The sequence below is a fragment of the Gadus macrocephalus genome, chromosome 6 (genome assembly GCF_031168955.1).
Source record: "Gadus macrocephalus chromosome 6, ASM3116895v1".
In the NCBI taxonomy this organism is placed as follows: Eukaryota; Metazoa; Chordata; class Actinopteri; order Gadiformes; family Gadidae; genus Gadus; species Gadus macrocephalus.
The window spans coordinates 22108087-22220914 of NC_082387.1; the positions used below are offsets into that span (position 1 = coordinate 22108087).

Here is a 112828-nt window from a genome sequence, read left to right on the forward strand (position 1 = left end):
CAATACGACCAACTGCTCAAAGGCAAGAAGTAACTTTTTAATGGGTGAATATTCACCCAGTAGCCTAGGCTATGGAAGCTTGAGAATAAAACACTGTTTTTGATAGAAAGAAGGACTTTTAGTGGTCCAGTCTGGGTATTTGAACAGAGGAGCTCATTCAATGATAAGGTTATCTGACTGCTGTCAAAACCCAATGTTACATTACCTTCCCTTCTGATCCGGAAAACCCTCCTTCAACATTACTTATACAGACCAGACACCCTGCAATCTAAAGACCAGTAGGCTACATCAACATGATGGCATTTCCATCCAACAATCAGTCGAATCCTTCCCTTGAGGACTAGCTTCACAGCCACACATTTGTAAAAATAAGCAGTTCTCTGTTTTGAAAATTTCATTTACAGCATTTATTTTCACCCAAATTAGACCAAACGGTTGACATGATGAATAGGAACATTGGTTGTTCGAAATTATATGTGAGCTTAATGCTGCCATCTATCGGCAACTTTGCACAATTACCTAGAAAAGCAAAAGAAGTAGAAAATAACAAAACATTTATTCAGGCTTATTTAGTATTCCGTTGTGTGCGTGTGTTAGTGTGTGTGTGTGTATGTGTGTGTGTGTGTGGGGGGGGGGGGGGGGGGGGGGGGGGGGGGGGGGGGGGGGGTTGTGGGTGCGTGTGTGTGTGTTAGTCGGTGCATACAATAGACATCTATTCGTCTATATTTATAAAAATATTTGCTAGGTTGACATATAAATGACAAAAATAAGTATTGTAATGATTGAAATAACAGTTTTCTTAACAAGAGATATCAACAATAGAGCAACAATAATAATATTTATATAGATGTGTATATGTATCTGTATAACGTCAAATTACATCATATGACATATATATATACATATATATATATATACAGTATATATATATATATGACATTTATGTTGCAACTGACAGTGAAACAAGCCACAACATGTGTTTGAACAACAACAGAATTTAAATATATTTGACCATATCAAGATTCCCTTTTCCCAACATCATCACCATCTTCCATCCAGTCGAGTCTCAGCTACCGGTCTGAGCCATGGTCCAGACAGGCTTCTGCCGAGGGGGCCCGGGCTGGTGCACGGGCTGGATCACGGGGGGCAGAGCCCTCCTGCCCTGCGGCGGCCTGCTGCCCCGGCCCTGAGGTTGGAAGAACCTGAGGTCTGGCTCCCTCATCTGCAGGGCGCCGCTGTCCCTGCAGCCGCACAACGTCTCCGACTTGGCCCGGGGCCCGACGATGACGGGAGCGCAGGTCTTGGTGACGATGGTGGTCATGGTGCGGGTCAGCACGCGGGACCTCCTGCCGGTCAGCGCGGGCGCGACAGCGGCGGCGGTGCCCAGAGGCTTCTGCTTCTTGTCTGCTGTTTTGCCGTCCGTCTGTTCCCGGCTCCTCCCTTTAGCCGCAGCGTGCAGGGGGTGGGGGGCGTTTCTCATCTTGCCTTCCACGTCGCTCACGGCCCGGTCGGCGTACGCCTGCATCTCGACGCGAAGCCGGGAGATCTGCTCTTCAAACTCCCCCCTCAGTGTGATCCTGGTGGCCTCCAGCTCTTCTTCAAAGCTTGAGGGCGACGGAGGCGCCGTAGCTTCTGGCTCCGTCTCACCTTGCTCCCCGTTGGTCAGGGTTCCTCCCTCGCCACCGGCCTCCGAGACGCCAGCGCCGCCTCCACCAGCCCCTCCTGACAGGCCGCTGAGCAAGGAGGCCGTCCCCACCTCTCTCTCCTTGATCTGCTGCATCAGGTCCAGCAGGCCGGTCTTGGCGTGGCTCAGCCCTGACTTGGCCCTGATCTGGCTGCGGACCTGCTTCAAGAGGCTCTGCATCCTCAGAGGAGGTCCGGTGTTGGACTCTGAAGGAGCGCCGCCCGTCCCGGCGCCTTCCTCGTCGAAGGGACTCCCACAGGTCAGGCGCTCCTCCCCCGTGCGCTGTGATGAATCAGCGTCTGTGAGGGCTCCGCGGGGGGCCTCCGAGTCCGTCTGAGGCGGATCTCCCTGTTGGCCGGGTCTCTCCTGGTCGTCTGTCTGCATCTCGGTGGATGAGTCGGGTCGGCCTCACCTCCACACACCACGTCTGGCTCTCTGGCTCTCTGCTCCTCAACTGTGTGCTGTGTGCGCTGGCGGGGGAGGTGGCACAGCAAGGGGCTAAGGTGCCTTCTCCCCTCCCCACCCCCCTCGACCCCATGGAGTTCACCCCAGGGGAGTGTTGTGATGTGTGTCTGTGTTTTGTGTCTGGTTTCAGCTCCTCTGAAAAGTATGTGAGGTGCTTGCTTTGTAGTTCCATAAAAACGGTGTGATCTATAACACAACACTTTTCCTTTATGTTAAAGAAGTTGAGGTTTGGAAATTGATGAGATGCATCACATTTTTAACAAATCCAAGTTGTCGGTTGTGCGACAAATCATTTTGTTGTTTCTCATTTTTCCAGTAATGCAAACAAAGCGTACCACCATTATCAGAGGTCGGCTTAGGTCAGGAGGTAGAGCAGTTGTTCAATCCCCAGCTCCTCCTAGCTGAGTGTTGATGTGTCCCTGAACAAGACACTTAACCCTAACTGCTCCTGACGAGCTGGCTGTCGCCATGCATGGTTGACTCTGCCGTCGGCGTGTCAATGTGTGTATTAACCGACGTAAGTCGCTTTGGATAAAAGCGTCTGCCAAATGCCCTAATTGTAATTATTAACAGTAATAATTCCAAAATAAAAACAATAAGAGATCATGTGTCTCTATTCTGCACCATGAATCGGGTGCTAGGTGGCTATCTGAAAACATGTGTGGCTGCATGTCCTGACAACAGGCAGCCCTCGAGGGAACAGCGTGAAAAACAAGGACCTTAAGGGAAGGTGAAGTAACAGGTTTGAGCTCAGCTCATTAGAGTCGTATAGCCCGCCGTAGGCTGAGGACGGGATGACCACCTCCACGCGGCACCTTAATAGTGTCCCATCATTTAATCCCCCTTGTTGTTCTCTCGCTACCGGCGGTGTCATCACCCCCTAGCAACCAAACAGAGCACCCTAGCGATTAACTCGTCAATCAATTAATCAGTTTATCAAGTGTTGAATACTTTTTTTTCCGACTTAAACTGCTTCATACTACTAGCTTATATTAACTTATATTAGGAGACTATACTACTACCCTATCTTTACATATGTTAGGAGTCTGCTAATGCTAACCTATATTAAGATATAGGAAGCTATACTGCTATCCTACATGAACATATATTAGGAGGCTATACTGCTACCCGATATTAAGAACATTTAGGACACTATAATGCTACCCTATATTAAGATATAGGAAGCTATACTACTACCCTATATTAAGAACATTTAGGATACTACTATCCTATATTAAGAATATTAAAGGTCCCATGGCATGCTACTTTATGGATGCTTTAATATAGATATTAGTGGGCCCCTAACACAGTATTTGAAGATGTTCCCGAATTCAGCCGTGGTGCAGAATTACAGCCACTATGAGCCAGTCGCACATTGAGCTTTCCCCAAACACACCGTTTCGGTGTCTGTAGCTTTAATGCAAATGAGGAGGAGAGAGGCGGGTCAAGGAGGAGGCTGGGGGTGTGGCCCTGAGCAACTTGCAGCCACGGTACCATGCACTCTGTTTACAGTGTATGTATCGCAATGGCGAGGCGCAAACACAGCCTTTTGCCGTGTTCTGAAAATATTCTACAACAATCCGGGTGCTCTGGCGGGAGTCCTGGAGCTCTATATCTAAATAATATCATATTATACATAGATAACTATATCCTATAATATATATTATCACGGCCAAAAGCTGTTTGCGCCTCCAGTCGATATTATGATTCTCAAACGACTGCGTGAGGTTCTCCGACGTCTCTGGTTCTTCCACTTCCACATCAGTCTGAAGTAGACTGAACCGCGACATGGAGGAGAAAGGGATTGTTGCCCGCGATTGTCTCTCGCCAGAGCCCCCGCTGCCCGCTTCCAAGGCAACACCGCCTCGGCACTGCCCGCTTCCCGCTGCCGAGGCAACGGGCAGCGGGCAGCGCCGAGGCGCCACAGCCCCGGTTCAGCGGGCAGCGGGCATAAAGTGAAATTTTCATGCCATGGGACCTTTGAAGAATCAATGCACCTAACGTCCCAAGAGGATTTCGCCAGCCAGAGAGACAGTATATAGCTCATTTCCTGAGGGAATGTAGACACTTTCAATGGCTTACCAGCTCTGTTGCTTACTGTTGCTTTTAGAAGATATTCCATCCTAAAATGCATGCACAATTTCAACTGAATGGATCAGAGCTGACTCAGAATGTATTCACACTGCTGTCAGTCATAGTGTCATCTCACAGGCTGGTCCACAGCGTGCTATAGATGTGGTACACACTCACAACAGAGGGCTTTGAGAGGAACCACCACGCCATGCAGGGCCCATGGATCATGGACGCAGTATCACTCTGTGGACGAAGGGGAGAGGCCTGAGCAGGAGCCATGTATCGCTAACCCGCTGGATCACGGCGAGTACCATTCCCTGGCACACCTCTATTCCCGCTGGCTGCTGGCCTCAGAGGTAAACAGAGGTAAGGCTCACCGTGGGGAACAGCCGCCGGTAGACCAGGCAGTAAACCCCCAGGGGAACTGCCCAGGCAACCGTTACCGGCTGTTGAACTGACACAGAGAGAGCAGGGGGGAAGCTGCGTGGATACCCCACATAGCTCTGGTGTCCAGCTCTCACCGCGAGAGGAGCTGCCCATCACCCTCAGACAATCGTTTACTTTACTTACTACATTGTAGCAAGCTTTCATCCAGGCCAGATTTACATACAGATGATGAAGGAGCAGGTATAAAGGGATTTGGCATTGGCATTTTACCATAAACACACACCCACAAACAAACACACACACACACGCACACATGCACGCACGCACATACACACGAGCACACGCACACACACACACACACACACACATACACACGCACACACACACACACATATATAAATGACTTATATATATGCTGCTTATGGGTCGACTGCAGTGTCAGGCTGCCTATAAACTTTGTTTGGTCGTGTAACCTGGACCAATGGAACATTCGATCAACTGAATTTTGCATTTTCAACAACATCTGTTATATGATCTGCAGTCCTATTCCAGTAACAGTGAAGAGAACTGATGTCTGTACGACCGCCGCAACAAAGAGATCAGCCAATCAGAGGCTTGCATAGGAGAGCCTCCTCTTGAAACTAACCATGAACATATGGTGTTATTTTGTTAAACTAAAGGGGGTGGTGCTGAAATCCAATTCCACACTAAACTTGCTGAGATGATGTTCCACTTTGATTTCTAATAAAATATATACATATACCAACTGTATGCATACACATTTATACATATATTCTCTTGGTCTCTCGAAGAGGCCTGTATTTGACATCAGTCCCTAAAGAGGTTAGTTTAGTGTCTCAGTCGAGGTATGCCACATCCTCGGTCCCTCGCCCTCCCAGCGTACGGCCCTACCCCCTCTCACCTCCCCTCCAGTCTCCGTGGTGGGCTGGACATTTAAACTCTCCTATTCTAAACCCTGGACCTTGTATCTTCTTAAGCAAACGGCTGTTGTTCAAGCAGGAACACAAGATGGTGAGTCAAACACTAATTTAGTATGAGTCCTGGTGATAATTGGTTCTGGTGATTGCATGAAGTAGTTCTATGTCTTACTTTTTGCTACTATTACTTAATTACTTAATCATGTGCACAACAATATATCAGATTAATATAGGGCTGCATATTTTGTATACAAAAAAACGATTCACTATTATAGCTTATTATAGGGCTGCTTTGTAATATTGTTGTCATTTTTTTTCAGACAACATACACTGACAAAGGCGAAAAGGTTTGTGCTGACATTTGTGTATTTGTCAAACTCTTTCTCAACAATTGTATCTTTACATTGTTTGATTATAGTAGAATAAATAAACTGTGTGTGTGTGTGTGTGTGTGTGTGTGTGTGTGTGTGTGTGTGTGTGTGTGTGTGTGTGTGTGTGTGTGTGTGTGTGTGTGTGTGTGTGTGTGTGTGTCTTTGTCTGCGTCTGTGTGTTTAGCACGAAAAAGGCAAGTTCCTGTGCTTCGATCACCTGACATTCTGGGTTGGAAATGCTAAACAGGTATGTTACCGCAGAAAGAGACACCTTTCCCAACCAGAGGATTTCCTGAGAGGTACAAGATAAACAGGAGGTTGGTGTTCTGCTCCTGGTAGGCTGCGTCGTTCTACTGTAACAAGCTGGGCTTTGAGCCCGTGGCGTACCAGGGCCTCGAGACGGGCAGGAGAGATGTGGTTTCCCATGTGGTCAAACAGGGCAAGGTAAGGACCAGACGCACTCAGCGGGGTGTCGTGTGTACGACAGCTGGACACGAAAGAAGAAACAACTTGTTCATCAATAGTTTGAAAAGAAAGAAATATAAAGCTATACATCAATGATAATTATGTTGATATGTTGCATTATTGCAGCTGCCATTTCTCCCTCGGAAAAGAAATGTTGTTGCCTCAATAGACCTTGCCTGGTAAAATAAGGGTTTAATAAAAACATGAATAAACAATGAATTCCATGAAAAGCATGGAATAGATGACCTCCTATGGTATTTGGAGTGGACTAGTAATGTTAATCTTTGGCTTCCCTCCTTTACAGATATTGTATGTTTTCTCCTCTGCTCTCAATCCTGGAAACAAAGGTAATGATGCAAATGACGTTGGTCTCATTCCCTGGGATTGAAGGATAAAATTCAATGTAGCAATAGAAAAGCATTTATTTTGACTCATGCTGTCTTTTCTCAGAGATGGGCGAGCATCTCATCAAACATGGAGATGGGGTGAAGGATGTGGCGTTCACAGTGGAGGACTGTGACTACCTTGTGCAGGTAATAAAGCTCAAGAACTTAAACCCAAGAGTTTGAAGAGAAGACGTTCAAGCAAATTCTGCTTTACTGAGCTAAACATATATAAACACATCATAATATAATATATAACGATATTTTACATAACACACACACACACACACACACACACACACACACACACACACACACACACACACACACACACACACACACACACACACACACACAAAATAGACATTTCCACAGCCAGATTGAAGTAATGACTATATTGGGCTGCTGCGCAAACATAGAGTGTCAAGTCTGTATTGATTGATAATTATTATAATCTTTACGCTCCTTTTAACCTGGCCCTCTATTTAAAAAAATTGGCCGCCATACAGTCTATCAAAAACTGGTTCAGTAGGGGTTTAATTTTAATGAGTTGACCTGACTGCATGGAGTTGTTTTGACCTGACTGGCAGAAAGCCCGGGAGCGGGGAGCCCTGGTTGTGAGGGAACCGTACACCATGGAAGACACTCATGGCCAGGTGAAGCTGGCTGTGCTCCAAACGGTAAGGGCCACCATGGAGGACATATTATCACATGTTTAGAGAGGCTCTCTCCAACGCTGTTCTGCTTAATGAGCTTACTCAGTTCATAGCAATAGCTAAAGCTATACAAACGTTGTTTGTCCGTTGGTTTTGATCAAGTACGGGGACACCACACACACGCTGGTGGAGCGTACGGCATACAACGGCCTGTTCCTGCCTGGTTTCAAACCGCCGCTGCACAAAGACCCCCTCCTGGCCACGCTGTGAGTAACAAACAACAGTCCTGCTGATATGAGAAGATGTACCATGGCTGTTTTCTTTGAGGAGGTCATTTTGCTTGGTATTTCTGTGCAGGCCGAGCGGGAAGCTGGATTTCATCGATCACGTTGTGGGGAACCAGGGAGACGACGAGATGGTGCCAGTGGTTGAATGGTAACATGCTGCTCTTTGCGTATGACGCCAGAGCATTCTGTTTTGAAACGCTTGTTGAGGAAAGACCTGTTTTAAAGAGTTTCAAGTAAACTGGTGTTCATCCATGAAAAGTGTTCCGGTCGCTGCATTTAAACGGGACTTGGAGGAGGAGAGGGGTGGGCTGGTAAGAACTTAACCCTGCCCATTCTGAGTGCTGACTGCTCCACCATGACTCAGCGCTATTTCTCTCAGTCTCCTGGAATTTCTCCACATCTGGGTCTGATTTGGACCTTGTTACAGGGATTGGGCTGCTCCTCCTCATTGGATGAGCCCCCTCATTGGATGAGGAGAAGAGTCACATGACCCAAGCCCAGATGGAGCTGCGAATTAGAAAGCTCTTTATCAAATAATGCGTGGCCAATCACGTCTCAGTTCCAGGGTCGGTGAAGTGTTCAGAGTGCCACTGCAGAAGGTGTTCCTCTCAGCATGAAAGAAGCGATCCCCTAAAGCAGGACCACCTCTTCCTCCCGTGACCTCCCCCCATTTGAACCCCAGTCGTTGTTTCTTCACGTTCTGGAGTGACCTTTGACCTCTGGTTGACGGTATTCTCAGGTACCAGAGGAACCTTCTCTTCCACCGCTTCTGGTCCGTGGACGACAAGCAGCTGCAGACTGAGTTCAGCGCCCTGCGCTCCATCGTCGTGGCCAACTATGAGGAGACTGTGAAGATGCCAATCAACGAACCTGCCACTGGGAAACGCAAGTCTCAGATCCAGGCAAGGGCTCCCCTCTCATTGGCCTCATGCAGGGACATACAACCCTCCAACAAAACAACTAGGATGGTTTTATACTAAATTATAGATTATTATTCATTCAGATTATACATTTGGTCATACAAGGTTCCTATCATGACCAAAGTTTTATCCTTAAAGGAAATATAAAAACAGCTTTTCTAGTTTTTACATGTGAAATATGTTGAATATGTAGATTAAAGAAGGGTTGACTGCCTCTGGAATACATGCACTTGTATTAATGGAGACTCTGGCCCCTCACTTCCTGTGACCACCAGGAGTATGTGGAGTACTACGGCGGTGCAGGAGTCCAGCATATCGCCATGAATACGTCAGATATAATCACCGCAGTAAGTACCAGAAAAACCACCTGCAGATGAACTGACAGCAACCCTGGTCCTGCTCGTACGGAGAGCCGCAGACCGAAATACAGCTGTTCATGAAACGTATCGTCCAGCACTTTTTCTTTTCATGTTGTTTGCAGATTGTTAACCTGAAGCAGCGCGGGATGGAGTTCATGTGTGTACCGGACACTTACTACGAACAGCTGAGAGAGAACCTCAAACACTCCAAGGTCAAGATCACAGAGGACCTGGATGTCCTTCAGGTCAGAACGCCGTGCCTTTCCCTGTGGGGGGACGGGGAAGCTGTGTTGGCACCTTGAGGAGAACAGAGGAGAAACAGAAAGAAAGAATGCTCTGCATGAAGATAATAGGAATTCAGTTGAGGCCATAATTAATGTTTTGCCGTTATTAATTTTCAGAACTTGAAAATCCTGGTGGATTTCGACGACAACGGATATCTGCTGCAGATCTTCACCAAGCCGGTCCAGGATCGTCCTACAGTGTTCCTGGAGGTGATCCAGAGACACAACCACCAGGTGAGGACTCTCAGGCCTCCAGTGCACGTCAACTTAAAGGCGCACGTCAGGCCCTTGTGGTGGACGCAAGGAGGGTCCGCAAGGACGTAAAGGGTCAATCACCCCCTTGCGTTGCTTGAACGAGGGTTCATAATCAGCCCTTAAATGGGAGCAAACACTTTACCCACAAAGGGATAAGCGGCCGGGGAGGGAGGGAGGGAGGGTATTGAGTCTCACCAGTTGTGTTCCTGTCTCTCTCCAGGGCTTCGGCGCAGGAAACTTCAAGTCTCTATTTGAAGCCATTGAGGCCGACCAGAATGCCAGAGGAAACCTGACGATCCTCACACCCAATGGCGTCTCAAAGATCGCTTGAAGCTTGAGTGAACTATCCCACGTGATTGTGATTGATGCCGAGAGTCTGAGCATCACCACTGTGAGCCTGATAGCCGTTTGTCAAATGAAGGATATTAATGCACAAGACAAGAGTTTAATAATGCCAAAGCAGGAAGGACATTGTGTTCACCATATTATTCAACGTTACTTGATGGTAATTCTCTTTTTTTTAAAGGACATGTAAAACTGTTTGCATTGTAATGTTTACTGTCCTTCGTTGCAATATCCCATAATTCCTTTATATAATCAACCAAAGTTCTGGAGCAGTATGGGTGGCGGCTGACGTCTCGGAGGGGAGTTTGACACAAGCCGCCATTCGCTCTCTCAAATGAAAGCATAATGAGGTTAATTTGGATGCTCCACAAGGGTAGCTAGTGAATTTAAACATGACTTTACCCTGTACTGTACTTGCACATCATTCAAAAAACACTTCAAGAGGGCGTGTCCACCTAGATTTATGCTGAATAGATCAGTCGACCAGCCTACCAAGTGGACTGTAGCAAATGTTGCTTATCTATCCATCATACATCTAGCCGTCGGCCCCCAGAGGCAGGGGATCTTCTCGTCTTCGTTGGGGAACTTGTAGTCGTAGGTGATCTCCTCGCTTACGCCGATGGTCTGCCTGGAGTAGATGACGATGTTCTTCTGGGACTCGACCGTGATTATCTTAGCGTAGCAGTTGGGCTGAGGGTCAGAAGGAGAGTTTGGTGTATCGTACAATGACCGTTTTGTGTAACTCTTTAAATAGACCATTGTTGTCATGACTATAACGAATTGCATTATATAGCATCGCTTTCTATACCATGTTATAAATAAAAAATACTTGATGCAGACCGTTGTTATGAGTTCCTTCTGTGACTACCCCAGTCGGATATCTTCAGAGCGGCTAGACGTCAAAAGACTCTTGAAGTGTTATATTGTATTTATTTAATCTTGGTTGGGTTTCATCAAATACATTTTAGTTGCATCATGTATTTATAAAGGGGAGTGATGCCTGGTTAAGGTATCTCAACAAACCTTGCCTCTGGGTTAGAGGACATAGAGAGCACCTTACTCCGGTTCCTGTACCCGTTATATCCCCCTCTTCTCCCTACCTCCTCCCACCATCCTGCCCCCTCCCTTCTACCAACCCTCCCCAGCCCCCCCCCACTCCTTCACCCCCCCCCCCCCCCCCCCCCGCCAACCACCTTTGGCCCACTACCATCAACAGACACCAGCCCCACCTCTTCCTCATCCTCCTCCTCCTCCTCCTCCTCAAACCAGCTCGCATCCCTTCCCCCCCCCATCGCCCTAGTCTCCCCCTCATTGGAATCCATTGACACACACATCAGTCAGGTACAGGTAGGGCGGAGACCCAAGCAGATGGCTAAAGTGATGATGGGTCAAAGCAAAGGCAAATGTCCTACACAGCAATCCCAATCTGAAGCCACCTCCTCAAACAAACAGAACAGGTTTTATCTGCACTCCAGCCAGTCCTCCATCCCACCACCACCACAACGCACCCTACAGCTTAGACTTCACCACATCCTTAATTCGGCTTTGTTAGGTACCCGCACCCTCACTCCCGAGCGCAGACGGACGAGTGTAACCACCGACCCGAAGCCTTGACCGATCAAGACGACATTTACAATCCACAGACACGATCCAACAGAGTTTAAAGTCAGGGATTGGACCATTCGCAAAATCAAACCGGTAGTGATCGGTTACTCCAACCTGAGTCCGATCCCTCCCCACACACACAGATAAGTTGCTTTCAGACATACGTGCAATTCCTGATATTCTCCAGCTATTCTCCTGATGGGCTGTATGTGTGAAAAACATTTCCTGACATTTGTACCCTAAAATTCTCCTGAAAAAAAAACTACCCTTGAGGTAGTATTTTCTCCGGAGGAAAAGATTATGTGGTGAATTTCTCAGTTAGTGGGTGTGTTGATGATGCTTCTTTCATGCGTCCCTGTGGAGGGAACACAGTGGCAGGCAGCATTTGAATGTCAATTCAAGAAGACATATGACTTACTACGAGAATGGCCTGGAAAGAGGCACAGGGAAGGGCATATTTTCAAACGGCTTCTAATGGCTAATTATACTCACACCTGGTGGCATAATATCAACCCTTTAAATATGCCGTAGGTTGAGTGAATGTTGATTCCATCTGCTACGAGAGAGTGAAATGCTCTGTGAGAAACTGTTCTGGTTAACTGCTCCTCTGGGAGGGACACAAGTTTACGCTGCTCACGGCCCAGCTGTTCTGATTGGTTGTGGAGGCCACCATACATGTCAATCACAGGCTTGCAGACGGCGAGATCATAGCGCCGCCACAGGGGACTGAAAGCACCATGAATATTGCTCTCCTCAGCTCTTTATCTTTACAACTCTTGAATCTTACCTACAGCCCCCTTAACTCCGAAACTTTAAATTCTTTAATTCTAAATCATTTAATTCTGGAGCATAACCTCCTTTTCATAATAATTAAATTAACTTCCAGAAGGATTTAAGGTTATACTCCTGTCAGGAGGGAAAATGATCAGTATAAAGTTGTAAGTTCTCCCTGAATTGTATTAGAATTGTCCTCTGTCAAGCCAACACCGGATTTACCCAGGACCCTGTATTGACCGCAGCCGGCCCCCTGGATGGCCCCCCAGGACAGGCTAGTTCAGGGTCCCAGGACAGGCTAGTTCAGGGTCCCAGGACCGGCTAGTTCAAGGTCCCAGGAAAGGCTAGTTCAGGGTCCCAGGACAGGCTAGTTCAGGGTCCCAGGAAAGGCTAGTTCAGGGTCCCAGGACAGGCTAGTTCAAGGTCCCAGGAAAGGCTAGTTCAGGATCCCAGGACATGCTAGCTCAGGGTGCAGGACAGGCTAGATCAGGGTGCAGGACAGGCTAGTTCAGGGTCCCAGGACAGGCTAGTTCAGGGTGCAGAACAGGCTATTTCAGGGTCCCAGGGCAAGCTAGTTCAGGGTCCCAGGACAGGCTAGTTCAGGGTCCCAGGACCGGCTAGTTCAAGGTCCCAGGAAAGGCTAGTTCAGGGTCCCAGCACAGGCTAGTTCAGGGTCCCAGGACAGGCTAGTTCAGGATCCCAGGACATGCTAGCTCAGGGTGCAGGACAGGCTAGTTCAGGGTGCAGGACAGGCTAGTTCAGGGTGCAGGACAGGCTAGTTCAGGGTCCCAGGAAAGGCTAGTTCAGGGTCCCAGGACAGGCTAGTTCAGGATCCCAGGACATGCTAGCTCAGGGTGCAGGACAGGCTAGATCAGGGTGCAGGACAGGCTAGTTCAGGGTCCCAGGACAGGCTAGTTCAGGATCCCAGGACATGCTAGCTCAGGGTGCAGGACAGGCTAGATCAGGGTGCAGGACAGGCTAGTTCAGGGTCCCAGGACAGGCTAGTTCAGGGTGCAGAACGGGCTATTTCAGGGTCCCAGGGCAAGCTAGTTCAGGGTCCCAGGACAGGCTAGTTCAGGGTGCAGGACAGGCTAGTTCAGGGTGCAGGACAGGCTAGTTCAGGGTCCCAGGACAGGCTAGTTCAGGGTGCCAGGACAGGCTAGTTCAGGGTCCCAGGACATGCTAGCTCAGGGTGCAGGACAGGCTAGATCAGGGTGCAGGACAGGCTAGTTCAGGGTGCAGAACAGGCTAGTTCAGGGTGCCATGGCAGCCGTCAGCCCCACACAGGCAGGGGATCTTCTCGTCTTCGATGGGGAATTTGTAGTCATAGGTGATCTCCTCGCTGACGGCGATGGGCTGCCTGGAGTAGATGACGATCTTCTTCTGGGACTCCACCGTGATGATCTTGGCGTAGCAGTTGGGCTGAGGGGCAGAAGGACAGTTTGGTGTATCGTACAATGACCATTCCGTGTAACTCTTTATATAGACCATTGTTGTCATGAATATAACGTATTGCATTATAGAGCATCGTCTTTTATACCATGCTATAAATGAAAATACTTGATGCAGACCGTTGTTAGGAGTTCTTTCTACTGAGTGACTGCTCCAGTAGGATATCTTCAGAAGTATTATATTGTATTCAAGGGCGTAGGTTTGGTCTGAGCTTTGTTGGGGACACTACCAAGAACCCCCGCCCCCCCCCACACACACACACACACTAAATGAAATAACGTAGAACGCATGCCTGACTTTAACTTTGTTTGATGCATTTTCTGTTGATGCATATGCAGTAAAACATTTAGTAAAGCACCATTCCAATTGTACACATATGCTTGGTAAGCAAAGACAAAGATTCCGTCCACCTATTAAATTATAAAAACAGATCTGTCTCAAAAGACGTTTTTACACTGCCAAATATGCCCGTCTTATGTGCGCCTTTTTCCCCGGCATGGTCCGCGCGTTTACACTGCCTGAGGTAAATTGCCGGCTTGAGCTAGCACCCCATTTCACCCTCCCGGACCCTACACACATGGGGGGGGGGGGGGGGGGGAAGGGGGTTGTTGCTGCGTTGTCTAGACAGAGGCAACGCAGTGATATCAACGTGGGTAGTTCTAGCTGGAGAAGGGCACGTGTTCATTCTATTGTAGTCTACGTAATGCTATTGTATAGTCTGCTATTGTTGTTTTTTATAATAGCCATTTCCCTATTTTCCTCAAATTCATGCGCTGAATAGTGACCTGGTTGTGAGTGTGTGCGTGTGTTTGTCTATTGGGTCATCTGGATTATATAGGATGTAGCAAGCAAGTGATAACCAGTGATAACCAGATAAGACTGGGAGAGATGGTGCGATATACGAGAAAGACGCAGAGGAACCTTCCTCGCGAGACGCCGAACGAGTGACCGAACCGGCTGGCAGTGTGTAAAAAGGAAGACGTATGCTGGGAGGCGGTACTGAAGTGGGAATGGAACCTTTTCTCCCGCATGAGGCACTTTTTTTTCGTTTCAACCTGAATATTGGTGGGGACATTTAAGTCGTCATTTGACATTGGTGGGGACACGTCCTTAGGTCCCAATGCAAATCTACGTCCTTGATTGTATTTATTAAATCTTGGTTATTATCACTTTTTTGTTTTATTCTGTTTTATTAGGTATCGCGATATACTGTAGGTGAGTGATGCCTGGTTAAAGTATTCTCTCACCCAAATCTGCATATTGTTGTAACTTTACCCGAAACGCCCTTTATAAGCGGAGGAAAAAGACATCCGTGTCCCCCATCCAAACCCGCCATTGCAAAATGTGTATATAAATGTGTACAAATGTGTGGTGTCAATGGTAACTACAACCCGTTGTTTAATCGGAGAATCTGCCAGCTTGTTGCCAGCCTTTTCACCTCACACTGCAGTGCAGCCTATCAACGCTCATGAATAAACCAACAGCAATATGTGTAATAAATGTTTGAATTTATAGCATGAAAGGCTTTCTTTTTTTAAGCAAACCGTAATGGAATTGAAAACACAGCCCAGCTGAAATACTACCATGGCAAATGATAGAGGCATGTGAACATAAATAACAAATACAATAGGTGTAGATATAGGGTATAATAACACATGTATTCTATTCTTAAAAATATGAGAATACATATGTAATTTAAATAGAATAATCAAACAAATAACAAGAGGATTTGGCAGGCATGCTTAAAGGTAAGTATACGTGTATACGTGTATGTGACTAATAAATACAAACATCCATAAATACGGCCCACTCACGTTGCAGCTGTGGTTGATGAAGCGGGCCAGGTTCCCACACTTGGTGGCGTCTATGATGGTGTCCTGGTCCACCCTGAAGAGGTAGCTGCTCCCGATGCCCTGCTCCTCGTACTGCTTCTCCCGCATGTCCGCGATCACCTGCGGCTCGTCAAACACAGGGTGAGGTTCAGGGTTGGTGACCCACCGGAACTAGCCTGAGGCCCTGTCTGTATAATGGAGGAGAGGTGGGGGACTAAGATAAGGTTAAGGGGGGGGGTTCCTCTGAAACAACCCTTTCTGTTATATCGAGAGGCGGGGAATAACGGGGTCTATGGATGGGTTATAGTTAAGGGTAACTACGGTTATGAATGGTTGTATTTGGCTGTTTCATGTCATAGTTTGTGTTGGCGAGCATGTTGATTATGTGTTGGACAACTTGGGCTAATGACCGATGGCTTTAGATGGCAGTTTTAAGTATTAGGTTGGATATGCTTATGTATTGGTGTTATGTGTGGTTATAAGTTCAACATTAACTTTGTATATCTAGATAGAAGTAATATATTGTTGTATCAATCGTTTTACCTTAAATGATGATTAAGGAAGTTTAGGTGTTGTCTACAATCTAGTCTACATAAGATTAGACTAGTGGTTGAAGCGAGGGACAGGTGTCTCTCACCTGTCTGATGGTCTGGCCCACATACTCAATGACCAGCTCGTCTGCTGCTATGGGTTCCAAGGCAAAGAGGCCCCAGTCGTGGATGTGGCTCCTGGCAAAACGGATCCTCTTCTTGCGGAACTGAGGTTCGAAAAGAGAGAAACATGGAGAGAGAAAGAGAGAGAGAAAGATTGTTGAATCTTAACCTATTATGTGTCACGTTTTCACTGCAGTTATAAATGCAAATAATCAGTGGAGAAAATAGCGAAAGATTTGCAATTTCTAACACTTTAGTGACACTTCAGTTAACTATATGCAAATGAACGTGTAGTGCAGAGGGCAACGCTGCCATCAGAATTTGGATTATTCTGCTGCTGCCTGATCCGTGAGTTGACCTTCAGCTGGTTGAACTTGACCAGGTCGCTGTCACAGCTGAAGGAGGACAGCAGGCGGCGCTGTTCCGACCTGAAGTCGGAGCCGGCCCTTAGCGAGCTCTGAGGGTGGGCTGACGTGGAGAAGCCCTGTGGGGTGAAAACAAAACACGCAGCCTTTACCCAACCGACCCCCCAGGGAGCCCAGGATGTACCAGCGCCCCGTGTGAATGTGTGGATAATATGCGGCTCAGCTACCAGTGCGCTGGTGGCCGGCGGCTCTGGGGCCAGTCGTGCGTCGTTCAGATTCTTGAGTTTCTCTGTCCGGCTGATGGTGTAGAAGCCCTCGCTGCGGGCGCAGCCGCTGCCGCGCTCGGCGCCACGGTCCTCACCGCTCCCCGGGGTGCTGCTGGTCAGTGGTGAGGAGTCAAGGATGTCAACTAGTAACGTCACTGGGGTGGGCGGGTGGATGCAGTATGACCTAAAATAACCCAAGTTCATATTGTTGTCGAGTTCTTGCAACCAGGGATGACATTTAATATCTAAGAGCTCTAAGCTATGCATTGCATCAACCACGCTGTGAAATGACATCTTTAAAGGATATGGGGGTGAGGCACCCACAGGGTGTCACTGAGCCAGCCCAGCCCGTTGTCCCGGCGCAGCAGCCTCTGGTGGGAGAGCAGCAGGTGCCGAGCGTCCTCCTCATCCAGGCCCTCCCTCCACACGTCGTGGAGGACCTCCGTCTCCTCGCACTGGGACCGGGACCAGGGGGGCGACCGGCAGGGAGGGGGTTTAGACCACCTCCGTCGTCTCCGCTGGTGCGCCCACCGTCTCCTCCTCTTCCTCCTCGCCCTCCTCTCCCTCTGCCACCTCCACTGCTCCCCTCTCTCCCGGCAGGCCCCCCTCTGGCCGTCACTGTGCAGGAGCCCAGGCATGTTCTCCAGCCCTTGGAGAGGCCTGGAGACGGTTGCCAAGGTGACCCACGGGCCCTTAGAGGCCTGGGGCTCTGCTGAGGAGTCTGGGAGAAAGCGGTGGGGAAGAGGAGACCCTTCAGAGGGCGGACCACCCCTTCCTCCCATCGCCCCACTCCTCCTCCTCCTCCTGCGGGCGGGAGGTCCGTGGCGGAGGACAATGTCCCGGCCAGGGGTCCTGGGAGTTCTGACGTAGGGGTGGCTGCACAAGGACAGCGGGGGGGTAAACATCGCGGCGGTGGCCTCCTTCAAGGGACTCGCCGCTCCCCCTGGTGTGGCCGGCACCCTTGCGGAGGCATGCGGGAGACCCCATCCTCTCCCCTCCTCCCTCCCCGGGGTCTTGGGCCGGTCCTGGTCGGTGGGGTACGAAGCGTGGAGCTCCGGGGAGGGGGAGAGCAGGGGGTTGGCCACCAGGCGTCCCGTCAGAGGCAGGGAGAGGAACTCGTCTGCGGAGTCCTCCCCGGCGATGCCGCGGCCGGGGGTGCGTGGCCGCTCGGCCGCCTCCGCTGCAGGGGGCGTCGGCTTGCCCCCCACCAGAAGGTCCGGGTCGCCGTACCCCAGGGAGCCGGTCGGGGTCGGCGGCCGCAGGGTCTCCAGGGTCGCCGGTGAGTCCGGTCTCCACTCGGGGCTGTCCATCGGCAGGTCGAAGGTGGCCTCCATCCCTGCAGAGATTAAAAACAAAGAAATACATTTACAAAAGATTGTCCTTTAGTTCTTGAAAGGTTACGTGTTTGAACATCTCTGATGGTCTCCTTCTTTGCCTTGCATGAAGGGAGACTGGAGAGGACCCGGGTGCAAGCCTGCTGGGTAGTTCTCCAGCAACGGGTCCAGCAGGTCCGTGTATTGGTCTTTCCCAGGACTCTCTCCTTCCAGACCGTCGTACCAGTCCTGCAGTCCGGTCAGCTCCAGCCTGGCCCCCGGGGTGAGCGGGGTCTGCGGGGTCTGCGGGGTCTGCGGGGTCTGCGGGGTCTGGGGTGTCTGGGGAGCCCGGGGGCTGGCAGGGGACTCCAGGTCTATCCGCTCCTCGTCCGATGATATAACAATGTAGCCTTCATCGCTGTCCGGCTCTTTGCAGCTATAGTCTTCCTCCTCAGAGCTGAGGTCACAGTCGGAGGAGGCCTCGATGCTCTCAGAGCCTGAGACCGAGGCGCTGGAGACCGATGAGCCCTCCATGCTCTCAGAGCCGGAGACCGAGGGGGCCTTGTTGCTCTCGGTGCCTGAGACTGAGGAGCCGGAGACCGAGGAGCCATCGCTGTCCTCCCAGAAGCTGCTGCACACCTCTGAAAGAGACTCTGGAAGAGAAGAGAGATTAACCACTGCAGAGCCAAGTGTGTATTTACCTAAAACAGTGTTTCCCCCAGAAAATGTCTTAATCAAGGTGGTCAAGGAGTGGGGGGGGGGGGGGGTGGGGTGGGGGGGGGGGGGGGGGTTGAGTTTGCACGACTATTGTTTTGCACAGTATCATCAATACATTATTTACCTTTATTTTTTGTACCTGATGGAAGTATATTTTCTTTCCCTACGAGAGTTGTGCACTTTGTTAATGCATAATAATTGCAATATATTACAAATATATATATATTAGAGCTGTCAGTTAAACGCGTTATTAACGGCGTTAACGCAAACCAATTTTAACGGCGTTAAAAAAATTATCGCGCGATTAACGCAAATATTTTATTTACAAAAAAAAAAAAAAAAAAAAATAAAAAATTGGCTCAAAACAAAGAAGCAGTAGCCTGACTGCTATGTTCAAATGACATTTGTTCAAAGCAGTCGTTTAATTGCACTATAGGCTATTTTTTTGTATCGTCCTGTTTTGATCAGTATATGCCAATGTTGTTATCAATAAAAAATCATTTGCACAAGGCAAGCCGATGCACTTCACCATGTTGATAAGAGAATTAAAATGAGAAGAATTATGGGACAAAAGAATCAAGGGATATTTAGCATAGAAAAATAATTTGCGATTAATCGTGAGTTAACTATGACATTAATGCGATTAATCACGATTAAATATTTTAATCGCTTGACAGCTCTAATATATATTATTTTTTTTATACATTGGTAGACAAGGCGGGGCCCTATTTTTGTTAAGGCAGCCACCTTAACCATACAGTACTGGGGGAAAGTATGTTTTTGGTTGATCAGCAAGACCACTGTTCTATATCTGAAGCATGACCTGTCTGTATAAGAACTGAGGTGGGCTGATAATATGGCATACGAGTCACGACAGAGGCTTGGTAAGCTGCATTTTCACGATTCATGTCAACATTTTGATAAAGGATTTGCTTGGTTTTTCTAAGACCATTAATTGTTGACATCGTCTATGTTGCAATGTAAATCAGAAAGCCATTGACATCCATTATATTCCAGATGTGTTTAGCAGCTCACTGTATCTAAGTTCTTTCCATTCACAGGGAAGTGAGTAAGAAATACCCTGGCTTGGTAGTTATCTCCAGTAGTGCACAAAAACAAACAAATCCAGAAGTTTTGAGTCTTTGTTTACAAGACTTTGAGACGAAGAAGTGCAGTTCAAGTCACAGCTATGGGAGATGCTGCATGCGAGTTTGGAATAGAATGGATGCCAATTAGTGTTGTAATAATATCAGGATTATGACTTAGATACGATACCTGCGTGAATATTGAAATACCAATACTGATACTATACCAAGGCAAACACCTCAAGCATCCGGAGAGGATTGGTATTGAGTGGTTGGTTTTCAGTCTACTTCAGTGCACTAATGTAATGTGAAGGCTGATAATCCTGGGATTGAGCTTCATCACCATGAAGTGGAAGATTTAGAGTTCATGTAATTTATATTCGTTATTTTCATGCTCTATAACAATTTTTTTTTACATAGTTAATTTTATAACGTTATTAATTTTATGATTGTTAATAATTAGATCATGGTCATAGTGTCCATAACGCTTTTTGATGCAGTAATCTGAAGTGTCCTATACTGTACTTGTTTTTGTTGTATTTATAGTTATCTTTATATATTTTCAACCAGCATAATTTTCCCTTTGTGGCCTTGCACTCTTTATATATAAAAAAAATTGGTTCTTCGTAATCAAAGATAATATATTTAGGAGACAGGTCATTTGACCCCACGGTGAAGTTCTGTACGGCCGGCACGTGGCAGTGGAGTACCTTTAGAGATGGTAATGACAACCCCAGTCTGAAATCTTTCGTACCCCCGTCCCTCCTGTTTTGATGGAGAGAACCTCTCTCGTTGCATCAGGATTCCACAAGCGTTTTTTAATTTTCGATACTCGTTTGAAGAGATTAAAAAGGCTAGCGCAAACAGGGCCATTTGATCATACCAGTATATATACAATGTTAGTATCATACCGCTGTCTGAGAAACACTCAGCACTGGAGATGATGACCTCTTCATGCTCCGTCTGACTTTGTACATTCTGGTTCTCCATCTCATCATGGTCCTCTGTGTTACACTGACACGGATAAAACATACACACGCATTTTTTACTTTTAAACAGTTTATACATTCACAATGACATTAGGGGTTGATTTGTGAATCGTATGAGATCTATTCTCCATATTTACCCTTACTTTTACCTGATTAGTCATTTGAATTATTTTGTTTAGTTATTAAGTTTAGTTAAAGTGGAAATGCGTTACATTTTGATCAACACAGATCATTGTCCCATTTGGCCACCTATAGTATAGGGCCTGTACATCAGAATGCATCGTGGGATTTTTATTGGAAATACCCATGTAGAGTAAGAGAGAGAGAGTTGTAGTTACTTAGGCCAAAACAATCTTTGCTTGACTCGCATGAGAGTCAAACAAAGGCAGTTTCCCTTTCAAACATAACAATGACACCCCCAAATGACAAACGATTTCACAATTACTTTTGAAACAATGGTCAAAACATCAATACTATCATAAACATTCCTAATGCTCCTATGCTTCCAAAACAGAGGCGGTCCTTGCGATGTGACGTCACGATGCACACACCCTTTACGATTGGTTGTACGATGGCCCTTTCTAACCTGGGTGAGAGGAGCTGCCCTGACCGCTCCGGAACGCTCTTCTTCCTCCTGGTGGTGAATCTCATTCTCCTTCGTCTTCGCAGCGCCACCTTCCTCCGCCTCGTCGTCGGAGTCGTCCAGCAGCAACGGCCGGGCGTGCCTCCGTCTGAGCGCTGCACCGCCGCCGCTCCACGCGTCAGCCGTCTCCGACCTGAGCTCGTCGCCATCGCGTACCTTCTCTGGTTCTAATACGTGTGTGATATAGAGGCAGAGGGTTTAACGTTCAGTCATTCAACATTCACTCATTCAACATTCACTCATTCAAAATTCTGTCATTCAACATTCATTCAATCAACATTCAGTCAATCAACATTCAGTCATTCAACATTGAATCATTCAACATTCACTCATTAAACATTCACTCATTCAGCATTCACTCATTCAACATTCACTCATTCAACATTCACTTATTCAACATTCACTTATTCAACATTCACTTGTTCAACATTCACTCATTCAACAATCACTCATTCAACAATCACTCATGCAACATTCATGTTGAAGTCTGCAGTACTTCCAACGACTTACCTGTGTTTTCAGGTGGAACGTTGTGCTGATGTGGAGGTGACGTGTGACGTGTGTTTTGTGAGGCCTCTGAGGTGCCGGGGTCAAGTGATTCTTTCCTTTTCACCTGCGTCAAGCAAGAGAGAGAGAGAGAAGGTATGACGTTGTGACAGCTTCCGTGCCACTCTGAGTGGTTTTGGATAACAATAGTAATAATAAATTTTAATTAAAGGCACCCAAGGGCGCCTTACAATTCATAAAACTATCTAGAGTTAAAAACAGCAAGAGCTAGCACAGCCAACAGCATGATCAAAACAAGACATAAGGTGGGGAGACACAGGTAGGAGGGGGGGATGAGAAGAGGAGCACCATGGGGAAACAAGGGGAAACACACGGTAGGGTGGACATTACAGTCTGCATTACAGCCTCATGGATGCTACCTTGAAGGAGGGCAGTTGAACTGGTTTATGCTGGCCGATGATCGGGCATAGTGGCTTCTTTGGTTTAGCCCTCTGTTCAGGTCTTCCTGAGCCTGTCTGTAAAGGGACCTCGAACATCTTGGAGAAAAACAAAATCAAACCATAGCATTACCACTTTCTTTCATATTACTCAGCATGGCTGTTTAATAGATTCGTAAGGAACGTGCAACATCTGCCTTTTAAAATCCCATGCAGACACAACCTACTTTAGACTTCTGCTCCTGGTCGTCCCACCATTTGTCAAAGGCCTTGAAGGCCACCACTTCCACCATTCTGCGTGTGATGTCCTTCTTAATGATGGACGACAGCTCTTCCATGAACACCTGTATAACCTTCTCCACGGTCCCTCTGTGAGGGTCCTCCCTTCGGGGCTCATACCCTGGCGGAGGCATGAAGGGGTTGAAGCGGGGCAGGGGCAGACCGGCCCAGGGGGCGCTGGCCTGCCCTGGCAGGCTGGGCATGCCCAGGTGCTGGGGGGGTTGCACGTGTAAAGGGTAGGAGTGCCCAGGATGCACAGCAGCAGCGGGCGGTGCCATAAGTGTTGGACGCGGCCCGAGCAAAGTGGGTGGTGGTGGAGGTGGAGGGATGGACGGAGGGGGTCTGGCGATGCCACAGCCCGGGCCCAGAGAGGGAGGCGGGGGCCAGCAGGGCGGAGGAAAGGGGATGGTGCCGTTGGGCAGGCGCAGAGGGAACAGGGGAACAGAGGGGGGGATGGAGGGAAGGGGGAACCTGAAGTGGGGGGTCCGTATCCGGGCGGGGCCAGGGAAGGAGGGGGGAGGAGACTGGAAGGTTCCTTTGGATGTGAACACTGCAGACCTTCTGCTCGCAGGGCTCCTCTTGTCCTGCTTGACATAGCGATCCTGTGAGTGGGAAGAGGAAGAACAGAACAAACCGGTGGCAGTTTTAGACCTCAAGACGTCCACCAACATTAGATGCTGTAATCACTACTATAACACAAATACTGCTGTTTCAGCACAACATCCTCTACAGAGACTCTTACCTCTGATCTGAGTCTTTTTGAGTATTGAGGATTCACCCTCCTCCCTGTATTTCTGAGAGGGGACAGCAGGGGAGACGGAGTGACTCTCAGGAGAGAGGCCACTGCCTGGACCGTCTCGTCCTCCTCGTCGTCCTCAGGGACAGGAGATGGGCTCACGGCCCCGGAACGGCGGCTTGGCGTCAGGGAGCCAGTGCCGGTCCGCGCCGAGTCCACCGACACCGGGTCTGAGGCCGGGCGGTACTGAGAAGAGCGGTGTGCAAAAAAGGCTGTCGGCGGTTCCCCCACGCCCTCTGTACCGTCTCCAGCGGGTAACGCGGAGGAGGGGAAGGAGGCGTCGGCGGCGCCACGGCTCTTGTTCAGCAGCATCTCGATGCGGGAGTCCAGGCTCTCCGACTCATCGCGGAGGCCCCCCGGAGAGGCGGCGACCGGAGAGGGCGGTAGCTCCGTGACGCCCGGACGGAACGCCGGGGGGGAGAGCGCTCCGTCGTCCCGGTCGGAGAAGCCGTTTGTGCCGAGGGGTTGGGAGGGCGAGCCGTGGCCGAGACTGAGGGCGGCGGTGACGACCCCTTGGGATCTGGAGGGGAAGAAGCCGGAGGAGGGATCTGTGGGCCCTCCACCGGAGGGCGGCGAGTTCTCGACACACAAAGCCGCTTGCGAACCGCTGTCTGCCCCCAGTGTCTGGCCGAAGAGCGGCAGCGGCGGCTGCGGGCGGACGTGCTTGAAGAGGCAGCTGAGGTACGAGGCTTTGCGGTGTCTTCCGTTGTGCCTCCCTGGTTTGCGATAGACGTCCCGTCGGGACACGGTATGGATGGTGTGCGCGGGGGGTTCCCCCTGCTGGACGGGGGTGGCCTGCAGGCTGGAGTAGCAGGAGTCCTGTGAGAGGGGTGTCCCGGAGAGGTAAGGGGTGCAAGGGGTTCCCTGAGAACGAGGGGTCAGGCCGAAGCTTTGAGGCGTGTCTTGGCAGATGCTGGAGTAGGCTGTGTCCAGAGACAGAGGGGTACTGATGCTGGTGGGACTGCAGATGAAACTCTCTCTTCCTGGAGGTTTACAGCCCTGTTGAGACTAAGTGTGTTAGATAACGTAAGACGATCAATAGATTCATTTATGTTGAATTTGGCAATGACTTTAGCAACCATAGCATAAAAACATACTAATACATTGTAATAGAAATATGTATTTATTCAGGGGATGGTTGATTGTTTAAATACACAGTATTGTTGTTTTTCATGTACAATTTTAAGAAAACAGCAAATTACCGGTAAAGTGTCAATAAGACTTTGAAGGCTTTGCTCATTGCTTCCCACTGGTAATGTCCAAGGGGTATAAATTCCATCTACTAGAAGTTTGAAGTAACGCTTCCGGTTTTCACCTGCGGGAGGTATGGAGGATTAACTGGTTAAAATTAACTCATGGTATTTTGGTCAGCAACAAGAAGATATAATGTCGAACATCACAATAAATCAACTTAAGAAAAGTAGGCCTATCAGGTTTATTGATGTGTGAGACCTACCTTTTGGATCGACCTCTACGTGGATGATGTTCCCCATCACAGACGTGTCATGGAGGTGTCGCACAGTGTCTCTCGCAGCCTTGACAGTGTCAAAAATCACTTTTCCGATTCCTAAATGCTTTATGGTCTTAGGGTTGTAGAATATTTCCACTTCGTCCACTTCACCATACTTTTTGCACATTTCGGTCAAGAACGCTTCCTTCACGTTGTCATTTAACCGGGCAAACGTCACTTCTTTAAGAGGAACTGGACCCACATAGTACTCGTCGATCTAAGCAAAAATGAGAAACACAAACAAATGTGTTTCTCATGTATAACAATCTTAAACTTGTTCTTAATCGTGCATTAATGAATATAATTACTTTACTACCTTATAGTTAGGAATCGCTAACTCAGCGCTTGTGCACTTGCTCCACAGGCGACAGATGCGAGGATCACGAACAGTTTCCACGGGGAACACTCCTAGGTCGTCCACCTGCAGAGGGAAACCAGTCAACCAGCCTGCTTATTCCGAGGGAAACCAGCCTGCTTATGCAGAGGGAAACCAGCCTGCTTATTATTGCGTTGAAACGGCGCCTGCCTGTGGGAATAGCGCGCTACGTAGGCTACAATGTTTATTTTAATTTGTTATTTCATTTAAATACGGATTGAAGATAAATTAAACTCTTACGGGGATGTTGAAAGAGTGTCCATCGTAGCGATATACTTTATACAATCCATTCGTCAACAAAGGGTCTATAATGAGCTTGCAACTTTTCCACTGCTGAGGCGCTCTCTTTCTGTCAATGCTGTGTTGTTCGCTTTCCATTGAATTCGTCAAACCTGAAAATATAACCAGACACACACATGGTATTAACAACAACAATGCACAACAAGTCCATCCGTTAGAGCTGGCGGTGCTGAGTAAAAGACGTCCTCCATTATAACACACCCCAACAGGTGATGGAGAGCATCACCTGTATCCTCCATACTAAAAATAGATTTGATGTTGGTTATTTCGACGAAGTTACACAAATAATACCACCCATAACTTGAATCAAAACAAAGAAAGTAAGGTTAAAAGATTCTTACCTCGACTAAGGTTTCATCCTTGGAGGGACCTGCATGTTCCTCGGTCGTGATTCGCGATGTTAGGGACGTGCTACGGTGGTTCAGGTGCGCGCATTGATCTTTCCGCGAGTGACGCGTGAACTTGTACATGGAGACACAACAAGGGACATATAGATCATATGATGTTGCCATAAACAACAAACAATAATAAAGAGTCATTTCGTGGCACATCTGTTTGTGGTGGACCATGTAGAAAGCTTTTCGAGGATTTTTGAAGTAGCCTATCTTAAAATAAGCACAGACGAAATAGAACAAAAGCTTTAAAATACTAAAATAAACCTAAAATAAAATATGAGAATATATTACGTATACAAAAGCACTCAAATTAATTGAATAAAGAGCACAAACGAATGGTAAAATTCAGCTTACGGGCAATAAGTCCAGAACATTTCTCTTTCTATAATAGTATAATCGTTGATTATATTAAATAAATACCTTTAGCAATGCAGTATTCTTTTCCTACAAAGAACGTGTTTCTACAAAATCCTCTAGACGTCGCACTTTTTCTATAGTTTTTTTATATATTTTCTTCAGCAATAACATTCTCAGAGGAATGAAACAGACTTATGTCAAAGCTCAGCATAACTCCCTGATAAAGCTGTAAGCAATTGGTTTCAGAGAGGCTTCCTATGGGTAAATGAGAGTGAAATTAATCATTTAACAGGGGACATGGAATTATAACTGGGGTCATTTTCTTGCACCATATCGCTATAGAAATAAATATGAATTTAAATAGATCCATAAAAATCTAATAAAAAGGTTTCACATTCTGTATTTTTCCACCTTTCTATGTTGTTTATACCGTCGCTAGGTGTTGACATCTGTGTTGACCAACAGTCAGCAAAAGCATCTTCTGCACTTCTGTCACTGCACAAATCCTATCCATGGTTAGGGGAAGTAGACAGCGTTTACCACCCCCTGAAATTAGGCTCTGCTTTTCTAGACATCAAACAAGAAACATTGATTTATTATATGACTGCACATGCCAATATATGATGTGCGGGGGTATAGGCACGGGCAACTTTACAACCTTGTTTGAACTAGAAACTGAACTTGAACATCGGTATCACACCATACTGTTTGAAAATAAAGGTGATGACCCATTTACGAGGTTCTTTACCACAAATGTACTTTTTGACGAAGCTATGGCAAAGCTTGCAGCATAAAACATTTCAAATAACATATAAGGAAACTTTTACAAACGAACAAAGTCATTGACTTAAAAAGACAGACAGGAGGAAACAGATCTAAATAAGGAAGCAGTTACAAGTTCCTGTCTTCAAACCTTTGTCTACATTTTTAAAAGCCCTACATTGAGTTAGATCATCTTACTGGAAATAACAGTATCATCATACAAATGAAACTGCATCAGAAACCTTTTTACATAGGTTGCAAACATAGTGGAGCCAAAACCGAGCCTTGTGGGACCCCTGGGTCATATACTTGACGAAGCTCCGTCAAATTGAACAGTGGCCTTTTAAAGAGGTTATTATAAAACCAGCCAACAGCCGCGAAGGCATTTAAAAGGTTGATGTAAAGACTGTCACAGACATTTTGGGATCTTCTTGCTGTGATGGTACTGTGGTATTTCCTAAAGCCAAACTGGTACATGAAAGGATATTAGCACTCAGGAACTCCTTTCGTTTGTAATTTATCATTCCTTCAAGGACCTTTGATAAGACGGTCAAGTTGGAAATAGGACTGTAATTAAATTAATTAAATCTGTCTTCATAGGAAGAGCAGAGTTCCCATGTCACCAACATGTTCAGGTTCGAATTCTATTGATAGAGCCTAGCCTAATAGAAACATACACAAAGTCGTACATAATGTGATCTCCAACCTAAAACAAAGAATAGGTTGTTTACCAGGTTTTCTATCCCACAATAAAGTGTTCTTGACCTCTAGGTCACCTACTAATTACATCATTTGTAGGGCTAGATTTATAGTATATTATCTGATATTTTAGTAAACCTTAATGCCCTGATTCTTATTAGAGAGACCAGATGTCTCTGTCTCCCCCAAAAGTCATGCTGTGCCCCAATGTTTGCGTCAATTATTGAATGTCCTAGACCCCCATATTGATATTTTTTGTAAGTTTTTTAGAATGCTTTTCTTCTGCCTTTAACTTTATTGATCGTATTCATGCTTGAAAGACCATTAACGGAGTATTGTGTCATGATTATCTTGAGGAGTTTTTGTATGGATTTCTTTCAAGGGAAACAAAGTGGCCATTTGGCGGAAATAAAATGCACATTTATCGCTCTGAGTTATTCCCACTGAGGATATAACAAATGTCATCTATTTTTGACGTTTGGTCATGTGAGACAATTTCCTGTTGTAACATATCATTTTGTGCCTTCAAACTTCCTGGAAGCATTTATTTGTGGTCGATCCTTGATAGCAAAGAAAGCAATGACAGACAATGCCAAAGTCATGAGATCAACATTGTATTCATAAATACTATTAAGTTTTGTTTGAAAGTCAAAACTCATCCGTTTTATTTTATTTCATCAACCAATCTGACAAAAGTTCCTCTTAGTTCAAGTTTTTAATTATGGGGTTTGAAAAAACAGCTTTATGTATTAATAGCTGTCCAAGAGGCAGTATGTCAAGTTTGAGAAACGTAAAACAATAAACTGTAGTCCATGAATTTTAGTTTTCCACATGACATTCCAAATGAAATTATAGAATCTATTTAATCACAATTGTCTCATTTGCAAAATAAAGATCATACTCCATATATGGACCATAGAAGTAATTCGATTTACTATAAAATATTCACCATATCACACCATGCATTTAAAATAAGCCTACATATAGCGAATATTTTCAAATACTTGAAAGGTGTATCGCCTAATAAAATAAGTTTTCACTAAAACCAATAAATAACACAGTAAGGCAGTAGGAAAAAAAACTTGTCTTTTAGGATGTTTCAGATAATACAAATATAACTGCAGAGACCAAAACTTAAAAAATTATTTAATATTTTCTTTATAAGCAATCAATGATGTTTTGTACTATCCTTACAGTATTAAATTGTTCTTTGGCATTTGTCTTAATCAATTTAAATGTCAGCAGCCCTAAAAAACAAGTTATTTTGTAAACACTTGTTTATTATGATCAATGACACAAATATAATAAAATAAGTGCCTTCTGCTTAAGAGTATAAAAATATATACTTTCTTTGCCGAGGTGTATTTTCACTGATTTCACTGAAAGTTTTCAGTGTAGAAAGTGGATCAAGTTCAGCTAGATGGATGTATTACACTTGGATGGAGATATTCTGATTTACATCCAACAGGGTAAACCACACACACACACACACACACACACACACACACACACACACACACACACACACACACACACACACACACACACACACACACACACACACACACACACACACACACACACACACACACACACACACACAGAACAGGGCTGCAACGATTAGGCAATTAATCGATTAGTCGATCGACTGAAGATAAATCGAATGTAATTAACTTCAAATATCAAATCCGTTCTGCTTAATGCTACAGAAAATTTAATATTTGGTTCAATTTAAAATGAACACTTCCGTTTTTCTAGTATGAGGGCAAATTTACACTCCGGTAACTTGTGGTGGGCTTCGGCTATCATTCATCACATTTTATATGTGCCTAGATTAATAAATGTAATAATAAATTATCTTTGTAACTAATCGACTATGAAAACAATTATTCATTGCAGCCCTTAATAAGCAGTAATTCCACATTAATTTCACTTCTAGCTGCCTACTAGTAACACATCACGGTTACTGTGATGTTGCATTGCAGCGTGATAACAAAACACTAAAATATAAACAAGCTGCCGTTGTTTGCAACATCAAGGGACATTTACAGTAACAAATGTTCCTATACAGTACAGCATGACTGGAAGGCCAATGAGCTTAGGATATCCATATCCCTTGGGCAGCCCTGTGTTGTTGAAGAACAACATATTGACCTAATTATAAGTACTGGACTTGAATAAAAGGAACATGGCAATTTGTAGTTAAGATCTCTTTGGCAAAATGGGAGAATCCCGGCCTTTAAAGGATATAATATCTCCACCAATAAAGGATAAATACTGGGTCCCTACCCCTGAGGCTAAATTCACATGCGCCCCTCACTTCAACTGCAATATCCATGCAGTTTCCATGCGAGTAGGGAGAAGAAATAACCCAAAGTACATGTTATGTAACAGATACAGTACCACAACGCATTCTGTGATTACAGTAGTCTAACTGTGGCAACAATGCACAACGCCAAACAGCATGCATGAACAAAAGCATCACCCAATCAAAAGTATCCCTGGGCTTTCTGCCAGTGCCGGAAGAGCAGTTACCCTAACCCTGACCCTGCACACTAACTTGACCTCTTCTATGAATTAAGCCTTGATGGCATTTCCAAAACATAAAACAACAATCACACGGCAGTCCTTTAACAGTTCCCAGATAAGCCTTATGGCAGACGACTATGAGTCCAGCGACAATAACCTTGACAACAGAGATCCGATGAGATATAAAGTGGAGAGCAATGAACATGCAAGGTGGACTGAGCTAAAATTCTAAACCAGTGAAACTAAAAACACCACCACTCATCCCCCATTTAGTAGGGAATAAAACGTTTCTTATCGTTATGACTACATCCCAAAGTCATGGGCGGGTCCCCCCTCTAGACCATGGGGAAGTGGACCGACCCCTGGAGGTCATCGGCCGCCTCGCCCCCGTGGTCCAGCTGGTTCTGGAGCTGGATCACGCGCTCCAGCTCCTTGATCTGCCGGTCCGTCTTGTGGCTGACCAGCGTGCGGTAGAAGTGAATAGCGAACATGATGAACACCACGCCGAAGGGCACCATGATGCACGTGGAGGCTATGGCGGCCGCCTCGCCGGGGCTGATCTGCCCGTTGTCCTTGTCCTCGGGGCGCCGCAGCGGCAGGAACTTAACCCAGCACAGGAGCACCACCTCCGTCAGGAACAGCAGCGTGCCGATGACGGTGGAGAAGGCCCAGGCCAGCTCAATGTGCCGGTGCATGCGCTCGTGCGGGGATTCGTTGACCGAGTTCAGGTTGTGCACGTTGCTGACGGCCTCGAGGTTGGGCAGGATGCAGGTGCTGATCATGAGTGCGAAGAGGTGCACCGCCACCAGGATGGTGGTGCAGGCGCTGAAGGCGATGAGGAGCCCAGGGGGGTACTCGTGGTTGGGGTCCAGCTGGACCTCCACCATGGCAACCTGGTAGGTACGAAAAACAGTTATAACAGTAGTGTTACGTAGTCTAACGACAGTGATCTCTGATACTTTACTAACTCAAGAATCTACAAAAATTCCATCGACTCCCACGTGCCAATGCTTGGCTGGTTACGCTGGCCTAAATGACTAAAGCTTTACTCAAATCATTATTTAACAACACAAGAAATGTGTTATATTGTACTTGCCAGTACATTCTTAATTTGTTTTGATTGTTAAACACTAGTTTTGAGAATATTTGGCCATTCCTCTAAATCCTATCACAATAATATTATCAAAAAGCATGTTGAGTTTGAATATCACATCCTATGGATCCTCATGTTGTCACTTGTGGTCTATCACTGCAGGACGTGGTGGGTACAACCATGCTGGCCACCAAGGGCGTCACAAGTCGATGTAGCTGTTCATTGAATGCATTAAACAAGACATAAATATCACACTGACCTTTTAACGCACGACGTTAAAAGGGCCGTGTATAGTATAGGATACTTACCATGGCGAAACCTGACAAAAGAGCAGAGGTACGACTCGTAGCTTTCAGCTTTGCTCTACTCAAATAAAGTTTTCTCCATGACAGCGCCTGCAAGGAGTGCTCGTTCAAACTCATTCCGTCAGATGCTTATGGCTTTACTTATAGTTTGAAATACAGTCCCCTGTGAATGTCAGATGCCCTCGTTGGATACGTTGCATGTAATAATGGGTATTCTTGAAAAGTTCTTTTTTTATTAAAGATGGGTCAAAAGTTTCCTGCAACAGCTGACTGACAAAACATATTCAGGAAGTAGAAGTTACCCACAATTCACTTTGTTTACCGTAGCGCACTCAGTACCGTGCTCCTAGGAGCACTCTGCCCCCTTGTGGTGAAGCGAAGCATAACCTCTGTATGGAGAATAACTTTGTAAAAATGTATATACCTGTAACCCACTTCGAGGCGTGTACCCTATATGAAATGTTCACATGTGGATGGCACTGGCGTTTCTGTGGGGGCACGTGCCCCATTGAAAAAAGCTTGGCCCCTGTTTTTTTTAGAAAGTAAAGATAAGAATTGAAAGGTTCTTTGCTTAAGCAGTAAATTACTCTTCATTCTAACCTTTAAAAACATAGGGACAAACATTGCCACATGAATGACAAAAATTTACAATGTTCGGAAAAGCGCAGGCCAAAGAACCACTGGGGTTGAATGGTTCTCAACATGCTTCTAAATACCCACTGAGGTTGAATGGTTCTCAATATGCTTCTAAAGAACCACCGAGTTTGAATGGTTCTTAACATGGTTCTAAAGAACAACTTAGGTTGAATGGTTCTCAACATGGTCTTCCCTCTAGAACTGTCTCAGTCTGACCCTCCAGATGAAACAGTCTCAAATAGCCCCTGTGATGGGATGAGATCATGGCAGGCTACACAAACTTTAGTATTTGAAATACAATTCATGGAGACAATACCGTTCAAACAACAATTTATAAAGAAATATTTTGGTTTCAATGGCACCAGCATTGCACATAAAGATAGAGAAGCCCAACTCATCCTGTCCTTCATGTTAACATTAGGTGCTCGCGAGCATGGGACTACAGGGTTAGTGTTTTACTAACCCTGTACCGTGGAAGATAATGTGTTTAAGATAGGGGATTGTTTCAGTGTGAAACAATCCCCTGGAGAGTGTGGTGATATCTCCACCTAGTCCCGAGGCCTCATCCTCGCTTGACGTGCCTGGAATACCTCCCTATCCCTAGGGGTGCGACCAGGGGGCATCCTTGCCTGATGCCCAAACCACCTCAACTGAACCTACTAATGTAATATGTTATATATATATTATTTATATATATTAGGGCTTTCAAGTGATTCAAATATTTTATTGCAATTAGTCACATATTTACCATAGTTAATCGTGATTAATCGCAAATTACTACTTTTTTATCTGTTCAAAATGCACCATAAAGGGCATAATTCCAGGCAGGTGGGTCAGGTCGTCCGCGTCACCGGTGCCCCGTCTCCTCCCCACGGCCCCGGCGAGGCGTACCGTATCCCGGTGAGGATACAGCGGGGTACGCACCAGGCGCTGTTGGACCATGATCCACCAGCGTCTGGTGCGCTGGCATTGGTGGAGGTGTCAGATTCAGACTTTATTGTCAATGTGCAAACTTGTACAACGAAATTGGGGTGGTGCTCACTACAAACAGTGCAAAAAGCAAAAAGCAAAATACAAACACAAACAACAGTGTGGGGGGGGGGACGTGCGACGGCTGGCCTGCAGGGGGAGGTAGGGGATGGTTGGGAACACACCGGAACGGCTGGGGGGGGGGGTTGGACCTGGTTGCGAGCAGGTGCCCGCGATCAGGTGCCCGCGATCAGGTCCAATCAGGGAATGTGTATTTATGTGCCTGCTTTGCGTTGCAGTAGGGGAGAGACGTTACCTGAGAGAGACGTTACCTGAGAGAGACGTTACCTGAGAGAGACGTTACCTGAGAGAGACGTTACCTGAGAGAGACGTTACCTGAGAGAGACGTTACCTGAGAGAGACGTTACCTGAGTGAGAGAGATCCAGAGACTGTGCTCAACCGCGACAGAACCAGGAAGCGCATGGATCTCAACCGTTATGATATAGTTTTGGAGCCTGTCTTAAGTTTGCTTTATTAAATAAAAGAGCTCCCAACAAAGAGACAAAGGAAACTGGTCTCCCCGCTCTCATTATCCTGCTACAGTGGAGCCCAAGGTGGGGCGAGCGCATAGAAAATGGACCAGTCCCAGATTGGGAAACGTGCTCGGGCACCTGGCCCAGATGGCGGAGCGACAAAGCCAGTTACACCACGCGCAGAGTGAGGTGCTTACGGAACTGGCCCAATCCTTGGCCACCGATCGAGCCATGCTCCGGGAGCTCCTCACCTCCAGCGGACGCGGCGAGGGACCCCGGGGGGCTACTCCCAACATTCACATCCAGAAAATTAGGGAAACGGACGACGCAGAGGCCTTTCTGGGGACCCTCCAGGTTGTGGCCGAGGTCTCGGGGTGGCCTCGTCGCCAGGAGTGGGCGCACCGTCTCCTACCGCTCCCGACGGGCGAGGCGCAGCTAGCCGCCCACAGTCTGCCGGTCGGGGCTCAGCGGGACTACGACGCCATCACCCTTAGCCATCCGAGATCGTCTGTGCCTGTAGCCGGAGGAACATCGGCGGCGGTTTCGGGCGCTGGCCTTCGGCGAGGGGGACCGGCCCTTCGCCAGCTAAGGGACCAGGCCCGGAGGTGGCTGGTTCCGGACCGGAATACAGCGGAGGAGGTGGTGGAGCAGGTGGCCATGGAGAGATTTGTGGAGGGGCTGCCGGCCAGGACATCCGCCTGGGTCCGATATCACCGGCCCGAGAGTCTCTCCGCTGCGGTCGTCCTAGCAGAGAGCCACCTGCCGCCACCAACGGCGAGCCAGCGACCGCCGGTAGACAGACCAACACCGGCACCAAGGGCGAGAGGGGGAGGGCCCGGTCCAGAGCGGGCACATGAGTTGCTTCCCCCCCCCCACTCCACAGACGGGCGCTCAGACGGCAGGGGAGGGGTGCTGGCGGTGCGGGCGGCCTGGCCACTTCCGGCGGGAGTGCCCTATGATGGAGGTGGGTCAGGTCGTCCGCGTCATCGGTGCCCCGTCTCCTCCCCACGGTCCCGGTGAGGCGTACCGTATCCCGGTGAGGATACAGCGGGGTACGCACCAGGCGCTGTTGGACTCAGGCTGCATGCAGACCATGATCCACCAGCGTCTGGTGCGCTGGCATTGGTGGAGGTGTCAAGCGTTGTGGTGAGGTGTATACACGGGGATGTGCACGAGTATCTTTTGGTCCCTATCGAAATTCGTTGTGGGGGGAAAAAGCATAGTGTTAAGGCGGCGGTTAGTTCGAGCCTCACGCATCCCCTGATTCTTGGGTTGGATTGGGCTGGGTTTCCACAGGCTGTTAGGGGGACTATGAGGGTGCGGGCACGACCGGTAGGGACATGTAAGTCGTGTGCTATGTTCTGCGCCGAGGCGGGGGCGGGCGACGCTGCTCAGGGATCGGGGGAAGCGGGGGATCCTCAACCCGAGGTCCCAGCGCCGAGGTTCCCACCGGTGGAGGATTTCCCCCTCGAGCAGTCTCGTGACGCAACACTGAGCTCAGCCTACGACCAGGTGATAGTTATTGATGGGAGTAAGGTCCGGCCAGACGCAGCGCTGACTTACCCGTACTTTATAGTGGTTAGGGATAGGCTTTATCGGGTGAGTCGTGACACCCAGAGGGAGGAGGTTGTCACCCAGTTGCTGGTACCCAGGAGCCGCCGGGAAATGGTTTTCCAGTCGGCGCATTATAACCCAATGGCGGGCCATTTAGGGTACGACAAAATACTTAACCGGATAATGGCCCGGTTCTATTGGCCGGGGATTCGGACAGAGGTGTCGAAGGTGGTGCGCATCCTGCCCCGAGTGTCAATTGGTGAATCCCCCGTCCGTCCCCAGGGCTCCCTTGCGGCCCCTTCCCCTGGTGGAAGCCCCTTTCGATCGCATCGGCATGGACATTATCGGGCCATTAGAACGTTCCGCACACGGGTATCGATTTGTGTTGGTCCTGATCGACTGCGCAACCCGGTACCCGGAAGCAATTCCATTGCGCAACATATCCGCGAAGAGTGTTGCGCAGGCGTCGTTTCATGTCCTATCGCGGGTGGGAATCCCGAAGGAGATTCTCACTGACCAGGGCACCAATTTCATGTCACGCACGATTAGGGAACTTTACGGGTTATTGAAGGTCAAGGCCATTCGCACAAGCGTCTATCATCCAGCCACGGACGGCTTGTGTGAGAGGTTTAACCGGACGTTAAAGTCAATGATCCGTAAATCTGTGCACGAGGATGCTCGGAATTGGCATCAATGGCTAGAACCTCTGTTGTTTGCAGTGCGGGAAGTGCCCCAGGCTTGCACGGGGTTTTCCCCATTTGAGTTGCTTTATGGGCGCAAGCCCAGGGGCGTCCTGGACCTCATTAAAGAAAACTGGGAGGAGGGGTCCAGTGACGGCAAGAAAGAAATCCAGTACGTCATGGAATGCGTGCAAAGCTTCACTCACTAGGGGTATTGTCACGTGAGCACTTGCACCGAGCCCAGGAGAGTCAGAGACACACAGCTTTTGGCCGTGATATTATATATTAAATTATATTATATAGATACCTATATATTATATTATTTAGATATAGAGCTCCGGGAGTCCGCAAACAGCAGCAATCACTTCTCCTCTATGCTACTATTCACGCTGGACTGCAGGGAGTGAACGCTGATTGGTACGCTGAGGTTGAAGCACAAATTATAGCCCCCTGTGGTCAAAGTGGTAGCAAACTTTTTGGAGAACAGTTGGGTATACTACAAAGAGTGCTGAACATACCCAGGTTTTCTTTGGAAAACCTGGATCGACAAATACAAAACTTGCAGAGTTAAATGGTACCACAAAGCTCACTTACGACTGAATTGGTCAAGCCAGGTTTTCCGCTTTAGTGGGCGTTTAAAAGGGCGTTTATCGCGTCATTTTACTCACCTTTACGAAATGGATAGATCAAGAGGAGTATATTTTACTCAAGAGGAACAGATAGTCATAATGAACTCCTATGAGGAGTTCAAGAATCAGATAAGACCTAGGGGCAACACAGTTGCACATAATAAGGGAGGCATGCTGGCAAAACACAGCCAATAGTGTAAATTTGTAAGTGAAAAGATTCTGCATGTTCTGCATACTGTCGAAAAAAGAACTATGCCAAATGCAGAATTGTTTGGCATTAATCCCAATAGAGTGATAATGATTTCAAAATGCAAAAGCAACGTCGCACCTGCTTTATTCTATAATTTCGATTAGCCTACTATGAGACCTGAACGCCAGCTACCGGGGTTCAAATCTTGCCTGTCCGTCATCATGCCTTTTACCTCCAGATAGATTTGGGTCCAGCACGGCCTTGAGAACATGGGTTCATGTTCGAAAAAAGCACAAAAATATAATTCTATAACCTTTAGTGAATAAGTATTCCATATGACATAACAATTTTAAGCTACACATGAATGCCCATCACTTGGGAGACTAACCCTGAACGTAGAAATTCCAGACTGACGTGCTACCTCCACTTTACCACTCTCTCACAGAGGCGAAGGTTTTCTTTTCATAAATGTGTATAAAATCCTTCCTTGAGGGGTCCACGGGAACACCACAAATGGTGAGGCCATTGTCCAAGGAGGGGCTAGGAAGCTGCGCTTAGCTTTAAGCAGCCGATCTAACCCGAAAGTCTTAGCTGATAACCTCCCCCGACCAGGTTTGGTCGGCAGCATAAGTCACCATGGTGATACAGCAACGCTAAAAGAGAGCGACTTTCGTGTCACATTTAACCCAGGCGTTGAGCGCAACATACCTCGCTAACCCACTAATCGAGGTTCGTAGTATACCCCACTGCTTACCTCCGTTTCCATGTGTGCTAATTTTGACAATGGCCAGATGTTGATGTTTAAGTTGTTGTTTTTTGTGGCCTTCGCCCTGTGCACTTCCCATTATTAAATAATTAAATATAAAAGTAATTAATAATATTTAAAAGTAAACAATATTTACACTGTCAAGTAAACACAGCCCTGTTCGAGATTATTAAACTTCTTAGATGTCGGAAAAACGATTATTTATACCCATTTATATCATGTATTTATAAAATAAACCATTTGGAAGGATTTTTGGTGGAAAAAAGGCAAATCTTAAACTCAGGATCTAGTTTCCTGCTCTTCACTACAGGGAAATGGGGTTTCGTCAAGCTTATATTGTATATTGTATACCTACACTAGTGTTGTATTGTGTCCATCCAGTGTGATTACTGAATGATTCAGTAATCACACTTCAGCCCCGAGCTAGAATGATAACAGCAAACAAGTGTCCTATTCTAAATTGCTCCATCATCATGGCCATATCATGTCTTATATCGAAGGTAAACAATCCAGCCTACATAAAGTTGATCAATGTGTCAATATGATGCTTTATTTTTTAATGAATAAGGTAACCATCCAAATATTTAAGCTACAACAGAAACAACTGCGACAAACTCCGTATAAGAGTGTGTATTGCTCATATACATGCCTTTGTGACCGACGACCGGCGACCACATGGACCTATTAAAGGCGAACTATGGCTGCGTCTCAATTCAGGGGATCCATCCCTCGAAGGCCGACTGCGTCACTGCGACGCGTCAAGGCTGTCACATTTCGAAGGCTCCTTCAAATGCGGCCGACAAATGCAGCCTTCTTTCGCCGGATTTGAAGGATCCACCAAGTAGGTCTATCTGCAGCAGGAGCCATATGCCAAACACGCCCATTGCTCGTGTCAAATACGCCCACCGGTTCTACGGTGGCCATCATGGGGGAAAACAATAAACAGCCCACAGCATTCACTTTGCACAGCGCTCCATTCACTTTGTATAGAATGCAAACAAACTTAATAAAAACGTAATAAAACATGCCTTTCACAAATACACGTTACTGTGTCTAAAGCCACGACTCTTGTCTGTCTAAACGAGCTGTTTGCGTTAAAAAATAATCCACCCGTTGACATCTTAAATGTACGCTTTCTGCCTCAGTGATGGATTAAAGGCCCACTATGCAGGATCGGCCATTTCTTCGCTGTTTTCTTGGTTTGCGCACGCACTTTTCTCTACACAGCGCCCCCTACAGCTTCGGAGGAGATATTTTACAACACTGTCGTAAAAACTCGTTGATGACCCTTCCCCATCCACTTCTACTCTAGCCATGTGCATTTGTTTTCAAAGAAGCCGGCGAATGCCTGGAGCGATGCCTGAGGTAGATGTTCATAAAGAGTAGACAAGGTTATACACTTTGAAAGGGTGATACAATTAACCCATCCTTTTTTATAGTTGACGGGGAGATGTTATATCCTAGATTAGAATTGTTTTATCTTTGGTTGTTGAACAGAACGGTCAGTGTAAGAGTGTTGGCCAACATTTATGTATCTGCTCAAGTACGACACTAATGTACGGCATTAGAGGGAAATGGATTCAGAGATCCAGACGGTATGCTGTCGCTAGTCGCCGCAGGAGTTGTCAGATGCAGATGCTGTGTCTGGAAGATGAGGGACACATTTATGTTTATGTGTAAATGCTTGCAAATAAACATTGTAAATAAATATTGTATCTATATGGTTTATTTATTTATGCGTATTCATATGTTTTTAAAATCTTTCCATTTTTTTTTTAATAACCGATGTTTTCACCACCTTTGTTTAATTTCTTCAATAATACACACTTTTTACATACTATTTATTTTGGATATTGAAAGAAATGCAAGTGTCAGTTCTTCATGGTTTGTTTTTTGCCTTACGGCTATTGTGTAACATCTTGAGGGTTCTCTGGATTTCCTTGTGACACTTGTACCCGCAAAAGTTCGGACGTGGGTGGCGGCTGTACCGGGGCAGGCAGTCTGAGCCGTCTTGGGGCATCAAGCCTCATAATAACAATGCTGTTTGCCAACGCTTGTAACTAAGAAAAAACTACAAAGCAATCTTTTTACAAACATGTTTACAAGCGGGGAACTACTCAAAGGTATAACATGGCTCAAGCTATAATGGAGGTTTACGTATCGTAACAGTTCTTACCGACGAACATGTGCTAACTAGCAGCTCTCGTGCAGGGTACTGCATTATATGGCCAGCCGGACATATCACATGATATAGGCTATACATTCTTAGAAAAATCGGAGGCATCCGAATAGCGGTCTAGCGATCTAAATAAACAATAACCTGGAATCCTGGAATGTCGGTCAGTCTCCCTTTTCTCTCTCCGACATTGGGTTTCTCTGTCTCTTTTTAGTCGGCTGATCCATGATGAATGTAACAATCCCTTCGCTACTTGTGTTTATATCGAGCCGGTTCTGTGTCTGTAGTGCCGTAAAGCAATTCGGTGCTTCGCGAGACCCAAGACTCCTGCGAGAGTGGGCGGCGGGTCGCCGACAGAAACTTCCATGTTCCCTTTTTCCGCCAAAATGCGCTAGAGGGAGTCGAAACAACGACCAATCGACCCATAAAGTGTTATACAACCATCACAATGACTCTTAACCTGTTATGTTAATGTAAATTAAGCCAAAAAAGTTGCACAGTTCCCCTTTAAAGAAGCGACCAATACCAAACGGAGCCGATCTTCATCGAGAAGAGAGCAATCAATCCCAGAGCACTAAAACTCTGCGAGCAGCGGGGCGCTCTGCTATCAGACAGAAACACGCTAACATTAAAGCACGTGCAATGCATTTAGCTCCTTTATTTCCTCATAAACACTGAGAAAGCCCTGTGCAGATAGCATCCGTCGGTAACACCGACTTGTCCCGACCCCTCTTTCTTTAACCTTGCTGATAGCCGTACATGAGGCCACCTCCGGTCTGACATGTCGGCATCCATTGTGCGCCACCCTACCACCGAACGCCATCTGCCCCGCCGTCGGCTCGGCCAATCCCGTCTCCCCTGAACTTCTCTGAGCATATTAATGAGGCTTTACCATCGGGCTTTTACTGCTTTGTATTGCGTGTTGCTCTGCAGCTGCTGGTTCCTGTGTGCATAGTTGCCAGATTGGGCCGAATTTTCCGCCCAATCTGGCAACACTGGCCCCCGCTCGCTGTAGCTAGTGTTGCCAGATTGGGCCAGATTTCCCTCCCAATCTGGCAACACTGACTGTGAGCGCTGAGGAGGGAGGGCGAGAGATAGCGAGAGGGACGGCGCGTCGGCGGAGAGAGAGAGATTGCAGAGCAGCAGAGCTTCGGAGGCTTCAGCCATGTTAGTTTTGTGTTGTGCGGGCCAGCGATGAGAAGGAGCCACCATGGCCTTTTCACTAAGCGGAGACGAGGAGGATTATGAGTCAGATGCTGAACAGGTCAGTACTCATGGATTATTTGTTGATCATGCCTGCTGCTGCTGCAGTATTGTCAATTTGTGTGTGTGTGTGTGTGTGTGTGTGTGTGTGTGTGTGTGTGTGTGTGTGTGTGTGTGTGTGTGTGTGTGTGTGTGTGTGTGTGTGTGTGTGTGTGTGTGTGTGTGTGAATAGCGATACCTTTTTTGTAAATGATACACATTCTCTTCATTCGAATAAGCGCATCTTTAATTATTTAGAGCAATTAAGATGCATTTGAATACCCGTTTCACAAGACTCATGTTTGAGGATAAAAGCTTAATATCCGAATTATGTTTACATTGGTACACACCTGGAGATCACTAGATAATTTTCCTTCAGCCTTTGGTCGTAGCACGCAGTGACCCGTCTTAATATAGTCGTCTATGACGCGGCCTGACTGATGGCGACGTTATCGTTATGCACACGGATGCCATGACTTGACTCTATATGAACCCCTTCGGCTTTTAGGAAAACATTCTCCTTCAGCCCGGGCCATAGCATCGATTTGAATGTTTACGTTGAAGCGCAGTAGTTGGGCCTGGGGAGCCTTGTTGTGTTGTCTGCTTTCCCCCCCATACCAAGTCCCCCCTGCGCCTTTAAGAGAGCTGCAGGCTTCAGTGTTGTGAAGCAGGAACTGAAGGGGGATGGGGAGCAGGAACAATGAGGTGGCTCTTACAGCACTTTGGCTGTTAGGTCAACAAAAAGCCCATAATGATCATCAGACCCGTGTTATCTTTTGAGGAAATGCATAATTTGTTTTCGCATTTAATAGATGGCATTCCAATGCAATGCAGTACCACTCCCCTGTTGTAACAAATCAACAGTGTGGAGGTACCGGTTTGTTAAACTTATGTAATATTTTCTGTTGTGTGTGTGTGTGTGTGTGTGTGTGTGTGTGTGTGTGTCAGTCAGTCAAACAGGGAGCTATGACTTTCCAGTGAAATCCAGACGGATGCTAACACGCATAACATAAGTAATGGACCGTGCTGTTGTATTAATAAGCGCTAGGCAAATAAATCTCCAAATTCCTCAAGTATTACTCACTCAAGTTACTATAACTATAGGTCAGCTGATCTCTTGCCTCCGAGCAATATCTGTAATAATAGCCACTGACTGTTCTACTGTTCTGGTTTTAAGTTGTGATGTTGATTTTTTGTGATTTAAGACACAAAGGTTTAAGGAAATAATCTACAACTTGTGTCTAAAATGAAAATGCCGGAGTGGATAGAGAAACCAAAGAGGCCTTTCACTGATATTGCTTAGCAGTTGTTTCCAAATAGACCTAATCTAAAAAGCCCCCTGGGCACAGATGTTTGACGAGGGGTGCAAGATGTTGACACAGTCCAACTGGAAGGATGATGATGATGAATGTTATGAACACTTGTTATGTATTATACAAGGGGGGGCAGGTGTAGCTGTTCACCCTCATAATGTCTTCTCCTGATGTCTCCAAACCTTCGGCACAGTAAGAAAAATGTTAAATGGAAACTGCCCTCATGGTTCAGAATTCGAAAACATCTGCTGCTTCCTGCTCATTCGTATACTAGTACCCTCTGTCTTAGTTATTTATTTCAAAATATAGTTCATAAAAATAGGAACATGACCGCATGACTCAACTTCTTGTATGTTTCAGATTTGAGTTTTTGTGGAATAGGGCACTCTGAGCAAGACATCTCTCGACTGGAGTGGTGCTCCACCTTGACTCATTATGTTTGGTCACCTACAGCTCCTTGCTGTGCTGTTGTTTTGAACAAGCGTCTAATGGGAAATAAGTAGCCACTACCAGTGTAAACAAACATGCTTCTATGTTTTTCCTGGTCATCCTACAGGAGTTTCCATCTCGTCTATTTATCAAGATATGTCATCACACTTGTTTCTATAGTCTTGTCAACAAAGCTGCCGGGCTTGGACAATGTGATTCATCACGTTGATTTTGTGTACTAAAGTCAATCTGAGCAAAAGTGCAGGAAACAGAAATGAAGTAAGAAAAAGCATAATAAAATGTCAACACCCAAATGAGAGGCTCCTTTGTGAGTGGCCCTGATTTCAGGACTGGATGTTCCCTCTCTTTTGGTACTTTGATGTAAACAAATCGGCCTGGATTTGAATTTAGCCTGGAATGTTCTCATGCTAAGGTCGTATTAATTATTTACTTTATTTTTTTCTAAATACACTGCGTGTCAAATAAGGATTTTCATAGTGGACAACGGGCACGACGTGTTTGTAAATGTGTTTTTAACCACAATGTGGGTGATTTATCATTATGAACGATGGGGAAGACTGGGTTGTTTCATTATCTTAAAATAACTAACTGCATTCATCTTTGCCATGGCAACAAATGCCCCTGCTTTGCATTCCCTGCCAGAGACCAGCAGCAACTAAAATGATCCCAGTCCAACATAAGGCCTGGTGAGACCGAGACAGCCTGGTATATTTTTCTTTTTGGTTAATATGGCCCATATCGGCTGCGTCGCACCTCTGGATTACCACTAGTGAGGCAATGTGTTGCCAGGGAAAAGATTCTTCCTGCAGCGGGAATCCCAGAACCGATGGGGCGTGCCTAGTCCTGTCTCCCTGTTCTTCCATGGGAAATGGGAAGTTGGAGAATGTGTCATGTAGGGAGTGTTTAGATCCTCGCCTGGGGGGGGGTAAAGGACGATCAGGTTGTGGTCGGGGTCATTTGAGGGGAACGTTGCCTGGTTTGGGGGTCTGATTAGGAAAGAAACTGAGAAATAGACCTTGTGTCTTACTACATTTTTCCCTTGTGCTCGGAGCCATACTGAAACATCCCTCTCTCTGTCTCTGCTTCTCTTGTCTTGTGTGCGTAGCAACGGGCGGCCAATCGCCCGAAGCCCAAGGTGGGAACGTCGGCGGCCATCAAGCTGCCGTCCAACCGCAACTCTTCGGGAGCGCGGCGCCGGCGGACGCGATGCAGGAAGTGCGAGGCGTGCCTGCGCACAGAGTGTGGCGAGTGCCACTTCTGCAAGGACATGAAGAAGTTCGGGGGGCCGGGGCGCATGAAGCAGTCGTGCATAATGCGTCAGTGCATCGCGGTGAGTCCCGGGTCAAAGACGAGCACTTAACAGAGATGGGGACAATGCCCGCTCTACGAGAGCACTTCATTGATTATTGAAGTAGGTTATGTGGAGTTATACTTTGTTTGTCTTCTAGGGGGGGAGGTGGGCTGGACACCCGTGGTTCATTGAGACCGCTCATCATTCACACGTCAAGGATTCAATAAACAACGTGTGTGTGTGTGTGTGTATGTGTGTGCATGTGTCCCATCAGCCGGTGCTGCCCCACACGGCGGTGTGTGTGGTGTGCAAAGAGGCGGGGAAGGAGGACACACTGGAGGAAGAGGAGGACAAGTTCAACTTCATGCTAATGGAGTGCTCCATCTGCAACGAGATCGTCCACCCCAACTGTCTCAAGGTGAGGACGGGAGGGGCGTGTCTGGGAGTGAAGTCTGTCTTTGACTCTCACCCAGAAAACCGATGAGTCACAGCACGGGCATTCCACACTCTCTCCTGGCACACATGTTTGTGTGTGTATGTGTTACAGTAACACAAAAGGCATCCCGGAAGTTGAACCCTATGCTTTGTTCAGGCTGACTCACGGGACTGACTCAGAGGCCTTAGACCACGTAGTCATAATGAACACAGCAGTTACTCACTATACTTACTATACATTATTTTGAGTGACTGTTTTATCCCCCATAGGCATCCATTGCGAGGATATGTGTCATCTTTTGACACGTGTCTTGTGTCAAATCACAGGAATTATTTTAGATCAGGCCAGGCTTAAAGGTCCCATGGCATGCTACTTTATCGATGCTTTAATATAGATATTAGTGGGCTCCTAACACAGTATTTGAAGACGTTCCCCAAATTCAGCCGTGGTGCAGAGTAAGCGCGACTACAAGCAAGTCGCATAGTGACGATTCCCCAAACACACTGTTTCGGTGTCTGTAGCTTTAATGCAAATGAGGAGGAGAGAGGCGGGTCAAGGAGGAGGGTGGGGGTGTGGCCCTGAGCAGCTTGCGGCCACGGTACCATGCGCTCGGTTTACAGTGGATGTATCGCAATGGCGAAATACCATACCTCGTTGTGGAAATACCAGAGACGTCAAAGAACCGACGTGTTATGCGCCATAACACCAACAGCAGAACGGTTATCCAAATAACAAAGAAGTGTACAACACTTGCGTTACAGTGTGTGTAATCACACACACACACACACACATGTGGCGCTCGCACGGTCGTGTCTCATTGGCGGGCCAAATTCACTGGGCTGGCAATGCAGAGAAGGGGGAGGATGCATCTCCCCTTATGACGACATACAGGGAAAACTCCAAAACGGCGCGTCTGAACTTCATTTTTTCAATGGTGGAGCAAAATGCCTAGTGCTCGTTTTACACCCAACAACATTTCTAGCTACTGGGGGAGGCTAGGGGAACTCATATTAATGTTAGAAAACCTCAGGAAGTGAAATTTTGATGCCACGGGATCTTTAACCAGTTTGATTTGAACAAAGAGCAGTAGAGCACGGCAGTACCCAACACATTTGTTCATCTTAATTCTTCTTAATAACGCTCTCTGCTACCTTCCTCCCTAAGTTTACCTACACTGAGAAGGGATGCATTTCTCCCTCCCGGGATTGACGGGCAAAATAGATTCCTCAGACCAATTAGGCCCTCATTGGTCAGAACTCATCCGGGAACGATGGAAACGGGCTCATCCAGAGCAGGCGCAGTGTAGTTGATGATCTTTTCCTGCTGTTTATTCCCCCAGGTGAGCGACGCTACGGGTGTGGTGAATGATGAACTGCCCAACTGTTGGGAATGCCCCAAGTGCAACCATGCAGGGAAAACAGGAAAAGTAAGTACCAACATAAAGGTGTTTTGGTCAGGGTTCTGTTTTCACTCTTTAGCCTTTCAGTCGGATCAGGAAAGAGTCCACTCCGCTTCTGGCAGTATGATATTACCGATGCAAAGGTGGAGGACTCCAGGCTACGTGTTTTGAATGAACTATTAGTCAAAATCAAACATCCAGGACAGCATCCTCTCCAGTTACTAAGATCCGGCCTACTGCATGCGCTTCTGATTGGCCGGTGATGTGAGTGACCCTTGCTGTAAACTGAGGTGCTTATCAATACTTTCTGCTCTAGCAGCAACTCTGTGTTGGTGTGGCCTCGAAGGAGTGTTAGTTTAGCGTTCGGTTAGGCCTAAGCATCTGTTAAATGCTGGTTTTACTTATCCACCACTGAGGTGGTCGCGTCTCGACTGGTGAGGCATGGGGTTATCCCTGCCAGGGGTCTGCAGGTTTGATTCCCACTGGGCCCACTCTCTGCCAAGATGTGTATGCCCTCATGGTGTTGTGTGACGCTTTTGACAGAATCCAGCAGATTGCTTGTTTGTTGATGTATTTATTCACGTAGGTTCCACTCCCCCGCGTAGCCCGTCAGCGCCGGTGGCTCTGCCGGTTCGCGATAGGCTGAAGGTATAAAGTTGTCTCTCTCCGTTTCCCCCCCTCTGGTATGTAAGCAAAAAAGAGGCCCAGGATTCAAGTATGCCTCCAACCTCCCGGGCTCTCTGCTGCGGGAACAGAGGCCCCAGAAGGAGGAGGGGGGCGAGGTCCTGGTGGCCCAGGCCCCCAAGAAGCGCCCCGACCGGGAGGAGACGCCCAGGTACCGGCCGGAGGAGGTCCTGCACCACCGGCAGCCCCCCATGCTGTCCCCCAGCGGCCTGAGCCGACCCCGCTTCGAGGAGAAGCTGAGGAAGAAGAGGAAGCTCTTTGACGAGGACGAGTACGAGGACCTGGGCGTCAATAAGAAGGTAGGTCTGGTGTTTCCACGTCAAAAAGCCGGTGACTTTAAGAGGCTTCCGGAGGTTGTTGCGTTGGTAACGTTGTCCCTTTGTTTCTCCTCCCCACAGGAGAGGTCGGACGAGCCCTTCTTCCCCAAACTCCTGCATCAGATCAAAAGGGAAGAGGAGGACCAGGAGGAGGAGGAGGAAGACTACGACGAAGAAGACAAGGAGCCCCACTACCGCTCGGCGGTGGCGGAGAGACGCGGGCGCCCCGGGGACGAGGCGGACGACAAGGAGCACAAGGCGGACCCGCTGCCCCCGCCCGTCAAGACGCCGGTGCCCGACAGCGACCAGTCGCTCTGCAGCTCCCCGCAGGCGGGCCCCAGCAGCGAGGGGGGCAGCGAGACGCCTGAGAAGGGCCCGCGGCCCAAAGTGCGGCGCAAGCGGCGGCTGCCCAACAGGGAGCTGAGCCGGGAGCTGAGCAAGGCCCTGAACCAGGAGATCCAGAAGAAGGAGGACTGCCTGGCCAACGAGAACCGCCAGCCCTTCAAGACGGAGCCCGAGAGCGAGAACGAGGAGCCCAAGAAGCCCTTCCGCCACCACGGCGGCGACCTGGGGGACCAGCGGGCCCACCTCCGCGCCAAGGAGATGAACGGCGGCACGCCCTGGGAGCTGCGCCACTTCTACCCCAGCCCCATCACGCCGCTGGGCTTCAACCGCAGCACGCCCACCACCCGCCCGCTGCCGCCACACTCGCCGCCCAAGTGCGTCCAGATGGAGCGCCACGTGATCCGGCCGCCCCCCATCAGCCCCCCGCCGGACCGGCTGCCCACCAGGGAGGGCCGGACCCACGTGCTGCAGCGGGAGCTGTGGATGAGGGCGTTTGGTTTCCTCTCGCACAAGGAGCTGTGCGCCTGCATGCGGGTCTGCAAGACGTGGAACAGATGGTGAGCAGCACGCCGCGGCGCTCGACTCTTGTGGGGATGGTTTGTCAGTGGGGGGGGGGGGGGGGGGGGGGGGATCTCCTGTGCGGACCCTTTGGAATTACGTTTGGTAGAGTCTTGTGTTGCGCTGGCGCCCCTTTGTTGTTGTTGTTGTTGTTGTTGTTGTTGTTGTTGTTGTTGTTGTTGTTGTTGTTGTTGTTGTTGTTGTTGTTGTTGTTGTAACGGTTGTTGTAACGGTTGTTGTAACGGTTGTTATAATGGGTGATGTTGTGCCACCGGGCCCGAGTGTGATCAGCCATTACAAACTGTTGGAAAGTCTGCCTTTTGCTGTGTTGTAGTGACATCACAAGTGGGAGTGACCCCCTAGATGTGTGCTGGATAGACCAGTCCACCAGCATACCCAGTGGACTGTATGTCGCTGATATTGTGATTGTCTATGTGGACGCTCCCACTTGTAATATCAGTAAAACACAGGAAGTGGCAGATTTCCAAACGGCTTGTAACAGATTTCCAAACTTGTAATAGCTAATCACGCTCACACCTGATGCCATGATCTTTTTTTATTACGCCTTTCAGGGTCGGTCGTGACTTGCAGCTGACGCAACAGTGGTGAATTGATTCCTTGCGTTACACAGAAACCAGGAGAAGAATGTGATATAAATAGTAAATGAGGTGTGGATGTCAAGTGGTTGGACCTGTTGTGTAGCAGAAGTAGTAAACCTTTAGAGGTCTTCTTAATGACAAATGGGCAAAAAGTATTTGTGTTCATAAAACATTCAATACCCTAATACAACCTGGTGTGTTGACCTCGTATGGCTGAACCTCTCGAGTGGCATACCGTGAGGTGCCCGCCCGTCAGTTGTCCCATTATGGGGTCTGACCTGTCTGTCCGTCCGTCCGTCAGGTGCTGCGACAAGCGGCTGTGGACCACCATGGACCTGAACCGCTGCACGTCCATCACCCCACTGATGCTGAGCGGGGTGATCCGCCGGCAGCCCGCCTCGCTCGACCTCAGCTGGACCAACATCTCCAAGAAGCAGCTCAGCTGGCTCATCAACCGGCTGCCAGGTGTGTGTGTGTGTGTGTGTGTGTGTGTGTGTGTGTGTGTGTGTGTGTGTGTGTGTGTGTGTGTGTGTGTGTGTGTGTGTGTGTGTGTGTGTGTGTGTGTGTGTGTGTGTGTGTGTGTGTGTGTGTGTGTGTGTGTGAGAGACTAGGCAACATGTATGTTATCAGGTAGATCCTGGTGGATTTCTTAACATTAATGGTTACCATTATTATGGTTTATTTAATACGTGACATGACTTCTTTATTAGGATTATTATAACTAGTACTATTGTTGTTATTATAACAAACGCGCCCTCCTGTGCCTTGAATACTAGTCATAACCTAAGCTAACACAATCCATTCACAAGACAAGATGACGTTTCCTGTGCAAAAGGACCTGTTTGGACTCCTGTGTGCGTGTGTGTGGGGGGGGTTCAGGCCTGCGCGTGCTGAAGCTCTGTGGGTGCTCCTGGGTGGCGGTGTCTGCCCTCTGCACCTCCAACTGCCCGCTGCTCCGCATGCTTGACGTCCAATGGGTGGAGGGCCTGAAGGACGCCCAGATGAGGGACCTGCTGTCCCCCCCCACGGACAACCGACCAGGTAGCCCATCACTGTGTGTGTGTGTGTGTGTGTGTGTGTGTGTGTGTGTGTGTGTGTGTGTGTGTGTGTGTGTGTGTGTGTGTGTGTGTGTGTGTGTGTGTGTGTGTGTGTGTGTGTGTGTGTGTGTGTGTGTGTGTGTGTGTGATGGGGAAACAACTGTTCAGTATGTGTGTTGACCAGTCCATGTTGGAAGAGGTTCCTGCTGGAACTCACTCAAGCTAAGCTGCTTCTGGACCCACTAATCTCTGGATGGCCTCCAAACGCAGGTTGCATTGGACACAGAGGCATTCAGCGCAGAGGTTCTCAGTTTAGAACTACAGAGAAGCCTTTCGGCTTGGAGGAGGGAGCCCTCACTGAGACCTACTCACACTCTCCCCCATCCTGCCCCTCCGTCCCGTCAGGCCAGCTGGACAACCGCTGCAAGCTGCGCAACGTGGTGGAGCTGCGGCTGGCGGGCCTGGACATCACAGACAGCTCGCTGCGCCTCATCAGCCGCCAGATGCCCCAGCTGGCGCGCCTGGACCTTAGCTACTGCAACCACGTCAACGACCAGTCGGTCAACCTGCTGACCGCCGCTGGCACCACCACCCGGGACTCGCTCACCGAGATCAACCTGTCAGGTGAGCCAGGCCGAATGAGGGGGACGGGGGGATCTATGGGAGGATGGGGTACCTGTTCACCCGGAAGAGGCTATACACTGTCGAATGACCCATCCTCTGATTTCCCTGTCTCATGTCCTTCTGACCTTGATGACCTTTTGGCCCTCGAACCCCGCGCAGCCATTTGTGTATTTGCAAATTAAGTTTGAGCACTTAACGAGACGGTGTCTTTGGTTACAGTATGTAAATGTCAGGAAAATAGCTTCTCCAATTTAGGTGCTGGTGTTACGTGATATAATAGGGCAGAATAAAACCACAATTGCACTTTGATTTATGGTTGAAACGTTTTGCCTCATCCTAACCCGATCTGTGCTCCCCAGTGTGTAACCGGGTGACGGACCACTCGCTCACCTTCTTCAAGCGCTGCGGCAGCATCTGCCAGATCGACCTGCGCTACTGCAAGCAGGTGAGCAGCATGGCCTGCGAGCGCTTCATCGCAGAGATGTCTGTGAGCGTGCCCTTCGGTCTGAAGGAGGAGAGACTGCTGCAGAAGATCAGCTAGTTCTCCCCGGATGGCCAACGTGGACACAGACACTGTATTTGCACTACGTGGAAGAAAATGAGTTTGGGATTACTCACCATCATATCCGGTTTTGCTGAGATGTGACGCCGATTGAACTCCTCAAGCGTGTTCAGTTCTGGGGGCTGCAATCTGTGACGGACTCCTTTTGCGCTGGACAGACACAGGTTGGGGTATGAGGGTTGGAAGATGCATGTTTTTGTGTTTTTAGGGGGTACCCCGTTCTTTTTTATTTGCTTGTAATTGAGAGTCTGGCGGCATTTGTTTTTGTTTCTTTACAATTTGGAAATTATTTTTATACAAGTTGTCTTATGAGTTTAGCCTGTCTTTCTGAAACTTTTTCCTCTCCCGAATATATTATAAAGCATGTATTTGAGCTAAATATTGTCCCTTTATTTTTCACTTAGCCTTGAAAACAACTATGTCTCTTATGTGCAATTGTGTTTCTGAAATTGTGTTTCAGAAATTATGATTATTGTCAGGACAGGCAAAACACATGTACAGTAATGGATATCTGAATAATTTATCACAAATACTTATTGAATATCCAGAATGTATTTCCATAAATATACTTAAAGAAAAACTAGAATATATGTCCATTACTGAGAGGAATTGTCTTCTCTAATGACTGTGTTGGGGGGTCAGATCTGCCTGTATCTTCAACTTTAACTTATTGATTTGTATTCTGTATTTATTGTTTTGTTCAGTGTGTCATATTCGATACATGTTTCACACAGAATTGGCTAACATATCTGCAAATACTTGTATTCTAGTTTGAGCCTATATTTAGATACCAGATGTGGGGTGTCTAATATAAAGGAAAGTACTGTTGAAAGTACGCTCTGCGCCCTTTATAAGACAGTTAGGCCTTGATTGACTACACTCCTGTTGGCCAGGGTCACTTTTTTCAGTGAAACCACATCCATGTGATGCTTCCATACAGATAAAACAAAAAAAAAACACGTCAAAAGCACTTCAAGTGCAACAGGTTTTCATCGGTTTGCTTTTTTTTTATAAATTTTGTACTAGTTTTTATATTTTGGCCTTTTGTGGGGATTTGTATTGTGCTCAAATAACTCCAGTTACCCCACGTGAATGTGCTTACCTTGTTTATATTTGTAAATCCAAAACATCCCTGTTCTGATATTTCATTAAAATATGTCACTTGTACCAGTGTTGAATACTTAATTCAGATACGATCAGTAATGTATTGTGCATTCCCACTGCCCTTTCCCTTAAAAAAATGCAATGCAATAATGTTTATTAAAATCTTTAATTACTAAAATAAAAAGTTGTAACATTCCCAAATACAAATACCGGCTGTTGTACAGTCTGAAGGAAAGGGCGACATGCTCAGCCACTGTCACCGACCACATGACACGCCTTCAGACAGCACCATGGATTAGACTGAAGACTGCAGAGCATTTAACAGGGAGGGGAGAAAACACGCCCATATTGGTTCACCTGGGGAGGTAGGTGTGTGTGCTAAATATTTTTAATCCTTTTCCCCACGTGGCAAACCCAACAGTGCCAAGTCTTGCTGGTTTTTCCAGGCGTAGGGAACATTTAGAGCGAGACTCTCAAACAAAGTTAATCTGATATTACACATTTGAAATCAAATAGAAAAAATATATCTGTACATCTCAGTGATATGGTTTTGTATAACTGTACCGCAAGTCACTTTTTTCATGTATAGTTAGTACCACAGCTGCCAGTAAACTCAAAGCTATATATATATTTATGTGTATATTTTATACTTTTTACAATGTGTAATAAATGGACAGAAAAACAACAATGTTACCAATTCCCTTCACGGTGCATAAGACAAAACAAATGGAAGACTACTGAGAAAAATCACATTGACCGTCGTTTTAGAACAGTAAAAGAAAGTGAATTAGCACTACGGTTGTATTGTATGGTTGGGGGATCAATGAGGGGCTGAAAGGGTGGCCATAGGGCGACAGCATATTGCTCCAGATGTGCTCCATGTGATGTGTCTTCTGAGGGCAGTGACCTGGAGACAGGGCCGACGAGTGTGGCACACCATCACTCAAAAGACCTTTAGGCTTTCACTGTTATGCAGGGATCACCAAAAATGAAACCAAGCACATACATAATGCATCCCTTTACCATTCCCTTATCAGAATATATCCCATATTGAACAAAAAGAAAATTTACTTAAAATTTTTTATTTAAAATGTTTTGCATTCTAGGTATTGATACACTAGGTATCGATATTTTAATTATTTGCACTACCAATGTATTGGTAATGTAGATAATTAGCTTTTCTGCAAACCCTGAAGGCTGGGACGACTGCCATTGGTGCATCAAACTCTTAAGCATTGATGCCCCGGCTAAGGTCATTGGGTCGTGGGTTGCGCTGGAATGATGGCATTGGTGAAACGAGCACAGAATGAGTACAAATCGGAAGGTGCTTTCCAGCATACCACTACCAACCAACCGTGGCCTGGACTGTCGGGACAAAAAGGGGTGATATTATGACACCAGGTGTGAGTGTGATTAGCCATGACAAGCCGTTTAAAATTATGCCCTTTTCTTTGTTTTAGTGACATCACAAGTGGGAGAGTCCACCTAGATGTATGCTGGGTAGATAAGCACCATCTGCTTAAGTCCACTGGGTAGGCTGGTAGACCGATCTATCCAGCATACATCTAGGTGGACACCACTTGAGATATAACTAAAATCACAGTAAAATACTGATTTTCAAACGGCTTGTATGGGCTCATCCCACACCTGGTGGCATAACATAACCCCTTTCGGTATTTTTGGCACCTGGTTTAATTGCCCCTTCCAGGTCCTTTGTATTGTTAGAAGCCTGCAGTGCAGGTCAGCAGGGTTTCAGCTGTGATTCACATTAAGGTGTGCAGTGCTCCGGTTGCAGCAGGAAGTAGAGGACTGATCCGGTGGCTGTGGCTCAGTGGCATAGTGGAGAGCGTCATTCAAACAGACTGAGCTGGGCTGAGAACCACACATTCTTCATTCAAGTGGTTGTTATTCGTAGGATTATGATTTTAAACTAAATAACACATTCAGGAGCAAGCACATTTTCAATAGCAAGTTATCAATAGGGTTAGTTGACTCATTAAGGAGCAGACTCTACATTACTTCTCTTTGTGGATTCCTTCAATCAAAGTCCTAATTCTGAAACCAACATCGACATTACATCAGCTAAATCAATTCCATTTCCACCAACAATTTTCCATTATATTGATTATTATAAAAGTTATTATATATATATATATTCTCAAATACAGACAGATCTTCATCTTCGTCTCTCGACAGGGACGCTCAGTGGACACACTCACACGCAGGAAACCAAACGTAAACCCGGCGGTTCAATCAGGGGCCGGGATGCTCTTCCCAGGAGGCCCTGCGGCGATGGCCGTGCCTCCGAGGTGAGGGGAGGAAGGGCCCCGCTGCGAGGTGGAAGCTCAGGACTTGAAGACGTGCACGGCCCTGACCACGTACTGCCTGCAGATGGGACACTCGCTCATCCTCTTGCCGCACTTGGTGCACGTGACCATGTGACCGCACTCCAGCAACACGCAGTCGATCACGGCATCCATGCAGATACGGCACAGGTGGTCGTCTTGGCTGGACAGCCTGGCCTTGTCGACATCTGCAGGGGGGGGGGAGAGAGAACAAACAACAGATGGGAGTTGGTTGGACGATATAGAAAAGCCTGATGAAGAGCAAGGTGAGGGAGGGTGTCATGAGGATGCTTTCATGGGGTGGCATGCCATCGCCATAGAGAGATAGAGCGAGCGGAGTTGTAGTTGGTATTTTCTCCGTGAAGCTTGTTTGCTCAGATGTGGATAGGTCAGCCTAACCAAAAGCCCCACTGCAGCAGAAAAAGGAATAGCATTTTCTTTGATTTCCATTACAACCACTTATTGTTCTTTGACTGATCTGTAATGAGTGAAGTGAAGAAGCTTCATTGTTAGGATCTGCATGGTATTGTGATTCTAAAGGTCTTCTATCTTATCAATGACTACATGAACTTTGTTGTGAGCAGGGGGAGATATCATTCAGGGACTTCTCAACTTCTGATGCAAAAGGAAAGTCAAAATGCAGACAGCTTGACGAAACAAATGTATTATTACCATCCCGTCTTTCTCTGATCCCTATTAGCACTGTGATCAGCATCACTTGTTGATGTTGTTGTTGTTGTTGTTGTTGTTGTTTAGCACTTCCTCCAATATTGATTTAATGTTTAGCTTGTTCTCAGTTTGACCTCGGTCACTCGATAACAGCAGCTGCTAAACAACCAACAAGAGGTCAATGGCAAAAAGCGCCAACAACCATGGAAGGACTTGACAGAGGAACAAAAGCTTCTGCTGGGACAGTGAATGAATGAAGGCCCTGTTCAGTGAGCGTGACGGCCAGGAGCGGTGGTGGTCAGTGGAGGACGATGGGAGGGGGCCAATCACAGAGATGGACACACATGAAGACCAGCACGCAGTGAGCCTTTTGAGCCCGAGTGCCTTACCTCCGAGGACGCCATTGCAGATAGGAGGAGGGGGAGGCAACGCCACCACTAGTGGGTGGGACAGGTAAAGCAAGAGTCCAGGTTAGGTGGCGCTTTGGGATCAAGTGATCAACCAGTGTATAAAAGCGGTAGCATGTCTGTCATCCCTTCACTGGTGTAGTCAGTATCAGCCATCCCTACACTGGTGTACAATGAGTATCAGTCATCCCATCACTGGTGTACAGTTAAGGTCAGGGAAGGGTTAAGAGATCAAGCATAGTCTCTAGTGTTTAGGCTTTTTGACCCCCGCTGAGATTCTGGGATGGAACGAGAATCCTGGACAGCCATTTTTACATGTGATCTTTCTTTTATTCTTAATTTCATTTGATTTAGCTTTTAATGCTCACTACTTTGCTGCACTTCCCCGTTTTGGATTAATAAAGTGCAATCTTACAATGCATCTTATATTGATGACAGCAGGAATTTAATATAGCTTTAATATAAAGAGGCCATCATTATTGCAAAGGTTAAAATATATGGTTCTATTTGAATAGAAAAAGGAAATGAAGTTTCCAAAGGAAATTAGAATAATATTTATATATAATTATAGGATTTACAGTGCATGCTCATTAGGATCTACCGAACACACACCAAATATGTAGAACACAAGCTGCTTCTTACCTGCAGTCACAGCAGCACTCAGGTTGTCCACTGAAGAAATAGAAGATGGCTGTTAGCATTGTTCAAAAGTGTAACACCAATGGGATATTATTAAGATATTAATAAATATGACATAAATAAGATATTAATAAAAATTCCATAATCTTGGAATTTATATATGTGTAATTGCGTCTTTACTAACTATGCTAATTCAATAATTACTGTTATCCAGGTAAGTATTGGGGTGCATATGATCAGTACAAAGCATGACATTTAAAAAAGGTACAATATGTAACAATTGTATTGTCCAAGATCCTAAAAGGGCCATGTTATGTCATCAAATATTGAGGAAACAAGCTTTGTCTAAATATCGGCTTCTCTGACCACAATAGAACAGCCAGTAAGTTCTCGTCTGAAATGTCACTTCCCTGTTGGGCCGTTGGTTTTGGTTTGCCACATGGTTTGCAAACAAATACATCAGCTGATCAACTTACAGTGTAGGACTGGCTGTCGCTCGTCATTGTCCAAATACAATAACTGCGCTCTTCTCAAAATATAATGTTGCACTCGGCTCACCTTCAGACTTTATTCGTACAGAGTCTCAACCTGGCAACCCAAGTGAGACCACTCTTTCCAGTATTGAGATTTGTGAATTTAGAGAGCCGTTCCCATTTGAAATGCTCTGGGTCAATATTACAGGTTGTACCTTTGAAAAAATTGTATTTAAGAAAATATATTTTTTCACGGTCTCTTAAGTCAACAAAAAAACAAAACACTCACACAACCAGGGCCGAACGATATAGGTAAAAAATCGTATTGCGATATTGTCTTCTGCGATACGTATTGCGATATGACAAAAAAGTAAAATAATAAATAACAAAAATTCTTATATTTTTCCTTCATGGTAAAATGATTGGGGTGATATTGTAGTGTTTTACAGTCGTTATACAGAGCGTTATGTTGCCGAATTAAGTGGGGATGTTTTTTGTCGTGTTGCCTTTTGTTGTGGCAACAATTACAATGCGCTCTTGACAAAGTACCGTTTTTTGGTCAACGTCGTCTTTTCTGTAACCAAAATGGTTCATACAACTGACGTTTTTCTATTTGGAAATAATTATTTTTGCTTGCTCATTTTGAAGCTTTCTTCCATGACTAGCGGGGGGGCTGTCTAAGACGTCTTTGGCTGTCAGATCGTAAATGATCAACATGATCGGTGGTTCGCTGTGCATCCAGAGCCTGCATGTTACTCCCTAGCAACGAACTGTATGCAAGAACCTTTACATCCGATTAAAAGCCTTATATCAGACTGACAGAGTTTGATGCGAAAACTTTATATATCGTGCAGCCCCACACATAACAATGCGATCCAAAACATGGTAGCACAGCACTGAGCCACAGGATGGGAGGACGGCAGCACCCACTTGATCTCCGGTTCTCCTCCGTCTCCCGGTACAGACGGCACACCCGCTCCACCAGCTCCCACTTCTCACAGCACCCAGAGTAGTTGACAAAGTTCCTGGCCAGGATCTCTTTCAGCTGCCGGACCGACAGGCTCTCGATGTCCCGTGCCCCCGAGAGGTCAGACAGCGAGGCCCGGGCCCGCCTCCGCGCCTGGGGGGTCACCTGGGAGGGGGAGGGGCCCACACACCAACGCGTGAGTCCTATGGAAGGACTCTGCAGAGGCGCTCGCCACCTTCCGCAAAAGACTCAGGACTCACTTATATAGAGTTCACCTAGACTCTGCATAGCCTCCCCCTTACCCCCTCCAACCCCTTATGCACTTATTGTATGTTGCACGCCCTGGTACTTAGCGCTCTTCTTGATTTACACTTCCTCAAGAAGGATCGTAAAAGTAGACTGATAAAATCAATGAATCACCTCATGAGTGGGGACACTTGGGGTAGGGTCCAAGTTGAGGAGGGAGACAGACGTGGCATCGCCGTTGTCCTGCACATACAACGTACAAAAACAAACGCACCTTAAGATGAGTGTGCTGTATGCAATGCTGCACCACAATCCGAAACAAATGCACCAAAACGCTAATGGGTAGTATGTAAGGCTGCACAATAATCCGAAACAAACGCACCAAAGCGCTAGTGGGATGTATGTTTTGCTGCACCAAAATCCGAAACAAACACACTTAAACTCAAGTGAGAAGTATATAATTCTGCACAATAATCAGAAACAAACGCATCCCCCTGCACTTTTAAGAACGGTAAAAATACGGTATTTAAAAAGCTCCTCCCACTATCTAATGTTTCCTGCCTGCGACGAGGCAATGCTCCATAGTAGGGCTGCTCACCTGGCTGCTCACCTGGCTGCTGTCGGAGCCGTCCCCCCTGCCGAGCGGCCCCTCCCCGGGGGGGGCGGGGAGGGCCGCCGGCTCCGACACCGACGGGGCGACCGAGGCCGGCGGCGCAGGGGGCGAGCGAGGGCGGAGGCCGGCGGTGTGGGGGCGGTCCTCGTGGGGGGGCTCGGCGCGGTCCGCCTCGTGCTGGCGGACGTCCTCCCCCTCGGAGCGGCGATGGCAGAGCACCAGGTCCACCAGGTCCTCCTTCTCGCGGCAGGTGTCCGTGGGGATGTCGCGCAGCAACAGGTACTGCCGCAGGTCCTTCACGCGCAGCCGCATGAGCCGCGGCCGCCGGAAGGCAGTGGCCCTCAGCAGGCTGCAGGTGGCGCACGCGCGCAGGCCCTCCTGGAGCAGCGAGCACAGCGAGCAGAAGCACTTCTTGCAGTCGCGGCAGACGTGCTGGTGTGCGTGATGATGGGGGAGACACAGTGAAGCATGAACTGATTGAGGTAGACGGTTCAGAAGGTGCACGACCGATGCAGATCATGCATCGAACTTAACAGTGGTCATGGAGCTAAAAACATGGCCATAGTCAATATATGAGGCTTCCCCAAAAGTATTTGGTGAAGCACTTCTTGCAGTCGCACTCGCAACAGACCTGCTGGTGTGCATGATGATGACGATATGAGGGGGGGGAGGAGAGAGAGAGAGAGAGAGAGAGAGAGAGAGAGAGAGAGAGAGAGAGAGAGAGAGAGAGAGAGAGAGAGAGAGAGAGAGAGAGAGAGAGAGAGAGAGAGAGAGAGAGAGAGAGAGAGAGAGAGAGAGAGAGAGAGAGAGAGAGAGAGAGAGAGAGAGAGAGAGAGAGAGAGAGAGGTAAAGATAGTGTGCGGATTAAGTGCCGGTTTAGAAGTTACATGACTGATGCGTTTCATCTATGAACTTAACCGTTGTCACATAGCTAAAAACATGGCCATAGTCCATTTTTGAGGACGAAACACGAGTATTTGGGGAAGCACTTCAGTGTCATCACAGTTAGCCTTTTTTCAATCCTCCACATCTGCTCTTTCCTCCAAAGAGGTGGAGTCAGAGAGACAGACGTCTTCTAAGTGACAAACCGCAAAGGAACCTGCTCATGCTCTCTGAAATGAACAGACAAACATGCTCCCATAGCATGCAAGCTATATCATATGCATGCATGCAGGCATGCATGCCATGGGAGCAGGATTGAGGTCCAGAGCTTGGAGTTGACACCTTGTAAGCTTCAGGCTTCAAGAAGAGCAGTTTCACTCCACCGACACTCACTATGACCAGAGTGGGGTGTTTCTGCGTCAACTTATATTGGCCGGCCAGCATCACAAACAAGTATTCCATTTTATTTGAGGCTTCAAGTTGTCCTCGCCAGTACGGGACTGATGATGTAATAGTGCTTGTTACGAAAGCATCAGAGACCCCATAGGATAACATCAGTAACAGGAAAAGCCAAATAATGCCACTGTCATTTCCAATAACATCATGTTCAAGAGAACTATGCTAATACTTTGAAACATGGGCTGCATCTTTACACATGCATAACATTCATTAGATCTATGGCTGGCTGGGTTAAGTGGAGGATTCTATATTTAAACTCTGAATGTGTCCTCATTAAGGTATTTTGACCAGAATTCTAGTGTACAACAAATGAAGTAAATGCTTTAACAATTAATATGATACAAGTCCAACAGCCTTCAATGGTGTCCAGCCACCTTACCTTGCGTCTGAAGACAGAAAAGGTCTGGCCACAGGCTTTGCACACAAGACTTTGGGTCCCCGAGGCGGTCGGCGGATACGTAGAGTATCCCGCACTGGGTGCGAAGCGAAAGGGTCCAGCACCAGCTCCAAAGCCTGGCTGCTGGCCTCTCACTGCCCCCGTGCCCATGACCTCATTCAGCAGACCACAGCATGAAGCCCACATGGACGAGGCCCCAGCCTGACGAACACAAAACAAAAACCGTCATGTGTTTGGTGGGTCTTGTGTGTTCGAGTTCTTTCGTGCTCCACTCAAAGGCAGATTCTTGCGATCCAAAAACAGCAGCACTATCTGAAATATTAATAGGCCGATCTGTGGTGTCTTGAATGTAACAGGCAAACGACTATACGAAAATTGAATATTTATTGAAAAAGGGTTGACATTTTCCCAGTGCAGAAGTAAAATACATGCAAAAAATATGTAATATATAATGTAATATGTAATGTAAATTGAACAGCCCCTAGACACATCAAGGCCAATATAGTTTAAACAAATGCCTGTACGACGCACAGTCTGTCCAGCTCATGTGTATTATGTATGCGTTCACTAGCAATCATGCAGTAAAAAAAAACTATTAACAAGATTATCTCTGGTAAATGCAATGCAAACATCCTCCATGATATCTGCATGTAGCTATGAAGAGTCTTGGCCAAACCACCAATAATAAATTAATGTATTTACATGATCACATACAACCATTTATGCGGTGTTTAACTACCTGTGTGTATCTAGTTATTGGGTATTCAAGAGTCAGTAATCCCACCGTCAGCTTAACCTGCCGACCTAACAACATTAGAGGAGCTGCGGGAGCTGACGGCTGCTAGCTAACAGGACAACAACACGTATCGGACTAGCGGGGGTTGAGCTCACACAGACGGAACATAATAATAAATACAGAAGCGGACCTTCATCGCAGCTCCAGTGTGTGGCCTGAGGGAGGGCAGACGGACGGTCCGGTCATTGCGACAAGTTGCACTTTCGAGCTAGCCAAAGCCTTCTCCTTCTTCTCGGTCCACGGACCCATCGGGACGCGCAGGTCCACACTATGCTGGTGCGCAGTGTTGCCAGATTGGTCCAGATATCCCGCCCAGTCTGGCAACACTGGCTGCAGTGGGCTGCAACCACTGTGTCCAGTGTTGCCAGAAGGGAAATCTGGCCCAATCTGGCAACACTGCCTTTGGTGCGGCTGACGATGACGTAGTGTTGTGAATCCACCAACGGCAACGCATTGCGGAAGAGATGCGCAGAGGAGGCCAGAGCAGAGCTGCGTTTTTCACGCGCAACTTTCATTTACCCACAACTATTACTTTTTACATGTTGCCGAATCAATGAAAATTCGTATCGTAAGAAGCTAAACAGTGTCAGCCTACAGCTGACACTGCGTTAACTTAGGCCGGCTAACACGGCATACGGAAGTCTCAAAATGTATTTTAATTGGAGATAGAGTTGTTTTAACACCACCTCTCGGGTGCTCTCAGATGTAGATTAGATCATATATTTATGAGTCAAATATGCTCAGCTCATCAAGTGTTTTCCATTATAATCACATTCATTATAATAACATATTTAAGGACAATTACTGAATATATTAATGGAGAGGGGAAGGGAACAAGATGGATCATCAAATATACAATATATGTTCACATCAAACATATGTAGATTTATAAAAATATAGATATAAAATATAGATATACATACAGATATATTTATATATTAGCTTATCAAAGATTTTGATTGTATATTTATTGCGTGTTTTTTATTATGTTATTATTTGAGTTTTGATATCTACATACTAAACAATACTTTTTTACTGTATTGTATGTTATGTTTGTGACTGTTGGCCGTGCACCTAAAAATACAATTAAATAAATCTAAAATCAATCAATCAAATGTACATTTATATTAAATGTAATTGAACGTTCATATCATGCATGACATCTTATATGTATGTTTGAATTGGTAGATGGCATATCGAGTGTTCTGCGCTCGATTGGTCGGGCTTCCGGAATGTGTGACGTATTTCAAAATGGACCGGAGGTTTTTTTTATCACATGAAATACAATGACACGAGCAAAGTAGTTGGCCTCGTATGCAGATGTATGTATGTACTTGTATGTAGATGTATTATTACATATTTTTATCCAGGTCCTTTCAATGCAAGTGGTTAAGCTTGCTGGAGCTGGTTGATGGCCAACTAGTATCTCAAGGCTGCAAACCAGATTATCTGTCATCAGATATTCGCACATCAATATTTCGTTTTATGCCAAAGAACGAGTCACTTTTAAACAATGGCAAGCGTACACGAGAGTTTATATTTCAACCCCATGATGACAAATGGTGTAGTTCACGCCAATGTGTTCGGTATTAAAGACTGGGTGACGCCGTACAAAATCTCCGTCCTTTCCTTGCTGTACGAGATGACTACTTCCAAGATCGCTCTGCAAGAAAAAAGACGGCTCAACAAACTGATTTTGCCCTTACAACAGGTACACTGCACACAGTAGGTGATATGCAAGTATTCAAAAATACTACAATGGTTCTCGTTACCCGAGTCTTTGTTTTTTTCGTTTTGGGATCATCATTAGGGTCCAGACCTGCAACTTGGACAGTTCCTTAAAACTGTAGAGGATTGTTGCCCTCAAACTGCATTCGCTGTAAAAATCAGGTAACGTTAATGTTCTCATGTAGGTGTCTCAGCTTTAGTCTTCCATCTGCTGTTTGCAGTGTGACATATGTTTTTACATTTCATCAAAGGTTGAATGAGATGGCTGATGGAGAACTTAAAGACATGGAGTTCTTCTTCACAACCCTACCTAATCCGACATTTGACTCTGAGGCATATAAAACAAGTGTTGTCGGTGAGTTTAGCATGCATCCTTATTTGAAATGCCTCTTTAGACTCGTCTTTGTCTTTATTCCTAAAACGACCAAGTCTTCCTCTTTCCTAGGTCTGTTTATTAGACACATGCTCCTAGCCTACAACAAGCTATCCTTTAGCCAGGTGTACAAACTATACAAGTCCCTGCAGCACTACTATCACGTTTACGACGCCAAGCCAGTCGATGGGCAGATGGGGGTTCCGACGTTTGTCGCCGATGACTCGGATATGGACCTCACCAGTACTGAAGTAACCATTGGGGACAAGATGGAGAGGGAGTTGGACTCCCCTCTGCTTATATCAGAGCTTCGGTTAGTGATGCTTTTCATTATCAAGTTTAACATTGGCGTGACTTGATGTGACCTAAGTTATGCAAGTGTGGAGCTGAACCAAAGCTAGGAGAGTCTAAGCAGAGGTACTGTTAAATTATGGTTTAAGTGTACATGTTGGTTGTTTGGTTAACAAGGACTTTTTGCGTTAGAAATGAAGATCCAGTCAGCAGAGGTCCCCTCTCACAGAAACAAGCGGAATACTTTCTTGCCAAACAGGTGAGTAAGATCATGGAGGGATACAACTTTGGTTTTAACGGTGGGCTTATAAATGAGAGGGGGTGGAGGACGGACCTTCAGTTTGGGCGGGACAACCTTATGTCAGGGGTGGATTGGGCAGATCGGTTTTGACACAAAAAAAATAAACTTGAGATGGGCGTCTTGAGGGACCAATGGCTGGCTGCAAACAGAAGTAAGGGATCTAACCTGGTAAAAGCAACGTGTTGGGTCAGACTAGAGGAAGCCTATGTCAGGGGTAAATAGTAAACTGCAGTTTATGAAAAACCTTCCTCCTCCAAGGCATACCTCCTGAAGAACGATGACAACAAAGCCCTGAGGCCTGCCAAGCTCCAGGAGGAGCTCAACAACATGCTAAAGTTCAACCCCGACTTCGCTGAGGCGGTGAGACTCTGTTCCGATCCACTGACCCACCCACCTCAGTTTAACACGCGTCGTTCAGGAGTTGCTGTTCTAGGTTTCTTTCGTCACATTTTATTATGAATGGACAGACTACTGTGCTGCATTACTTGGCGGCATTATCTTTTTGTTTTCTTTGTAGCATTAACTGGATTTTGAGACTGTTAACATATACATTCTTGAATGAAGATTGTATAAGTAGTAATATTTTAAAAAATAAAGTATTAATAAAGGCATACCCTCTGTAACTGCACAGAGACTCAGCACATGATACGGTGATAAATCTTTCACTATGTCTTTAGTTCATCCTCCATTTCTTCCTCATCTTATGGCCCCCCCAGCACTACCTGAACTACCTGAACAGCATGCGGGTCCAGGACATTTACATCTCCACCCACAGCCTGCTGCACTACTTCGACCGCCTCATCCTGTCCGGCAGCGAGGGCAAGAGCAACGGGGACGAGGGCTACGGGCGCAGTCTTCGCTACGCCGCGCTCAATCTGGCCAGCCTCCACTGCCGCTTCGGCCACTAGTGAGTACAAAGGGGTTTGACTCTTTGACGCGGGTTCAATCCCCAATGTCCACAGCCTACCCTTAAACGATCCTTCAGCAAGAGTTCTAATCCCTACTTGCTTTTGAATGACAGGATTCTTAATTCACTTTGGATGAACGTTTCTGCTTAAGGACTAAATGGTCATGTTTAGTCACTGTGTAGTTTAAAGTGGGTCTCTTATTCACCCTCGACCCCTCTTTTATGGGCATTTAGTCAACTGGCTGACCTCGCTCTGCAAGAGGCTATCCGCATCGCTCAGGAGTCCAACGACCACGTGTGTCTTCAGCATTGCCTGGTAAAAAAACAACAACAATATCCGTTATTATCAGTTATAAAATCTCAGTCAGGTTTTCCGGTTCTGTGGTGGTTCTTCTTCACACGTCTTTGTGTTTCGCTCCATTCTTCAGAGCTGGCTCTACACGCTGGAGCAGATGAAGGGGTCCGACAGCTCGGTGCTGACAGAGGACTCGGTGAAGATGGCCGCCCACTTCTGCCTGCCGGTAGGAAGTGAGGGTCCTGACGGGAGGGAGTTAGTGGATCTGTAGCTCAACAGATGCTGTCCTGCTGTGTGTACACCTTTCTTAAAGCAGTGTGCCGTTTTGAAAATGGAGGTGGGAGGGAATGTCTGAATGGTCGATGACTTAAAGGTCCTTGCCGTTGTTTTAATGCTTTCTTATTTAAACTGAAATACTTTCAAAAGCATCTCCATTAGCATCACGGCACAATGCAAACCCTCTAGATTTAATAACTATATACATTTTCTGAAAGTATTAGGCGGGCAAAATGAAACGGTGGGTGGTCATGGACATTTTCAGTGTTGCAGACTGAATAATAATCCCTACTCATGTCTGGATTGCAACGAAGAAGAGAACAAACATCCCATGTTGTTGTGCAAATGCTGTATGTAGTTAATTAAGGTAGAGTGAAGACATTAAACAATCGCTAGCTGCTATGCTAACTAAAGATATGATAATGAATATTTCGCCTAATTCGCTTATTATTCGCTTCATATTTTTCTCTTAATGAGGTTTTCCAACATTATTATGAGTTCCCCTAGCCTGCCTATGGTACCCCAGTAGCTAGAAATGGCGTTAAGTGTAAAACTAGCACTAGGTATCCTGCTCCACCTTTGAAAAATGAAAGCTCAGATGCTCTGATTTCGAATTTGACCCCATATGTCGTCTTAAGGGGCCAAGTTACCTCCCATTTCTCTGCCTTGCCCGCCCAGAGATTTTGGCCCGCCAATTAGACAATGCGCTACGAAAGTGTGTGTGTGTGTGCGTGCGTGCGTGCGTGCTTGTGTGTGTGTGTGAGAATACACACACTATAACACGTGTTATACAGTACACTTCTTTGTTATTTGGATAACCGTTCTGCTGTTGGTGTTATGCCGCATAACCAGTCGGGTTCTCTGACGTCTCTGGTATTTCCACAATGAGACTCGTAGCAGGGGGGGTTATCTCAGCCATGGTTGGGAATGAATTTGGAGAAAGGAACTTTGGCTTTGACTCCCTGGAGTACATGAACCGCGACATGGAGGAGAAGGGGATTGTAGCCTGCGATTGTCTCCCGCCGGAGCCCCGATGCCCGGTGCCTCAGCAGCAGGCAGTGAGGCTACAATCCTTTCTCCTCCATGTCGCGGTTCAGTCTACTTCAGATTCATGTGGAAGTGGAAGAACCAGAGACATCGGAGAACCCGACGCAGTCGTTTGAGATTCATAATATCGTCTGGAGGCGCACACAGCTTTTGGCCGTGATAATATACATCATATGATATAGATATCTATGCATGATATATTATTTAGATATAGAGCTCCAGGACTGCCGCCGGATCACCGCGAGTGTTCTAGAATATTTTACGGAACACTGCCAAAAGCTGTGTGCGCCTCGACATTGCAATACATCCACTGTAAACACGAGCACATGGTACCGTGGCCACAAGCTGCTCAGGGCCACACCACCACCCTCCACCTTGACTTGCCTCTAAAAAACGTGGAAAGCTCATTGTGGGACTGGCTCGTAGTGGCTGTAATTCGGCACCAAGGCTGCATTTCTTGACCGTCTTCAAGTACTTATTAGGGGCCCACTAACAGCTATATAAAAGCATTCATAAAGTAGCATGACATGGGACCTTTTATTTATTTCTCAATCTGGCCACGTTTCACTGCCAAATGTTTGGGGTTTGTTTTGGTTTATTACCTTTTTAGCAGCGTCCACCACAAATCATATTAGTTAGAATGGACATGTGGATTCTGGTGGCAGGGACCTTGAACATCATTTGGCTGAGCGGTCAGAGTGTTCATCATACAAACCCGAGGTTGTCTGCTTGGCAAGAAGAGGTCATTCATCCATGTCTTGCTGTAGTTTTACAAAAACCTGTTGTGGAGGTGGGGCGGCGTCTGGCCTGCAGGGGGAGCATGGAGCACCGGGTCCGCTGGGGTGATAGAGAGAGCGTCTTCCTTCTCTCTCTCTCAACCCCTGACTGAAAGACAAGCAGGCACATAAATACACACTTCCTGATTGGGTCAGATTGCAGACACCTGTCCGCAAGGCCAGACGCTGCCCCACCTCCACACCTGTGTTTTACTTTCTCGGTTCAATAGAAAAGCACAATGACCACTAGCCACAATGGGGGATTCCTTATGAGTATTAACACCTTGTTACCCTTAAACGGTAGGCTCATAGCCCCATATTGCAATTAATCCACAGTTTGAAGTTGTATTTGGCACGGCTTTCTCAGCATCCCTGCACAGTGAGATATATACTAAAATATGTTGCATGAAGCGCTACAATGAAATATGAATGCACCCATTTCAAATTGTTAAAAGATTGTCAATGTATTGGTCCCACTATCAATCATGGAATCCAACGTTCTCGCTCTCCCTCTCTCCAACACACTGACAACAGACCATCTGTGCATATCCCCTCCTCTCCGTGCTCATTCTGAACCACAACATGGCCATGCGTGGGAGGAAGGATTGATGTAAGCTTTTCTCTGCAGAGAAGACGGCTGGCCAAATTCATTAATATAATCAATCCTGAGTTTCCAACATCCATATAACGGATGTTTGAAATTCCACAAATTTCTATCAAGTATGTGGTCTGAATCTCAATTCAATTCAATTCAATTTTATTTGTATAGCCCTTAATCACCATTACAGTCTCAAAGGGCTTAACAGGCCAAATATTTGCTATCGTGCTATCCCTCCCCCCCATGCTGTCCCTCCGATGCCCTCAATGAGTTCTTCTTGAGAGCACATTTTAAACTAAAAAGTATAGCATATTGTACCTTTCAATCCACATACACACACTTCCTTTACTACCAATGTGAATACACAGTGTCAGTTCACATGAAACAAAGAATTGCACAGTTAGTATGTGCTCATCAGTCCACCCCGCTCATTAACTGCTCTCTCTTCTCCAGTACTTGGCCTCTCTGGGCATCCAGTCGCTGGTCCAGCAGGGGGCGGTCCAGGGCAAGTCAGCCCACGAGCTGATGGACGCGCTGAAGGACACGGACATCCTGCACTGGAAGCACAGTCTTTCGGAGCTCATCGAGATCAGCCTGGCGCAGACCATCTCCATATGGAGGATGTACGGCAAGAGGTCGGTACTACCCCGCCCTCCTTCCCAAGCCCCGCCTCTCCTTCCCAAGCCCCGCCCTCCTTCCCAAGCCCCGCCTCTCCCCGTACTATCTCTCCCTCCCGTGCTATCCCTCCCCCCCCATGCTGTCCCTCCGATGCCTTCAATTGGTTGAGCCCACGACTCGCATCTCAAAGCTGTTTAACAAGCCTCTCTTTGGATGTGGAAACGTTACTACTGCAATTACTCAGATACTACTTCTACGACCGCCTCTCATTGTATTCATGAACATGGTTACATAGTCGTGTGCAAGCGTGCCTAGTGTCCAAGCCCCAATTCAGATGTCGTTTCTAATGCAACATTATGATAAGTTACTTCTACTTTAGTTAGTTTTATGCTTATATGTCGGTGGTGATTTCTCTAAGACTGCAAGGGAAGCTCAGCTTCCCCTAAAATTAAAAAAAATTGAATGGTCAAATAACAACTGTTGTGTTAACATTTCATTGCGTTAGAACACGTAACATCTTGAAGACGAGTTCGTTCAGGAACAGCTGCTTATCGCAGGTTGACTGTACCTGCTTATTCTCCTACATTCCCGTAGCGTCACAGTGCAGTCGCCTGTTGAAGCTCAGCGTTCATCCACTTCAATGGGCCCGCAACACCTTTTTTGAAGGATAAAACGTCGCCGGAGCTCTCTAGTCCACAGCTCAGTCCCATCGCAGATTTTGTTAGTCAAAGGCAAACTGAAACCTATTTCTTTATATTTGCTTGGCGAAACTGCTAGACAATTTTCATCATACATTTCATACACTTATACACAGAATTACTTGTTTCAGTTTAACAGAATTCCCAAATTTCCTTGTTTGAGTTTAATATCCTTTCGGTAGTTGGCCATCACTTTGATTCAGGCCGCCTGAGGTATGAACTTCGAGTCCGGTATCAGATCAGGACTTGCAGGGTGAGTGCTCTGTGGTTTCTTGGTGTTTCTTAAAAACACAGTTGGACAGTGCAATGCCTCAGCTTTACAAACTGATATCATAAGTGGCAACAATTGGAGCTACATCTGCAGGGGTAGAAAGGAGCTTCTCCGGTTTAAAGCGGCTCAAGTCCTACACCCACAATGGGCCAATGCCGTTTAAGAATGCTGGCCAATGAGAGGCGATTGGTCAAGTCAAGACAGCTAGTTTGTATGACAGTCACAGAGCATTTCCTTGAAAGGAACGGGGAGCAGAATTTACCTATAAATAAATTGACAATTTATAGGATGTGCGCCGAAAATGAGCTTCCCCTCTTTGACAGACCAGCAGCCGCCATTGTTATATGTATATAATATAATATGTTTGATAGCAGACAAATGATGAACCTCCCTGTCTAAATGCACGTGCATGGAGGAGCCACCAGAGTGTGCCACGTGTTGGTACGGGGTGTCCATGGGGTACTGATCTCAGCTCTGCTGTTTTCCTCTGCAGCACCATGGCCCAGCAGCAGGCCCAGCTGCTTCTCAACATGAGCAGTCTGGAGCCCGTCAACTTCGGCGTCACGCAGAACAACACGGAGGCCTTCGCCGTGGCTCTCTGCCACCTGGCTGAGCTGCACGCTGAGCAGGTAGAGCTCTCTCTCTCTCTTTCTTTCTTTCTTTCTTTCTTTCTTTCTTTCTTTCTTTCTTTCTTTCTTTCTTTCTTTCTTTCTTTCTTTCTTTCTTTCTTCCCCCCCCCCCCCCCATTAGTGCAGCTATAAAGGTAATGGAAATAAATGAATCAGGCTCTCTCATGTATGGGCTTGTTGAGGGAGTGGGTGGAATCTCATAGCTTATCAATGTTTTTGTGGTTGTATTGTTTCTGTTGCAGGGCCTCTATGGGGGCACCACAGAGATCTTCAAGCACCTCAAGGAGCAGTTTCCTCCACACACGCAACACGCCAAAGTAAGTGGAGCAACACAGACGAACCAAACAGGATCACAGTTGGGCTGAGCCAGCTGAATACAGGCTCAACGGGGGGTTGGATTTTGCCAAGCGAAACGGCCCACCTTTTAGTTCAGACTAGGGATGGGCGGGAGGAATGGATTATTCGAGTACTCCTCGTTACAAATGAACTCGGTTTTGCATATACACACACAAACAAAGTTTTCTAAAGCAAATGTATAAATTTTCTGTGCGGCGCTGTCACGTTAAAATTGTACCGGGGGCGAAAATTGTACCGGCCTACGTCATCAGTTGTTGACAACTTGACAACTGATTTGATTGGGTTGTCCGTTGCCGGGCAGGTTTCAAAAAACATTCGGCTCATGTTTCCAAAGACGAAATAACATAATACAGATAACGGATCGCTAGATAACACTTGTTTTTACTTTATATTTGTATTTTATTGAATTGTTTAATTGAATTTAGCTAGTAAACTGAGTGTTTAAAGCAGGTTTCAAAAACCATTCGCGCTCATGTTACCGAACACCAAATAACATAATAGGCCTACAGATAATAACGGATCGCTAGATAACACTTGTTTTTACTTTATATTTGTATTGTATTGAATTGTTTAATCAAATTTAGCAAGTAAACTGAGTGTTTAAAGCAGGTTTCAAAAACCTGTCTTGTCACGCTCAATGAAGGAGTGCAATGAACGAGCATGAAAGTTTGCAAATGTTCAAGAACCTTCCCACGTCATTCGACGCGCGAATGTTCAAGAACCAACAGACGACGATCGCGTCGTCTGTTGCCAGGCAGGTTTGGAATTTGTCAACAACTGATGACGTAGGCCGGTACAATTTTCGCCCCCGGTACAATTTTAACGTGATAGCGCCACTAACGCATGCCATGGGCACAAAGAAAATGAAATGTATCAAATTTCTGTGTGGCGCGTGCCGTGCCGTGTGCAGGCACGACAGAATTCAAAAAGTTAAGAGATGGCGGTTAAAGCAAATGAAGAATTGAAATTCTTTAAAGAAATAGGCCGTGTAGAGAAGATCACAACGCTGAGTATTTCCATGGTCCATTTGCTGCCGTTTATTTGCAGCTTTAAATTATTTGCAATTGTTAGGCTACTTGTTTCGTTTTTGTTTTTTTAAACCGTTACAGGCCTTGGTTCGACGTGATTTAAATTGTGAGACGCCTATTAATTTTTGTAAGGAAAATGTGTTTTGAACGTGTGCAAAAATAAATAATGAATACTCTGATAACTCTGACTGTTTTGATGGAGAATAAGCATTACATGTTTGGTTGGTAATATTGCCGATCATCATCAGGCCTATTCCTGCTGCAGATGCGTTGCATTCTAAAAATAGATTCGATTAAACGAGTACTCGATTGATCCTCGAGGAATTCCTTCGATCACTCGAGTTTGAAATGTACTACTCGTGCCCGTCCCTAGTTCAGACTAAAAACTGGATCCCTTTAGTAAAATCCACCTTTGTTCTGTGGTTGCTCCTTTGTGTTCTCCTCTCAGCTCTGGATGCTGTGTGACCTGAAGATCCAGTTTGAGAAGCACATGAACGACGGGAAGTACCACCTGGCCCAGCCTCTGGTCCCCGCCATCAGGGCCCAGAACAAGACAGAGGGTCTCTACAGGTACCCCCCCCCCCCCCCCCCCCACACACACACACACCTGTCTGGCGTGGCTGTTCCTCCATCTGTTCACAGTGTGCAGCCAACCACCAACCACCCCACCCCACAGGAAGGCCCAGGTGTTGAAGTCGCTCAGCCGCACCACGGAGGCGTACCGCATCCTGCAGAAGCTCCAGGTGCACTGTGAGAAGACCAGGTGCACCGAGACCATCATCAGGTAGGACGCAGAGGGCCGCGGGGTCTGGGGCGATATGCAGCGGGAAGTCCTCATGTTCTTTTAGGTGTGTGTGTGTGTGTGGGGGTGTGTGTGTGTGTGACTAGGCAACATGTATTTTATCAGGTAGATCCTGGTGGATTTCGTTACATTATTTGTTACCATTAATATGGTTTATTTAATATGTGACATCTTTATTAGGATGCGTGTGTGCGTATTAGTATGTTTGTGTGTGTGTGTGTGTGTGTGTGTATATTGGTATGGTTGTGTGTGTGTATATGGGTGTGGGTGTGTGTAGTAACATCTTGGGTTGGCTGGGACCCGTGTCTCCTCCAGGGTCCTGCTCTCCACGGCGGAGCTCCACTGGGAGTCCTCAGACTTCTCCACAGGGCTTCCCCTGCTGCTGCAGGCCCTGACCCTGTCCCGCAAGCACCACCTCCAGGCCTTGGCTTCCAGGACCCTCCTCCACCTGGCCTTCACCCAGGTCTGCACCCCCACAGCAACCAACACAATAACATCCACAGTGTTATCGGTGCAAGTGGTTCAGATATAAATGTATACAATGCAAACAATCACTTTTCATGGATGCAAAGATGAAAGAGCAGAAGGTGGAATGTGAATCTCTCTCCCCCCCCCTAATGTGCTGTTCCTGCATCTGTCCGGTCTCCCCTCCCCAGCTGATGTTGGGGGTCCCTGAGCAGGCGCTCAGCGTCCTCCACGAGGCCTTGGAGCCCATCCTGGCCCACGGCGGCATCATGGACAAAGGGCGCGCGCTGATGCTGGCAGCCCGCTGTCAGATGGCCCTGGTCGCCACGCGGCCCAACGGACGAGAGCAAGCAGGTGAGGACCGCCCCCTCCCCCTGCACCCCCCCCAGCATCCGCTCTTGTTTCACAACAGTTTTATTGAAGGGTCCAATGTGTAGGATCCGGTAGCAGCTAGCGGAATGGGCTTATGGCAACCAACTGAGAAACTCTCAGAACTCGCGTTCCAACGGCCACGGTAGCCTGGGCTGGCCTGTATTGTGGCAGGCACTGGTAGGAATTTCCATTTTGCAAAATAAACATTTTATTTGAATCGCACCAAGGGGGATTTTCTAGCTTGCGAATAGATCAGTTTAATCAATCACAATCAGGTATCTTTTGCATAGTCACCAGTGATATTGTACATGTTGTAGGACATAGCGGAGGTGGCAGCCTGTTCACGTTTTTCGACACGAAGACCTGACTGCATCCATTGTGGTAAACTACATTCAGAGACCTGTCGGATCAGATCGCTATTGTTCATTCATCCTGATTGCAATCGGCGTAAGTGTTGACTTTCATGGCGGTAGTCGAATAGAGGTTGATGAAAGGAAGGTGTCATCAACAGTGTTGGGCAAATTACTTAAAAAAAGTAATTAGTTACAGTAACTAGTTGCTTCTCCAAAAAAGTAACTCAATTAGTTACTCCTACAAATTATAAAAGTAACTTGTTACTGTGTAAAGTAACTATTGCATTACTTTCAAGTACATTTTTAAATGATCAAATGTGTCAAATAACTACCTCTGATTGGCTTACCTTGACAAGTTAATCTACCCAATCGTTATCATTAATGCGATTGTCTCGTGCCCACTAACCAAGGAAGAACAGTAAAGAGAGAGAGAGAGATCTAGTGGGTCTGGGGAAAAAACTGCTTAAATTATAGTATACTCATATATATATATACAGGTCCTTCTCAAAAAATTAGCATATTGTGATAAAGTTCATTCTTTTCCATAATGTAATGATAAAAATTCAACTTTCAGATATTTTAGATTCATTGCACACCAACTGAAATATTTCAGGTCTTTTATTGTTTTAATACTGATGATTTTGGCATACATCTCATGAAAACCCAAAATTCCTATCTCAAAAAATTAGCATATCATGAAAAGGTTCTCTAAACGAGCTATTAACCTAATCATCTGAATCAACGAATTAACTCTAAACACCTGCAAAAGATTCCTGAGGCTTTTAAAAACTCCCAGCCTGGTTCATTACTCGAAACCGCAATCATGGGTAAGACTGCCGACCTGACTGCTGTCCAGAAGGCCATCATTGACACCCTCAAGCAAGAGGGTAAGACACAGAAAGAAATTTCTGAACGAATAGGCTGTTCCCAGAGTGCCGTATCAAGGCACCTCAGTGGGAAGTCTGTGGGAAGGAAAAAGTGTGGCAGAAAACGCTGCACGACGAGAAGAGGTGACCGGACCCTGAGGAAGATTGTGGAGAAGGGCCGATTCCAGACCTTGGGGGACCTGCGGAAGCAGTGGACTGAGTCTGGAGTAGAAACATCCAGAGCCACCGTGCACAGGCGTGTGCAGGAAATGGGCTACAGGTGCCGCATTCCCCAGGTCAAGCCACTTTTGAACCAGAAACAGCGGCAGAAGCGCCTGACCTGGGCTACAGAGAAGCAGCACTGGACTGTTGCTCAGTGGTCCAAAGTACTTTTTTCGGATGAAAGCAAATTTTGCATGTCATTCGGAAATCAAGGTGCCAGAGTCTGGAGGAAGACTGGGGAGAAAGAAATGCCAAAATGCCTGAAGTCCAGTGTCAAGTACCCACAGTCAGTGATGGTCTGCGGTGCCATGTCAGCTGCTGGTGTTGGTCCACTGTGTTTTATCAAGGGCAGGGTCAATGCAGCTAGCTACCAGGAGATTTTGGAGCACTTCATGCTTCCATCTGCTGAAAAGCTTTATGGAGATGAAGATTTCCTTTTTCAGCACGACCTGGCACCTGCTCACAGTGCCAAAACCACTGGTAAATGGTTTACTGACCATGGTATTACTGTGCTCAATTGGCCTGCCAACTCTCCTGACCTGAACCCCATAGAGAATCTGTGGGATATTGTGAAGAGAAAGTTGAGAGACGCAAGACCCAACACTCTGGATGAGCTTAAGGCCGCTATCGAAGCATCCTGGGCCTCCATAAGACCTCAGCAGTGCCACAGGCTGATTGCCTCCATGCCACGCCGCATTGAAGCAGTCATTTCTGCAAAAGGATTCCCGACCAAGTATTGAGTGCATAACTGAACATAATTATTTGAAGGTTGACTTTTTTTGTATTAAAAACACTTTTCTTTTATTGGTCGGATGAAATATGCCAATTTTTTGAGATAGGAATTTTGGGTTTTCATGAGCTGTATGCCAAAATCATCAGTATTAAAACAATAAAAGACCTGAAATATTTCAGTTGGTGTGCAATGAATCTAAAATATATGAAAGTTTAATTTTTATCATTACATTATGGAAAATAATGAACTTTATCACAATATGCTAATTTTTTGAGAAGGACCTGTATATATATATATATATTTCATAATACTATTTACGTTAAATGATTCTGTAAAATTTTCAAAAACTAGACTGGTGTGGGGAACCCCTCGCGGTTTGCATGGTCTAATGATCATATCTGATTATGATAAAAAACAAAATGGAAAATCACAATGATTATGATGAAAAAAAGGGTAATGACGAAAAACCAAAACCTCACACTCATCGTCATCATAATGATTATGACAATTTGTTACCCATGTTGAACCCTGTTTTCTGTAATGGTTGTCTCATTGATAAAACTTGGTCAAGTCTGATAAGAGTCTGTCGCGCTTTTACTGCGAACCTTGCAGGTCTCCTCGCGAGTGCGTTTCCTCAACGCGTGGGTAGACGCAGCCTAAGCCGGATGTTTCTAGTATGTAAAACTGGTTCCTCCTGATTTCTCACACTCTGATGGCACTCTTCCTCTTCCTCCTGTCAAAAACCAGCCGTGGCCATCCACACGCTGGACGAGGCCGCCTCCTACTTCTCCACCCTCAACTGTAAGGAGCGTCTGCGGGATGTCCGCTACCTGCAGGCGCGTCTCCACAGCTCGCTGGGGCAGACCGCCCAGCGCAACCGCTGCGCCATGCTCTTCCACCTCCTGGACCGCGAGCTGCAGACCCCCCGGGCGCCCACCGACATGAGGCTCTGACCCCCGGCTGCGAAGACCGCACCCTTTGCATCCGTGGACTAAAAGATAGAATGTATCTGCCGAGCCCGTGGATCGTTTGTTTGCGAGGGTTGAATGTTTTTTTTGTGACTAAAACGTATACATCGATTCAATACACGGCTTATGAATTTATGCATTGTTTCATCTCCATTTGTGTTACACTAGTACACTACCTTAAGTGCTTCAGTCTATTTCCAACCCGGTATTTGTGTATAGGACCACTAGATGGAGATCTTGTCCTATCTTCCTCAGCTCCGTGTTTTCTTAAGGTACGGCCACAACAACCACGTTACTCGCGTAAGACGCGTATAAAATCGGCAATTTTTCCATAGGGAACCATTGGTTTACGCGCGTATGAGCTGCGTAGATGCGTTACATGCGCTAAAGCAACATTTTAACCGCGTATGAGCGCACCTAACGCACCTACGCGCCTACGCCCGGAGTTCAAAAAATTGAACTTTCAACGCTCCAACGCGTGATGCTTAGCCGCGATAGCCAATCAGCGTGGAGCTTGACCCGACGTCACTGGCAGAGAGTAGTGACGCTTGCACAGAAGCATACGGCCGACATCTTTCTTTATTCTGGGTGGAAATAGTAACATAGTTACGCCATTAAATGCGTTTATGTAAACATTTTTAGCGAGAAATGTGCATTTTACTTTCATAATGTTCGCTCGGTGAATGTGAAGGATGTTTGGTTTGATAGTTATGAGAAGAGGGAACGCTCCATTCACTTGCATGGACAGCGTCTCTGGTTGCTATGCAACCTCAATGTCTTGGCGGACTATATCTCTGCTGATCAACACTACGAATGCTGGAAACACACCAGACACACCATGTGAAGTTATTTAACCCGATTATTGTTATTTATATCTGAGATTATTTAATCTAACCCGATCCAAGCTCTATCATGCACCCAAACACGGCGGCGTTTGGGTTTCCTTCCTCGGACTCCTAAATCCAGCGCAGCCACAGGCGCGTAGCTGCGTAGGACCATTTTTGACACAAAATGGTCAAGCAACATTTTAGCTGCGTTACGTGCGTAAATCTTACGCGCGGACATTGGCCGATTGCACGCACGCATGGCCGGTATAATAAAATGTAAACTGCCCACATATCCGAGAAAAAAAGAAAGAAGTTCGCATTTATGTATGAATTAATCAGTAGCATATGAAAACGTGTAGCGGTTCCTGGCAGAGCTCACCAGGGAGGCAAACACGAACGTGCATTCATGAACGTGCGCAGTGCACCCGCACATGCATACGCATGTCACTCAGTGGCCACGCTATTGAACGCTGATTGGCTGTCATCACGCGAAATTCGCGTCAAAGTTTAAATATTTAAACTCGAGCGAATTTGCCGCGGCACAAATCCTCGTGAACGCGCTCGCCTGTGCACCGCGAAAGTGTGGCGCGACGAATCAAAACTTATCGGCGGTTTTCTCTCGCGAAAAATTCAGCCAGTACAATCCCCGTGTCCAGTGTTCCTGCGGAACGAGGCTTTTCTCTCCAAAACAGGATTAAAACATCTATCAGAAACCGCCTAGCTAAGGAAAAGGTGACGAGGCTGATGCGCATATCGAGCCTTGGGCCGGGGTTGAAAGACTTCAACTTTTCGCAAGCAGCGGAGCACTTCCATGCCATGAAGTTGCGCCGAAAGTAGCCTGCAAGTATTGCAATTATCGAATTTATTATTTTTTACCCGTTTACCATTTTTGCCGAGAATGGCTTTTATGTTTTTTTGCTTAGGCTAATTTAATAAATGGCATTTATTGAAGCAACTTAGTTTGCGTCGTTTGTCGTTTAAATGTGGACTTTGTGATTATTTAATTATTAGTGAATAACGTCCAGAAGATATCCCAAATGTCCGTTATTCTGGAATAGTGTCGGACATTTGTCCGCCCAAGAAAAAGTCTAGCGTGAACCCTCTTAGTACCACCCCAGCTGACCCTCTGGACCCACAGTCAGTATCCTCCCCTCCCAGCCCGTAATCCAAGTCAAAAAACAAATCAGAATAATCCCTTCATCTCAAACTGACTCACTCCCGACCGGTTCAGAGCGGGATTGTGATTACAAACCCGTATCGTTCGTGTTGAACACGCCCGGGCCTGTCCAACACGAGGGGAACACAGCCGGCATGCTGCCTTATCAGGCCGCGTCAGTGGGCCGGCGCTGGGTGATGAATGAGGGTGATATCTCTGATCGCAACAAGATGGATATGTTCTGGAGTGCTGGATGATTCCTGTGACCCTCGCTGAATACTGATGAAGACTGGTTCTGTTTTTGCAGAGCAGGACAACGTCCTCTCTTCACGGTCACATTATAATCTGATCGTCTGGAGGTAACGAGACATGATGGTATTTCATCTGTAGTGTGAAACAAATTCATTCTGAACCAAATATCTTTTAGGAAATATATTATAATGGAAACTAGAAAATGCATTTCCTGAAGAAAATGCAGTGAGTGCTGTAGTACAAAGTGAGGTTAATTTTTATTTTTTTTAAAGCCATAGATTAACACAAAGAAACGTTAAATGGCTTAAATCAAATTTAAGAATTTGAACAAAAGTTCAAAAGTCTAAATGGAGTAAACAATGGCTGTGTCCCAATTCATAGGACGCATCCTTCATAGACCGCGAAGGACACCCCGAAGGCCGAAGAAATGGGACGGTCTAGCCAGAGCCCGTCTACGAAGAGCCTGGGCACTCCCTGTACGCCCCATTGTACCGATTTTTGGTTGTAGTTCCATGAGACATCCACTGGGGGTGATCGCGGGCGAGTCCAGATTGAATGGGAGTCTATGGGGCTAAACGGCTAATTATGCCTCTTTCACCTGCTTGTCGTTGAAATATCGCAAATTTTATTGTAGATTCCGCAAGTTCAATATAGATTATGGTTCAAATGAGTGAGTACTTATGTCCTTTCGATTTCTTACAGTTAGGGCCGTTGTTGGCCATACACGCTAGCATTCTGCTAATGAATGCTGATTGGTCAGGGACGGACTTGTGACTGATTACGACCAGAGACCCCTCTTGACGGCATCTGAAGCTGAAGAGCAATCAAACGTGTTAACTCAATTTTTGCGTACTGTATTTATATTTTCCTGCATGCCCTTTTATTTTTTAGATAGTATGTATGGTGAAAGTACATGGGCATAAATGGAATTTCTTCCATTTCTTGTGTTCAATGTTCAATGTGTTATATACATGGTAGGTACGGTATGACCACCTTAAATAATAGTCAATATCCCGCTCAATATCATTTAATCTATCATTGTCTATTTTTTGAAAATAAAGATAGTTTAAAAAAGAAATGCCTCGTAAATGTGCAATGATAAACTGCACTTACAGTGGAAACGGATTGTCCGTCTTTTCGTTTCCCAAGGACAGAAAAAGGTAACGTTCTTGCTTGCTCCTGTATGAATGGTCCTAGGCTACCTGAGGTTTCACCTGGTAAGGAAAGTTGCGCTGGAGCCCGGGTAATATCGCACATGGCTTATTCAAGTTGCGCGCTAGACATTCTCTAAAGTGTCGAGACTCAAGCACTTAACTCACCTGAACCGATTGTTCCATACAAATGGTTAGTTAACGATTTAACAACTTCAACATCTGCTATTACAGTCGTTATTTTTTTGTAGGACTTGGGCTAATGACCTTGCACAGAGGGAAAACCATCTACACCACTTGTCATTGATTTCTATGCATTCACTGATCTTTATAGATGGGTTTGTTTTAAGCCATTGAATATAATTGCTCTGCCATACAACACATTATAAGCTACACATGTTTGTTAAATGAGAAATATGGTCTGGGTCACATTGAAACAGTAACAGTTGTATAACAGTAATTATACAAACATTATACCAACATTGCAACAGGCAAGTTTATTCAAACATCACAGTAACAAGAACACAATAAGAACCGTAACTAATAAAAAAAAGAGAAATGATTTAACAACACTGAACATACTGAACAGAGGGGAAAGGACAGAGGAAGAAGTCCGTTGTCACAGCATCAAGGTCCGACTGTAGAGATCAAGAAAGGAAGAGGCATGAGGAGAACAACAGAACACTGCTCTCAAGCAGATTGTTTACCGATGTAAACTAAATTGATGCAGTCTTAAAATTATGATTCTAATCCAGGTTTCTATTTTAGGAGAAAGAAATGGCTCATAATCGTTACTAAAAAAAAAAGCTTTATCATCGGCACTAGTGAGGATTAGAAAAAACACTCTCTGTAAGTAACATACGTAAAACATTCGCGCATTTCTTTTTTTTACATTAGCTCACTAAAACTCTAACTAGGGTATTAAGCAAAAAAAAGCCTTACCTCCAACAGCTGGTGTTATCGTTGCGGGAAAAGGGAAGTGCTTTAGAAACTGCCGTAAAGCAGTACCTCTGACAGTATTACAGTGTGTGACGTCATCGCATGTTTTTAACGCCTTTTTAGAACAGATACGTGACCTTAAAAAATGCAATATTCAGCTGAGTTTATTATCTTAGCCCCACCCTTTGATAGCAACTTTCAAATTACTTGACAAAAAATTACATCGTGAGAAAAGTGGATTCTGAGGATAAAACCCCGTTGGCTCCCATTCATTCTGGACTCGCCTACGAGCGCCCCGCGTGGTCAAAGATTATTACTGCAACCAGTCCAGAAAACCGGAACTAACCCGCGAGTGCCAGTTCTCCTCATATTAGACACTGATGCAGCCTTCGAATGATGCGTCCTAGGAATTGGGACACAGCCATGTTTCTGCCGGCGACCCGCCGCCCACTCTCGCGGGAGTCTCGGGTCTCGCGAAGTAACGAATTGCTTTACGGCACAGACCCCCAAACACGGAACAGGTGTTGCGTCGAGATCGGTTTCCCCGTCGAGATGTGTTTCCCCTAGTCCCCGCCCCCGTCCGAAATTACCCGAAGAGCGAAGGAAGCGCGCGTACACAAAAAGCTCGCCCACGAGCTGCTGTGCTCGTACCACAGAGGCACTTTGGAGAGAGCTAAGGTTCAAAACTGACTTTCTTTAGCGAGTTTTATCTGAAGATGTTGTATTGTAGATTTCTATCAATAAAAAATATTTTTGTGAGAGACTTTTCATTTTGAATGTTATGGACTTTTGGAAGGAAGTGTGCTCATTCATAATACTGTCAGATACTGTTCCCCCTCTGTTCCATAGGAAAGGAGGCTCACACATCTTTGAAATTCATACTGCTGACTTATTTCCCCACAACAGATAAGTGCTGTGATTTTCAGGCTGATATCACTAAATTTGACCATTTAGAACAGGGGGAACGCATCCTGACAGCTTGGAATATTACTGTCAGATACCGTTCCCCCTCTGTTCCATAGGAAAGGATGTTCCATAGGAAAGGAGGCTCAGACAAGTAATAAAGACTTTAATAACTAACTTTTTAGAACAAACTTATTATTCAAATCCAATCAACACAAAATTAAATGGCAACATTTGCAATATTTAACACATCAACAAAAACATCAAAATAATTAAAAAAATGAAAAATAAACTGTCAATAGAAAATGTCTTATTTTATATATATCCATGAACTTCCTTTCCTTTCCTTTAGCATGCTGCACATAAAAATGTGTCCTCTGTCTTTGGCCTTCCAACGCATGCATGGTGAAACCACCGTCCGCAGGCATCACAGGATATCTGTAGTGCAAAAACATTTTAACACTGCATGAAATATTTAAAGAAAACTGCCAAAGACAAATTAATGTTGGCAAAATGTGCAAAATAAAAAAAAAATGTTTGCTGCCCATGATGGAATGTTTTTGGAAATATCTTCTTAATGGCAGGTGAAATACTGGCACTTGCATGAGTAAATGAGTAAAATAGATGCAAACACAGGACCACATTCTATGCATAAAATACCCATGTCAGCTCTGCCTCTCCACTGTCATCTGCTTTTTCCTCTCCACAGTTGAAGCAGAGGTTTGTCAGATCATCTGTCACAAAAAAAGATAAAGTATTTGAAAGAGGGCAACATTTGTGAGGACAAGATGATTTCTTTTGAGTCCCCGGCAATTGTATTTTTTGTAATTTTCAGAGATAATAACCTGAGTAGTCAAAGATGTTTTCATTTACAACTTGTTGGGGATGGGGTTTAATATATAACTTACCAGATTCCCGAAGAAGAGTTGTGGCAATCTGCCGACGCAACTCTGCCACATCTTTTTGGCCAACAGGGAATTGTAGCTCTTCACCGTTCAAGATTTTCTCCATGAACTGATATTAAAAAACAAGTTATCATTTACCTACACATACAAATCTAAATATATAGTTTATCTGAGAAGCACCACTTTATATCTGCACATCATGGAGTAGAAAGGGCAATTTTTTTTCATACCTTGATGGCAAAAACCCCACAAGAGGTGCTGTCTGGTTGGTGTGGATGAGGCACTGTGTCGCATTTCCATCTGGACACATTTATCCCTTTCTTCCTCATGAATGCTCTAAAAACCAAAAATATGTTTGAATATAGTAACTTGATTTATTGACTTAAACTTCATTCAAGCATCACATTATATTTGCTATAAGATGTCAAGTGCTAGAGGAGCACAAGAAAATAATATTACCAATTCCTCAGTCATCAAAATAGAAGAAATAGAAGAATGTTGTTCCAGGTAAAAACAACTATTGTCCTTCCCCAACAACCAGATTTTTCAAAGAAAAGAATTACACTAATCTTGTGTAATATTCATCTATAATGTTGCAAGCGAGGACAACTTGGCATTGTACATGTTTGACATACATCTGCATTTAGTCCTTTAGTCGTATCATGTCTGCAATTGCTCTCCTGCCCACCCACCAGCAGTACTATGCTATTCTTCTGGCTGATATTCACGAGATACTTCACATACATGCTACATCTATAGTAATATGTGACAAGTGGGTCATGTTAAATCTGAAGCCATAATTAAAGTGTACCTTGTTACATCCTGGCCCTTTTTCAGCTTGGCAGCAGTTTCTCCAAGTGAATCCAACAGGAGTGTCTTTTTTTCAGATGGATATATTACCTGTATGCAACATAAAGACCTAAGATTATTGTACATACGATACGTTTGTCCACTATATTGACATTTAAAAAAACGCTGCTGGGCATGGTCTTCAAAAATACAAAAGAGCTCTACTGTATGTGGTATTAAACAAGAACTACTTTGGTATCAAGGTGCAAGATGAAGAGTTTACAGAGCTGAACATAAGTCTAAAAGAATACATCACATGATCTGTTACTGTATGTTATACTGTATGTAACGTGTCAATATGTGCTCAATAGCTGAAAAGTCTAAACGTACAACCAGGAACCAGTGATGGGGTTCATGCACAGCACCAAACAGCACTTCATAATGTGCGGGATTCCACTGAAAAAGTTACAATACAAAAGCTTTGACTTGCAAGACATCAACATCAAATTACTGTTACCAGAATATGTGACAAGGCAGTCCGCAACTAACCCTGAATCGTGGAATATTTCCGTTCCATAATGAGGTAATTCCAAATGTATCAATATGAAGCGCCTTCCCCTTTATTGTGGCATTGTGTCGACGCGCCAGCATGGCCAAGTAAGCATTTATGACCTAGTAAAATTGATTTGCAATTGTTAACATTGCTTAAAATTAACAGTTAAAATTATTTTAGTCAGACATAATCCACATATTAATTAACAGTAATAGGAATTACTTTTCAAATGTATTTTGGTAATTATATTTCCCAAAAAATATATTTTACCTCACTTTCAAGCTCCAATCCAGGTGCTGTTCGGCCAATGTCCCAGTAAAACACCTTGTACAAGGGGAAACCGATCTCGACACAACACCAGCTCGATATAAACACAAGTAGGCTACCTAGTGCCGCTTTTCCACCGCACATGTAGCTCGACTCGACACGGTAGCAGCACGGTAGCAGCACGGGTCCTTTTCCACCGCAAATAGTACCTCCTGGACGTGGGCGGGGTCGGCTGCGCGAAAGGGCCGTGACGTATTTTTGTACGCGACGCAAACAACACCTACGCAACCCACATTTTTTCTTTTGCTGTATATAGGTCTTGTATATAGTTATTGCATGTTTGTCTGTGTGTCTGTGTGCAAGCTGTATAAAGTTCAGTCTTTTGCTGTATATAATTATTTTTGGTTTGTGTGTATGTGAATGCTGTATATAGTTATTTGCATCTTTGTATGAGATTTTATGAGATATGGCCTCATTTGCATATTTAAACATTGAAATACCAAAAACATGCAATACATTTTTTTCCTCATCTTAACATAATAAATCAACTAAGAAAGTTTCATGGTGATATCTATTTATTTATTTATTTTTTTACCCTATTCACCTGTGGTGTCTCGCCTTAATTAGCTTATTATGCTAACTATGCAAATTGCCCTAAGTGCAACTTTTAGGAACCAAGTTAAATTGGTCATCTATAGGCCATTCATTTGGCCTATAGATGACATTTCTGCAATAAATCTTTAGGGTACTCAACATTTCTGGGTTCAAGAAATTACGACTAGATATAGATTTGTTAAATGGTTTGAACGAAGATAAACGGTTGAAAATTGACTTAGTTACGTCTTGAACAGTTGAAGTACCAGGCTCTGCCGTCCTCCAATTGACTCCCATGTTAAAAAAAAAAGATTGTATTTTAAAAGTAGAATAGGCTATCTTAAAAAGTATAGAATATTTAAAAAATCAGAAAAGAAGCAAGCGATTCCAAGCTACTCTGAACATTTTAATTTGAATGGTGTCTCTAGGAGATAGGTCCCAAAGTTTGTAGAGAATAGAGGAAAGAAAGTAAGAAGTAAACTTATGAAGAACAATAGTTAAGCGCTGCATGCAGCACTTACCTAATTATGATGGAAATATATAGCAGGAAATTAGTTTTCCTTGCATGCGTATGTGTTTGAATAAAGTATAGCCTTCTAGTGCATTACATCCCAGAGGTGGATAACCGCTCAAAAGCAGATGTACTTGGGGAAGTCCAGCAGGGGTTGATGATTCAGTAAATCATCTGCATTGAGCTGGTGAACCAACCTTTATTTATCATTAAAGAAACTCCCAGTTTAGAATTTTTTATAAAGGGCAGATCTGCCAAGTTCTGCAGGGACCCGCGGTGGTTTCTGATAACTCTACTACGGGCCAACAGCCTTTCCCTAACAATCCAGCGGCTGTGTTTGCCTCTGAGTCACTCAAAGGCAAACAGCTTCTGCTGTAAACAGATCCATTCCGGGGGTTCTTGTCGCTACTTGGATCGTAAAACTAATAGTGGACCGTGACGCTACCGGCGTGTTTATGCTCATAACGTCGGTGCGCGAGGGGGGTCTGGACCTAGAAAGAGCCCCAAGCCCGGCCATTGAACAATGGCTTCTCGAGATTATATTTAGGAAAGCGAATTGAATTTACAGACATGGTCACATCACATGCCTATAAAATTCAAATTACACAGTTAGGAATTCCCTCAGCTAGGCTTCTTGCTGATGCTCGCTTCTTAGAAGTAGGTCTGTGTCTAAAACAAAATAAGACTTTTATCCACTAAATAGCGCCTTAAAGGTAATTCCTGTTCAATATTGATCTTTATTTTACAAAGATATCAATAAATGCCATTTGATGATTAATCAAACTGCACCTAAATAATGGAACTATTGGGTTTGCTTCAACCAGCCTCACCATATCGACAATGAACTCAATTAGTTAATTGTCGATATGGTGAGGCTGTTGAAGCAGCCTCCATTTGCCCGAGTCAGACGGATTGGACTCAGGCTGGGTGAGGAAGCACCCCTGTGGTGCATTGACCAATCGATTCACACAGGTTAAACCAGCCATCATCACACACATAGCAGCGTACTATATGGCGTGGAGGAGGAGGATTGCTACAGTATAGTGATGCATTTACGGAAGCACATTTGAACAAAATATATATTTAAATGTTTAATAACCCAGCATGGTTGAACAATGCATGTTTATAAAAATATATGTGCAAATGTATATATTCAAGATACACTTTACATCACCTAACCTCTACTCAGTATTAAACATTGACATAAATCTGTTCAGGCTGCCACAACACTCAATGCAGATCCATGGAAACAAAATAATCATCTGTTGAGTTTATGAAATATGACACAGAGCGGAGGGTTGCAGAATCGTTCTGAACAACTTATTTTAGATATAATTGTTAATATAGCCAATATCAGGACAAACTGAAGTGTCTTAATAGTTTACATGCCCAATCTTTTTGTATGAACCGAGAACCAACTCCCCCCACTAGATTCGTTTTGGCGATTCTTGTTTGGGAAAAGAGCGAACTGTTGATAGGACAGATGGACTCTATAATGTCTATAATGTTAATAACTATTATGTCCTCTACTGGAATATTTTGGATGATAAGAACCTGTCTCCATCAATACATCTGTGCACAATTGCTTGCTTAAATATAAAGTCTGATTGCATTTTATATTACTATAAATAAATAAATAAATAAATCACATTAATATCAGATTTTTCCATTGATTAGTTTAAGAGACATTTAATTTCGTAGATTTGTTTCAGACAGACCGACCACAGAACATGATATCCGCGATGATGAATTAGTTTGACCTTTAATATCCCCCCCCCCCCCCCCTTTTGCTTCCTATTCTCAATATCTCATTGAGAGATTTATTTCAGATAAATCGTTCATATTATCCCATGTCCAGTCTTCAGAAAGCTGTCCTATTTCAACAAGTTTTTTTGTTTTGTTAGCGTTGTCAAACAAAAATCACTGCGGTGCGCTTCTATCTAAACCTTCAATAACCTTTTAAAGGCAACAAAGTTATGGGAATGACCGAATCAAAGCGAATCAAGCTATTGCGACTCTAGCCATAATCTGCGTGCATGGCGATGCGCCTCAGGCACAAGAAACACAGTTTATTGTGTTTATATCGGTCTATATATAAATATATATTTTACAGCTCTTCAATTTGAGAGACGACTTCTCGCTCCCATCAGCAACCAGGGCTAACGTCACCGCAGGGTGGGGGGGGGTCAGACGCTGACGAGGGGGCAGACGGTCCATGTTGAGCGCGACGCAGCGCGCTTAAACTGTTCACGGAGACGCAAAGGATACGTCATGGTCTGACTCAGCACGGCAATGATGATCCCAGTTTTGGTCACCATCAGTTCACCATCAGGCATAAATGATTTGGATTGCTTTTGAATTTGGAGTAAAATTTTCAAGAGAGGAATCAAAAAAGAGGAAATCTGTTTCTCCATATTTGACTTAAAAGAGGTTCAACTCAAACAACATTGGCTGTGTCCATAGCTTAACAAGTCGCTGGTGTCCCTCTGAGGCTGTCGAAGCGTCCTGTCCCCCCGTCCCGTCCCGTCCCGTCCCGTCCCGTCCCGTCCCGTCCCGTCCCGTCCCGTCCTGTCCCGTCCCGTCCCGACAGCACAGATCCACAGCTGCACCAGGCGTGCCTCTCAGTACCCCGCCGGGTAGCCTCCCTTCCTGGGGTCGGACTCGGCACAGAGGCGGTCCCCCTGCCGCACCACCGCCTGCACCACCGAGTCGGGGACGGGCTGCAGCTCCGTCACGTGGTTCTTCAGGGTCAGCCCCTCCAGGACGCTCTGGGGAGACAGCATCACCCCCATCATCTTCAACATCACCATCATCACCCTCATCCCCATTAACATTTACATTAACATGTGAATATAAGACCACATTGTTATTAGTTATCGGTTATTTTTGTAGTTATGTGTTAGTTGAACCGCCCTTCAGTCTTCAGCCTCACTGTATGTTTGTTATTCACACACTAATGAGGTGAGTAGAGCCATGCCAACGAAAGGAGTTGGCCTGAGACACACCTCCTCGAAGCCCTGCTCCACCACCGTTATGTTGGGGTTGAGCTGGTTGTGGACTCTGGGTTCTGTGACGGCTCTCTTCAGGTCGTAGTTGAAGAACAGCGAATTCAGGATCACCTGTGAACAGGAAAAAATAATATAAAATGTGTGTGTGTGTGTGCGCGTGTGTGTGCGTGTCTGCGTGCATGCATGCATGTGGGTACATGCATGTGTGTGTGTGTGTGTGTGTGTGTGTGTGTGTGTGTGTGTGTGTGTGTGTGTGTGTGTGTGTGTGTGTGTGTGTGTGTGTGTGTGTGTGTGTGTGTGTTTGTGTCTGGGTGGGTGTGTGTGTGCATGCTCACTAAGGCAGTGGCTGTGGTGATCTTTGTTCCCCCGGAAGCTCCAACCACCATTTTAACTTTGTTGTCTTTATCGAAGATGATGGATGGACACATGGAGGAGAGCGGCCTCTTGCCTGGATGAGAGCATTAACCAGCATTGTAGGGTGGACAGTTCTATCAATTAAATCATCCTTTGATCTGCTTTGATAAAGTACATTATGAGCAATAAATGTGTCCCTTTCACTCACTGAAGATATAGTATCCCTGCCATCCCCTTCCTCCCCCCCCCCTCCCTCGCTCCCTCCCTCCCTCCCTGCCATCCCCCCCTCCCTCCCTCCCTCCCTCCCTCCCTCCCTCCCTCCCTCCCTGCCATCCCCCCCCTCCCTCCCTCCCTCCCTGCCATCCCCTCCCTCCCCCCTCCCTCCCTCCCTCGCTCCCTGCCATGCCCTCCCTCTCCACTCCCTCCCTCCCTGCCCTTCCCTCCCCCCTCCCTAGCATCCCCTCCCTCCCTCCCTGCCATCCCCTTTCGCTCTCCCTCCCCCCTCCGTCCCTCCCCCCTCCCTCCCTGCCATCCCCTCCCTCCCTGCAATCCCTTCCCTCCCTCCTTCCCCCTCTCTCCCTCCCTACCTCCCTCCCTGCCATCCCCTCCCTCCCTCCCTCCCTCCCTCCCTCCCTCCCTCCCTATCTCTCCCTCCCTCCCTCCCTCCCTCCCTCCATACAGCAGGGCATCCTGAAGCGTTGCAGTCAAGCGGTCTGTTTCTAGGGTCCCGACCTGGTCGAATGAAATTGCTTGGTGATGGGGGGACACCAAAGCCGTTGGTTATGTGCGGGGAGCCAAAGTCATCCATCTCGTCGTTGAAGATAATCCCGGTGGTCTTGGACATGACCTTTGAACCAAAGCTGAGGAATGGGGGAAAGCGGAGAAGATGATGCATGAAATGAATAACATAACGGTAGTAGCAGATCCCTTCCATTTTAGCGAAAGTCCTCGGCAACTTTCCAGAACACGATTTCCCATTGAATGGAAATGCGCGGTTGACTGATGAGTCTGCGTGCATTCGAGCCGTCAAACTGTCTTACTAGAAGTTAATGGTGCTGGTGACCGCCACCGCGCTGCCGTCCTCAGCGATGACGGACAGATGGGCCGTCCCGTGGTTGTCGGGGACGAAGTACTCTGGGTCGTAGTAGCTGTCGGGGTGCGTGGTGTCGTCTGTGATCCGGCTCCTGATGCCATCGCCAAAGTAGTCCGACGTCATGTTGTGGATCAGCTGAGGAGAACGTAGCACAGGTTTACATCCCGGAGCCAGGGGGGTACGGAGCCCCTCGGTTCCACGGGTCCCGTTGTGACAGCAGCTCCCTGATGCGCCTCTGTGCTCACCGTACTGGTGGGATGTTACAATACCTGCAAAGAGTTGTACACAGCAGCAGTAACAACCTGCTGTTACATGCAATAGGTGGCCAAGCCCTTAAGGTACACTTGTAAGGACCACAAGTGTAACTCATCATGACGCCACTGCAGACTGGCAGATTGCCGCTGAGTCATCGTGTACAAATGGTAGTTAGGCGTTTGTCGGTCCAGACGAATCCTTCGAAAAAGGTCTGCTTGTTGGGGACACAAACACTTTCTCCGCAATATCTTATCAAATATAAACCAAAGATAAACTGGTTCAAATCCAAGTCATCGGATTTACTCAGCTGACCCAAGAGTGCCCTTAAGCAAGGCATTTTAGTGCAAGATTTGTATTAAGATTGAGGTCTCATTGTTGTACCATTCAGCACCAGGTGTCTAACCACAGGAACGAGTTCAAGTTTTCTCAGTTCCATTCACATCTTAGCCAAAGCACTTACATCTGTGATGTTCAGGTAGCGCGGGTCGCCCAGTTTGCTCCTCTTGGCGTAAGCGAAGCGAAATGCTTCAATGATGCGGTGGTAGGTCAGGGTCTTCTTCTCCGCCGTCGAGACGCTCCTCCCCGTGAAGTTATACCCTGTAACATACAGGAGACAGATCCTGTTGACACCAGATGGGTTCTCTCTCTTTCATAACTCACTAAAGGCGCTGTCAGCGCACAACTATGACTGTGAATAGGGTGGAATCACAAGAACCAGAAGAAAACAAAGGCAGGGCAGCTTCAGAGCATATCTTGAAACATCATGGATAACATTTCCTGGGGACACCTAAAATAGAAGTACATTGATTAACCATCAATCAGCATTAGTTAATGCAGTGATAGGCATTCTTATATAGCATTGGCAGACGTGAAGAGTTATGGGTTTTACTCTGGTTGCATTGGTCCACCATCTCCAATCCTCCAAGTCGGTTGGGGTAAACCCTAACCCATACCGTATTAGAACACCATTACCTTTATCAACATGAACACCAGTAGTTAACATGAACACCATTACTTTAGTAAATATGCACACTAGTTGTTAACATGAATACCATTACCTTAGTTAACATGCACACTAGTAGTTAACATGAATACCATTAGTAAATGATGACTAGACCGTGAGTTAGTTGTTAATTAGCTGTTAGTTAATGATTACTGATTACCTCTCAGTCATCTCATTCTCCCCTCTCAGTCATCTCATTCACCTTAGCTCCCAGTGTCTTTCCACTGGCCCCTCCTTCTCCTCACCTACCTGCCTGCCACTCTCTGCTCATCAGTCCAACTCTCTTCACCTGTTACGCCCTTCTGCCTCTCAGTTCACTAAGGCCGTTTCTCAATTCCTAGCACGCGTACTACGGACTCGATGACTTGCAAGTACGTACTTGGCAAGTCCGTACTTCAAGCACAGACTTGCGAGCACGCGAGTACGTACCTGCAATTGGAACAGCAGCGGACTCGAAGACGTCACCACCTCTGCTCGTCCGTTAACTGTGCTACGGCCTCATTTAGGCCTATACTACTGAACAATATAAACAAATGATATAAAACAAAATCCCAGCCTCTATCATTTTCAAATAGTATGTAAATATTCTGAATGAATAAAAATTGAAAAGATATGCGTGTCCTGTCATGTGTATAAGCTATACACACAGACTTTATATATATATATATTTATATATTATCTTATATTATTATTATTATTATATTATATATTATATAAATATATATATAAGTTAAGAGTAACTTAAGCTACAAATATATGACTTGATTTGACAGGTTGGAGAATTCAATGATAGCCTAATAAAAACGTTAAAAATAATAAATACCGATATTCCTGAAACAATATAATAATATAATAGCTTACAATTAATAGCTTATAGATAATAGCTTACAGTTGTGCGTCTTCTCCATATTGTCCGCCATCGTACTGCTGCGAGTGCGAAATGCATCCTGGGATTTATAGCGGTTGCAAGTACACACGAGCCACCTCCGATGCATGCTCGGTGAAACGGCGAGATCGAGCACGCATCAAGAACACTTCCGGGTTTTACGACAGTACTCGCTTGATGCGTACTTCGAATTGGAACAGTGCTCGGGCAACGACTGATGACGTTTCACGAGTCCACGAGCACACGAGCACGCACAAGTACGCGAATTGAGAAACGGCCTAAGTTCCAGATTGTCCTATGTCATCCATACTAGTCTCTCCACCGTTTTCCGGACTGATTCCCCGGCATCGACCCTGCCTGTCCCCGACCTGCCGGCCCTGTCTCTGTCCCGGTGATCGACCCTGCCTTCTGCCTCCGACAATGGATTCTACCTGTGCCCTGCCTGATATCTTGGAACTGTCCATTAGCAACGACTGTCTGCCTGCCTTCGTGTGCTGCATTTGGGTCCTCTTCCGACCCGTTGCAAATTGTTCTTTATAATGGTAAAAGCTGAGGCTTAGTGACACAAGAGGAAAGTGACATGTAAGGGAACACTATTGCGGAGGAACAGTGATGACACATCTAGGGTCCCTGTAGGGCTGCTGCTGAGAGGCCCAGGGCCAGGGCCAGGGCCTGAGGCTCACCATCTAGGATGTTGAGGATGAGGGCCAGCACGGGACCGCTGGAGGGGGCGTCTGGGACCTGCATGGTGTAGTCCCCCACGTTGAGCTTCTGGGGACTCTCATTCAGCACAGGCCGGTACTGCAACAAGTCCTCCAACGTGATGATGCCGCCTGAAAACACACACACACAGGCATGAACACATGCACACACACACACACGGGCATGAACACACACACACACACACACACACACACACACACACACACACACACACACACACACACACACACACACACACACACACACACACACACACAGACAGGTACACACACACACACACAACACACACACACACACACACACACACACACACACACACACACACACACACACACACACACACACAGACAGGTACACACACACACACACACACACACACACACACACACACACACACACACACACACACACACACACACACACACACACACACACACACACACACACACACACACACAGGTACACACACACACTCAAGTAAATTAAAAGTCAAGGTCAAATATTTCCTCACTATCCATAATATAATATAATAACATAATGTCTAAATCCATCTGGTATACAGAAATTTCATCAGGAGTGAAAATTAAGTTCCTGATGGCTCAGGTCCTGATTCGTTCGGACAGTAGTGAGCGTCTGTGCAGCAGGTACCTGCTTGCTGGACATCGTCCACGATGCTGCGGGCCAGGGAGCCGCTGTAGAAGACGTCGGCCCCCCCGTCCGCGATCCGCTCGTACGTGTCCGCCAGTTTGGGGAAGCGAAGAATGTCGTTTTCTTTCAGGATGTTTCTCTCAGAGTCACAAAACACGTCGCTGGAACAGGAACACAAGGACAGCAGAGGAGAACGTCCTGTGAGATGTCTAACTTTGTGTTTACTTAACACCAGAACTAATTCTGCAGGAATCAACCGAAATATAGTGTGTATATTTAGATCATACGGTTAAAACAATTTTGTGAACATCAAGAGACAAAAATGCTAAACATCCTTGAAAGGACTCCCATGTCCAAAATCCTACGCGTCAGGAAAACCTCCACTACTTTCACAGCACAGACTGGCCAAAGTCGGGTGTCTTATTTCCCTCTGAACGCTCACCACAGGGTGCCGTCTTGCTGAATGGACTCTTTGCTCTTGAAGATGGCGTGTGCCAGGGCCTTTCCGACGGGGAAGCCGTCGCGGGCCAGGGCTATGCTGGGCTGGAACAGCTCCCTCCAGGGCAGCCTGCCATGTCTCTTGTGTGCCATCTCGTAGCCGCGGATCTCCCCCGGAATGGCGATGGACAATCCGCCTGTGGTGCAGAAAGAGCGAACCCATTGGCGACGTCCCATGAAACCCCCGCCCCCTCTCTATTATGCAACCGTATGTCGCCCCCGCGTTCCGGTGTAAGCCCGGGTAACAGTGTCCTGAGGGTTGAACCGAGGCGATGCAGAAGGGTTTCGACTGAGTTCCTCTGTCTTTAAGAGGAGGATACAAGCCAAGGTGGGACGGTAGGGCATACACGACACAACACGTGTCTGTGCTCATCATCCCTGACTCATCCTGCTGATGCCGATGTGTGCGCTCACCTGGGTTACAGAGGCGGTGGCAAAATGACAGTAGAGGCAGCTCATTCTCATAGCCAACGAGCTGCCCGCCTCCTGCGGTGGCTCCGGTCTGGTTTTAACCGGTTGGATGTGCTGCTCCTACCTTTATGAGAGAGCTGGGTGTCATTGCCGAACATATCTTCAGTGGCCTTCATCGGTGCTGTCTCTCTGGCGTCGATGGTCTCGGTTTTACCTGTGGAGGGAGGACAGTGAGAGAGGGTGGTCCCGTCGTGATGACACGGGACGGGGGCCCCAGACCCCAACAGCGGACGTGGACGGGGCTCACCGGTGGAGGCGTTGTGTATGACGAAGAACAGCCCCCCGCCGATGCCCATGCTGTGGGCGTTCAGGAGCCCCACGCAGAGCAGGGAGGCGATGGCCGCGTCCACCGCCGAGCCGTTCCTCTTCAGGATGTCTCTGGGAAACCAACAGACAGGTCACGGCCACGCCCGTGAGCTTCTCTCACGGAGCACCACGAGCATGTGGTGATTTAGACGCGGGCGCGCGTCCTCGACACGTGACCACACAGAACCAGGAGGTTATTATGGTCAATTGACTGCATTCATAAAGTGGCCACTCAAAGCGCTTTTTACAATATTGCCTTACAACCACCTATGCATACACACAGATTCACAGACACATTCACACACCGACGGCGAAGTCCACCATGCAAGGCAACAGCCAGCGCGTCAAGAGCAGCTAGGGTGAGGTATCTTTCTCAGGAGCACCTAAATACTAGGAGCAGCCAGGGATCGACCTGGCAACCTTCCATTTATCCGCCAATCCGCTCTACCTCCTGAGCCACATGCCGCCCTGTTATGTTGGCATCTGAACCACATCAAACAGCTTAGAACAACAACAACAAAATTTTCAGGTACAGAAAGACTAGGATGCATACACACACACACTAACACACACACACACACACACACACACACACACACACACACACACACACACACACACACACACACACACACACACACACACACACAAATACATACAAATAATAAATTCACACACACACCCGGACAAACACATTAGCAATGAAATATTTCACCGGGGGGAATCGAAAAGCTGCAGGCTACATACCTCCCCACTTCTGAGCACGTGCCAGCGTCGGCCGCCACGGCGGCCTTGGAGTAGAAGTGGTCGTTGGGAGCGCTGCGCTCCCTCTTCCCCATCCCCAGAAGCAGGCCCAGGAGCAGGCCCGCCGCCATCACAAGCACCGCCAGCAGCCCGGCCACCAGGGACTTCCTGACCATTCTTCTTCCCGACAGCATCCAGCAACACAACCAACGGAGAGCGTTAGACCAGTGAGGAGGCAAACGTTCGAGCCACCGAAAGCACCTCCACAGCAGTGACAGCAGGACAACGGGCCTCTCTGCTCCAAACGTCTTTACCTTATAATCATTGGGGGGAGAGTCATCGTCCCTTATTTAGCTGTTGTCATCAGAGTCCTCACAGGGAACCCGCACAATTGCGCAAACGGGGCGAGGCCAGGACAGAATGAGACAGTAGTAATTCCGACGAGCGGTGATTAATGCCGTTTTGTGTACCCGGTGTGTCATCTGTGATTTAACTGGAAGATCGTAGCCTGTAATCCAACCGCATGAGCATGGAGGATAATGAGTTAAATGTAAAATATGTACATCCAAGCTAGACTCTAAAAGTAAATTAGGAAGTGGGAAAATCACTTAACAAATCTAGTGCACGCCTTTATGTAATAGTAGAGCCGTGTATATTTCAGAACTTTCCTCACTCTATCTTTTCCAAACAAATTAATTTTTTTACAAGACACAATAGAAAAACACAGTCAGTTATTCTGAAGCAAATGGTTGGTTTCTTCACCGCCCAAAATCTCTGAAATCCTGCATCTTAGCCCGCCGCAGAGCTGACAGGCTGGCCGTGGGGGTGAGCGAGAGCTGTTTACACATGCAGACATCCTTCAGACCCCAGTCGGCCCCCCTGATTGGCTCTGCCTGAAGCTCTGCTCTGCAATAGCATTGTCACATCCTACTTGGCCTTCTCCTCCAGCCCCAAATGAAAGGTCTGGGACTTCTGAGACTGTACCTGGCAGTGACACCGGCAGCACTGGGACCGGTTCTTCACAGTGCTGCAATCTTCACCGGCAAACACGCATTCACTCCTACAGTCATTCTGGCTGTGTTTGTGTGTATGTGTGTGTGTGTGTGTGTGTGTGTGTGTGTGTGTGTGTGTGTGTGTGTGTGTGTGTGTGTGTGTGTGTGTGTGTGTGTGTGTGTGTGTGTGTGTGTGTGTGTTCATGCCTGTGTGTGTGTGTGTTTTCAGGCATGTTAACTACTGGTGTTCATGTTAACTTTCACTCATTACTCCAAATGACTCAACATTTCTGTCTAAATGATGGATGTAGAAAGAAATGTCTGATGATGGATAGTGAGGAAATATTTGACCTTGACTTTGAATTTGTGTGTGTGTGTGTGTGTGTGTGTGTGTGTGTGTGTGTGTGTGTGTGTGTGTGTGTGTGTGTGTGTGTGTGTGTGTGTGTGTGTGTGTGTGTGTGTGTGCGTGTGTGTGTGTGTGTGTGTATGCTTGTGTGTGTGTATTTGTGTGTGTGTGTGTGTGAATGCCTGTGTGTGTGTGTGTGTGTACCTGAGTATGTGTACCTGTGTGTGTGTGTGTGTGTGTGTGTGTGTGTGTGTGTGTGTGTGTGTGTGTGTGTGTGTGTGTGTGTGTGTGTGTGTGTGTGTGTGTGTGTGTGTTCATCACGTTGACTTGTTGCAGTACCAGCCTGTATTGAATGAGAGTCCCCAGAAGCTCAACTTGGGGGACTACACCATGCAGGTCCACGACCCCCCCTCCAATGGCCCCGGGCTGGCCTTCATCCTCAACATTTAAATTTAGGGCATTTAACCAACGCTTTTATCCAAAGCGACTTACAATGACTACATTCGTCAGAAGAAAGCAAACCAACAATTACTCGCTGTCTGTACATTATGTAAGCTAACCCTTACAATTGTTAGGTTAACCCATTCCCCGTACACAACAAAGATAGCTAGGATAAGATGCTACACAATGCTAAGTACTATTTTTAAGTGCAAGGACGTACAACATACAAAAAGTGCCTAAGAGGGGTTTGGGGGGAGGCTATGCAAAGTCTGAACTGTGAACAAGTGAGTCTTCAGTCTTTTAGGTAATCTGGTGAGAGACTCTGCGGTCCTGACATTGGCAGGGAGCTCGTTCCACCACTGCGTTGCCAAAACGGAGAAGGGTTGTGACTTTAATGATGGACCTTTGCTTTCTCTTAGCAATGGCGGAACAGGCGTCCAGCTGAGGTAGTTGAGTGGAGCGCTCGAGCTGGGGTGCACATACATACAACATACATGCAACATAGTAAACGGTGAGCCCCAGTACTGCGCATGGGCCTCAGCCCTCTCATCAGGGACACTAGAGGGACACTAGATGTGTCAACGCTCTTCCTCCGCAACCTGCTCACTGGAATCAAAAGAAAAAAATAACCATAGTGTTCCCCTAGGAGTCACTTACCTCTTGTGTCACTCAGCCTCAGCTTTTATCGTTATTCAGACCTTCTGCGAAGGAAATGGGTAAAACTTTGCAATAAGGGGAAATGAATGAACAATGAAGTAATGTTAGTTAATAAGCATTAACTAACAACTAACTAATGGTCTAGTAATCATTTCCTAATGGTGCTCATGTTTACTACTATTGTTCATTTTTTCTAATGTAATGGTGTTCATGTTACCCAAGGTAATGGCGTTCATGTTAACTAACTTAGTTAAAATGAACACCATTACCGTAGTTAACATGAACAACATTAATGGTGTTCATGTTAACTACGTCAATGGTGTTCATGTTAACTAAGGTAATGCATTATACTAAGGCATTCATTTATCCATTGTTTATTATGGTATGGGTTAACCCCAACCCTAACCCTAACCCACTAAGGACTGGTTGGCCAGTCCAACCAGAGTGAAACCCCTAACCCTTATATCTGCCAATGCTATTTAAGAACGCTCATCACTGCATTAAATAATGTTGATCCATGTTTTAGAAATGTACTTCTATTTTAGGTGTCCTCAGAAAATGTTATCACCAATGTTTCAAGATATGCTCTGAAGCTGCCCTGCCTTTATTTTCCTCAGATTCTTGTGATTCCACCCTACTACAAGTGCTAGATGTGATCTGAGAGGCATTTTGTCCATCTTGTGTGTCTGTCTGTGAGTGTGTTCTTGCCAAGTAACTGTTAATACAACTAAATAATACAGATTTTAGTGATTTTAGTTAATAAAAAAAGTTGATGATCTCAGGTGCTTAATTTTTGCTTCCGCAATCCGAGTGATGTTATTTATTTAAATGAACGAGACATTTACTAAATAACGATTTGTCTGATTCAACCAGTGGTAAAGCTTGTGCTTGCAAAAGAATGTCGAAGAAAAATGCACAAAACAATTTTCCTTTATCCATGCTACATTTCTTAAATAGTATAGTTATTTATGATTACAACCATGATTATAACCATGATTATTATATCATGAATAAAAACCATAACATAACTGTGATATGTACTATGACTCGTGATTTAATTTTAAAAAAATATATAGAATTGGAGAATCATGCTCCCAGCCCAACGCGCTTTGATTGGCTGGCCGCCCCCCCCCCCCCCCCCCCCCCCAGCTCGCGCGGCACCCTGCAGCGCTGCACAAAACACAAACAGCAGCGCGCGATGTTGACGGTCACACGTGACGACCACCAGAGCGACGTCCTCTCCATCCTTCAGCAGCACGCGCGCGTCCCCGCCACGGAAGACGACCCTTCGGATCACGTGGATGACGTTCACGCGCTAGAGTCGTCGACGCGTTGTTTGGCTCCGGAGGAGAGCCCATCTGACGGCAGACACACAGCAGGGGTCACGTCGAGCAGACAGGGCAGTGTTGCGTTCAACCCTTATGGAGATATGTTTTTTTTGTAGTTGTTGTCAGCGTTTTGAAGACAGAAGGGCGCGTGCATTCAGGTTTGCCCGTTTGATATATTGATAGCGCGCTTGCTTGCAAGAATTCGAGTTTGCATTTCTAGAAAATTAAAATGGGTTCTAGACTGAGCAGACAGAGTAGTCTGGACAACGATCACTTCACCAAGAAGCGTCGCCAGCATCTAGACAGCACCGGACACGGCAACCGGGGGAACCGCGGCGGCGGAGACTTTTTGTTTGCGTTGATGCTGAAATCGGACAAGCTGCCCGGGATGCTGCGGAGAGCCAACCACAGCCCGTACACCCGGCGGGTGGCGTGGATCAAGGAGATCCAGAAGCTGCTTCGTGATCGCAGAATAGAGCAAGCCACCGACGTGCTCAAACTCTTAAGGAAGGTGAGAACAAAGTGCATCTTTGGGATTCGATCAAGGGTCAAATTGAACTAGGTCAGCGAGGGGTTATAGGTCAACACTGTTTACCAATTAGTGAACAACAGATGAAGAAAACCGGCATAATAGGATTTGCCTTAGCATCAGCCTCTGGTAATCCATGGCATCAAGTTACGTTACGACCTTTGGCCGCCAAATCAGATGTGGAGACGGTTCAGTTGTATTCGATTGTGATTATTTAATTAATTTGTCTCACACTTGGATTCGGTTGTGCCATCCACAGGTGCTCTGCTGCAGTGTAGCCTGTGTCGCCAAGAGGACGCTGGTGGTGTCGCCGGTTTAATGTCACCACGTCTCTCTCTATGTCGTTTCCATTTTATTTTTCGATTGGTTTTGAATGTTCTTTTCTACCTCACTGCACGTTGAGGTATATCAGTGAATATATTCATAGTGCGATGTGCTGTGTAAGGAGACAGGAAGATAGTACCTTCTTCATTCTCACGTTCTGCTTATGAACCTCCATCTACAGAAAAACGTTGCAGAACTTGATAGCTGGTCAGGGCTATGTAAAACATATCTAGAAACAACTGGAAACTTTAGCACTTTTTCTCCTCCCTGTCTTCAAATCCACTCCTCCTCATCCTACATGGTGGTCTGACCCACCGCCCCTCCCCCTCCCAGTAATGGACCAGTCCACCTGCGATATTACTACCGAGTCGTTAATTACGGCCTTGTTGCCCTTGTAGTAGAACGGTGACAGAGGATTGAGTGACCTATATCTTGGGTTGTTTGGTGGCCCAGCATAGCAACACGTTGGCAATCAGGTGTAAACTATAGGAGACAGGATCCTAAGGTCATCATGCCATATTGAGTGATTGTAGACCCACTTGATGGATGGTTCCTGTGTTCAACCAGCTGATGATGATGATGATGATGCTTGTGTGTGTGTGTGTGTGTGTGTGTGTGTGTGTGTGTGTGTGTGTGTGTGTGTGTGTGTGTGTGTGTGTGTGTGTGTGTGTGTGTGTGTGTGTGTGTGTGTGTGTGTGTGTGTGTGTGTGTGCGGGGGGGTTCTGGTGTGATCAGTCTTTTAATTTAACAAGTAGAAGAATAAAGCTTAGAAACATTAGCTTGGCTAGTTTCTGTTCTCTCTCTCTCTCTCTCTCTCTCTCTCTCTCTCTCTCTCTCTCTCTCTCTCTCTCTCTCTCTCTCTCTCTCTCTCTCTCTCTCTCTCTCTCTCTCAGCCCAATCAGATGTTAATTAGCCCTAGGCCTGGGGAGGGAGGTGAGAGTGGGGCTGTATCTGGGAGCTCTTTAATCAAGCCAACCAGATAAATCGGCATGGCGACGGAAAAGACATCGGGGGGCCTGAGCTCTTTCCCCTTTTTCAAATGAACCCGGCTCTGTTCAATTTGACAAAGAGCCTTGTTTCCCCTCGCTGCTCCGAGTAAACACGTCAGAGGATTCTACTCTGGTATCCATCTCAATTTAAAAAACAAAAGTAGGGCTCCAAATAGCAAATCACCTTTTAATTGGCTTGTTAAAGCTAGCTGCTGCCATGGATGGAAGGGGGCTAGCCCTTTAATTCCATCGAAATGAAGCAGGGGAGCTGAGGACTGAGGCGTTGGTGGGATCCGTGCATTGATCCCGTCTACACTGCAGGTTATTTTTACACCCTTGGCTCTGCAGCGTCTCACTTTTCATCGCTGTTCACTGGGGCCCTTGTTAACAGGCTGGCCGCTGATGAGGAAACGCCTGCCTCCCACTCCTACTGTTCAACACAATCAACACCACTGGGCTTTGATTATCTGTGTGTGTGTGTGTGTGTGTGTGTGTGTGTGTGTGTGTGTGTGTGTGTGTGTGTGTGTGTGTGTGTGTGTGTGTGTGTGTGTGTGTGTGTGTGTGTGTGTGTGTGTGTGTGTGTGTGTGTGTGTGTTTGCGTGTGCCTGTGTGTGAGTTTGCGTGTGTGTGTGTTTGACGTATTGTTTCATTACAGTGCGCTGGTCAGTATAGGATGGCCGACGCTTCCATTACATGGTTTACCTTATTAGGTAGCCAGACAGACCGCGTGGAATCAGATTCTGAAAGTCAGCCAGCCGAAAGGATTCAATTTAATTCACACAGCTCACCAGATATCCATCCCAGAGAGAGGGCTCTCTGTCTCTAGCTCTCACTCACTCTCTCGTTTTCTTCCTGTACCTAACATTATTATATATTTATTTCTTGCTGATTTGATTTATGTGTTGTCCTGACCCCAATCTGTCATTTTCCCTCTATCTCCTTAGAAAAACATTGTTATTGCTGCTAATGGTTATTGTTAGAATAAGTGATCCTTCTGTGTGTGGTGGGGTCCCACGCACAAACTGAAATCCCGAGCTTAAAATAGTTTTGAACCCCCCCAGACGGTAGAGGATGTTGATGTTGATGTTATCTGTTCTCTGATCGCTCAGGATCTGGGCCTGGAAGGCTCCTCGCTGAACGACATCCTGTACAAGAACGCGGCCTTCCTCAACCTGGTGGACCCCATCTCCCACGACCTGCTGCTCAGCCTGGCCCGGGAGATGCAGTGCCCCAAGAAGGTGAGCTTCCAGAGAGTGGCTCCACTGGCCTCCTCCTCCTCCTCTATGTAACACATGAGAGTATAATGTATGGGTTCCTCCTCAGTCTCCTGACCTACAGCTCATTTGACATTCAACACATTGACATTTGTGCACTGTGTTGATTCTGCCCTCCATATATATTCATGATTTGATTATGGATCCATCCTCCTATGGAGCGGTCGTATTTTACGTATTATATATACAGCATGGATGGATAACAGACCAGGTTGGGGAAAACGGTCATGAGTTTTGCCGTGTGGCTCCCTGGGGTGTTTGGTATGTTGTATTGAAACAATGGCACTTTAATTCGGCAAAGGCACTTCAATTGAAGAAAGTTAGATTGGCATTGTCATTTGCCAAATCAACAACCAAACAAGAACCAACACAACGGCTTGTGCATCTTCAGTGTGACCTGGTGAATGCTAAAAGCCGCGGGTACGTCAGACGCCCGGGGCTGTGTCCCCGGCGGAGGAGTGAAAGCTCGCAGTGAATCGACAACACATTGTTCGTCATCCTCGCACTCTTCCCTCTCCCCTGTTGCTCCCACAGGACGCGGACACCATCAAGTCCTCAGACAAGATCTGCAGGCAGCTCATCTACCACCTCACCCCTCACTCCAAGTGGCTGAGGCAGAGCATGTCCAGACGCAAGTCCCAGGCCTGGTGAGTTGGAGCTTAACCGTCGGGACTAGTGATGAATTTCCTTATTATTTTCCTTGATTCCATTTGCATCGGTCTGTTCGCCAAGAAGCATCGTTCAGAATCGTTTGTTAGACTCAGCTCCTCCCTCGTTCTCATTCTCAAACGATCGTGCAAGTCAGTCATCAATCAACACAACATTACAACTTTAACCAAACGTAGCGGGATGGGGGGGTGTAGTTGATTATTGGATGTCTAACATATCAGCAAGATAATAGACTTGATTTATCAATGATGGACTTTAAAAGTTTGATGAGACATTCAAATATTGTATTAATCTGGCATGACACAGAAAATACAAAGACAGCATGCATTTACCATTTCACTGATATTTAATCGTGTTAACGTACGCTCGCTCACTAAAGCCCATTTGTATTTTTTCCAAAAAAACGGTTGATAAACGAGAGCGTCCTAGACTCTGTCCTAGAACAGCATACGATTGGCTGGCTCTCGTGAGTCGAGGCATCTCTCAGTCGGTCCTTCTTCACCACTTAAGAGTACGTGAATGAACAGCGACTCAGTGGCTAGTGGGTCTGTGAGGAGTCGAGTCTGAGAACGAATGAGACGAAGGAGAGAGAAGAATCAGGTCTGTTCGTTCTTGATAAAGATTTGTTCATTCGAACTGATTTGGTCGCAAACAACCCATCACTCGTCGGTTCCCTTGCTTTGGGCATCGAGATGATGGAAGCTCAGAAGACCGTGATGGCGTTTTTTATACTTGTATGTTGTACGTCTTTGCACTTAAAAATAGTACTTAGCATTGTGTAGTTTCTTATCCTAGCTATCTTTGTTGTTTATGGGGGAATGGGTTAACCTAACAATTGTAAGTGCTCTGCGCTTATTTCTATGAACATCCTTACTATACTGACGGCGATATATTGTTTGTTTCTCTTTCTTCTGACAAATGTACTTATTTTGAGTCACTACAGCTGAGTCACTTCCATCTTTGGAGCTGACGTTAGGGCCCGGGAGGAGGGCGGGCAGGTGTGGCCCGATGAGGGATGCCATGGTGACCTGTCAGTCCTCTTTCAGTGAGCGGCTGTGGTAATGTCTCTGGACAGAGCGGGACAGCCGGCAGACTGTCCCGCTGGCAGACTGTCCCCGATCATGGTTATGGGTCTGGTTTTGGACCACGACAGCGACATGTAGGGAGGCGATGCTCGGAGGATGAAGCGCATCCCGTGAGCGGATCGCTTTTGATGCGCAAAGCGGTGAGTGTAAGTCAACCTTTAGGAGGGGGGGACGTTGCGTCAAATCAACACTGACAGTCAGTGTGCCCGCATCGCTCTTCATATTATAAGAGTCCTGTGCTGCCATCGTCATGAGACGCTGCGGGGAGCCGGAGCCTGGAGTCTGCCACCAGCTGAGACAGCAGGGGCTGCATGCATCATTAATGATAACGGGAGAGAGAGAGGCTCCGACGTAACACAGGACTATCAGTGGTCCCGATCTGGGACACGTCCTCTCAGTCGTGTTGCCAACCGACAAATAGATCTATCTCCACCAGATGGAAGTGCTTAATAACGCCGATACTAACACCGATGATCATAATGATTATTAAATAATATAATTATAAACCAGTTATTATTATAAAATACTAACTGCTGTATGTGGTCACACACACACACACACACATAAACACACACACACTCACACTCACACTCACATTCACACACCCTTTCCCACTTGTATCTGTCCAGAAGTTAACTCTGAAATACTTTTTGAGTAAGTTAACATAGCGGGAATGTTTTGGAATGTATTTCAAATTGTAACAAGCGTTCGCTGTCAGGCTGAAGGCAATTCGTTCATCCATATATACTGTATACTGCATGTGTATATATAGGGAGATAAAGATCTCTGAAACAATATTGTTCTGCCCTTCATTATCTAGCATCAGCATTAGCATTGCTGCTGAGGATACTGACCAAGTGGCAGTCTTAAATAGAGAGGATTTTAAGGTAGAATAAGATATTCAAGCTTAGAATAGCCTGCCACACGTTATATATGTTGTTTAATATTTCATGCCTCTGATTCATTGTGTGCTTTATATTCTCTACCAAGCAGGTTAGGTTTTCTGTCGTTCTGCCTTTCTGTCTGTCTGTGTGAACAAAACACATTAGAGACATGCTTGGCTTTCATTAAATATAGCAGACGCCGGCTATAATGAAGTAAAGATTGCACCTTGCTGGTATATATGTTGGTGTAGAATCACATGGCTCCTATTGTATGATATGAGTAGTTGAACAATATATAGGCTCAAACAGAGTAGACTGTGTATATCTCCTTAATACCACTTAATGAATGGAATCTTTGCTAAATATTGCTCAGTTAGATGAAACAAGCCATTTCAAGTTGTCTAATTACTGCTGATTGAAGCAACCCTTTGACTGGATAGCAGTGTTTAGGTTTATATAGCATCTGCCATAGCATATTGCATACTTCTTTCTTTATTACATATTTCATGTAGACTATTATCCCAACAATCTTACTTCCATAATAGCAGGCCTGTCGTACCAGTTACTGAAGTTACTCATGTGCGCATGTGCCAAGCAGCCAGCAGCTCACTCACACACAGCATGCGCAAAGGCATCCATACAACGCAAGCACGCACATACACACCGCATACACACACTGCACACGCGCACGAACATACATGGAAACACACACACCGCACATCAAGACAAAGGCAGCGACAAATACACGGAAGCACAAAGACACGCACGCACACACACCCGCACGCGCACTCAACGTACGTCAAGACAAAGGAAGCGACACACTCGCCGAGCTAAGGTAAGACGTTATGTTTTTAAACATAACGGCTCGACAATCGACACAATGCAGCGACACACGCCCAGGTAAGACGTTATGTTTTTAAACATAACGGCTCTTGGCCAGGACACTGGAAGAGATGTTTAATCTCACTGATGATTATTATTTTCAACTAATAGTAGTTGCCTTGCATTTTAAAATGTCAATGCACTTTTCAGCCCTGAATAACAGAAAAAGCTATTTACTAAATGATTTGCATGCATAGTACACTACACTTTCCATTAAACAATTACCCCTGTTACCATAAATTGACTAATTAGGGGTCCAAGCCAACAGGTTGGATCCCTATTGTTTTTGTAGCGATTTTTATTATTCCCCCCGTGAAAGTGAGACCACAGCCCAAACCGTAAATGGTGCACACACGCCAATTGCATGACTAGTTTTATAATGTAATCAAATGCTCACACACTAGCTGCTTTCAGACACACGTGTAAGTCCTGATATTCTCCTGATGGGCTGTATGTGTGAACAACATATCCTGACATTTGTACACTGAAAATCTCCTGAATAATACTACCCCTGAGGTAGTATTTTCTCTGCAGGAAATGTAAATTACCTTATATGTGAATGAGGAGTAGAAAGTCGGTATTTCTCACACCACTTCAGTGGGCGTGTTGATGACGCTTCTGCATGTCGAGTGGCCTTCTAAATGATAATCAGCCTGTTGCCTTTTATTCGCTGAATTGAAAATATTTAAATGTTGGCACTGCTTTTAAGTCATTTGTGGTGAACGAATGATATATGTTGTAAAATGATAGGCAAAAGGTTATTATATTATGCTCTCAGAAATTTGTTAGATTATCGACTGGGGTTTCCACATTATTACTATGGGTTTCATTACAACTAGAGGTTGAGCGAAAACTCTAGTTTCTTTAAAAGTAGAGATAAACAATCTGATACACACAGGTGTTTTGCGTGCGTGCGTCCGTGTTTGTGAGTGAGTGCGAGTCAGAGTGTGAGTGTGTGTGTGTCCGGGTGCATGTGCGTTTGTTATGCAGTGTCTCCTCTCATTAATGTTTGCTGGATAGTGTAGGCGGCGCACCCGCGCGTCGGTCCTGTCTGATAGGAAATGGCAGGTAATGCAGGCCGTGCCACCTTAGCTTTTGTCACACATCACCCTTTCTGCTCCAAGCTCTCTGCTTCCAGTGTTTTCAACAGCCAAACCTAGCATTCAGAACCAAAGCAAGGCTAAAGAGTTGATCGACCACATTGGACTTAAACTTGATTCAATTTTGACTAGATTAGGTTTAAACTAGATGCGATAAGTATTTGGAGGTTTATTTGTTTGTTATTTCACAGGTGATTTTCTTCTATTTTTTGCCATGTCTTGAGACAAGGCGTCGTGTAATATTTAGTTGCACTTATTCAGTGACTTCATTTATTTTTGTAATTTAGACTCTTGAATAGTGGGTTTGCAGGTATATATTGCTGCACTCTGTTCAATGCAACACAAATGGAGATTGATCATCCACAGCCTGAAGGTCCCTTAAGAGATATAATACAAGCTGTGCTCTCTACTATCTGGAGGGAATATCTAGTAGCTTCATTAGTGCGCTTGTATCATGCTCTGTGGACAACAGTAGGACAAAAATAGCGATTTAAAGGGGAAGAGGTTCATCATTGTTTTAAAAGGCTGACATGTATGCTGACATATACAGTACTGTGATTATAATATAAGATAATAGATAATAGTTAATGTAATTATAATTCATGACGTTGAACTTGAGCAAACATGGAGCATGTTTGAATGGCTACATCCAATGTGCTTTAGCTCATTTCCTTCACCCTTTCTTTTTAGTTCCATGTGCCCATAAAAGAATAGGCAGTGAACCCATCAGAACCCATTCACCCTTGCAGGAGAGTCCAGGTGGGGAGAGACCATTCGGCCCTTTGTGCTTCTGGTTGCAGATGCTTTATTCCTTTGGTCTGATGAAGGACAGAGGGGCGGGAGTGGGACAATAGAGCTGAAGGAGGGGCGTTCGTCATTAGACCTGTTCACCTTTCTAACACAGCAGCGGCCATGTTGACCGGATCTGTAGATTCGGCGCCCACAACCCCCCCCCCCCCCCCGTACCCAATGCATTCTCCCCTATTGTTAACATTCCCCGTGACGTGCTCAGGTGTGTTCATATACTACTGTACTAGAAGGGGGTCGCAAGTTCAAATTGTGATATCTAACCCAACTCTACTCTCCTTACGCTGCTGATTCACTGTGCCTCATTGGCTGTATCCTAAGCCAATCAGAGTGCTTCATTTACTTGGCCATTTTTATCTCTAAACACAAGATGAAGATTAAAATATGACTTAAGGCAATTATGCTATGAGGCTAGCAATATCCAGTTATGTACTACAGGTTTCACAAATGGGAGGGTTTTCAGGAATGTATTCATAGTTGCCATGAGCCTTTATCGACAATCTTAGCAAAACCTCCCCACCGCAGACGGGAGGTTCAGTGGCAACACCAGTGACGGGTGCCGTAATGGATGTCACACTAAGTCACTCAACACGCGAGGAGGCTATGATTCACAGAGACTACATCAGCAGGTCACAGCCCATACTCGCCACACGGCCGAGAGAACACACATCCCGCTAAATCCCTTGTGAATTACATTTTAAGAGTGCACAGGTTTGAGTGAATAGCGAACCAGTACCAATCATTGAGAGTCAAGGCATAGCTGATGGCAATATACAACAAATCCTGTTTTTGCTATTTCCATGGCCCATTTTACTGAGGATACACCTTAACAGACATCTTTATCTCTTGAAAACAATTCCTACAGCAATAGATAAAGATTATGTTTGGTTTTTCCTTTGAATGAACATAATGGTTATAATGAAAAAATATCTGTTATATAACCTGGTAATTTGTACACGATTATTTTTGATAAACTAATTTAGTTTCACACAACAGAGCTCGCACTCCCGTTCTCTGAAGGCAGAAGCTTGAGCAGTCTGCAGTTCACTTACCGGTCAAAGAGGCCAGTATTGAGTGGGAACATCCTTACACATAGTACTGTCAAATCCCAAAATATGAACATCGTTGCTACATTGACATCCATGTGTTATTTTGCATGCACTGACTCTCAGAATGGTAACATTATGTGACATGAGGGGGAGATCTCTGACTTGAACCCAGCATGTCAGGGCTCCATGGTGCGTGGTGTGATAGGGCTCCGGCTGCTGGCCCAGGGGGATGTTATGGCTCTCCTGTTAACGAATACCTACGCCCGCGTCTCTGCGTCAGCGTTTCGCAGCTTGCCTGTCCTCACTCCTTTTTTTCTGCTCCTTTTATACGAGAAACACCACATGGTGTCGCATTTCTCAGATAGAGAAAAAATTGGGGACGTCAAACGCCAATGTACATACACATTGGCGTTTAGATTTTTTTTTTATGGGAATATAAAAAATCGGAAAAGTGACACTATTTATGCATTTTAAGGAGATTTGTTTCCCTTTTAATACGCCTCATTGGAAGAATGAACCATGCTCTCTCCCTCTCAATCAGCCTGAAGACCACCCTGCAGAAGAAGCTGTCCAGCGACGGGGTGGACCTGTCTGGCATCCCCTTGTCCAGCCGGGACGTGCGGCAGGTGGCCTTCTACCTGCAAAACAACGGCGACTCCATCGTCTCCGTGGACATCAGCTTCACGGAGCTCACCGACGACAACCTGCGGCTGCTGCTGCCCCTGCTGGGCCTCATGCCCAAGCTGGGCACGCTGGCCCTCAACGGCAACCGCCTCACGCTTGCCATCGTCAAGGACCTGACGGAGATGCTCAAGGAGCCCAAGCAGTTCTCCAGCCTTGCATGGATCGACCTGGGCAACAACGTGGACATCTTCACCATGCCCCAGCCGCTGCTGGTGGCCCTGCGGCGGCGCTGCAGCCTCCGGAGCAGCCTGCCCACCATCTACGAGTACACGGAGGGGCAGCCCTACTGCTACCACCTGGAGACCTCCATCGAGGACCCCAGCCTCTACGAGGAGGAGGAGGAGGAGGAGGAGGAGGTCGGGGAGGTGGAGGGGGCAGACGAGGAGCTGGAGGAGGACGACGACGTGGGGGGCAAAGCAGGTCTGGAGCCGTGGGGCCTAGGGGGCAAGCGGCTATCCAAAGACTTCACCCTCCACTTCTGCCAGAGTTGATGGGGGCACGGGCCCGCGCTCTGTGCTCGCCACTGCGGTCGAACAGGTCTTCCCGCAGCACCCTGTTAGTTCCTTTGCCCTCCCGCCCACACACCATGAGCCCCGTCACCCTTTGAGGGGCCAGTTCAGTTCAGCGCCCCCACCACCACCACCCGGCCTCGACTTCTCACACCAGACCTCCACCACTGTACTCCAAAGTCCTTTTCCCGGCACTGAGCGGCCCGCGACGACACGCAAACATCATCCCTGAGTAAACCCAGACAAGCACACGCGACGGCGGCGACGGAGGACTTACTGTGTTGGCGGAGGGTGCTCTTGGGATTCAGGCGTGGTTTCATTGGAGGGGGGGCTGGACGAATTCCTGAACAGGTGGGTCCTCTCTGTCACCTCTCTCTTTGTGCGTGCGTCTCTCCCGCTGGCTCGGCGGCGACGGCGGCTCTGGGAGCTGATCCTGAGGGGTTTAGATCAGTGGGTTGGGCCGAGGAGCGGCATGACGGCGACAGACGAGGGTTGAACCTGCGGTAGGCTTCAGACGGTAAAATAAAAAGGCCCAGCGGATCTCTGTGTGTTCTCCAGCGGGAGACCGGGGGCCGAGTCGCTCTCTGACAGACGCTGCCCAGCGCCGCATTGTGTGCATGTCTGTTAATCTCCCAACAAAAGCTCGGACACAAGTTCAACCGACTACACAGCCGATGGGCCGTCACGTGATGCCAGCGAAACTGCTGGGTCAAGACTTTTATTGCACCCCTCCTCCCACACACACACACACACACACAGGACACACACATACACCGTACACACACACACACACACACACCGTACACACACACACACACACATATACACACACACACACACACCGTACACACACACAAATACACACACCAGACACACACACACTCAACCCCCACCTTTGCGTCCACCTTGTGAATACGTGTGCGTCACTCGTGTGTCGACCCCAACGGTAGACACAAAACACGGCTCTGTTCGGTACTTCCACTCTGTGTGTGTGCCTTTGTGCGCCCAAAGCAATCCGAGGAGAAGAGGCAGGTACTTGACGACCGGTAGCCGACTCCTCTGACTTTGTCCTTTTGGTTTTTGTACACGCCCACACCGATACGAACTGGAAGGTTATGTGTTACTTTACGTCGCGTTCTACATCCATAAAGTGTTGGCCCTCAGCCGTGACGCTGACCGACCACACATTGAGGACACCCAGACACGCACAGCCGGAGGCTCGCTGTGCAGCCAGACAACAGACGGGCCCCTCCAGCGTAGCCCCTTCATGTGTTAGGTGTACTTCAGCGTGTACGTGTTCTTCTTCTTCGTTGTCCTGTGTTTCGTGTGAGGCTCAGCCATGTTGTTGTCCAGAGCTGGAAGCCACCAGACTATTTAATATTTGAGTGTCATGTTATTGACCGTAGCGCAAAAATATTTGCATTATACTATTTATATTTGACTTTTGCTGTATTTTTTTAAACGTGACAGGTTATTTTTATATTATTTAGGGGGATTTACAGTGATAGAACACCCAAGGAATCCATCTGTACCATTGAATATGTTCCCGTTTTTAGGTGAAATGAACCACGATTGTTGGCAATGATCACAGAATAATGATCATCCGCATTGTTGATGTACTATATGTGTCTAATTGTGTATCGTTGTGTGTGTCTTTGTCAGATTATAGGTATGATTATTTGTATGGTTGTTTTTAGTAGCTGGTCCTTTGTCTTGCAAGTTAATGACAGGGATAACTCTGCAGAGTCCACAAAGAAGCACAGAACGCTGCAGTAATGATAACCAAAAGCAAAGAGGGAAACGTTGTGTCGTTGTGATTGAAACACAACAAACTGTTCCAGGAACACGCTGATACGATGACACGCAGAGGTGGGCCGTCTGGGCTCTGAACCGCTCAGAGCTGCGAAGGAATACTACACCAATTAATGTTCTGTGGGTCAATGTCAAGCGCTCTGTCGTATCGCGTTTATCTGTGTCACATCAAATTTTCATTGTTGACGATCATCAATAAAAAGAAAAAGAATCCTTTCTCCGCTTAGGGCTTCATCTCCTTCTTGGTATGAGTTTCTGCAGGAGGCCGAGACCCTGACCCTGACACCAGACCAAGACCCCTGACCCCAACCCAACCCCAAACCCAGACCCCGACCCTGACCCAAACCCAGACCCTGACCCTGACTCAGACCCGTTCTCATGGGCGTCTCTCACCAACCAACCGCTGCTTTCTTTGCAATTCATTTCTAGTTCTCTATGTCAATTTGTACAAGCTGGCTGGGGACTGTTTCGTACTGTTTGAGCGTTATAGGGCTCCCAAAGGCACACTGAAAGCCACTGGGTTAGATCCCCGATGGTCTGCAGCCTACCTGCAAGTAGCCAAGATACCCAACCGCCTGCTTTCCACACCTGACCCGTGTGTGAATTCCCTTTGGATAAAAGAGTCCGCTAGCTCGATGAGACCTTTGTGTGTTGCAGATAGGCTGGTCACACAGGGGACCCCCCCATCCACCACCCCCTTTGGAGATCTGACTCTGGGAGACCTTTGCTGCCCAGCTGCCAGGGATGGTAATGTGGCATTTGTGACAGGTGGCTGCTTTAAGGTCATGGCACAGTGTGGACGGCAAAGACACATTTGAAGACCAATCCACCCAGCCTCCCTTATCTGACCCCTTCACCACTGGGGTGCACCCACGTCTGGGGTCCCCTCATTTCTGGTTAGCTCTGCGGAGAATGCCGAGGGCGGTACAATGCTTGTTTGCTACATCTGAATTGAGACTCTGTTCGAGCCCTGACGATAGATTCATCACGTTCCTCTGAGGCAATGCAGATAAAACTGCGTCTGTGTGACTCATTTCCTCATCTGATTATCCGCCCCTGGCACAAAAACAGATAGGATACAAAAAACGACTGTATGCATAATCTATTGTTCATGCAAAACAGCGGTTTAATCAATCAGTGAAATGGCACAGGAGGCTGTTGAAGGATCATTTGAATTGATATGACTTTGAAGATTGTTAAATCACCATATTATCAATTTGTTGAATTATTAGTACAATAATGGCAATAATTTCAGTATTTTAATAATGATAAAAATATATAATCCCTTTACTCCTGATACCCTTTTATTAAACACTCATTACCAACTTTGGCCGCACAACAAAAGAGTTCTATATCATTGAAAGATATTGAATAGGTTGTTAGCACCATTCATTTGCAAAGAACCGTTTCTCTCATATTTCAAAAGCATAAAACAGTCTTTTTTGTCCATTTCATAATTGGTATTTATTTCATACTAATGAAGGTCAGTCAATTACAATATCATTCATAATTTGAGGCAAAAGAAAAGTGATTGAATATTAAACGCAAAATAGTAAATAAATAGTTAAAGTTTAATTATAGGAGTAAAACAAAATGGCAGGTTTAATAATCTGCATATTTAAAAATAAAAAGACACACAGGTGTACCTCCCATTTGCTACCGCCACCCTCCCTAACTGGCCATGTGTGATGTGGGTCAAATATCAGCTAAGAAAATAAACTTAAATACATGATCATTACTCACTATTCAATGCCCTCA

The 112828-nt window shown here is 46.3% G+C and overlaps 8 protein-coding genes and 1 long non-coding RNA gene across 13 annotated transcripts; 4 read left to right on the forward strand and 5 right to left on the reverse strand.

Annotated features, from left to right (window-relative positions):
- The first annotated feature begins 5411 nt into the window (after positions 1-5411).
- Positions 5412-10711, forward strand: hpdb (4-hydroxyphenylpyruvate dioxygenase b). Its single transcript, XM_060055049.1, has 14 exons — positions 5412-5641; positions 5868-5894; positions 6103-6165; positions 6258-6362; positions 6688-6730; positions 6834-6916; positions 7357-7446; positions 7585-7688; positions 7780-7857; positions 8449-8611; positions 8905-8976; positions 9111-9233; positions 9390-9506; positions 9748-10711. Exons 1-14 carry the CDS (start codon positions 5639-5641, stop codon positions 9856-9858), a joined length of 1182 nt encoding a protein of 393 aa, XP_059911032.1. The 5' UTR covers positions 5412-5638; the 3' UTR covers positions 9859-10711.
- Positions 10712-13320: 2609 nt separating this feature from the next.
- On the reverse strand, positions 13321-26819 carry LOC132459128 (histone-lysine N-methyltransferase SETD1B-A-like). Its single transcript, XM_060053507.1, has 18 exons — positions 26113-26819; positions 25712-25863; positions 25412-25516; positions 25042-25312; positions 24788-24900; positions 23532-24593; positions 22738-23391; positions 22493-22609; positions 22077-22179; positions 21510-21733; positions 20846-20948; positions 18255-18785; positions 17132-18155; positions 16781-17099; positions 16547-16672; positions 16173-16292; positions 15518-15655; positions 13321-13673 (listed from the first exon to the last, which is right to left on the reverse strand). Exons 2-18 carry the CDS (start codon positions 25847-25849, stop codon positions 13500-13502), a joined length of 5322 nt encoding a protein of 1773 aa, XP_059909490.1. The 5' UTR covers positions 25850-25863; positions 26113-26819; the 3' UTR covers positions 13321-13499.
- A 1867-nt stretch (positions 26820-28686) lies between these two features.
- orai1a (ORAI calcium release-activated calcium modulator 1a) lies at positions 28687-32225 on the reverse strand. Its single transcript, XM_060055050.1, has 2 exons — positions 31915-32225; positions 28687-31406 (listed from the first exon to the last, which is right to left on the reverse strand). The coding sequence occupies exons 1-2, from the start codon at positions 32026-32028 to the stop codon at positions 30849-30851; spliced, it is 672 nt and encodes a 223-aa protein (XP_059911033.1). The 5' UTR covers positions 32029-32225; the 3' UTR covers positions 28687-30848.
- An 8901-nt stretch (positions 32226-41126) lies between these two features.
- On the forward strand, positions 41127-52069 carry kdm2ba (lysine (K)-specific demethylase 2Ba). Of its 2 annotated transcripts, XM_060055052.1 has the most exons (10): positions 41130-41309; positions 44156-44380; positions 44616-44759; positions 46117-46203; positions 46860-47159; positions 47259-48079; positions 48981-49144; positions 49559-49720; positions 50122-50340; positions 50700-52069. In XM_060055052.1, exons 1-10 carry the CDS (start codon positions 41256-41258, stop codon positions 50879-50881), a joined length of 2358 nt encoding a protein of 785 aa, XP_059911035.1. In that variant the 5' UTR covers positions 41130-41255; the 3' UTR covers positions 50882-52069. The 2 variants fall into 2 exon arrangements, with proteins under 2 accessions (XP_059911034.1, XP_059911035.1); XM_060055051.1 differs by having other exon boundaries at positions 41127-41309; positions 46869-48079.
- An 84-nt stretch (positions 52070-52153) lies between these two features.
- On the reverse strand, positions 52154-61217 carry rnf34a (ring finger protein 34a). 4 transcript variants are annotated; one of them, XM_060055053.1, is made up of 8 exons: positions 61030-61217; positions 60086-60304; positions 58351-58797; positions 57927-57995; positions 57470-57671; positions 56070-56099; positions 55410-55457; positions 52154-54539 (listed from the first exon to the last, which is right to left on the reverse strand). In XM_060055053.1, exons 1-8 carry the CDS (start codon positions 61033-61035, stop codon positions 54352-54354), a joined length of 1209 nt encoding a protein of 402 aa, XP_059911036.1. In that variant the 5' UTR covers positions 61036-61217; the 3' UTR covers positions 52154-54351. The 4 variants fall into 4 exon arrangements, with proteins under 4 accessions (XP_059911036.1, XP_059911038.1, XP_059911040.1 ...); XM_060055055.1 differs by having other exon boundaries at positions 58363-58797; positions 61030-61216; XM_060055057.1 differs by lacking the exon at positions 55410-55457 and having other exon boundaries at positions 58363-58797; positions 61030-61212.
- A 902-nt stretch (positions 61218-62119) lies between these two features.
- On the forward strand, positions 62120-76008 carry anapc5 (anaphase promoting complex subunit 5). The gene is made up of 17 exons (XM_060055058.1): positions 62120-62610; positions 62710-62789; positions 62879-62982; positions 63073-63313; positions 63484-63550; positions 63851-63952; positions 64309-64499; positions 64734-64815; positions 64928-65020; positions 67945-68126; positions 69572-69707; positions 69950-70024; positions 71541-71662; positions 71769-71876; positions 72210-72357; positions 72551-72713; positions 75653-76008. Exons 1-17 carry the CDS (start codon positions 62413-62415, stop codon positions 75856-75858), a joined length of 2298 nt encoding a protein of 765 aa, XP_059911041.1. The 5' UTR covers positions 62120-62412; the 3' UTR covers positions 75859-76008.
- A 5247-nt stretch (positions 76009-81255) lies between these two features.
- Positions 81256-83105, reverse strand: LOC132460051 (uncharacterized). The gene is made up of 5 exons (XR_009526334.1): positions 82818-83105; positions 82237-82342; positions 82010-82115; positions 81762-81835; positions 81256-81539 (listed from the first exon to the last, which is right to left on the reverse strand). It is a non-coding gene; the product is annotated as an uncharacterized LOC132460051 (long non-coding RNA).
- Positions 83106-87278: 4173 nt separating this feature from the next.
- On the reverse strand, positions 87279-95240 carry ggt1a (gamma-glutamyltransferase 1a). The gene is made up of 12 exons (XM_060055059.1): positions 94713-95240; positions 93907-94037; positions 93724-93813; positions 93133-93325; positions 92691-92851; positions 92003-92152; positions 89891-90027; positions 89123-89310; positions 88815-88942; positions 88064-88176; positions 87726-87839; positions 87279-87488 (listed from the first exon to the last, which is right to left on the reverse strand). The coding sequence occupies exons 1-12, from the start codon at positions 94901-94903 to the stop codon at positions 87342-87344; spliced, it is 1743 nt and encodes a 580-aa protein (XP_059911042.1). The 5' UTR covers positions 94904-95240; the 3' UTR covers positions 87279-87341.
- Positions 95241-98365: 3125 nt separating this feature from the next.
- On the forward strand, positions 98366-110423 carry lrrc75ba (leucine rich repeat containing 75Ba). Its single transcript, XM_060055060.1, has 4 exons — positions 98366-98984; positions 101425-101553; positions 102124-102236; positions 108607-110423. The coding sequence occupies exons 1-4, from the start codon at positions 98703-98705 to the stop codon at positions 109238-109240; spliced, it is 1158 nt and encodes a 385-aa protein (XP_059911043.1). The 5' UTR covers positions 98366-98702; the 3' UTR covers positions 109241-110423.
- Positions 110424-112828: the final 2405 nt, after the last annotated feature.

Coding starts and splice junctions, on each gene's coding strand:
- hpdb (XM_060055049.1), top strand. Junction 6,166..6,257: donor GGGTTGGAAATGCTAAACAG/GTATGTTACCGC, acceptor TGCTCCTGGTAG/GCTGCGTCGTTCTACTGTAA. Junction 8,977..9,110: donor CGTCAGATATAATCACCGCA/GTAAGTACCAGA, acceptor TGTTGTTTGCAG/ATTGTTAACCTGAAGCAGCG.
- LOC132459128 (XM_060053507.1), bottom strand. CDS start 25,849: ATGGAAAGCGAACAACACAGCATTGACAGAAAGAGAGCGCCTCAGCAG. Junction 24,901..25,041: donor CGTAGAGGTCGATCCAAAAG/GTAGGTCTCACA, acceptor TACCTCCCGCAG/GTGAAAACCGGAAGCGTTAC. Junction 16,293..16,546: donor TCAAGTTCAACCAGCTGAAG/GTCAACTCACGG, acceptor TTCGAACCTCAG/TTCCGCAAGAAGAGGATCCG.
- orai1a (XM_060055050.1), bottom strand. CDS start 32,028: ATGAGTTTGAACGAGCACTCCTTGCAGGCGCTGTCATGGAGAAAACTT. Junction 31,407..31,914: donor TTTTGTCAGGTTTCGCCATG/GTAAGTATCCTA, acceptor CGTACCTACCAG/GTTGCCATGGTGGAGGTCCA.
- kdm2ba (XM_060055051.1), top strand. CDS start 41,256: ATGGCCTTTTCACTAAGCGGAGACGAGGAGGATTATGAGTCAGATGCT. Junction 41,310..44,155: donor ATGAGTCAGATGCTGAACAG/GTCAGTACTCAT, acceptor TTGTGTGCGTAG/CAACGGGCGGCCAATCGCCC. Junction 48,080..48,980: donor TGCAAGACGTGGAACAGATG/GTGAGCAGCACG, acceptor TCCGTCCGTCAG/GTGCTGCGACAAGCGGCTGT.
- rnf34a (XM_060055053.1), bottom strand. Junction 56,100..57,469: donor GGAGGAGAACCGGAGATCAA/GTGGGTGCTGCC, acceptor CTATTTCTTCAG/TGGACAACCTGAGTGCTGCT. Junction 54,540..55,409: donor CTGCAATGGCGTCCTCGGAG/GTAAGGCACTCG, acceptor CCCCCCCTGCAG/ATGTCGACAAGGCCAGGCTG.
- anapc5 (XM_060055058.1), top strand. CDS start 62,413: ATGGCAAGCGTACACGAGAGTTTATATTTCAACCCCATGATGACAAAT. Junction 63,314..63,483: donor CTGCTTATATCAGAGCTTCG/GTTAGTGATGCT, acceptor TTTTTGCGTTAG/AAATGAAGATCCAGTCAGCA. Junction 64,500..64,733: donor CACTGCCGCTTCGGCCACTA/GTGAGTACAAAG, acceptor ATGGGCATTTAG/TCAACTGGCTGACCTCGCTC.
- ggt1a (XM_060055059.1), bottom strand. CDS start 94,903: ATGCTGTCGGGAAGAAGAATGGTCAGGAAGTCCCTGGTGGCCGGGCTG. Junction 92,153..92,690: donor GGACGATGTCCAGCAAGCAG/GTACCTGCTGCA, acceptor GTGTGTTTTCAG/GCGGCATCATCACGTTGGAG. Junction 89,311..89,890: donor GCTACCTGAACATCACAGAT/GTAAGTGCTTTG, acceptor CGTTCTCCTCAG/CTGATCCACAACATGACGTC.
- lrrc75ba (XM_060055060.1), top strand. CDS start 98,703: ATGGGTTCTAGACTGAGCAGACAGAGTAGTCTGGACAACGATCACTTC. Junction 101,554..102,123: donor AGATGCAGTGCCCCAAGAAG/GTGAGCTTCCAG, acceptor TTGCTCCCACAG/GACGCGGACACCATCAAGTC. Junction 102,237..108,606: donor AGACGCAAGTCCCAGGCCTG/GTGAGTTGGAGC, acceptor CCTCTCAATCAG/CCTGAAGACCACCCTGCAGA.